The 144179-nt window shown below is 36.9% G+C and overlaps 1 pseudogene; it reads left to right on the forward strand.

Annotated features, from left to right (window-relative positions):
- The first annotated feature begins 24078 nt into the window (after positions 1 to 24078).
- On the forward strand, positions 24079 to 112327 carry LOC138931473 (small ribosomal subunit protein uS12 pseudogene; annotated as a pseudogene).
- Positions 112328 to 144179: the final 31852 nt, after the last annotated feature.

The raw sequence follows: 144179 nt of genomic DNA on the forward strand, positions 1-144179 counted from the left end.
CCTGTGATACTTCTCTGGATTTGATTCTATGCTAATCAATTTTTGATAAAGTCATCTTTTTTTTATTTTTAAATCATGATTTGGTTTTTAGCTTGTGAAGTTTCAGCAAACAAGAATCTTATATGTTAGAAATGCCTAAATTAATTAAAGAAATAGTAGGAAAAATTGATATCACATTCTCCAAGACTTTCATTTGTTATTTGCATTGCTTTTTCTCTATGATCTATGAAACAGCATTCTTACAAAATGAATCATCCTAAAGAAAGTTAAGTGCTGAAGAACTGATGCTATTGGACTGCAGTGTTGGAGAAGACTCTTGAGCGTCCCTTGGACTGCAAGGAGAATCCATCCTAAAGGAAATCAGTCCTAAATATTAATTGGAAGGATTGATATTGAAACTGAAACTCCAATACTTTGGCCACTTGATGCAAAGAACTGACAATTTTGAAGAGACCCTGATGCTGGGAATGACTGAAGGCGGGAGGAGAAGGGGATGACAGAAGGTGAGATGGTTGGATGGCATCACTGACATGAGGACATTAGTTTGAGTAAGCTCCAGGAGTTGATGATGGACAGGGAATCCTGGTGTACTGCAGTCCATGCGGTCGCAAAGAGTCAGACATCAGTCTAATCAGATATTCCCTTTCTGGTATTTCAACTATGGTTTGAATAGACTATTTGCATAACTGCAACAGACTTCTGTGTAGTCAGGCATAGAAGAATCCTTTTTTAGAACTTACAACAATTAATCTCTATGTTTAAGTGTGCAGGAGACTGCTATGAAGGATTGTGAGTGTGCATGTGAATGTGTATTTCAGAGTCCTGTGTTAATTGATGATGACATATATTCCAATTTAAATAATTCAGAAGAAAAATTATTTTTAAACTCTATTCATACACAAATTAGCTATGCCATACCAAAACCATTAAAAATTTTTTAAATTAATTTATTTTAATTGAAGGCTAATTACTTTACAATATTGTAGTGGTTTTTGCCATACATTGACATGAATCAGCCATGGGTGTACACATGTTCCCCATCCTGAATCCCCCTCCCAACTCCCTCCCCATCCCATCCCTCAAGGTCATCCCAGTGCACCAGCCCTGAGCACCCTGTCTCTTGCATTGAACCTGGGCTGGCGATCTGTTTCACCTACGATAATATACATGTTTCATTGACATTCTCTCAAATCATCCCACCCTCGCCTTCTCCCACAGAGTCCAAAAGACTTCTTTACATCTGTGTCTCTTTTGATGTCTCGCATATAGGGTCATCATTACCATCTTTCTAAATTCCATATATATGTGTTAGTATATTGTATTGGTGTTTTTCTTTCTGACTTACTTTCCTCTGTATAATAGGCTCCAGTTTCATTTACCTCATTAGAACTGATTCAAATGCATTCTTTTTAATGGTTGAGTAACATTCCATTGTGCATATATACCACAGCTTTCTTATCCATTCATCTGCCATTGGACATCTAGGTTGCTTCCATGTTCTGGCTATTGTAAATAGTGCTGTGATGAACACTGGGGTATACGTTACAAACTGACTAACATAAAAGTAAATTTGAAAACACAAAAACACTAACTTGGAAGAGAAGAGTCAATCCTGCATTCCCCTATTTTAGCATGAGTTGAACAAGTACAAAAGGATAAGATGACATCTTTTTTACTGTCTGTAAACACAGGACTTTTTCTCTATTTAAACCTGTTTGAGAAGCTGTTAAGAAAATAACTGAGTGGGAAAATAAATGAAGCTTGAGACAGCAAATTACTGAAGAGGAAATTAATGTGTATTTCTTCAACAAAAGAGATAAATATCTGTCATCTCTACTAAAGAGATGTTCTGAAAGAAAAAAAAATAACTGAATTATAATTGAAGTAATTCACTCTCAGAAGTTGTACACAGGTAATTCCTGTCTGTACCTATAGCAGCAGGGAACAACTCTCCAGACACAGTACAGGGAATATAAATACATTATTATTATATTTTTGTCATTGCTATCATCATTACGATAATTTCAGGGGATGTGGGGATTGGCAGAAATGAACAGTTTGAATTTCCTGAGTTCTCTCTGAGTGAATTAAATTTAAATTCAGCAGAAGGTACTCTGTAGTGCTAGGTGTCTTGACACCTTATCTTTTCCTTGTTTATTCCATTCTTAGACAAATTAATACAAATTAATTTGTATTAGTATAAAAGCAAAGTATTCTATTCCTTAGTGTCTTCCAGCATGTGGATTAAAGAGAAGTCAATTTATTGGTTACAACTGAAGTGCAAGTGAGGCTGACATGGCTTCTTGGAAATTTTTACTTCATTTAATATTTCAATAGCAGTCCCACCTCCAAGAGTGATCCCTAAGTACTTGAAGGTCAGATTTGCATGCCTTAGCACCAATTCCAAGCTTGGGGCGTCTCTGTTTCTGTTCTTGTATTTGTTCTGCTTTAATCCATGAATATTGGGGGGGGATTTGAATTTTAGAAAACTAGAGATTTAGAACTTAAGTCACAAAGATACATGTGCAAAGATAATTTCAGAACTCCTCACAGATTTTTTAAATGGAACTGTTTTTAAAAGTTTTAAATGTATTGTTTAGTTATAAAGTTTTACATAATTTTTAAGTATAAGCATGCTTAACTAGAAAAGAATTCTGAGCTCTTGCTACTGATCTCTGGGCCTATTTAAAAGAACAGAAGCTGGATTTACAGAGGAAACAGGTTTGATGCTGTTGAGGAGGCAGTGTTCCCTGAGACTAGAGTAGCAATGGCCATGATTATCCCTGAGATGACTTTCATCCTCCCATCCTCTGCCAATGCCTGGGCACACACTTGAGAAGAGATAGCTAATAGATATTAGGTAAAAAGAGATTAAATATGAGGGATAGTAACAATTTCTACCACCTAAATATTTCTCTAGCTCATCTTCTCTTCTAGTTTCCAAATCCTGTATTTTATTTCTGCCCTTTATTCTTTCTGTTCTCTGCTATAAGATTTCCTAAAATGTTACCTTATTTCTTCTTTTTCTGATCTTCCATCAATTTTTTAAAAATGTTTTAGGCCACGTCATGTGGCATGTGGGTTCTTAGTTCCCTGGCCAGGAATCAGACCCGTGCCTCCTGCATTGGGTCTGCAGAGTCTTAACCACTGCACAGCCAGAGATGTCCCCATTATTCATCTTTATATTAGGTACAAATGATTTTTATAAAACAAAACAAAACAAAATGTGATAAACCTCTTCAAAACATTTTGATAAATGAGCAAAATGTGGTTAAATAAGGAACACACCAAATAAATCTACCTTTATATGTTTCTACTAGCATATACCAACAGTAAAGGATCTAGAGGAAACTCTTGCCAATCAAGAAGATAGCTTTTATTCCCCACTGATTTTGGAGACTAAAAAAAGAACACACTTTCTTTGACTATGTTTTTTAACAAAGCAGACCCTATATTCTACAGCAACCTGTCCTATTTTATTTTCCTTGTTGCAGTCAAAAGTATTTGGATATGTATGTATCTCTACATATAATTTAGACCTTTTATTGGTCTTCTATCTCTTCTCTATATCTATCTACATTATTCATAGTACATTAAATAGATTAAATAGATACATAGGCAAATATACAGACAGATAAAAAGGAAGGAAAGAAAGAGAAAGAAAGAAGAAAAGCTATCATTTATTATGTGTCCTATTTATTATCAGTTTCCCTCTTCTGTATTTGCACTGCTTAAGAGAAGAAAATATTTCCTGCACTGCTGTTTAAAACATTATTTAGCAAACAATTTTTATTGAATAAATTGATGATTACCAAATGCTTTCTGGCTGTGGTATAAGAAAATGGTTAGACTCACTGAGATACCACTAACGGGAATGAATTAGTACTTTTCCTTTTAAAAATCATTTTGTTTGGATGTCTACAATTGATTAGAAACATGTATGTACTTGATCCAGTAACTACTACTTTGAGAGTCTATGCAAATAAGACTCATTTTCACAAAGAAAATGAAATCATATTTGTTTTTAAACTTATGAACTTACCACATTGGCATACATATTTTCTTTTCTCTTTCTTGTTATGATAACAAAGATATTTCTACTCATTTCTAAGGTTAATCATTCAACTTGTATAAAACTGCCTTCTGTAAGACACACAATAAAGCTGTTCTATTATTCCACTGATTTATGAATTTTCCATAGTCTTCTAAACTCTCCTTCATTTTAACTCATCTGTCTTTAAAGAAGTTAAAAAAAAAAAGCAAACAAGGGAAAAAAAAAAAAAAAAACACTTCGAGATCCACAGCCAGTGATAGGTAATCTTTTCTACTCTATTTTGAAATCATTTGTAATAAAAGATTTTAATAATAATTATCTTCATTCCCTTCAGTAGCAACTGTCACTCGATTGTTAAGAAAATCAATGACTTCTTCAGTCTATTATATAGAAATCTTCATTGTCCTACATGTTTCCAAAACAATAATAAAACAGACTAATAGTAACAACTCATGCTTGTACTCATAGTGCTTAAGTGGTGTAATATGTATTTAATGTGCAATTTTACATTTAATCTTCTTAGTAGTCCTAGGAAATAGGTTCTACTGATGACCTTATAACTGGCACAGTTGAAAAATCTATGTATTAACAAAGTTAAAAGCTTAGTCCAGATTCACAGAGTAAGTTATTGGCCGAGCTGGGACTTCAATTAAACCATATTTGACACCATTGTTTATGGTCCTCACAATTTTGTTGCACTATTTCCACAATTCTTTAGAATATTTAACAGTTATCTATATTTTTAGGGGGTTTTATGTTATAATCTAAATTTTAGTGTTGTTTTACTGGCCAGAAAGGGCCTATTCATCACAATTATGTTGATTAATTTCAATATCAGATTTTCTATTTTTTAATTTGTATCTGCTGACTAAATGAGAAAATGCTAAATGAATATGTTATTTACTTACGACAGAAGTCTTTTTTAGCATACAGTCAACATCCAAATTAATAACACATATAGTGAACACAACTGAGTGACTAAACAACAACAATAGTGGAATAACTGCTAAGATAATGTTGATGGTTTGTATTTAACTTTAAAATTTTATCCACCTGAACAGTCCAAAAATTAAGCATTTTTTACTATAAAACTCTACAAGTGGATAAGAGAAAGAACTGTGTATTGAATGTAGTGTGTTAGTCACTCAGTCATGTCCAACTGTTTGAGATCCCATGGACTGTAACCCACCAGGCTCCTCTGTCCGTGGAATTCTCTGGGCAAGAATACTGGAGTGGGTAGCCATTCCCTTCTCCTGGGGATCTTCCTGAACCAGAGACTGAAGCTGGGTTTCTTGCACTACAAGCAGATTCATTACCATCTGACCCACCAGGGAAGCCCATTGAACTGTAAATGTATTTAATGTAAAGACAAGTAGAAAATAATTAAAATGATAGTAACTCCCTAGCGGCTCAGATATTAAAGAATCCGCCTGTAATACAGGAAATCTGGGTTTGATCCCTGGGTTGGGAAGATCCCCTAGAGGAGGGCATGGCAACTCACTCCAGTATTCTTACCTGGAAAATCCCCCTGGATAGAGGAGCCTGGAGGACTTCAGTCCATAGGGTCCCAAGAGTCGGGCATGACTGAATGACTGAACACATAAGCACAATTACCCACTACTCCATCTCCCTCTTCCTAACCATATAATAGAAGATTCTTGAGTTTCTGAGACTCTTATCCTTCTTAATATATCACTTGCTAAATTGTTACATATTTTTATGACTTTTGATCTTGGCTCTGTTACTTAGCTTTATTTCTGTAGTTTCAGAGAAAGAAAAGGAAACACAGTGAGAGAGAAGTTATAGTACTGAGTATAAATTAGGTCAGTCACAACACGTGCTTATGGGACATGTCTTCCCTAGTGGCTTAGCTAGTAAAGAATCAGCCTGCAATGTGGGAGACCTGGGTTTAATTCCTGGGTTGGAAAGATCTCCTGGAGAAGGGAACGGCTATCCATTCCTGTGTTCTGGCCTATAGAATTCCATGGAGTGTATAGCCCAAGGGGTCACAAAGTGTTAAAGATGACTGAGTGAATTTCACTTTCAAAGCACACTTCTCTGGACACCCTGTCTACAGTAATGTCCTTCAGAGTGAGAAGAGAGGAAAAGCTCTATCTCTTATTACCTAACAATGAATGGTTCAGTGGCTGTATAGTTTGTCAACTTTAATAAATCTGTGCATTCCTCTAGCAGGTAGATTAATTTTTGCTCTCCCCACCTTGTTTTGCTTGCAGAATCAAATCCCTTCTCATTTTGTGGGAAACCACAGCTGTGAAGCAAGCAGTTGAGAAGGTATGACACTGCTTTCAAATTTGAAGCCAAGGATTTACACATTAGAATTGCATGCAGTTGTTAATTTAGATGAGCAAAAATTTGAGAAATGTATGTTGCTTTCAGTATTTTTGCCTTGAGAACCCCATAAACAGTATGAAAAGGCAAAATGATAGGATACCAAAAGAGGAACTCCCCAGGTCATTAGGTGCCCAACATGCTACTGGAGACCAGTGGAGAAATAACTCCAGATAGAATGAAGAGATGGAGCCAAAGCAAAAACAATACCCAGTTGTGGATGTGACTGATGATAGAAGCATTCACCAGCAATCACCGATACTGTAAGAGCAATATTGCATAGGAACCTGGAATGTCAGGTCCATGAATCAAGGCAAATTGGCAGTGGTCAAACAAGAGATGGCAAGGGTGAACGTCGACATTCTAGGACTCAGAGAACTAAAATGGATGGGAATGGGTGAATTTAATTCAGATGACCATCATATCTACTACTGTGGGCAGGAATCCCTTAGAAGAAATGGAGTAACCACCATGGTCAGCAAGAGTCTGAAATGCAGTACTTGGATGCAATCTCAAAAATGACAGAATGATCTCTGTTCGTCTCCAAGGCAAACCATTCATTATCACAGATATCCAAGTCTATGTCCCAACCAGTAACACTGAAGAAACTGAAGCTGAACAGTTTTATGAAGACCTACAAGAACTTTTAGAACTAACACCCAAAAAGGATGTCCTTTTCATTATAGGGGACTGGAATGCAAAAGTAGGAAGTCAAGAAACACCTGGAATAACAGGCAAACTTGGCCTTGGAATGCAGAATGAAGCAGGGCAAAGACTAATAGAGTTTTGCCAAGAAAATGCACTGGTCATAGCAAACATCCTCTTCCAACAACACAAGAGAAGACTCTACACATGGACATCACCTGATGGTCAACACCGAAATCAGATTGATTACATTCTTTGCAGCCAAAGATGGAGAAGCTCTTTACAGTCAATAAAACAAGACCGGGAGCTGACTGTGGCTCAGATCATGAACTCCTTATTACCAAATTCAGACTCAAATTGAAGAAAGTAGGGAAAACCGCTAGACCATTCAGGTATGACCTAAATCAAATTCCTTATGATTATACAGTGGAAGTGAGAAATAGATTTAAGAGCCTAGATCTGATAGATAGAGTGCCTGATGAACTATGGAATGAGGTTTGCTACATTGTACAGGAGACAGGGATCAAGACCATCCCCATGGAAAAGAAATGTAAAAGAGCAAAATGGCTGTCTGGGGAGTCCTTACAAATAGCTGTGAAAAGAAGAGAGGCGAAAAGCAAAAGAGAAAAGGAAAGATATAAACATCTGAATGCAGAGTTCCAAAGAATAGCAAGAGGAGATAAGAAAGCCTTCTTCAGTGATCAATGCAAAGAAATAGAGGAAAACAATCGAATGGGAAAGACTAGAGATCTCTTCAAGAAATTACAGATACCAAGGGAACATTTCATGCAAAGATGGGCACAATAAAGGACAGAAATGGTATGGACCTTACAGAAGCAGAAGATATTAAGAAGAGGTGGCAAGAATACAGGGAAGAACTGTACAAAAAAGATCTTCATGACCTAGATAATCATGATGATGTGATCACTAATCTAGAGCCAGACATCTTGGAAAGTGAAGTCAAGTGGGCCTTAGAAAGCATCACTATGAACAAAGCTAGTGGAGGTGATGGAATTCCAGTGGAGTTGTTTCAAATCCTGAAAAATGATGCTGTGAAAGTGCTGCACTCAATATGCCAGCACATTTGGAAAACTCAGCAGTGGCCACAGGACTGGAAAAGGTCAGTTTTCATTCCAATTCCAAAGAAGAGCAATGCCAAAGAATGCTCAAACTACCGCACAATTGCACTTATCTCACATGCTAGTAAAGTAATGCTCAAAATTCTCCAAGCCAGGCTTCAGCAATACATGAACCATGAACTCCCTGATGTTCAAGATGGTTTTAGAAAAGGCAGAGGAACCAGAGATCAAATTGCCTACATCCGCTGGTTCATGGAAAAAGCAAGAGAGTTCCAGAAAAACATCTGTTTCTGCTTTATTGACTATGCCAAAGCCTTTGACTCTGTGGATCACAATAAAGTGTGGAAAATTCTGAGAGAGATGGGAATACCAGACCACCTAACCTGCCTCTTGAGAAATCTGTATGCAGGTCAGGAAGCAACAGTTAGAACTGGACATGGAACAACAGACAGGTTCCAAACAGGAAAAGGAGCACGTCAAGGCTGTATATTGCCACCCTGCTTATATAACTTCTATGCAGAGTACATCATGAGAAACGCTGGACTGGAAGAAACACAAGCTGGAATCAAGATTGCTGGGAGAAATATCAGTAACCTCAGATATGCAGATGACACCACCCTTATGGCAGAAAGTGAAGAGGAACTAAAAAGCCTCCTGATGAAAGTGAAAGAGGAGAGCGAAAAAATTGGCTTAAAGCTCAACATTCAGAAAACGAAGATCATGGCATCTGGTCCGATCACTTCATGGGAAATAGATGGGGAAACAGTGGAAACAGTGTCAGAGTTTATTTTGGGGGCTCCAAAATCACTGCATATGGTGACTGCAGCCATGAAATTAAAAGATGCTTACTCCTTGGAAGAAAAGTTATGACCAACCTAGATAGTATATTCAAAAGCAGAGACATTTTTTGCCGACCTAGGACAGTCTAGTCAAGGCTATAGTTTTTCCAGTCGTCATGTATGGATGTGAGAGTTGGACTGTGAAGAAAGCTGAGCGCTAAAGAATTGATGCTTTTGAACTGTGGTGTTGGAGAAGACTCCTGAGAGTCCCTTGGACTGCAAGGAGATCCAACCAGTCCATTCAGAAGGAGATCAACCCTGGGATTTCTTTGGAAGGAATTATGCTAAAGCTGAAACTCCAGTACTTTCACCACCTCATGCAAAGGGTTGTCTCATTGGAAAAGACTTTGATGCTGGGAGGGATTGGGAGCAGGAGAAGAAGGGGACGACAGAGGATGAGATGGCTGGATGGCATCACGGACTCGGAAGTGAGTCTGAGTGAACTCCAGGGGATGGTGATGGACAGGGAGGCCTGGCGTGCTGCAATTCATGGGGTCGCAAAAGTCGGACATGACTGAGTGACCGAACTGAATTGAACTGAATCAATTCTGAAATAGCGTAATCCAGAATTGGAATATAGCTTTCAATCAGTGTTGCTTCCACACACATGCACTTGCCAGAATTCTTGAATTCAGTATTTAAGAAATTCTAATAAAATTAGAATTTTAATAATAATATGGATGGCAGCACCTACTCGATAGACATGAATTGAGCAAGTTTCGGGAGTTGGTGATGGACCGGGAAGCCTGGTGTGCTGCAATCCTTGGAGTTGCAAAGAGTTGGACGAAACTGAGCAACTGAACTGAACTGAATAATATTTCCCAGGGCTTCCCTGGTGATTCAGTGGTAAAGAATCCACCTGCCAATGCAGATTTTATCTTTGGGTTAGGAAGATCCTCTAGAGGAGGAAATGGCAACCCACTCCAGTATTCTTGCCTGGGAAATCCCATGGACAGAGGAGCCTGGTGGATTAGAGCCCATAGTGTTTACAAAAGAGTCAGATAGGACTAGGCAACCGAGCAACAATCATATTTCCTACTAGTTGACTAAAAGTATTCAAAGAAATTCCATGATAGCAGGAGTTGACACATCACTCAGGATTTCAGTATAGGGTATTGAGGAGGTTTTAATAGTTACTCTTTACTAAGCTGAAGGCCAGATGCTGCAAACCACAAAGGAGGATGCTATCCCTTTTCATGAAGCTTAATTTATAAAGAGAGACAGATACAAAAAGAATATGCTAATGAGTTCTATGAAGAAAAATAACATTTGAAAACAGGATGGCATTTTGTGGAATAAGAAGTGATAGTTTATGTAAGATGGTGAAGGAGTACCTCTCTGAAAAAGGAGTAAACTGCATATATATTTGAAGGAAATGCCTTAGTGGTAGAGGTATTTACAAGAGCATAGACTTGGAGGTGCCAGTATTCTTGGAATATTTAAGAAATAGCAAGACAAGCAAGTGGCTTGTCTTTAAGGATAAATGAAAGTAATACTATCCTGTACATGCAAAATATTTATATAAGCTCACTTTTTTTTAAAATCTGAATCTCAACCCCAAATTCTTTATTCAAGACAAATGAATTTGTTCAACTTTATTTATTTGATCATAGTTATTTGGCATTACAATCTACTTTGCTAGGTTAGGATGAGTCAGTTTAAACATTGCTGGTAGTGTTCCCTGAAGAGAAGAGGAATGGCTTGTTATTTGTGAAAAGTCTGCCAAGATTATCTCCTATAGGTATAAGAAGACTGAGCTCTCTAGGTCAAAATCTTCAGAATATTGGGTAGGGACTTGGACCTAGCTTATGTAACATCATTTAGAGGAAGCTGAGTATAAGGAAAATATTATAGGTTTATATAATACTCGGGTTCTGCTCTGCTAAGTCACTTCAGTCGTCTCCGACTCTGTGCAATCACATAGATGGCAGCCCACCAGGCTGCCCCGTCCCTGGGATTCTCCAGGTCTAATGCATGAAAGTGAAAAGTGAAAGTGAAGCCGCTCAGTCGTGTCCGACTCTTAGAAATGAATTAAATATTTTATGTCCAGTCACTATATCAAAAGTAAAGCCAGAAAGTTTCAGAGGGGTTAAATTACTTTTTTCCCCAAGGTTGAGATCACACAGCTAATTAGTGACTGTCCAAGGATCAGAATGTATATCTTGATTCCTTATAATTGTTGACCTAGAAAATAATCTGACTTAGTCCTGAAGAAGCATACTTTTCTAGAAGAGTCTATGAAATACTTCCAAAAACAATTAATTAAAATGGAACTGGTAGCAATGTTAAAAGAAATCTGAAAACAACACTAAAAACAGAATAAATTTAATGTACATCAAAGTGTGTCATCATGGGAATGGCTCTTGAACCAAACCCTGAAGGAGAATGATGTGGCCTCAGATCATTTCAGAGCCTAAGGCATAAATCTTCTATGAAAAGTGCTGTTTGTCTGAAATCTTAAAGTAAAACTATGGGCTTTCATTAAAACAAAATTTCATAAGGAGAAAGAGAAACCCATCCAAAACGTTTGTGCAAAATTTCCTTACTGTGTTAATATAGCTATGAAAAATAGCAAGAAGTGTGAATTTAAACTTTCAAGTCCAAGTTATCTTTATTTGACTCTTTTCTTGGTCACATATTAAATATACAAGAGAGGGCAAGTGATTCAATATTTCTGAACTGCAATTTTTCCTCACTTATTTTTAAAAAATAGGGTCCTCTATTATTTAAAAAAAATAACAAAACAAAGCAAAATGATCAAGTTAGATTCCACTTAATATTGCCAGCAACATTTTGAGGATTATTATATTTGGCATGCAAAATATCATACACACTTGTTGACATATTTTATGTGTGTAAAGTGATTTTCAGAATAGCCAGAGACATCATTTTACACAAAGTATTTCCAAACAAATAACTTTGTGTTATTGATCTAGAGAAATTTTCTTCTATCTTATTCATTATTCTGTTTCCTAACTAATATAACATATCAGATGTAGTTACTGGAGGTAAAATATAGTGAAAACAGTTGTTGTTTCAACTAATGAGCAATACTAAACTTCTTGAGGTATCCAAAGGCTAACACTCTAATAAAGACAATAGCAAGTAATTGACAAAAAAGGGTTAAATTGTAGAATCAGAAATTTTGAGCTCAGGGAGATGGCTCAAAAATTCAATGTTCTAATTAAGAAATCAAAGGAAATGATTAACAATTGATTGGTCTTGATGTTTTAAATAAAATAAGAACCATGGATGTCATGAGGGTAATAGAAAGGCCTAAATAGTTTCCTAACAAAGAATGAATTAGGACACTCAATGACAATGGCCTCAAGAAACTGAATATCTGGAAAAACATGTGAATTATTGAGAGTGATAGGAACTTTAGATCCTCCATGTATTCCATGTGATTTATAAATTATCTATATTAATTCTTTCATTCTCAAATGAAGCTAGTAAACTTATCCATTTAGTAACTTTTATCCACTTATACATTGAATGGCTAAATCCATCCAATAAGAGTCAAATAAATATTTGTCACAGAAAAAGTTTTACACTGAAGTTCAGAGAAAACCCACAAACTGAAGGGAGCAGTCCATTGTCTCACTCACTAGCAGAACATAGTGGATATTAATGGAGGGAAAGGATATCAAGAATACAGCTTTGAAGGCTATTGGTGCCGTGGGTGCTAGAGCAGTACTTCAACTTTCTTTTGATTCAACATATGAAGGATTGAATTATCACAATCAATATTTTTGTGTCAATGCAAAAGGAATCTTATAAAAAGAGTTCATTGAAATTAAAAAGTTTCCCATGGCATTTCCTTAATCTATGTAAACAAATTTGTGTGACCAGTAGCAATTCAGACAGTCTATAGAGCCGCTCCAGGCCTATGTTCTAGGTTGCCTGCACCAGCAGCTCCTTGAGGAGGGTTCTGTGCATCCCAGCAGTCCTCCTGACTTTGCAGTGGAATGAAACCATGAGACGTGGCTCTGCACTTGTTTGGAAAACTGTGTGACCTCCGTAACAAGGTAAGGAGGCGCGGCTGTGAGGGGATACCCCTCGTCCAAGGTAAATAGCAGAGGCTGCGCTTTTCAGGAGCAGCTGTGAAGAGATACCTCATGTCCAAGGTAAGAGAAACCCAAGTAAGATGGAGGGTGTTGCAAGAGGAATCAGAGGACAGACACACAAACCATAATCACAGAAAATCTAATGACATGGACCACAGCCTTGTCTAACTCAGTGAAACTAAGGCATGCCATGTGCAGCCACCCAAGATGGGCGGGTCATGGGGGAGAGGTCTGAAAGAATGTGGTCCACTGGAGAAGGGAATGACAAACCACCTCAGTATTCTTGCCTTGAGAAGCCCATGAACAGTCGGAAAAGGCAAAATGATAGGATACTGAAAGAGGAACTTCCCAGGTCAGTAGGTGTCCAATATGCTGCTAGAGATCAGTGGAGAAATAACTCCAGAAAGAATGAAGGGATGGAGCCAAGCAAAAACAATACCCATTTGTGGATGTGACTGGTGATAGAAGCAAGGTCTGATTCTATAAAGGGCAATATTGCATAGGAACCTGGAATGTCAGGTCCATGAATCAAGGCAAATTGGAAGTGGTCAAATGAGATGGCAAGAGTGAACGTCGACATTCTAGGAATCAGCGAACTAAAATGTACTGGAATGGGTGAATTTAATTCAGATGACCGTTATATCTACTACTGTGGGCAGGAATCCCTTAGAAGAAATGGAATAGCTATCATGATCAACAAAAAGAGTCTGAAATGCAGTACTTGGATGCAATCTCAAAAATGACAGAATGATCTCTGTTCGTTTCCAAAGCAAACCATTAAATACCACAGTTATCCAAGTCTATACCCCAGCCAGTAACACTGAAGAAGCTGAAGTTGAATGGTTCTATGAAGACCTACAAGACCTTTTAGAACTAACACCCAAAAAAGATATCTTTTTCATTATAGGGGAATGGAATGCAAAAGTAGGAAGTCAAGAAACACCTGGAATAACAGGCAAATTTGGCCTTAGAATGCAGAATGAAGCAGGGCAAAGACTAATAGAGTTTTGCCAAGAAAATGCACTGGTCATAGTAAACACCCTCTTCCAACAACACAAGAGAAGACTCTACACATGGACATCCCCAGATGGTCAACACCGAAATCAGATTGATTATATTCTTTGCAGCCAAAGATGGAGAAGCTCTATATAGTCAGCAAAAATAAGACGAGGAGCTGACTGTGGCTCAGATCATGAACTCCTTATTGCCAAATTCAGACTTAAATTCAAGAAAGTAGGGAAAAATCACTAGGGAATTGAGGTATGACCTAAATCAAATCTCTTATGATTATACAGTGGAAGTGAGAAATAGATTTAAGGGACTAGATCTGATAGACAAAGTGTCTGATGAACTATGGACTGAGGTTCATGACATTGTACAGGAGACAGGGATCAAGACCATCCCCATGGAAAAGAAATGTAAAAAAGCAAACCGGCTGTCTGGGGAGGCCTTATAAATAGCTGGGAAAAGAAGAGAGGTGAAAAGCAAAGGAGAAAAGGAAAGATATAAGCATCTGAATGCAGAGTTCCAAAGAATAGCAAGGAGAGATAAGAAGCCTTTCTCAGTGATCAATGCAAAGAAATAGAGGAAAACAACAGAATGGGAAAGATTAGAGATATCTTCAGGAAAATTAGAGATAACAAGGGAACATTTCATGCAAAGATGGCCTCGATAAAGTACAGAAATGGTATGGACCTAACAGAAGCAGAAGATATTAAGAAGAGGTGGCAAGAATACACAGAAGAACTGTACAAAGAAGATCTTCACAGCCCAGATAATCATGATGATGTGATCACTCACCTAGAGCCAGACAGCCTGGAATGTGAAGTCAAGTGGGCCTTAGAAAGCATCACTACCCACAAAGTTAGTGAAGGTGATTGGATTCCAGTTGAGCTATTTCAAATCTTGAAAGATGATGCTGTGAAAGTGCTGCACTCAATATACCAAAAATGTGGAAAACTCAGCAGTGGCCACAGGACCGGAAAAGGTCAGTTTTCCAAAGAATGCTCAAACTACCGCACAATTGCACTCATCTCACACACTAGTAAAGTAATGCTCAAAATTCTCCAAGCCAGGCCTCAGCAGTATGTGAACTGCAAACTCTAGATGTTCAAGGTGTTTTTAGAAAAGGCAGAGGAACCAGAGATCAAATTGCCAACATCCGCTGGAGCATTGAGAAAGCAAGAGAGTTCCAGAGAAACATCTATTTCTGCTTCATTGACTATGCCAAAGCCTTTGACTGTGTGGATCACAATAAACTGTGGAAAATTCTGAAAGAGATGGGAATACCAGACCACCTGACCTGCCTCTTCAGAAACCTGTATGTAGGTCAGGAAGCAACAGTTAGAACTGGACATGGAACAACAAACTAGTTCCAAGTAGGAAAAGGATTATGAAAGGGTGTATATTTTCACCCTGCTTATTTAACTTCTATGCAGAGTACATCATGAGAAACGCTGGGCTGGAAGAAGCACAAGCTTCTTCCAATCAAGATTGCTGGGAGAAATATCAATAACCTCAGATATGCAGATGAGACCTCCCTTATGGCAAAAAGTGAAGAGGAACTAAAAAGCCTCTTGATGAAAGTGAAAGACGAGAGTGAGAAAGTTGGCTTTAAGCTCAACATTCAGAAATCGAAGATCATGGCATCTGGTCCCATCACTTCATGGGAAATAGATGGGGAAACAGTGGAAACAGTGTCAGACTTTATTTTGGGGGGTTTCAAAATCACTGTAGATGGTGATTGCAGCCATGAAATTAAAAGACACTTACTCCTCAGAAGAAAAGTTATGACCAAACTAGATAGCATATTCGAAAGCAGAGACATTACTTTGCCAACAAAGGTCTGTCTAATCAAGGCTATGGTTTTCCCAGTGGTCATGTATGGATGTGAGAGTTGGACTATAAAGAAAGGTGAGTGCTGGAGAATTGATGCTTTTGAACAGTGGTGTAGGAGAAGACTCTTGAGAGTCTCTAGGACTGCCAGTTGATCCAACCAGTCCATCCTAAAGGAAATCAGTCCTGAATATTCATTGGAAGGACTGATGCTGAAGCTGAAACTCCAATCTTTTGCAACCAGATACAAAGAACTGACTCACTGGGGAAAAAAACCCTGATGCTGGGAATGATTGAAGTTGGGAGGAGAAGGGGATGATAGAGGATGAGATGGTTGGATGGCATCCCGACTCGATGGACATGAATTTAATTAAGCTGTGGGAGTTGAGGATGGACAGAGAAGCCTGGCCTGCTGCAATCCATGGGTTTGCAATGAGTCAGACACGAGTGAGCAATTGAACTGAACTTAACTGCTAATAATATTACTAATAGTGGACTGTTCTGCCTTTAATTTCTTGTATGTATCATACCTTGCCTCAAGTATTCCCTCAACTTAAAATATCTTGCCCACCCTCTTTCTAACCCATGACAAAGACTTCTCTTATACTAGAAAGAACATCTGAGTAGATTAACAAATTGTATGACAGTAATGTATCAGGACCATGTTTTTCATGTTAAACCTAACAGTCTGATTTGTGTTTTAATTTTTTTTTTCCACTAATGCCGTAGTTTTACACAGTGCTTCATTCATTCTGATTTAATCTCTCAGTTCAGTTCTGTTGCCCTGTCATGTTGAACTCTTTGTGACCCCACAGACTGCAGCATTCCAGGCTTCCCAGTCCATCACCAACTCCCAAAGCTTGCTGAAACTCATGTCCATATAGTCGGTGATGCTACCCAACCATCTCATCCTCTCTCATTCCCTTCTCCTTCTGACTTCAATTTTTCCAGCATCAGGGCCTTTTCCAATGAGTCGGCTCTTCACATCAGGTGGCCAAAGTATCATCATGTTGTCTTTACATTTTATACTGTAGCCTTCACTTCCAGATTTGATAATTAGAGGGCAACAGTGACATCATATTCATTGTTTTACTTGCAGGTTCACACAGTGTTTGTTATTAAAAGGTGCTTAATAAATGCTCATTAAACTAAAGGAAAATAAACAGAGTGTGTACCTTTCAGACATGTCCACATACAAGCATATTCTTGGAATACTTATTTGAGGCATTACATTCTTTTTTGACATACACTTCAATCAGATCCAATGTACTTTTTCAGAAAATAGACAAAATTCTAATTCCTCACCAGAGAGCAGCTGATGGGAGAAGTGGGAAGAATCAATCATCAATCTCTTTCATTCACTGTCTCTCTCTCCTACAAACTAGAGCATTATTCTTAATGATGTTTTGTGCATGTAAAAGCTACTTTGGGAAGAAACAGTTCTTCCTGATGTTGAATATAAATTAATTGTAAAACCTGATCTGCTTCTTTTTTTCCAAGAGGATACAATACACTCATGATTCTGAAGCTGTAAAAGGCTATTCTGAAACTATCTGCAGACAAGGTTGCTATGGAAACCATCTTTTTTGGAATAGTACAATAAATAGTCATCTAAAAGAACACTGAACACAGTGCACCTTGCTCTAGTAATTATAGGTGGTCTAGAATTGAAATATCTATGATATGTTTTGCCTTCAGGAGTGCCACCAGAGCATTTCTATTACCACAGCAGAATATTTTTGTAAAGAAGTGAGGTGCAAAATGTTTACTTTCAGCAATAACTTGAGCAATGGAGGAAAAAGGACAAAGATTTTTGCTTCAAAGTCCCCAAGACTCCCTCCACCGCCACCTTCCCACACATGCACTTCACATATAAATTGAAGAGAATAGGCTGGGGACAATAAATTGGAAGATTCACTAGAAATCTAGTAACATGGAAAACAAACATATTTAAAGATGTACATGCCACAAATAGTTCTAAATCCTCTTTCCTCATACCTCCCAATTTCCTATTGAGGGACTTGAGAGCAAAATGGGCAAACGGAAGGAGACAGTAGAATTTGAAGACATGTTATAGCAAGAATAAGATGGCACGCTTTCTGTGTCTTCTCCGTAGGGGATTAGGGTGTGAAAGGCTGCCAAGAAGCTAGGCAATGGCATCTGAACACAAGGACGAGTTTGGCTTCTCAGGAAAACTTCTGCTGGCAACATCTACAGAAGTATTGATACTTCGAGCTTTCTGAGTTGAGAGGACAACCTTGAGTAGTGACACAACTCAACGTGAAATAGTCCATCTAGGGGACTTAAACTTTTAGGTGAGTCCTAGGCTAACCATGGGCTCAAGCAATCACTCAGAGATATAAACAGTGTAGTATATTTGCTAGAGATAAGGATTAGGGGAAGAGGGCCTGTCTCCATATCTCACAAATGCACAGAAGCAGATGAGATGCACGATCATACCACACAGCAGAGTCATTTGTCACTCTCCTTGGTGAGAGAGGAGCGATTTCAAAGAATAAGATTTGAGCTGGACAGGGCTAAAAAAAAATTTTTTTAAGTCTATATACAGTAAAAATAAAGGGAAAAAAATCTGTATCAGGAGACTAATCATTTTAAGAAATTTTCTCATCTTTTTTGCTTTTAAAAATACATTTTGTTAAATAAGAGAAATGATGTGATATGTGCATGTGTACAAAAACACAGAAGCAAATAAAGAAAAAAGTGAAAGAGAGCTCTAAAAAGTGGATCATCACTAACTCAGAGAACACAGACATTTTTCTGTTCTTTTTTTAATATAAATTTATTTACTTTAATTGGAGGTTAAATACTTTAATGTCTTTGCTATTAAAAATAAAAACTGTCTCTGGGCTGTCCATGGTCTCCAGTTATACATTTTAAAAGAGGCATCATCTCATGCCTATCAGAATGGCCATCATCAAAAAGTCTACAAACAATAAATGCTAGAGAGGGTGTGGAGAAAAGGGAACCCTCTTATGCTCTTATAGGGAATACAAACTGGTACATCCACTATGAAGAAGAGTATGGAGATTCCTTTAAAACCTGGGAATAGAACTGCCATATGACCCAGCAATCCCACTGCAGGGCATACACCTCGAGGAAACCAGAATTGAAAGAGATACATGTACCCCAATGTTCGTTGCAGCACTATTTACAATAGCTAAGACATGGAAGCCAACAAGAGGTCCATCAGCAGAAGAATGGATAAGGAAGTTGTGATACATATACTGCAATTGAATACTACTCAGTTATAAAAAGGAAAGTTTTTGAGTCAATTCTGATGAGCTGGATGAACATGGAGCCTGAATTAAATCAGAAAAAGAAAGATAAATACTGTATATTAATGCATATATATGGAATTTAGAATCATGGCACCAATGATACTACAAGCAGGGCAGCAAAGGAGACACAGATATAAAGAACAGACTTTCAGACTCAGTGGGAGAAGACGAGGGTGGGATGATTTGATAGAATAGCACTTCAATATATACATTCAGTAAGTCACTCAGACGTGTCCGACTCTTTCCGACCCCATGAATCGCAGCACGTCAGGCCTCCCTGTCCATCACCATCTCCCGGAGTTCACTCAGACTCACGTCCATCGAGTCCGTGATGCCATCCAGCCATCTCATCCTCTGTCGTCCCCTTCTCCTCCTGCCCCCAATCCCTCCCAGCATCAGAGTCTTTTCCAATGAGTCAGTTCTTCCCATGAGGTGGCCAAAGTACTGGAGCTTCAGCTTCAGCATCATTCCTTCCAAAGAAATCCCAGGGTTGACCTTCAGAATGGACTGATTGGATCTCCTTGCAGTCCAAGAGACTCTCAAGGGTCTTCTCCAACACCACAGTTCAAAAGCATCAATTCTTCAGCACTCAGCCTTCTTCACAGTCCAACTCTCACATCCATACATGACCACTGGAAAAACCATAGCCTTGACTAGACAGACCTTTGTTGGCAAAGTAATGTCTCTGCTTTTGAATATACTATCTAGTTTGGTCATAACTTTTCTTCCAAGGAGTAAGCATCTTTTAATTTCACGGCTGCAGTCACCATCTGCAGTGATTTTGGAGCCCAAAACAATAAAGTCTGACAATGTTTCCACTGTTTCCCCACCTATTTCCCATGAAGTGATGGGACCAGATGCCATGATCTTCGTTTTCTGAATGTTGAGCTTTAAGCCAACTTTTTCACTCTCCACTTTCAATTTCATCAAGAGGCTTTTGAATTCCTCTTCACTTTCTGCCATAAGGGTGGTGTCATCTGCATATCTCAGGTTATTGATATTTCTCCCAGCAATAATGATTTCAGCTTGTGCTTCTTCCAGCCTAGCCTTTCTCATGATATACTTTGCATATAAGTTAAATAAGTAGGGTGAGAATGTACAGCCATGATGTACTCCTTTTCCTATTTGGAACCAGTCTGTTGTTCCATATCCAGTTCTAACTGTTGCTTCCTGACCTGCATACAGGTTTCTCAAGAGGCAGGTCAGATGGTCTGGTATTCCCATCTCTTTCAGAATTTTCCACAGTTTCTTGTGATTGACACAGTCAAAGGCTTTGGCATAGTCAATAAAACAGAAATAGATGGTTTTTTTTTTCTGGAATTCTCTTGCTTTTTTCATGATCCAGCAAATGTTGGCAGTTTGATCTCTAATTCCTCTGCCTTTTCTAAAACCAGCTTGAACATCTGGAAGTTCACAGTTCTCGTATTGCTGAAGCCTGGCTTGGAGAATTTTGAGAATTACTTCAGTAGTGTGTGAGATGAGTGCAATTTTGTGGTGTTTGAGCATTCTTTAGCATTGCCTTTCTTTGGGATTGGAATTAAAACTGACCTTATCCAGTCCTCTAGCCACTGAAGAGTTTTCCTCCTTTGCTGGCATATTGAGTGCAGCACTTTCACAGAATCATCTTTCAGGATCTGAAATAGCTCAACTGGAATTCTATCACCTCTACTAGCTTTGTTCGTAGTGATGCTTTCTAAGGCCCACTTGACTTCACATTCCAGATGTCTGGCTCTAGGTGAGTGACCACACCATAGTGATTATCTTGGTCATGAAGATCTTTTTTGTACAGTGCTTCTGTGGATACTTGCCACCTCTTCTTATCTTTTGCTTCTGTTAGGTGCATACCATTTCTGTCCTTTATTGAGTCCATCTTTGCATGAAATGTTCACCTGGTGTCTCTAATTTTCTTGAAGAGATCTCTAGTCTTTCCCATTCTATTGTTTTCTTCTTTTTCTTTGCATTGATCACTGAGGAAGGCTTTCTTATCTTTCTTTGCTATTCTTTGCAACTCTGCATTCAGATGCTTATATCTTTCCTTTCCTCTTTTGCTTGTCACTTCTCTTCTTTTCACAGCTATTTGTAAGGCCTCCTCAGACAGCCATTTTGCTTTTTTGATTTCTTTTCGATGGGGATGGTCTTGATCCCTGTCTCCTGTACAACGTCACAAACCTCATTCCATAGTTCATCAGGCACTCTATCTATCAGATCTAGTTCCTTAAATCTATTTCTCACTTCCACTGTATAATCATAAGGGATTTGATTTAGGCTCTTGAGAAATCTGTATGTAGGTCAGGAAGCAACAGTTAGAACTGGACATGGAACAACAGACGGGTTCCAAATAGGAAAAGGAGTGCGTCAAGGCTGTATATTGTCACCTTGCTTATTTAACTTACATGCAAAGTACATCATGAGAAACACTGGACTGGAAGAAGCACAAGCTGGAATCAAGATTGCCAGGAGAAATAACAATAACCTCAGATATGCAGATGACAACACCCTTATGGCAGAAAGTGAAGAGGAGCTAAAAAGCCTCTTGATGAAAATGGAAGAGGAGAGCGAAAAAGTTGGCTTAAAGATCAACATTCAGAAAATGAAGATCATAGCATCCAGTCCTATCACTTCATGGGAAATAGATGGAGAAACAGTAGAAACAGTGTCAGACTTTATTGTTTTGGGCTCCAAAATCACTGCAGATGGTGACTGCAGCCATGAAATTAAAAGACACTTACTCCTTGGAAGAAAAGTTATGACCAACCTAGATAGTATATTCAAAAGCAGAGACATTACTTTGCTGACTAATGTCCATCTAGTCAAGTCTATTGTTTTTCCAGTGGTCATGTATGGATGTGAGAGTTGTTCTGTGAAGAAGGCTGAGCGCCAAAGAATTGATCCTTTTGAACTGTGGTATTGGAGAAGACTCTTGAGAGTTCCTTGGACTGCAGGAGATCCAACCAGTCCATTCTGAAGGAGATCAGCCCTGGGATTTCTTTGGGAGGAATGATGCTAAAGCTGAAGCTCCAGTACTTTGGCTACCTCATGCGAAGAGTTGACACATTGGAAAAGACTCTGATGCTGGAAGGGTTTGGGGGCAGGAGGAAAAGGGGATGACAGAGGATGAGATGGCTGGATGGCATCACGGATTGATGGATGTGAGTCTGAGTGAACTCTGGGAGATGGTGATGGACAGGCAGGCCTGGCATGCTGCAATTCATTGGGTCATAAAGAGTTGGACATGAATGAGCGACTGAACTGAAGTGAACTGAATGGTCTAGTGGTTTTCCCTACTTTCTTGAATTTAAGTCTGAATTTGGCAATAAGGAGTTCATGATCTGAGCCACAGTCAGCTCCTCGTCTTGTTTTTGTTGACTGTGTAGAGCTTCTCCATCTTTGGCTGCAAAGAATGTAATCAATCTGATTTCAGTGTTGACCATCTGGGGATGTCCATGTGTAGAGTCTCCTCTTCTGTTGTTGGAAGAGGGTGTTTGCTATGACCAGTGCATTTTCTTGGCAAAACTCTATTAGTCTTTGCCCTGCTTCATTCTGCATTCTAAGGCCAAATTTGCCTGTTATTCCAGGTGTTTCTTGACTTCCTACTTTTGCATTCCAGTCCCCTATAATGAAAAAGATCTTTTTGGGGTGTTAGTTCTAAAAGGTCTTGTAGGTCTTCATAGAACCGTTCAACTTCAGCTTCTTCAGTGTTACTGGCTGGGGTATAGACTTGGATAACTGTGATATTGAATGATTTGCCTTAGAAATGAACAGAGATCATTCTGTCATTTTTGAGAATGCATCCAAGTACTGCATTTCGGACTCTTTTGTTGACCATGAGGGCTATTCCATTTCTTCTAAGGGATTCCTGCCCACAGTAATAGATATAATGGTCATCTGAATTAAATTCACCCATTCCAGTACATTTTAGTTCGCTGATTCCTAGAATGTCAATGTTCACTCTTGGCATCTTTCATTTGACCACTTCCAATTTGCCTTGATTCATGGACCTGACATTCCAGGTTCCTATGCAATATTGCTCTTTACAGGATCGGACCTTGCTTCTATCACCAGTCACATCCACAAATGGGTATTGTTTTTGCTTTGGCTCCATCCCTTCGTTCTTTCTGGAGTTATTTCTCCACTGATCTCTAGTAGCATATTGGGCACCCTCTGACCTGGGAAGTTCCTCTTTCAGTATCCTATCATTTTGCCTTTTCCGACTGTTCATGGGGTTCTCAAGGCAAGAATACTGAAGTGGTTTGTGATTCCCTTCCTCAGTGGACCACATTCTGTCAGACCTCTCCACCATCCCCCCCCCCATCTTTGGTGGCCCCACAGGGCATGGCTTAGTTTCACTGAGTTAGACAAGGCTGTGGTCCTAGTGTGATTACATTGACTAGTTTTCTGTGATTATGGTTTCAGTGTGTTTGCCCTCTTGCAACACCTACTCTCTTACTTGGGTTTCTCTTACCTTGGACGTGGGGTATCTCTTCACAGCTGCTCCAACAAAGTGCAGCACTGCTGCATATCTTGGATGAGGGGTATCTCCTCATCACTACTCCTCCCAACCTTGAATGTGGAATAGCTCCGCTAGGCCCTCTGGCACCCATGCAGCAACCCCTCCTTAGACATGGGGTCCTCCTCCTGGCTGCCACCCCTGGCCTTGGGTGTGGGGCAGCTCCTCTGGGCTGCCGCCCCTCATCTCAGATGCAGGGTAGCTCCTCTTGGCCGCCGCCCCTGACCTCGGACTTGGGGTAGCTCCTCTAGGCTGCCGCCCCGATCTCGGACGTTGGGTAGCTTCTCTCGGCTGCTGCCCCTCGGGCATGGGGTCCTCCCGACTTCTGCCCCTGACCTCGAAGGTGAGGTAGTTCCTCTCAGCCGCGCTCTGCATGTCATCGCAGCCACCCGAGCTCTGCGCGGATGGCCAGTGCAAATTCAATGCATGAAGCAGGGCGCCAGAGTCAGTGCTCTGGGACAACCCCGAGGGATAGTGTAGGGAGGGAGTTGGGGGAGAGCTTCAGGTTGATGGGGACACATCTATACCTGTGGTTAATTCATGTTGATGTATGGCAAAAACCTTCACAATATTGTAAAGTAGTTATCCTCTACTTAAATGAACTTAAATAAAAAAGAAATTCTTAAAGCTACATTTAAAACAAATAATGTTCTTCCTATTTATAGGTGTCACTCTCTCCTGAAATTCCTGCTCTATTTTAGAGAAAAGAACACTTCATCAGGGACATCCCCTTGCTGCTATTAGAAGGAGCCAGGGAAAGGCAGACACAAAAAGGGAGACTGTGTAAACCTCCTATAGACATGGTGTGGTGAGACTGATCAGGAAATAAATTGACGAGCTGGTATCCATTCACCACAAGTTTCCCCAAGTACCTAGTTTTCAGCAACGCCTAAGAGACAGCAAAGTATGGAGACAACTTCTAAATTAGATATTTTTAATCTGTCCCACAAGTGAATTGAAATGATTAGGAAAACAAAACAGAACTTCTTGGTATAGTTAAATTCATGATTATATACTGAAGTGAACAGTTAAACCAAAGCTTCGTTCTTTAAAAATTTTTGACCTTATTTCAATGCATTTAAGTTCAACACAAAAATACATAGCCTTACTACTGCTATTTTTTCAATATAATTTTAATATAATTACAATTATTGACTTATGATTGTTTTGTGCTACAAAAACCATGCAAACAATTCTTTGATACTTTAGTTATCTGTTGTTTCATAATAACCAGCCTTAAAGCAACAACGAATTACATTGTTTTAGAGCCTTAAAGCAACAATACATTATTATCTTTGATAACACTATGGGTTGCCTTGGCTCAACTAAACAGGTCTTGCTTTAAAGGTCAGCTAGTCAGTGAAACACTGACTGAGACTTCAGTCAATGAAATTCTCATTTGGGTTGGCTATTAATTATGATTTTTGAATTAATTTCTACTTTTGATTTCCATCACAAATCTACACAGATTTTTGATTATAGTTAAAATTGAATAATCATTATAATTTGAACACTTCCTAGGCAAACTCATTCTTTTCTTTATATCATCTCTGGAACATTCTTTTTATACCTCACCCACTTAGAATAGCAATTTACACACAGCAAAGTCTCAATAACTATGTGTTACATTAGATGGAGTTGCTTAGATTATTACTATACTCATGCATTTGATTCTCACTTTTGCACAGAAGCATCTGCATAGTGTAAGAATTACATGAGATTAAACAATCCTGAAGTTTAGGAGTCACAATTTATTGAGATTTCTGCCTAGAAAGCTTTCTTATGCTTTTATATTGTTTACTTTGGAAGAAAGAAATAATAAATTAATAATAAGAACAATAAATGGTATGGAGGTTTCCCCAAAAAAAAAAAAAAAAAAAAAGAACTACCATATGATTCAGCAAGGGCCTGACACCAGTTCTTACTCCAGATTTGATATTCTTGACTACAGCCTTGGAATTCCCCAATGGTACAGTGGGTAAACTGCCTGCAATGCAAGAGATGCAAGTTTGATCTCTGGGTGAAGAAGATCCCATGGAGGAGGAAATAGCAACCCACTCCAGTATTCTTGCCTTTTTGGAAGTTTAAAGCACTCCTCAAAGAAACTGTCTAGAAGCAAATATTAATAATTACACATTTATGCATTAGAAAGCACAATATGGTCCAATGGAATACTTAACAAGGCCATACTTCCAAATAACCACTAGTTTGGAATTATTAGATTGAATCATGTAAAATTAGAATCACACAGGTTATAAAATTTGGATCGTAATCATTTTATTTGAATCAAACTAATATTGAGTATAAATTAAGCAATATGTGCAACATTGGAAGAATTCTAATTACTTTTTCTCTTTTAACACCTTTGCACCAAAAAAAAGGACAAATAAACCTGTTTTAGGCCAGAAAGTTTCCAATGTCATAGTAAATATAACAGTGTCAGAAATATTAAGAAGAATGGTCTTGTGGATGATATCAAAACATCGTCATAAAGTAAGAAACTTAAACCTGCTTGATTGTGTTTTTATAACAAGTGATAATGAATGATCTAAACGCTGAACTTATTCCTTTATTGATATAAATCTATGTTCACAAATTGCTATATAAGTAAAGAACTTTTCTGAAATTTAATTTCTCAATGAACAACAAATCCTTAAAGTGAGCGTTTTTTAAATGCATATGTACATGTGCATATGTATGCATGCACACAGGAGAGTGTATGTGTATTCTGTATAATTATATTGATAAAAATGAACCAGGAAAAAATGATTGATAAATATGTAAGAAAAAGTCAGTCAGCTAGAGAAGGTCAGCTTGCTAACTGGCTGTCAAGAGTTCTTTCCAATTGACATTTGCCTTCATATGTTTGTCTCACTGCAGTATATGGCACTCAGTTTTACAAGCTTCAGTTCAGTTCATTCAGTTCAGTCTCTCAGGCGTGTCTGACTCTGCGACCCCATGAATCGCAGCACGCCAGGTCTCCCTGTCCATCACCATCTCCTGGAGTTCACTCAGACTCAAGTCCATGATGCCATCCAGCCATCTCATCCTCGGTCGTCCCCTTCTTCTCCTGCCCTCAATCCTTCCCAGCATCAGAGTCTTTTCCAATGAGTCAACTCTTCGCATGAGGTGACCAAAGTACTGGAGCTTCACCTTTAGCATCATTCTTCCAAAGAAATCCCAGGGCTGATCTCCTTCAGAATGGACTGGTTGGATCTCCTTGCAGTCCAAGGGACTCTCAAGAGTCTTCTCCAACACCACAGTTCAAAAGCATCAATTCTTTGGTGCTCAGCCTTCGTCACAGTCCAACTCTCACATTCATACATTAAAGACTTGAATTTATGAGTGTCTCAAAGATGACAGGACATGCTAATATTGACGCAAAACAACAAACATTATAAGAAAATGTTTTCTTTTTTTATAGTGTATTTATTTAGTAATTTATAGATAGACATATATGCCTAGTAAATCAGACCAGTACATTACTTTTCAATATATTTTCTTCCAGTAGATAATCTACATGGGACACACATTATAATCAGAAGTTTTCAGAGAAAGAATGGAGTGTAAGTGAAAAGAACCAGTTTTAAAATTCACAGGCTTGATGGTATAAGATTAGAGAGGACTGAGTCAGAGTTCCAATATACATGAATTGTTCTTGCCTTTCCATGCAGACAGACAGGATTTTTGGCTACAGAACACTCTTCCCTAGACAGAGCTTGAATGGAAACTGAAGTGGAAAGATTGATCTTTGTCTACATGTCTTTGTAAGTTTTAAGGATATGTGCCTTGGCAACTCCTGTTACCAAGTGGTTATGTCTCTGTTTCTACGACTGGCCTCAGATATTTTGGACTAATAGTGAGCATTTGATCCCAAACGACTGACCTCCAGGCTGGCCAACCATCTCCGACCACACTGTGCCCTGAATGATGAATTAGTCAGTTTCCTTTCTCAGGATTTTAAATGGGAGTGGGAATAAAATCATTACTTTGAAGTTATAAGAAACTATAAGGAAACTGAAATAGTATATCTGCCAACATAAGCAGAAAGGATAAAGAGTAGAGAATGTGTGTCAAAACAGTAATAAGCAGTAGAGTTTAAATAATATATTATTTTAAATAATTTTATTTATATCATACCTTTCATATTATTATAAATAATTTATTCTTAAGTAATTTTAAATATTCTATATGAACTTTCAAATTTTTTAACAAATATTCCAATATTCAATATTCTATGAAACCTGAAGTTTTAAAAATTCAAGTGTATCCATGGCAGCTTATCAAATGTAAGTGTAGATACTTGAAAGTGTCATTAATGCTTCCTCTATTATAATCTAGTTTGTTTGGCCACAAAAATTATTTTATCATATTTAAGACTCATGGAAGTAAAACAACATAGATTTGACACAATATGGTTTTAGTTATTTCCACAGTGAATAGTATGAATTCAAGAATAGATTTCACTAGTTTTAAAAAATAAGTCTACATTTTTCATCTACATTTTCAAGTCTACAAGTCTACATTTTCAAGTCATCTTTACCTGTCTTATTCCCTTTGAATGGGTGCTTTTATGTTCCCTAAGAACATACTGATGCATTTTCATTGTTTGAATTTGGTTCAAGGATGCTGCATTGTGTGAAGATAAGGTACCATCTCAAATTCTCAAATCAACATTGAAATTTCAAGGACTTTTATTATTGTTGGTGGTTGAGCTCAATCTGAGTTATATACCAAATCTGAAGCAGCAATCCAATCTGTCACAAAAAAATACAATATCTTTGTCCATGATCTTAGTGAAGACTAATAGAGAAATCTCAGGTCTTATTTTCTAGATGTTAAACTATTTATTTAAATGATTTATTTTGATGTACTAAGTTTTAATTTTCAGAATATAATTAAAACTCCTAACAGGGTAATGTGTATATCATTTTGAAACTATTGTTAATCTTACCTAGTTCTTCTCCACTTTTGAAGGTGAGAAGAGATATTATTTATTAATGTGCATGGGTAGTTATCTATTCAAAATCTACTTAGGCTAATTATATGTTTACCTCTCTTCTACCACACCTACTATTCAACACAATAACTTAATTTTGATCCAAAATAATGACTGAGCCTCAGTGTCACTATATATTTAATTATAAGCTATCATGCTTTATTTCTTAAAATGATAACTAAAAGGCACATTTATACACAATTCTTGCCTGGAGAATTCCATGGATGAAGGAGTCTGGCAGGCTACAGTCCAAGGATTGAAGAATTAGACAAGAGTAAGTATCTAACATATATACATATATAAAATATACATTTGTTTCTCATCGTCTTTTTACCTAGACAGACTTTCTTAATTCTTTGCTAGTTTCAACTGACTCTTCAGTTTAATTTTTGCTTACTTTTGGACTCTAAAATAATATTATTGTGTAGTGAATCATGATTCATAACTATGGTCAATGATAATTTTAATATCAAAAGACATTCCTTCTTACCTACTCATATGATGATTTTCACTTTAATAATTGTCTCATGAAATAACTGCAATTTTCTTTTTAATTTAAATTTATTTATTGTAATTAGAGGCTAATTACTTTACAATTTTGTATTGGTTTTGCACCATGTGTGTACACGTGTTCCCAATCCTGAACCCCCCTCCCACCTCTGTCCCCTTACCATCCCTCTGGGTCATCCCAGTGAACCAGCCCCAAGCATTCTGTATCCTGCATCAAACCGGGACTGGCAATTAGTTTCTTATATGATATTATACATGTTTCAATGCCTTTCTCCCAAATCATCCCACCCTCTCCCTCTCCCACAGAGTCCAAAAGACTGTTCTATACATCTGTGTCTCTTTTGCTGTCTCGCATACAGGGTTATCGTTACCATCTTTCTAAATTCCATATACATGCGTTAGCATACTGTATTGGTGTTTTTCTTTCTGGCTTACTTCACTCTGTACAATAGGCTCCAGTTTCATCCACCTCATTAGAACTGATTCAAATGTATTCTTTTTAATGGCTGAGTAGTACTCCGTTGTGTATATGTACCACCACTTTCTTATCCATTCATCTGCTGATGGACATCGAGGCTGCTTCCATGTCCTGGCTATTATAAACAGTGCTGCGATGAACATTGGGGTACATGTGTCTCTTTCAATTCTGAAATTTATTTTCAACTAGGCTTTCCTAAATTAAGCCAAGTTTTGTTCCTCCTAATTATTTTATAACTGTATCTCTCAGCATGTAAAATATGAGGTGGTATTGGGTTACAGCAATTGTTTGATGTCCATTCCCATGTTTCTAAGTAACCACTTCCTGCATATAGTAACAATAAGAACAAGCATCAAAAATATCTTTGAAGGTACAAGTTAGGGTTCACAAATAAGCTCCAAAGAGCACCTGGTTCCAATAAATGCTAATAAACAATCTATGAAGAAAGATATCTTATTTAGAAAGTTGAAGTTTCTCAAATTTTCCCAGAAAAATCAATATTGAATTATCCCCCCACTACACACACACACACAGAGTACATCATGAGAAATGCTGGGCTGGAAGAAGCACAAGATGGAATCAAGATTGCTGGGAGAAATATCAATCACCTCATATATGCAGATGACACCACCCTTATGGAAGAAAGTGAAGAAGAACTAAAGAGCCTCTTGATGAAAATGAAAGTGGAGAGTGAAAAAGTTGGCTTAAAGCTCAACATTCAGAAAACGAAGATCATGGCATCTGGTCCCATCACTTCATGGGAAATAGATGGGGAAACAGTGGAAACAGTGTCAGACTTCATTTGTTTGGACTCCAAAATCACTGAAGATGGTGATTGCAGCCATGAAATTAAAAGACGTTTTACTCCTTGGAAAAAAAAAAGTTATGACCAACCTAGACAGCATATTATAAATCAGAGACATTACTTTGCCAACAAAAGTCTATTTAGTTAAAGATATGGTTTTTCCAGTTGTCATGTATTTGGTATGAGAGTGGGACTATAAAGAAAGCTGAGCGCAGAAGAATTGATGCTTTTGAAGTGTGGTGTTGGAGAAGACTCTTGAGAGTTCCTTGGACTGCAAGAAGATTCAATCAGTCCATCCTAAAGGAGATCAGTCCTGGGTGTTCACTAGAAGAACTGATGTTGAAGCTGAAACTCCAATACTTTGGCCACCTGATGCGAAGAGCTGACTTATTTGAAAAGACGCTGATGCTGGGAAAGATTGAGGGCAGGAGGAGAAGGGGATGACAGATGAGACGGTTGGATGGCATCAACGACTCAGTGGACATGTGTTTGGGTGGACTCCAGGAGTTGGTAATGGACAGGGAGGCCTGGTGTGCTGCAGTTCATGGGGTCACAAAGAGTCAGACATGACTGAGTGACTGAACTGAACCAACACAAACACACACAAATACATTTAGTTTAGGAGGCTCATAAATGTTAAAAACTATGCTCAAGACATCAAGTGTTAGTAAGAGAATTTGAGGCTATTCTCTTAAAACATCAGGAAGTGGAAATTGTTTCTGCATTGTTAGAAGTTCCTGCCTGAGTGTATATACAACGCTGTATATGAGTGTATATAATATGTAGTAGATATAGACCATGTATTATATACGTTATGCTAGTTTGTTTTAGTCACTAAGTCATCTCTGACTCTTGTAACCACATAACTGTAAACCTCCAGGCTCCTCTGTCCATGGGATTTCCTAGACAAGAATATTAGAGTGGCTTGCTATTTTCCTCTCCATGGATCTTCCCAATGTAGGGATCAAACCCTAGTCTCCTGAACTTACAGGTGGATTCTTTACCAGTGTGTTAACCGGGAAGCCCATATATGTTATATATAATATATGAAATAACTTTAAAGACTCTGAAAAATGACATCCATTTAATTTTGTTTATCATTATTTTTCTCAAATTTTGTTTATCTTGGAATATTTTTTCTACATGAGAAATTTTATATTTTATTGTAAGAACTCCAAGGATAGTTGAAACATTACTGTATATACTAATCTATTACTCTGATAAACTCAAAATATTCCATATCTGGAAAAAAGTATTAAAAAAATTAAGATATATTTCAAGTATAAACCATACATGCATTTTATTTATTTATTTATTTTTTATTTTTACTTTATTTTGCTTTACAATACTGTATTGCTTTTGCCATACATTGACATGAATCAGCCACGGGTATACATGAGTTCCCAATCCTAAACACCCCTCCCACCTCCCACCACATATCATCTCTCTGGATCATCCCCGTACACCAGCCCCAAGCATCCTGTATCCAGTATCGAACATAGACTGGTGATTCATTTCTTACATGATAGTATACATGTTTCAATGCCATTCTCGCAAATCATCCCGCCCTTTTCCTCTCCCATAGAGTCTAAAAGTCCGTTTTATATATCTGTGTCTCTTTTGCTGTCTCGCATAGAGGGTTATCATTACCATCTTTCTAAATTCCATATATATGTGTTAGTATACTGTATTGGTGTTTTTCTTTCTGGCTTACTTCACTCTGTATAATCAATCGGCTCCAGTTTCATCCACCTCATTAGAACTGATTCAAATGTATTCTTTTTAGTGGCTGAGTAGTACTCCATCGTGTATATGTACCACCGCTTTCTTATCGATTCGTCTGCTGATGGACATCTAGGTTGTTTCCATGTCCTGGTTATTATAAACAGTGCTGCGATGAACATTGGGGTACATGTGTCTCTTTCAATTCTGGTTTCCTCGGTGTGTATGTCCAGCAGTGCAATTGCTGGGTCATAAGGCAGTTCTATTTGCAATTTTTTAAGGAATCTCCACTCTGTTCTCCATAGTGGCTGTACTAGTTTGCATTCCCACCAACAGTGTAAGGAGGGTTCCCTTTTTCCCACACCCTCTCCAGCATTTATTGCTTATAGACTTTTGGATTGCTGCCATTCTGACTGGTGTGAAATGGTACCTCATTGTGGTTTTGATTTGCACTTCTCTGATAATGAGTGATGTTGAGCATCTTTTCATGTGTTTGTTAACCATCCATATGTCTTCTTTGGAGAAATGTCTATTTAGTTATTTGGCCCATTTTTTAATTGGGTCGTTTATTTTTATGGAATTGAGCTGCCTAAGTTGCTTGTATATTTTTTTGATTAGTTGTTTGTCAGTTTCTTCATTTGCTATTATTTTCTCCCATTCAGAAGGCTGTCTTTTCACATTGCTTATAGTTTCCTTTGTTCTGCAGAAGCTTTTCATTTTAATTAGATAGCATTTTTTTTTAATTTTAGTTTTTTATTTTTTAAATTTTAAAATCTTTAATTCTTACATGCATTCCCAAACATGAACCCCCCTCCCACCTCCCTCCCCATAACATCTTTCTGGGTCATCCCCATGCACCAGCCCCAAGCATGCTGTATCCTGCGTCAGACATAGACTGGCGATTCAATTCACATGATAGTATACATGTTAGAATGTCATTCTCCCAAATCATCCCACCCTCTCCCTCTCCCTCTGAGTCCAAAAGTCCGTTATACACATCTGTGTCTCTTTCCCTGTCTTGCATACAGGGTCGTCATTGCTATCTTCCTAAATTCCATATATATGTGTTAGTATACTGTATTGGTGTTTTTCTTTCTGGCTTACTTCACTCTGTATAATCGGCTCCAGTTTCATCCATCTCATCAGAACTGATTCAAATGAATTCTTTTTAACTGCTGAGTAATACTCCATTGTGTATATGTACCACAGCTTTCTTATCCATTCATCTGCTGATGGACATCTAGGTTGTTTCCATGTCCTGGCTATTATAAACAGTGCTGCGATGAACATTGGGGTACATGTGTCTCTTTCAATTCTGGTTTCCTCGGTGTGTATGCCCAGAAGTGGGATTGCTGGGTCATAAGGTAGTTCTATTTGCAATTTTTTAAAGAATCTCCACACTGTTCTCCATAGTGGCTGTACTAGATAGCATTTTTTTATTTTTGCTTTTATTTCCAGTATTCTGGGAGGTGGATCATAGAGGATACTGCTGTAATTTATGTCAGAGAGTGTTTCGCCTACATTTTCCTCTAGGAGTTTTATACTTTCTGGTCTTACATTTAGATCTTTAATCCATTTTGAGTTTATTTTTGTGTGCAGTGTTAGAAAGTGATCTAGTTTCATTTTTTTACAAGTGGTTGACCAGTTTTCCCAGCACCACTTGTTAAAGAGATCGTCTTTAATCATTTATATTCGTGCCTCCTTTGTCAAAGATAAGGTGTCCATAGGTGAATGGATTTATCTCAGGGCTTTCTATTGTGTTCCATTGATCTATATTTCTGTCTTTGTGTCAGTACCATACTGTCTTGATAACTGTGGCTTTGTAGTAGAGCCTGAAGTCAGGCAGGTTGATTCCTCCAGTTCCATTCTTCTTTCTCAAGATTGTTTTGGCTATTCGAGGTTTTTTGTATTTCCATACAAATTGTGAAGTTGTTTGTTCTAGCTCTGTGAAAAATACCACTGGTAGCTTGATAGAGATTGCATTGAATCTGTAGATTGCTTTGGGTACTATTCTCATTTTCACTATATTGATTCTTCCGATCCATGAACATGGTATATTTCTCCATCTAGTAGTATCCTTTTTGATTTCTTTCATCAGTGTTTTATAATTTTCTATATATAGCCTTTAGTTTCTTTAGGTAGATATATTCCTAAATATTTTATTCTTTTCGTTGCAATGGTGAATGGAATTGTTTCCTTAATTTCTTTTTCTACTTTCTCATTATTAGTGTATAGGAACGCAAGGGATTACTGGGTGTTGATTTTATATCCCGCAACTTTACTATATTCATTGATTAGCTCTAGTAATTTTCTGGTGGAGTCTTTAGGGTTTTCTATGTAGAGGATCATGTCATCTGCAAACAGTGAGAGTTTTACTTCTTCTTTTCCAATTTGGATTCCTTTTATTTCTTATTCTGCTCTTATTGCTGTGTGCAAAACTTCTAGAACTATGTCAAATAGTAGCAGTGAAAGCGGGCACCCTTGTCTTGTTCCTGATTTTAGGGGAAATGCTTTCAATTTTTCACCATTGAGGATAATGTTTGCTGTGGGTTTGTCATATATAGTTTTTATCATGTTGAGGTATGTTCCTTCTATTCCTGCTTTTTGGAGAATTTTTATCATAAATGGGTGTTGAATTTTGTCAAAGGCCTTCTCTGCATCTATTGAGATAATCATATGGCTTTTATTTTTCAGTTTGTTAATGTGGTGAATTACATTGATTGATTTGTGGATATTGAAGAATCCTTGCATTCCTGGGATAAAGCCCACTTGGTCATGGTGTATGATCTTTTTAATGTGTTGTTGGATTCTGATTACTAGAATTTTTTAAGGGTTTTTGCATCTATGTTCATCAGTGATATTGGCCTGTAGTTTTCTTTTTTTGTGGCATCTTTGTCAGGTTTTGGTATTAGGGTGATGGTGGCCTCATAGAATGAGTTTAGAAGTTTACCTTCCTCTGCAATTTTCTGGAAGAGTTTGAGTCAGATTGGTGTTAGCTTTTCTCTAAATTTTTTGTAGAATTCAGCTGTGAAGCTGTCTGGACCTGGGCTTTTGTTTGCTGGAAGATTTCTGATTACAGTTTCAATTTCCATGCTTGTGATGTGTCTGTTAAGATTTTCTATTTCTTCCTGGTTCAGTTTTGGGAAGTTGTACCTTTCTAAGAATTTGTCCATTTCTTCCAAGTTGTCCATTTTATTGGCATATAATTGCTGATAGTAGTCTCTTATGATCCTTTGTATTTCTGTGTTGTCTGTTGTAATCTCTCCATTTTCATTTCTAATTTCATTGATTTGATTTTTCTCCCTTTGTTTCTTGATGAGTCTGGCTAATGGTTTGTCAATTTTATTTATCCTTTCAAAGAATCAGATTTCGGCTTTGTTGATTTTTGCTATGGTTTCTTTTCTTTCTTTTGCATTTATTTCTGCCCTACTAACTCTGGGGTTCTCCATTTCTTCCTTTTCTAGTTGCTTTAGGTGTAGAGTTAGGTTATTTATTTGACTTTTTTCTTGTTTCTTGAGGTATGCCTGTATTGCTATGAACTTTCCTCTTAGAATTGCTTTCAGAACTCTGACACAAGCTTCCCTAGCCAAGAAACCTTGACAAGCTACTGATACAACCCCACCCACAGTGAGGAAACTCCATAATAAAGAGAACTCCACAAATTCCCAGAATACAGAAAGGCCACCCCAAACGCAGCAATATAACCAAGATGAAGAGACAGAGGAATACCCAGCAGGTAAAGGAACAGGAGAAATGCCCACCAAACCAAACAAAAGAGGAAGAGATAGGGAATCTACCTGAGAAAGAATTCCATATAATGATAGTGAAAATGATCCAAAATCTTGAAATCAAAATGGAATCACAGATAAATAGCCTGGACACAAGGATTGAGAAGATGCAAGAAAGGTTTGAGAAGGACCTAGAAGAAATAAAAAAGAGTCAATATATAATGAATAATGCAATAAATGAGATCAGAAACACTCTGGAGGCAACAAATAATAGAATATCGGAGGCAGAAGATAGGATTAGTGAAATAGAAGATAGAATGATAGAAATAAATGAATCAGAGAGGAAAAAAGAAAAATGAATTAAAAGAAATGAGGACAATGTCGGAGACCTCCAGGATAATATGAAACATTCCAACATTCGAATCATAGGAGTCCCAGAAGAAGACAAAAAGAAAGACCATGAGAAAATACTTGAGGAGATAATAGTTGAAAACTTCCCTAAAATGGGGAAGGAAATAGTCACCCAAGTCCAAGAAACCCAGAGAGTTCCAAACAGGATAAACCCAAGGCAAAACACCCCAAGACACATATTAATCAAATTAACAAAGATCAAACACAAAGAACAAACATTAAAAGCAGCAAGGGAAAAACAACAAATAACACACAAGGGTATTCCCATAAGGATAACTGCAGATCTTTCAATGGAAACGCTTCAGGCCAGGAGGGAATGGCAAGACATATTTAACGTGATGAAAGAAAATAACCTACAGCCCAGATTACTGTACTCAGCAAGGATCTCATTCAAATATGAAGGAGAAATCAAAAGTTTTACAAACAAGCAAAAGCTCAGAGAATTCAGCACCACCAAACCAGCTCTCCAACAAATGCCAAAGGATATTCTCTAGACAGGAAACACAAAAAGGGCATATAAACCCAAACCCAAAACAATAAAATGGAAACGGGATCATTCAGTTCAGTTCAGTTCAGTTCAGTTCAGTTCAGTCTCTCAGTCGTGTCCTACTCTTTGCCACCCCATGAATCACAGCATGCCAGGCCTCCCTGTCCATCACCATCTCCCAGAGTTCACTCCGACTCACATCCATCGAGTCCGTGATGCCATCCAGCCATCTCTTCCTGGGTCGTCCTCTTTACCTCCTACCCCCAATCTCTCCCAGCATCAGAGTCTTTCCCGATGAGTCAACTCTTCCCATGAGGTGGCCAAAGTACTGGAGCTTCAGCTTTAGCATCATTCCTTCCAAAGAAATCCCAGGGTTGATCTCCTTCAGAATGGACTGGTTGGATCTCCTTGCAGTCCAAGGGACTCTCAAGAGTCTTCTCCAACACTACACTTCAAACGCATCAATTCTTCAGCACTCAGCCTTCTTCACAGTCCAACTCTCACATCCATACATGACCACTGGAAAAACCATAGCCTTGACTAGATGGACATTTGTTGGCAAAGTAATGTCTCTGCTTTTGAATATGCTATCTAGGTTGGTCATAACTTTTCTTCCAAGGAGTAAGCATCTTTTAATTTCATGGCTGCAGTCACCATCTGCAGTGATTTCGGAGCCCAAAACAAAAAAGTCTGACACTGTTTCTACTGTTTCCCCATCTATTTCCCAAGAAGTGATGGGATCAGATGCCATGATCTTCGTTTTCTGAATGTTGAGCTTTAAGCCAACTTTTTCGCTCTCCTCTTTCACTTTCATCAAGAGGCTTTTTAGCTCCTCTTCACTTTCTGCCATAAGGGTGGTGTCATCTGCATATCTGGGGTTATTGAGATTTCTCCCAGCAATCTTGATTCCAGCTTGTGTTTCTTCCAGTCCAGCGTTTCTCATGATGTACTCTGCATAGAAGTTAAATAAGCAGGGCAACAACATACAGCCTTGATGCACTCCTTTCCCAACTTGGAACCAGTGAGTTGTTCCATGTCCAGTTCTAACTGTTGCTTCCTGACCTGCATACAGATTTCTCAAGAGGCAGGTTAGGTGGTCTGGTATTCACATCTCTTTCAGAATTTTCCACAGTTTCTTTTGATCCACACAGTCAAAGGCTTTGGCATAGTCAAGAAAGCAGAAATAGATGTTCATCTGGAACTCTCTTTCTTTTTCCATGTTCCAGCAGATGTTGGTAATTTGATCTCTCTCAAAGGTACCTCTGCCTTTTCTGAAACCAGCATGAACATCTGGAAGTTCACAGTTCATGTATTGTTGAAGTCTGGCTTGGAGAATTTTGAGCATAAGTAATGTGAGATGAGTGCAATTGTGTGGTGTTTGAGCATTTTTTGTATTGCCTTTCTTTGGGATTGGAATGAAAACTGACCTTTTCCAGTCTTCTGGCCACTGCTGAGTGTTCCAAATTTGCTGGCATATTGAGTGCAGCACTTTCACAGCATCATCTTCCAGAATTTGAAACAGCTCAACTGGAATTCCATCACCTCCACTAACTTTGTTCGTAGTGATGCTTTCTAAGCCCACATTCCAAGATGTCTGGCTCTAGATTAGTGATCACATCATCATGATTCTCTGCATCTTGAAGATCTTTTTTTGTACAGTTCTTCCGTGTATTCTTGCCACCTCTTCTTAATATCTTCTGCTTCTGTTAGGTCCATACCATTTCTGTCCTTTATCGAGCCCATCTTTGCATGAAATGTTCCCTTGGTATCTGTAATTTTCTTGAAGAGATCTCTAGTCTTTCCCATTCTGTTGTTTTCCTCTATTTCTTTGCATTGATTGCTGAATAAGGCTTTCTTATCTCTTCTTGCTATTCTTTGGAACTCTGCATTCAGATGCTTATATCTTTCCTTTTCTCCTTTGCCTTTCTCCTCTCTTCTTTTCCCAGATACTTGTAAGGCCTCCCCAGACAGCCATTTTGCTTTTTTGCATTTCTTTTCCATGGGGATGGTCTTGATCCCTGTCTCCTGTACAATGTCATGAACCTCATTCCATAGTTCCTCAGGCTATGAGGTCTGTCTATCAGATCTAGGCCCTTAGATCTATTTCTCACTTCCACTGTATAATCATAAGGTATTTGCTTTAAGTCATACCTGAATGGTGTAGCGGTTTTCCCTACTTTCTTCAATTTGAGTCTGAATTTGGCAATAAGGAGTTCATGATCTGATTCACAGTCAGCTCCTGGTCTTGTTTTTCTTGACTGTATAGAGCTTCTCCATCTTTGGCTGCAAAGAATATAATCAGTCTGATTTTGGTGTTGACCATCTGGTGATGTCCATGTGTAGAATCTTCTCTTGTGTTGTTGGAAGAAGATGTTTGCTATGACCAGTGCATTTTCTTGGCAAAACTCTATTAGTCTTTGCCCTGCTTCTTTCTGCATTCCAAGGCCTAGTTTGCCTGTTATTCCAGGTGTTTCTTGACTTACTACTTTTGCATTCTAGTCCCCTATAATGAAAAGGACATACTTTTGGGGTGTTAGTTCTAAAAGATCTTGTAGGTCTTCATAAAACCGTTCAACTTCAGTTTCTTCAGTGTTGCTGGTTGGGGCATAGACTTGGATAACTGTGATATTGAATGGTTTGCCTTGGAGACAAACAGAGATCATTCTGTCGTTTTTGAGATTGCATCCAAATACTGTATTTCAGACTCTTTTTTACCATTATGGCTACTCCATACTTATTAATAATTACCTTAAATGTAAATGGGTTGAATGCCCCCACCAAAAGGCAAATACTGGCTGAATGGATACAAAAACAAGACCCCTATATATGCTGCCTACAAGAGACCCACCTTAAAACAAGGGACATACACTGACTGAAAGTGAAGGACTGGAAAAAGTTATTCCATGCAAATAGAGACCAAAAGAAAGCAGGAGTAGCAATACTCATATCCGATAAAATAGACTTTAAAACAAAAGCTGTGAAAAAAGACAAAGAAGGCCACTACATAATGATTAAAGATCAATCCAAGAAGAAGATATAACAATTATAAATATATATGCACCCAACATAGGAGCACTGCAATATGTAAGACAAATGCTAAGAAATATGAAAGGGGAAATTGACAATAACACAATATTAGTGGGAGACTTTAATACCCCACTCACATCTATGGACAGATCAACTAAACAGAAAATTAACAAAGAAATGCAAACTTGAAATGATACAGTAGACCAGTTAGATCCAGATGATATCTATAGGACATTTTACCCCAAAACAATGAATTTTACCTTTTTCTCAAGTGCTCACAGAACCTTCTCCAGGATAGATCACATCCTGGGCCAGATATCTAACCTTGATAAATTCAAAAAAAATTGAAATCATTCCAAGCATCTTTTCTGGCCATAATGCATTAAGATTAGATCTCAATTACAGGAGAAAAACTATTAAAAATCCCAACATATGGAGGCTGAACAACACGCTTCTGAAAAACCAACAAATCATACATGCATTTTAAACAAGTTTGTATTTTTTATAAATATGTAACATTTTGAGCAAGAGTAAATACTAATTTTGATATGACCTTATGAGTCAGACTGAATGGAACATGTCTTTATGACTCAAGCATGTTTAAAGGCAAGTCCTGACTTTCCTATTGCTAAAATGAAAATAAATACTATGGGCAATAAAGCATTTCAGAAGAATCTACCAAATAATGCCAGTATAATTCTAAACTCTAAAGAGAAATGTGCACTTTTAAAATAAGTTGAAGATTTCTCAAGGACTAAACGAAGCCTTTCCTTAAGTTAATGCACTTATCTCTTAACACCATTTCAGTGACCCTCTTAAACATTTCAGGAAGACTGTTCACATTCTGTGGTTTATTGTCCATAAGAACACCGTTTAGTCATGGGATATAAACAGTTTCCAATGAACAGACTAATTTTTCAGAAAATTCAATTTAAGCTAGTTATTTCATACTTAGAATTGTAGTTTCCTTTAGAAGCAATGCTGGCACTAGCTAGAAGATATAATACATCACATCTTTAACTAGGCCACTTTGTCACCTTTCATAAAATGGTTTTCTATTATAACAGTTAAGCAACAATGAAAATAAAACTGGCTTTCTCACTTTCTATTATGAATAGTTGTATAACAAGTTAAAATGTTTTGAGCAGGCATTCTACCTGTTTGGTAAAAAAAAGTCCTATATCCTGTTGCTGCTGCTAAGTTGCTTCAGTCATTTCCAACTCCTTGTGACCCAATGGATTGTAGGCTGCCAGTCTCCTCTGTCCATGAGATTCTCCAGGCAAGAATACTGGAGTGGGTTCTTTACCACTAGTGCCACCTGGGAAGCCCCCTATCTCCTGAGTTAATATGAAATAAATTTCTGTTGGTCGAACTCTAAAAACCTATGCTGGCTTGAGTATGAAAATTATGCCAATAAATCTTAAATTAGTTTTTCAAATATACTCATGTAGTTATAAATATCATCTCAGAGTTTTTAAATTTTTTTGTGGTCCATATAGCCATTGAAAAGTCTATTGATGTCTGTAGATCATTTTCCCTGAAAAATAAAATTTGAAGTTCCAAAAGGTTTACATTTAGGCAGTTCATAGGTGCTGAAAACTGACTCATGATCTCCAGTGTTAGTGTGCTTTTCACCAAAATTGGGAGGTATTCTCTTGAAAACTGAAAGTGTTAGTCTCTCAGTTGTGTCCAACTCTTTGTGATCCCATAGACTATAGCCCACCAGGATCCTATGTTCACGGAATTCTCCAGACAAGAATACTGGAGTGTGTTGCCATTCCCTTCTCCAGGGGATCTTCCTGACCCAGAGACAGAACTCGTGTCTCCTGTGTCTCCTGCATTGGTAGGTAATTCTTTACCCTCTGAGCCATCACGGGAGCCTTTAGTGGTCATTCTCTTAAAACATTGTAATTAGAAATTGCTTCTGCATATTTAAAAGTTCTTGCCTGATAGCTCAGTAGGTAAAGAATCCAACTGCAATACAGGAGACCCTGGTTTGATTTCTGGGTTGGGAAGATCTACTGGAGAAGGGATACGCTACCCATTCCAGTATTCTTGCACTTCCCTTGTAGCTTAAATAGTAAAGAATCCAACTGCAATGTCAGAGACCTACTATGGGAGACCTGGGTTCAATCCTTGGGTTGGGAAGATCTGGCAAAGGGAAAGGCTACCTGCTCCAGTATTCTGGCCTGGAGAATTCCATGAACTTTACAGTCCATGGGGTCACAAAGAGTTGGACACAAGTGAGTGTTAATATCACTTTCTAACATATGGTTATAACTACAACTATGTTTCCATGTTTTAGAAAAGGCAGAGGAACAAGAGATCAAATTGCCAACATCCACTGGATCATGGAAAAAGCAAGAGAGTTCCAGAAAAACATCTATTTCTGCTTTATTGACTATACCAAAGCTTCTGACTGTGTGGATCACAATAAACTGGAAAATTCTAAAAGAGATGGGAATACCAGACCACCTGACATGCCTCTTGAGAAACCTGTATGCAGGTCAGGAAGCAACAGTTAGAACTGGACATGGAACAACAGTCTGGTTCCAAGTAGGAAAAGGAGAACGTCAAGGCTGTATATTTTCACCCTGCTTATTTAACTTCTGTGCAGAGTACATCATGAGAAACCCTGGGCTGGAAGAAGCACAAAATGGAATCAAGATTGCCAGGACAAATATCAATCACCTCAGATATGCAGATGAAACCACCCTTATGGCAGAAAGTGAAGAGGACTTAAAGAGCCTCTTGATAAAGTGAAAGAGGAGAGTGAAAAAGTTGGCTTAAAGCTCAACATTCAGAAAACAAAGATCATTGCATCTGGTCCCATCACTTCATGGGAAATAGATGGGGAAACAGTGGAAACAGTGGCTCACTTTATTTGCCTAGGCTCCAAAATCACTACAGATGGTGATTGCAGCCATGAAATTAAGAGACGTTTACTCCTTAGAAGGAAAGTTATCACTGATCTAGATAGAGAATGGTATTGTAACATGTATACTATCATGTAAGAATCGAATCGCCAGTCTATGTCTGACGCAGGATACAGCATGCTTGGGGCTGGTGCACGGTGATGACCCAGAGAGACATTATGGGGAGCGAGGTGGGTGGGGGGTTCATGTTCGGGAACGCATGTACACCTGTGGTTGATTCATGTCAATGTATGGCAAAACCAATACAGTATTGTAAATTAAAATAAAGGAAAAAAAATTATTACAAAAAAATAAAAAAAATAAAAGCAGAGACATTACTTTGTCAACAAAGGTCCATCTAGTCAAGGCTATGGTTTTTCCAGTGGTCGTGTATGGATGTGAGAGTTGGACTGTGAAGAAATCTGAGCACCGAAGAATTGATGCTTTTGAACTGTGGTATTGGAGAAGACTCAAGAGTCCCTTGGACTGAAAGGAGATCCAACCATTCCATTCTAAAGGAGATCAGTCCTGGGTGTTCTTTGGAAGGAATGATGCTAACGGTGAAACTCCAGTACTTTTGCCACTTCATGCCAAGAGTTGACTCGTTGGAAAAGATTCTGATGCTGGGAGGGATTGAGGGTAGGAGGAGAAGGGGACGACAGAGGATGAAATGGCTGGATGGCATCACCGACTCTATGGACATGAGTTTGGGTAAACTCTGGGAGATGGTGATGGACAGGGAGGCCTGGCATGCTGCAATTCATGGGGTCACAAAGAGTCGGACACAACTGAGCGACTGAACTGAACTGAAGTGATGTTTCCATGTAACAATCAAACAGCACACACACACACACATACACACACATAAAATTTGGTATATTTGAAAATCTGTTAATGCTTAATGCAGAGAGATTAAACACTTGCTTGGATATATAATAAAATCTGATAGACTTATTTATAGATTAGTTGCTATAAGACACAAAGGATATCAGGGATGTTATAGTAAGAAACTTCACTGTAAAAGTGATACATGTTTAAATCTTGTGACTTAACAAAAGATTTGCCCTGTCTTTTTCTATTATTCCTTTTCCAGAAGCTCCATCCAGGGCACATAATGTTGGTAGTTTGAATTCAGATGAGACTGAAATCTGACTGAAGACTGAATTGTAGGGCATAGAGGAAGGTAATTCCTTATGGCCTATATGAGTCTTTATTAGAAATAGACACCCTTGTGTAAGGACTGAAGAGTTACTTTGAGGGTTTTCCATTTGATATTTTGACATAATAAGAAAAATAGTGGCTCCCTGGTTATTGAAATCAGATTAATCTTTTAAGTTAGAAACCTAAAGTCCTTAAATACTGTGCCAAAACCCTGACAAAAATGAAGTCAAATTTTCTTATTAAGAAAGCATGTTATTAGCTTTTGAGCAATGTTCATTATCTCACACAGAGATCCCATTAGTGAACTGGGCTTCATCATCAACATCTGCCCAGATGAGCTGGAAATGTGTCCTGATGTCAATTTATGTGTGAATAGAGAGCACAGAAATGATGATTTAAGCTTTTTTATCATAAATGTTATTCCCACACAATTCCATCCCTTGAACTGCCATTTAATTTTATGTAATGCTTAGTTTTACATATAAATAGAAAGAAAAGCCAACAATTTAATTTGTCTAATTATTTTCACAGATACAAGTAATAATCTCTTAATTCAAGGAGATAAATTTTTAAGTATCCATTTCTGCTCGGGTAACCAAGTTTAACTGTTAGATTCAGATTATTTTTAAAAATAATTTAATTATGTAATCTCCCATTATAAAAATGCTCAGCATTCTTTTATGAATTAATATGGAATCCATATCACACACAAAGGATGAATTTATTTATAGAGAACCTGAAATGACTAAATTGTTCCCTTTTGCTGGTCTTTTCCTATTTATTTATAAGATATGTAAAATTAAATGCAACTTTAGCACATAAATATTCATAGACCCTATGTATCTGAATATTTATATAGCACCTGCCAAATAGTTTGACAGGCATGATAGTTTAGAATGCATATTATGAGGAATGGAAAGCATGTTTATTTGGCATTAAGTTTCAGGTCACTTTTAAAACAAATGCTGTTTAAGTTCATACAGGTACAAGCAAGAAAAAGACAACACTGCTTAGAAATAGACAGATCATGGTTACCATTGCTATAACCCTTATAAATATTGAGTTAATATAATCTCTATATGGTGAAATTTAAGAGTCCATTTTAATTTTGTTAGTTTTGCAGATGAAAAGTCCTTTTCTTGAAAAAACAAACAAACAAACAAAAAACATTGATTTGGGCCTTTAAATATCCAGGCATGCCACCTACATGAAGACATGAGATGATCCTTTCAATAAGTATGTAGAGTAAGAGATGTATTTTTCATAATAACATTTCAATGTAACTACTCTTTCTTTGGTTTCTAAAACTCTTAGGACTGCCTTAATGAGCAGGCTTATAATTCTGTTGGCTCCTTCTACATAATGCAAACTTATTGCTTTATTCATAACTTTCATGAAAAATTTGACATAGAGAAAAATGTAGAGGAGTTAACCCAAGAAACACGCTATTTATATAACACTTTTTAAGAATTTAATCAAGAGTTCCTTGTTAAATTTGAGTACTGGAAGACTACATATTTTGAGCACAAAATACTTGCCCTTTGCATTTGCAAGAGATTTTAGTGCTACGTCTTCAACATATATCAGAAGTCACAACATGTCCTTTCCACTTCCAATCATTTCCATTAGTGTTCTGCAGACTTCTGCTCAAGGTCCCGCTCTAGAATGTGAAGTAGGACTATTTGTTCCAGTGCCAGAACGACTTGATTTGACTTTCAGGTCTGACATTTATAAGCAGTGTGAACTTGAGAAACTTGCTAAATTGCTCTGTAAAACAGCATTATAGTAGATCTCATAGGATTACTATGAGTATCACGAATTAAAGTGAAACATTTAGACCTATGCCTCAAACAGTAAACTTCCCTGAGATTTTGGAATCACTGTGTAAACTCCATTTCTCTCACTGAGAAACAGTTCCTTGAGGAATCAACACCCACTTCCTTTGGCTGAGATTGCTAACTATTGGCTGATGATCACACAATTATTAACCATTTAGCTCTATTGGCCTACTTAGAGAGTTTTACTGAATTGCTTTTTGAGAAAAAAATTCTCTTTGTCCAACTTTAAGAGAATTAGAATCTTGACTGCCTCCAGAACAGTCACTGCATTCTACTCTCTGATATTTTGCTTCATTTTATGTGCTAGATGGAGACACTAATTCTGATCTAGTAACAACCAAACACTTTTTCTATCATCATCTCTAAGAATGTAGCCCCATGTGCATATCCATTTCCTTTTTACACTCATCTACCATGCCCTGGAGATCTCACTTTCTTATTCATAGCTCTCTATTTGTCTAAGATTTAAATCCTCTGCAAAAGAAAATTCTTCCTTTCTCTAATGTTTATTTCTGATATTTAACACTGAAGTATTTTTCCAAAGAAACTTTAGTTCCTCTTTGATTTTCTGAATAAATATAATCCCCACAGACAGAGTATTCAAAACACAGGACTATACATTGTCCTTCTTTGCCTTTGGATTTGCAGTAATCTAGGAATTTAATGATTGTGTTCCTCTAACAAAATGTATGAAAATGGAATACATTTTAAAAAATAAAATAGGCTTTTATTTCTATTAAAAAATTATCTGCCATTCTGTATATGAAGCTCTTATATGAAAACTCATAATCTTGGCTTCAAAAATTCCCAAATCCAGAGTCAACTTTTCATCATATGGATAAGGCTATTCTAATCAACTCCAAAGAAATTTGAAACATTAATAGGAGTGAAATTTTACTCCTAATCTAGTACAACTTACTTATATTTTGAACTAAGAGTTTACTGCCAGAATATCCTTATTTTGCCATAGATCACATGTAACTCAGTCGTTTTTGAATTTTAAAGATGTAGCTTCCTAAGCTGGCTGAGCATCACAGTGCAAACAGGAAATAGTATTATTAAAACGCTTTCATTTCAGTGTGATTTTCCTGGATCCAAAAGTCTCTCTTAAGGTTACCCCTCCCCTGTCTTTCTCTTATTTGAAATTTTAGGAAAATGCACATGGTTTAAGGTCTTCTGTTGTAGCCCACACAGTGAGGCTCCTATGGCTGTGTTTACCAAGGTTTCCATGGTAGCCATTTGCCTGTTCCCCCAAGCCTATTATTTGCCAAATTTTATGTAGCCAGTGACTGCTAAAGCTAATATAAGGCATAATGCCATGCTGAACCAAAATGTCCATTACGGTTGTATTTACTAAAGTTTAAGGCCTAAAACCACAATAGCCTATAAATGGGTAGCATCAATTTAAAGAAAATCAAAGAAATGTGAGACCACTAACACTATTGCCACATCCTCTGTGTCTCCAAGACCTCTGATCATAAGAGGTTATTTTTAGTTCCTAGAACACACTGAGTACCTGTCTCTATAGCTCTGCATGGCCAACATTTATTTGTCCTCAGGATTTATCACTTTCTCCTGGATATTTTTCTCAACCCTCCTCACTAAAGTAGCTGCCTGTTTATGTGTATTATATTTCTCATGGCAGGCCACTTAGCATATTTTATGGTTTGTTGGTTTGTCTCTTTCATTATATTTAAATTATATTGATACAAGGATTTGAAAGAGAGACAAAGGAAATCCATATGGACCATGTGAATGAGTCCTGACAAACTATGGGGATTAGGTAAATAAATTTTTTTACTAGAAGAGAACACTGTTCTGCTTATCTCTATATTCCTGTCACATGGTGGAATTCTTGACTTATGGTAGGAATGCACTGAATGTATAGAGTATGCAACAAAGCCCTATATGCATCCCCTTTCATTTCACTTTGAAAGTGTTCCATATTTGGCCTAAGACCTATTTTTCATAATAATTCTTTTCATATCTGATTTGAAGGGCTTCCCTTGTGTCTCAGCTGGTAAACAATTGGCCTGCAATGCAGGAGACCTGGGTTCGATCCCTGAATTGGGAAGATCCCCTGGAGAAAGGAATGGCTACCCACCCCAGTATTCTGTCCTGGAGAATTCCAGGGACAGTATAGTTCATGAGGTCACAAAGAGTCAGTAACAACTGAGTGACGTTCACTTCACTTCACTTCCATCTGATTTGAAGAATATATTGAATTCCCCTTGGAAATTAATGAGAAACTGAGCTTACCTTTTTCATTTATTAGACAGAAGTTTTAGATCATCTTGCACTCTTAATCCTTCTAGAGTTTGCTTTAATCTCATAGTGGTAGATAGACTGAAAAAAAAAAAAAGAAAGAAAGAAAAACTGCTATGAGTTCTTCCCTGATTGTATCCATGCCAGGTAGCAATAGGTTTTTTTTCAGGTTTTCCAATAGGTGAAGTGAAGTGAAGTCGCTCAGTCGTGTCTGACTCTTTGTGACCCCATAGACTGTAGCCTACCAGGCTCCTCCCTCCATGGGATTCTCCAGGCAAGAATAATGGAGTGGGTTGCCATTTCCTTCTCCAGGGGATCTTCCCGACCCAGGGATCGAACCCAGGTCTACCCGCATTCCAGGCAGACGCTTTAACCTCTGAGCCACGAGGGAAGCCAAAAGGTAGAAGAATCTATTTCTCCACCCCATAAATCTGAGCTGGACTTGTGACTTGCTTAAACCAACAAAATTCAGTGAGAATTATGTGTCAGCTCCAAGCCTGAATTTCAAGAGGCTTCACATACATTTTCCCATACCTTTGAAACTCTGCCAATCTGGCAAGTGAACAATCCTGAGTTAGGTTTCCAAGTAATATACCCAAGGTCCAGCCACTTATGTAACCCCAGTCAATAGCCTGAAAAATTCCAGATACATGAGAGAGTCCATCCTCAATCAAGCAGTCAAGCCAAACCACCATGTGAGTGTAGATGCATGACTGGATCTAGCCAATATCAGCTGAATGAGGTCTTTACCTGTAAAACAACCAGGCTTTACCCAACTCTCATTTTAAGCTACTAACTTTTGAAGTGGTTTGTTAAGTAATTGTTTCTTACTAGTTCAGTTCAGTTCAGTTCAGTCACTCAGTTGTGTTCGGTTCTCTAAGACCCCATGAATCGCAGCACACCAGGCCTCCCTGTCCATCACCAGCTCCCGGAGTTCACTCAGACTTACGTCCATCGAGTCAGTGATGCCATCCAGCCATCTCATCCTCTGTCTTCCCCTTCTCCTCCTTCCCCCAATCCTTCCCAGCATCAGAGTCTTTTCCAATGAGTCAACTCTTCGCATGAGGTGGCCAAAGTACTGGAGTTTCAGTTTCAACATTATTACCTCCAAAGAAATCCCAGGGATGATCGCCTTCAGAATGAACTGGTTGGATCTCCTTGCAGTCCAAGGGACTCTCAAGAGTCTTCTCCAACACCACAGTTCAAAAGCATCAATTCTTCAGTGCTCAGCTTTCTTCACAGAACAACTCTCACATCCATACATGACCACTGGAAAAACAATAGCCTTGACTAGACGGACATTAGTTGGCAAAGTGATGTCTCTGCTTTCGAATACACTATCTAGGTTGGTCATAACTTTTCTTCCAAGGAGTAAGTGTCTTTTAATTTCACGGCTGCAGTCACCATCTGCAGTGATTTTGGAACCCCAAAAACTAAAGTCTGACACTGTTTCTACTGTTTCCCCATCTATTTCCCATGAAGTGATGGGACCAGATGCCATGATCTTCAGTTTCTGAATGTTGAGCTTTAAGCCAACTTTTTCACTCTCCTCTTTCACTTTTATCAAGAGGCTTTTTAGTTATTTCCTCTTCACTTTCTGGCCATAAGTATGGTGTCATCTGCATATCTGAAGTTATTGATATTTTTCCCAGCAAACTTAATTCCAGCTTGTGTTTCTTCCAGCCCAGCGTTTCTCATGATGTACTCTGCATAGAAGTTAAATAAGCAGGGTAACAATATACAGCCTTGACGTTTTCCTTTTCCTACTTGGAACCAGTCTGTTGTTCCATGTCCAGTTCTAAGTGTTGCTTCCTGACCTGCATACAGGTTTCTCAAGAGGCAGGTCAGGTGGTCTGGTATTCCCATCTCTTTCAGAATTTTCCATAGTTTATTGTGATCCACACAGTCAAAAGCTTTGGCATAGTCAATAAAGCAGAAATAGATGTTTTTTCTGGAACTCTCTTGCTTTTTTGATGATCCAGTGGATGTTGGCAATTTGATCTCTGGTTCCTCTGCCTTTTCTAAAACCAGCTTGAACATCAGGAAGTTCATGGTTCACGTATTGCTGAAGTCTGGCTTGGAGAATTTTTAGCATTACTTTACTAGTGTGTGAGATGAGTGTAATTATTCGATAGTTTGAGCATTCTTTGGCATTGTCTTTCTTTGGGACTGGAATGAAAACTGACCTTTTCCAGTCCTGTGGCCACTGCTGAGTTTTCCAAATTTGCTGGCGTATTGAGTGCCACACTTTTGCAGCATCATCTTTCAGGATTTGAAATAGCTCAACTGGAATTCCATCACCTCCACTAGCTTTGTTCCTAGTGATGCTTTCTAAGGCCCACTTGACTTCACATTCCAGGATGTCTGGCTCTAGGTGAGTGAGCACACCATCGTGATTATCTTGGTCATGAAGATATTTTTTGTATAGTTCTTCTGTGTATTCTTGCCACCTCTTCTTAAGATCTTCTGTTTCTATTAGGTCCATGCCATTTCTGTCCTTTATCGAGTCCATCTTTGCATGAAATGTTCGCTTGGTGTCTCTAATTTTCTTAAAGAGATCTCTAGTCTTTCCCATTCTGTTGTTTTCCTCTATTTCTTAAGACTTTACTAAATGACCTTATTTTAAAATAGCAATTTCTCTTCCCAAGTTTTACTCCAGCATTCCCTGTCCTTTCCCCATATTTCCATGCGCTTCTTCAGCAATATACATTTATATATCTGTCTGGGGAATGTGTAATTTCCTCAGTTCTGTCTCACTGCAGCAAAAATTTGAAGTGATGGATAGACCAGTGTTACAGCTCTGTTACAGTTCAGTTTTATTTGGTAAGCAAAGGCAATATACATTTATATATCTGTCTGGGGAGTATGTAATTTCCTCAGTCCTGTCTTGCCACAGCAAAAAATTTGAAGTGATGGATAGACCAGTGTTACAGCTCTGTTACAGTTCAGTTTTATTTGGTAAGCAAAGGGAAATACATCCTCGAGCTAGGCTGACCCAAAAGAAGTGAAGAGAAGAGAACGCTCAGATTTGACTCTTCTTTTTATATGTTTTTTCTCCTCCCCCTGAGCCTGCCTTTTGTAAATTGGGCTAGCCAAGGAGAGCTGTTTGCTTCACCTGAGGTTCTTTTTCACTCAGGATGTTTGACCTTCCTTCATTCTTTTTTTGCATACTTTACCCTTCTTTGTCTTTTAGCCAGTATCATTCTGTACTCCTTTTCTTATTCTAACTACGTAACATATCTATATTTTATTTATTTATATGGTTTCTCCCAATCCCAAATAAGAATGGAAACTCCATGTGCACAAGGATCTTATTTCATTCTGTTTTCTGCTATATCTCCAATAGCTAAAACTGCCTTGGACAGAATGAAAATGGAATTAAGTTTTTTAAATTAATCTTGCCCATTTTATTCATTTGTATATATGGATCATTTTGTTTCTTTCATCTAAAATCCTCATCTACCTTGCCCTCACTTGACTAATTCTGTTGCACCTGTCAGCTTTGCTACCCAGCATTGTCATTATATTAAACAGAACAAACTGAATGGATACATAGGTCACTGCAAGAATGCATGAAAACCTGTTCTAATATATAAAAATGATAACTCTTCCTAATGAGATTCAGCCATAACACTTATTTAGAAAAATAAAATCCCTGAGTTTATTTCAACTTCTTCTTTAAAAAACTAATAAACTTAAGAACTTTACAGAGTATAGGTAGTTGATTGCTGTTTTCAAGAAATCTCTTCCTGTTATTAATGATTTCACCATCTCCAAAAAACAGAGGAATATATTGGTGTGTCTAGGAAAACAAGAATCGTTACTTCTACTCTGTATCTTATTCCCTTCAAGTAAGCAAGCATACAGATTAGGAATATGCAGTTTGTTGATAGACATAAAACTAGCCATAGGGTGAAACTAATTCTAGAAGGCAATTGATAGTACCTTCCCTGGTGGCTCAGATGGTAAAGAATCTACTTGCAGTGTAAGAGACTCAGGTTTGATCCCTGGGTTGGGAAGTTCCCCCGTAGAAGGGAGTGGCTACCCACTCCAGTATTCTTGTTTGGAGAATTCCATCAACTGAAGAAACCTGTCAGTCACAAGGACATGACTGAGTGACTATTTATTTTTCCTCTAAGTAGATTAGTGTCACATGGTATTGTATATGCTATTTAAGATGAAAGAATTTTAAGTTATCATCTAAAATAAACTGGATATATAACAACCTAAAAAATGACTCAATTTAATACAAAAATTATTAAATGAGAAAGCATTAATCCACACAAAGTACACTTATGGAGTTGAAAAAATAAAAAATGTCATCAAAAGTTCAGTTGTGTTACTTTTATTATTCTATATAGATTTTATTCTAATAGTCAAAGGTCATTTCAAAATGGAAGTATTTTAAAATCTTTTTCTCAAGAGTTAAACATAAAAATGCTGTTTAACAATTTTAGAAGAGTTGTAAAAAAACAGACTATTTCAGATTTCTTGATAGTAAAGCAAAGCATAGTGTTTCAAGTCATAGTAATTATGCTGGCTATCACCCCATTACTAATATAATGTGAAGCTAATAAGCCAAGTAATTAGTATGTTCTAGGTCAGAATCTTCACCTCAGTGACTGGAGGGTAAATGAAGACAAAGCATTGTAATATTAAACACACAAGCAAAAGAGTAGTAATATATTATAATAAAAATCTGAAAGAAGTTTAGAAGTAGTATATTTTCATTTATGCATTGAAGAAAAATATAAGCAATTGATTTAGTCTTTATGCTTAGTGAAAGTTAAGACATTCATTTTTGTTGCTAATGGGTGTTATTAAACATATAAATGCTTAAGTGGAATGGGCATACAATAGATAAGGCTTACCTGGTAGCTCAGTCAGTAAAGAATCTATCTGTATTGCAGGAGACCTGGGTTCAATCCCTGTAAGAAAGCTGTCCTGGAGAAGGAAATTGTAACCCACTCCAGTATTCTTGCCTGGAAAATCCTATGTACAGAGGAGCCTGGCAGGCTACAGTCCATGGGGTCACAAAAGTCAGACAGGATTTAGCAATTAAATCACCATGATTAGATCAATACACAGATCTTAATTAGCTACTGCAGTTTCTTAACTGTAATTAGTTTTTTGTTGTTGTTGTTGTTGTCTTGAAGAAAAACAGATAAAACTTAAACTTGCATCTTATAGTTGGTGCACTCATAAAAAGAGAAAAAAAGTCAACTGTGAACAGATGTTGAGAGGAGTTTTTCTATTGTCTAGTTATTGGGGCTAACCACAATCTGAAGCCAAAAGAGCACATGACTCCCCACTTCTATGTTCAGTATAATACTAGAGATAAGAAACAGCCTCCACTATGTAAAACTTCTTAAGACATACAGAACTGGTATTGAATACACCAGCCCTTACTCCACCCCAGAGAGAGGTTTATTTATTTCTGGGAAGTACAGCGCACTAAATAGAAGTTATTCCCTTCCCTTAAGAGTGGAGGCGTCTTTGCCATCTTCTTCAGGTCAAGGTTCACAGGTAGAAGGATACATATAAGGGAGCACCCTTGAGACCAACACCTGTGAAACTGAGGGCAAGGAACTAAGGATGTTGAGGAAAAAGTTGAGTTATGATACAATGAAGTTAAGATGAAGGACTCAGTCTTCTCTTTAGAGAGTTCTGGAGCTGATGGCTCTTCAGCGGAAAAGTCACAACTATGGGCTAGGCATTTAACCTAGCCCATTTAGGTTAAATGGGCTAATTTAGCCCGTTAGGTTAAACTTATAAATTTAACCTAAAAATTGTAAGGAAACTGAGGACTAGGGGTCATTTTCTAGCAACACTCTCAGAGCTGCAGGAATAATCCCTTTTCTTGAGAGTAATTTGGGAAGCATGACAGCATTCATTTTGCTGAACTTCTAAATCCTGACAAGAGATACGATGGAAAACTTACACATAGAAAAGTGGCAGAATTGCCACCATTGATCCTAGCACCTCTCAAGGTCCAAGTGATAAAAATGATCATTCCTAGAGTTCAAGAACTTACTGAAGAGAGTAGATGAGATCAAGGAGATGCACCTTGTACAAAGAAAATTAGTACGAGTGTGTGGAGTTGTACAAAGCTATTGTGGGCATAGTGATGGGTGTAGGTTGTCAGCTAAAAGTGGTTGCCAGATATCACAAAGGAAGACCAATTTCTAGGGGGTTGTACAATAACTGGTCATTTTCTGTCCATACTTAGCTGGATACATGGGTCAACAACAGAGGAGATCACAACACTGTTTATTTAAATGGATAAACATAACCTTTTCCTTATTCTTTTCTCTGTTCCATAACCAGAGAGGAAGGTTAAGAAAGGAGAGAGGGGAGAGTGAACAAAACATCATACTTAATTCTCCCTACTCCAGACTATTAAAGCCACACACAAATCATAGATTACTCTCAGTCCATAGGGTTGCAAAGAGTCAGACATGACTGAAGTCGGCCAGTTCCATCGCCCAGTCATGTCCAACTCTTTGAGACTCCATGGACTACAGCACACCAGGCCTTTGTGTCCATCACCATATCCCAGAGTTTACTCAAACTCAGGTCCATCGAGTCGATGATGCCATCCTCTGTCATCCCCTTCTCCTCTCGCCTTCAATCTTTCCCAGCATCAGGGTCTTTTCAAATGAGTCACCTCTTCGCTTGAGGTGGCCAAAGTACTGGAGTTTCAGCTTCAGCATCAGTCCTTCCAAAGAACACCCAGGACCGATCTCCTTTAGGATGGACTAGCTGGATCTCCTTGCAGTCCAAGGGACTCTCAAGAGTCTTCTCCGACACCACAGTTCAAAATCATCAATTCCTCTGCACTCAGCTTTCTTTATGGTCCAACTCTCAGATCCATACAACTTTCTCACATACATGAATACTGGAAAAGCCATAGCTCTGCTTTTTAATATGCTATCTAGGTTGGTCATAACTTTTTTTTCAAGGAGTGAGCTTCTTTTTTATTTCATGGCTGCAATCACTGTCTGCAGTGATTTTGGAACCCCCAAAAATAAAGTCAGCCACTGTTTCCACTATTCCCCATCTATTTCCCATGAAATGATGGGACCAGATGCCATGATCTTCGTTTTCTGAATGTTGAGCTTTAAGCCAATTTTTTCACTCTCCTATTTCACTTTCATCAAGAGGCTCTTTAGTTCTTCTTCACTTTCTGCCATAAGGATGGTGTCATCTGCATATCTGAGGTGATTGATATTTCTCCCAGCAATCTTGATTCCAGCTTGTGCTTCCTCCAGCCCAGCGTTTCTCATGATGTACTCTGCATATGAGTTAAGTAAGCAGGGTGACAATATACAGCCTTGACGTACTCTTTTTCCTGTTTGGAACTTAGCACACATCATATCTATCCTGGGGGCTTCCCTGGTGGCTCATCAGTAAAGAATCTGCCTGAAATGCAAGAGCCACAGGAGACAAAGTTTCCATCCCAGGATTGGGAAGATCCCCTGGAGGAGGAAATGGAAACCCATTCCAGTATTCTTGCTTGAAGAATCCCATAGACAGAGGAGCCTGGCAGATTATGGTTCACAGGGTTGCAAAGAGTCCAACAGGACTGAAGCGACTTAGCACACACATCATGCACAATACAGAAGTATTCAAGATTTAAGGTCCTTGTGGCCACAGTTGACTTCTAAGGAATTGAAGATAAGGGATTTTAGCCTCTACCTTTGTCCTTCAGAACAGAATATTCTGAGATGCATTATAAGACTCCTTATAATCACCTAAAGGAAATCAGCATGCATGTGTGTGCTTAGGCATTTCTGACTATTTGAGAACCCATGGACTGCCAGGCTCCTTTGTCCATGGGGTTTTTCCAGGCTAAAATATGGGAGTGGGCTTGCATTTCCTACTCCAGGGGAACTTCCTGATCCAACCTATGTCTGCTGTGTCTCCTGTGTGAGCAGGCAGATTCTTTACCACTGAGACACCTGGGAGGCTGAAAGGAAATCAGCACCAGTGGCCTCTAGAGTATCCAACTTAATAAATTTTCTTTCACTTTCCTTCTTTGCTCTCTTGTTTCACTCTCCTCTTCTTTAATTTACTTTCAGAGGTTTTTGTATTGAAAGTATAATTTTGTTCTTCACTGTACTTGATCAAGGAGACTTGACTGTATGTTTTCTCCACATATCATAGATCTTTGTCAGGTTTATATTGTTGTTTTAGAAATGTGATAGTCTCAGAAATATTTCTACTTAAATTCTCGAGCACCAGAAAACTGTAAAAATAATGTATTATAACATTGGGTTGGACTTGTATTTAAATAATCACAGAGACTATTCCAGGCTCTCTTTTTGAGAAACTACAGTTGTAGGACTATCAAAGTCACACTGAAATATTCATGCTATAACTTATATATAATATCAGACCTTCTAATAGTGCACACTTTCCCTTCCACTTTATGATTTCTGCAGGTTTTTTTCCTCTCAGGAAAATGAATACTCCTTGGACATTTATATAAATCATCAGTAGAGAAATGTTTGTACCTATCAAGCTGAACAAATGTTCTACACCCCTTTCATTGCCATGAATCTACCAACTGACTGCTTGTTTATTCATTGTGCTTACATGTTTGATTTATAAAGGAACAAAACCACATGATTGGATACATTAAGCATTACATCATTTTTAATAGTGAATCAATGAATAGCTTTGGTAGGTTTGAAGGAATTTTCAATTAAAATAAATGCTGAAGATATAAACTTTAAATTAAAAGAAATTTGATCTGAAATAAACATATATTGAACCATCATATGGGAAAAAAAAAAGTCAAGACAAAGCATTTATTAAAAGCATATTTTCTGGAAACTGAAAGTAAAGGAGATATTTTATATTAAAAAGCTGCCAAATATGACATAGGAGAGGGGCAGAAAGCATGTATAACCACTATGCTTACTTGAAATGCTTCTGAAAATATGGATGCTGTAGTTTGATTGTGTATGTTAACATAAGGTGTTACGATTCATTTGGAATCCATTATATTTGTCATAGTTCAAAATTTTTTCTCTTTTTTTTAAATAAGAAATTTCCTTTATCAGAAACAACGTTTGTATTTGGTTAGTGGTTCTGACTGCTTTATTATATTCTTTGGAGCCAAAGATGGAGAAGCTCTATACAGTCAGTAAAAACAAGACCAGGAGCTGACTAGCTCAGATTATGAAACTCTTATTGCAAAATTAAGACCAAAATTGAGGAAAGAAGGGAAAACCACTAGGGGATTCAGGTATGACCTAAATCAAATGTCTTACCATTATACAGTGGAAGTGACAAATAGATTCAAAGGATTAGATCTGATAAAGTTTTGAAGAACTATGGATGGACGTTCATAACATTGTTTAGGAGGCAGTGATCAAAACTATCCCCAAGAAAAAGAAATGCTAAAAGACAAAATGGTTGTCTGAGGAGGCCTTACAAAGAGCTGAGAAAAGAAGAGATGTGAAAGGCAAAGGAGAAAAGAAAAGATATATCCATCTGAATGCAGATTTCCAAAGAATAGCAAGAAGAGATAAGAAAGGCTTCCTAAGTGAACAGTGCAAAGAAATAGAGGAAAACAATGGAATGGGAAAGACTAGATCTCTTCAAGAAAAGTAGATATACCAAGAGAACGATTCATGCAAAGATGGACACAATAAAGGACAGAAACGGTATGGACCTAACAGAAGCAGAAGTAGAAGGATACACAGAAGAGCTATAGAAAAAAGATCTTCATGACCCAGATAACCACGATGGTGTGATCACCCACCTAAAGCCAGACATCCTGGAATGCAAAGTCAAGTGGGCCTTAAGACGCATCACTACAAGAAAAGCTAGTGGGGATGATGGAATTCCAGCTGAGCAATCTCACATCCTAAAGGATGATGCTGTTAAAGTGCTGCATTCCATGTACCAGCACATTTGGAAAACAGCAGTGGCCACAGGACTGGAAATGGTCAGTTTTCACCACAACAGTGGTTCCTGTACAATACTGCCTTTTTCAAGAATATACCTTAATATCAAGAGTAAAAGCTTGGCTGTTCTGTTTTTCCTCTACTTTTTACCTTAGTACTGAATAATTTCTTCTTTCATCTTGCTCTTAATTGTATATGAGAGTTAAAACAGAAATGTTATTGTAAGATATTTAACAGTACTTATCAAAAGCAGACTGAATTTAGAGTTCTGTATTCCAATTTCTCAACAAGAGAAAAGTTGAGGCTACTCCTTAATTTTCAACTCATTTGTTTTGGCTACATGTGAAGAAAAGATCATTTATGAAGTGAGATTTCCAACGGATCATCTCTTATCCATATTTCAGAAATCAGGTCCAGCTCCTGAGAGACACAAACATAAAATCCATGTAATCAACAATTTAATCTAAAAAAAAAAAAAGGTGAGGCAAAAATGAAGCCAAGTCCTAAAGAAAAGACATTTTCATTATGAAGCACAAAGAAACACGTAGATGTAGTATAGACTGGAGGGAGTATTTCTGGAACTGATCTCTGTGTATTCTATATGTGTTTATGTAAGAAGAGGTATATGAAAAGCCATTTGTGTTAGGACAGTAAGTGAGAGAATAACAAATAAGCAGAAATAAATCTCTAATTTTTTTTTTAACTGGAGGACAATTGCTTTACAGTGTCATGTTAGTTTCTGTTGTACAAACATGTGAATCAGCTATAAGTAAGCAAACATCTCCTCTCTCTTAAGTCTCCCTCTCACTGCTCCCCCTCCAACCCACCCTTCTGGGTCACCATAGAACACTGAACTGAGATCCCTGTGTTATAGAGCAGCTTCCTCCTAGCTACTTATTTTACTCATGGTGGCATACAGATGTCAAGGCTACTATCTCAGTTTATTCCACCCTCTCCTCTCCCAGCTGTGTCCACAAGTCTATTCCCTATGTCTGCATCTCTATTCCTGCCCTGCAAATTGATTCATTAGTACCATTTTTCTAGATTCCCTATCTATGCATTAATATATTTGTTTTTCTCTTTCTGACTTTCTTCATTCTGTATGACAGACTCTAAATTCATCAATATCACTAAAATGACTCAATTTTATTCTTTTATATGGTTGAGTAATATTCAGATTTATACATGTACCACAGCTTCTTTTCCACTCATGGATGTCTCAGTTGCTTCCATGTCCTGGCTGTTGTGTAAATAAGTAGTGCTGCAATGAACACTGGGGTTCATGTGTCATTTTGAATTATGATTTTCTCAAGATATATGCCCATCAGTGGGATGGCTGGGTCCATATGGAGATTTATCCCTAGTCTCTTAAGAAATTTCCATACTGTTCTCCATAGTGGCTGTATCTCTAATGATTTCAAACTTCAGAGGTAGTTGCCTCTTTCTCTCTGTGTATTTGTACATGCATGCATGCATGCTCAGTCATGTCTAACTCTGAAACTCATGAACTGTAGCTCACCCAGGCTCCTCTGTCCATGGAAGTTCCCAGGCAAGAAAACTGGAGTGGGTTGCCATTTCCTACTCCAGGGGATCTTCCTGACCCAGGAGTCAAACCTGCATCTCTTGTGTCTCCTACCTTGACAGATGGGTCCTTTTACCAGCTGAACCACTGGAGAAGCCCCCTTCCCTCTTACTGCTCATTTATTGCTGTACCAACCTATTATTGAATGTCTGTTCAATGCCAGACACTATTTTACTTATTAAATTTCTAGAGTAAATTTGTGAAGTAAAACACATTATTTAACTTTTAAGAAGGAAGAAACTTAGGTTGGAAAATATTACAAATATTATACAAACTCTAGAGTTGATAAATATCAAAGTCAAGATTCTGTCCTTGGTCCTTGGTTTTAGGAGTCCAGTCTGCTACTGAAACATATCTAAGGCCCTCCATGCCAATCAACAAGTCTATCAATCTGTATCTGTGAAGTATTTCCACCAGAACCACTAACAGGTCAGTTCACAACATCTTCCACTAGATTATTTTTAACATATCTCCTTCCTTCCAATTTTTCCCCACTCCAATTAGATATCCAAATTCCTGTGAAAATTATGTTTATAAAATGCAATTCTGTTCTTTTCTCTCCCTTATATAACACCTTCAAATTTATGACTTGTTAGTTCATGACTCATAATTTTCAGTTAAGCTGTACAGTAACATGGGGCATCCTCTATAATCACTTGTGCACATTTACCTTCCCTACAGGCTTAGAGAATAAGTCTAAGAACTTTGAATCCAATATTGACTTTCATGATGGTATGCCATTATTTAGTCTAAGGCAAACAATTCAGTGTATACTTATGTGCAGGCTGTGTTCTAATGAGAAGAGCCAAGAAACATCTACCAGGGGAAACTGAGAAGAGAATGGTGGCACCATGAAATCTGTGGGTTTGCCATCCTGTAACTTCTCTAATTGCCTGCAAAGTCTTTGCCCACATACTAAATTAAGCATTGCCTCCTCTTTGAAATCATCATCAATTCTTCTTTAAAGGAGAGTTAAGCAGCCTTCTGGGCTTCTCTGATAGCTCAGTTGGTAAAGAATAAGAAATCTTCTATGGCTTTGCATGACAATCTTGTAGATCGGTATCTAGCACTGATTATATTAGATTAGTCAGAGGTTTATGTGACTGTCTCTTCAATTTCAGAAATTCTTAAGGGTAAAGACTATATCTTCCTCAATTTTGTATTCCCAATGCATAATACAGATCTGACTTTTTATAGATAGTTACCATATATGTAATTAATTAGATTTTAATGATCAACTGAATGTTCTTAGTGGATATTCCTAAAGTTTTCAATCTTGTATGTTTTGCTTTTTTGATGAATTAAGTATATATTTAATACAAGAAAAGGACAACTTCCAAACAAGCAGTTATAATTTGGATTCAACATGTCTTAAAATACTAGGGGTTTTACAGTAATAGAAATGTGTATACATTTTTAAAAATTGATGCAACAAAATATGAAAACAAAATAAACTAACAAAAATTGCTTAGTGTATTAATAATAAGTTCAAAATATAGCTTCATAAAATTATTATTTATTTTGTATCATTGACCAGGCTTCCCTGATAGCTCTGTTGGTAAAGAATTCTCTTGCAATGCAGAAGACCCTAGTTCAATTCTTGGGTTGAGAATATCTGCTGAAGAAGGAATAGGCTACCTACTCCAGTATTCCTGGGCTTCCTTGTGGCTCAGCAGGTAAAGAATCCACCGGCAATGTGGGAGACCTGGGTTTGATTCCTGGGTTGGGAAGATATTCTGGAGAGGAGGAAGGCTATCCACTCCAGTATTCTGGCCTGGAGAATTCCATGGACTGTATAGATCATTGATTAAAAAAAAAAAAGCACTTTTCTTGAATTGTTACACATAAGCAGTAACATAATATTGCAACATATGTTGTAGTTATATTTTAAACTATAATTTTGGATTACATTAAATAAATACTGTTAATTATTTACTTAATAATTAAGGCAGTCTATCAATTTCATCTTTTAGATCTCTTTTCTGAATCTCATGACTTCCTGTAATTTTCTACAGCAGTTTCGTGAAAAATAATATATAGGGAATAACACATTTACAGTTTGCATGTGGTAAAATATTTGCATATGGCCCTACCATTTAATTGGTACTTTAGTTTAACACTGAATTAAATAACAGATAGTATTTTCCTCAAAGACTTTCTAGACATGGCACCATTTTCTTTCAGATTTTTCAGGAAGCTCTAATGTGTGATGCTGTTGCAATCCCTGATACTCTGATGGAAGCCTTTTTGTTTGAGCTTGGCTTAGGTTTTACTCTCTGCAAACTTATCATTTACTACCTGTTCCCACTATTGTGACATTGGAAAGTGATGTGTCTTTTTGTTTGTGATCTCTCAGAAGCAGAGAATGAGATATAATTTAAGTGAACACACCTTGATAGTTACTTCAGGGAACATAGACAGTGTTTTTGGCAAGGGAGACAAGGGAAAGAAGGAAGTCTGTAAAGGATTTATTATCAATCCAGTTACCACTGAAGGTAACTGGACCTAATCTATTAGTGAGTTTTGGGTAAAAGTATAGGAAATATCTCAGAGTTATCCTAACCAGAAGTAAAGGGTCTGTGTGTCTATACACTAACTGCACATTAGGAAAAAACAGCATTAAGAGTCAACAAAATCCAAATTTGGTATCAGAAAAACATAGATTAACAAATATGATAGTTTTCCTTCAAGACCAATTTGCATATGTGTGTATATGTATGTGTGTAAGAAAGAAGAAAAGAGAGGGAGGGAGGAAAGGATGAAAAGGGAGATAATATTAGGAATAAACACAAAAATGACACAAAAAAGAATTAATACTCAAAGTTAAGAGAATACTGAAATAATTGGATGTGATTCGATACCAGTTATATGTCAAAACTCAACCTATTGAAATTGTACCAACACTGCCAACTCAATACCTCCTTCTATTATACATAGGTCCATAGCCCACAAAAATTGAGGTGCTGGATAAGACTTTTGAGAGTCACTTGAACAGCATGGAGATCAAACCAGTCAATCCTAAAAGAAATAACCCTGAATATTCATTAGAAGGACTGATGCTGAAGCTGAAGTTCCAATACTTTGGCCTCCTGATGTGAACAGCTGCCTCACTGGAAAAGACCCTGATGCTAGTAATAATTGAAGGGAAAAGAAGAGGACGGCAGAGGATGTCATGGCTGGATAGCATCACCGACTTAATGGACATGAACTTGGCAAGCTCCAGGGCAAGCTTTTGTCCCTCCATAGGGCAGGGAGGCCTGGCGTGCTACAGTCCCTGTGATAACAGAGAGTTGGACACAACTTAGTGACTGAACAATAACAACAATGCCTTGAATGTTGTGGTAGTCTTTTTGTTACTTGCCAAAATATCTGAATAACATGTTACTCATTAGTGAATCTTCATTAAATATTATGTGATGAGGTAATAAATATATTAATGGCATTATGTTGAATTTAATAAAACAAAAATCAAATGTATCTAACTTATAGGCATAAGAATATCATTTGACCTAGAAAGACAGATTCTGAATTCATCAGTACAGCTAATTGCACTTTCTAGTTTTGAACAGTATTAAATTCTGCTGCTGCTGCTGCTGCTAAGTCGCTTCAGTCATGTCTGACTCTATGCGACCCCATAGACAGCAGCCCACCAGGCTCCCCCATCCCTGGGATTCTCTAGGCAAGAGTACTGGAGTGAGTTATCTTGTATTTGTAAGATTAAAATAATTTGAGATGACCACTTAGAAGTTGTTTGCTTCTTAAAAATCACATTTTTCACTACTGGCTATGATCAAACATCCACAATATTGATGAAATGTGTAGTATTGATTATCCAACATGAAACTACCCAGAGAAATGATTATCTGAAACTATACATTCTTTTGAATAGTTTTATTCACATCTGAATATAAGAAGAAAAGAATTTTCTATAGATCCTTTGAAAAATATTTGAAAGTGTTTCAGTTGCTTTAACACTCTCCCCTACAGCCCTAGTCCAACCTTAAAATAAAACTGGAGAACATATACCCTATAATAACCGCATGAAAAGTTATTGTCTAAAACTCTTATATTTATTAAATAATGTACAGCTGCTGAGCCTGTCTGCCAGAAAAGCACTGCAAACAGGAATCTCTGGACAAGAAACAACATGATAATATTGGACAAGATGGAAAGGTAATGTAAAGAAAGAATATATCTCTGTCTACCAATAGACTAATAGAAAACAATCGAGATGAGAAAAAAGTGATTCTATCTGGAAAAGTCAGATAGTTACTATTTTGAATAATCTGAATCACATATTAGTTGAATAGAGAGTAAGTTCATTTTTACTATGTTATGATAAAGCAGGACAGAGCTTGATGATATATAATAAAGACATAATAATGTAGAATAATGAAGTATAATAGTGTATATTATTTTATTTCCCTTAATCTACACTTTTAGTGTAGTACATTATAGTACATCTTTATGTTATAGAAAGAAAGAAAATATAGGATCTCTGAATATGAGTACTTTCTATTGATTATATTTATGTCATCCAAATACAGTCATTTTCTTGGCAAAAACTATTTTTTTTTACAAGAAGCCCAAACTTGCTGTTTCTGTGTTCTACTTAAGAATTAGCCACTCATTTGAAAAAACTCTATGGCTCATCTCTGTTTTATAGTTTTGTTTGTGTAAGGTTGTCTGTTTTCTCAAGTGTAGGGATCTTTATTTCCTTAAGTGCAGGAATTTTCTTTATAGCACCAGAAACACAACAAAGGCCTTCATTCATTTTTCCTATGATAACAAGAATGTTGTGACATAAAAAAACATGAATACTCACTCAATATGTAACCTTTTAAATTGAAATATATACCAAAGAAATAAAAATATTGCACACAATTTATTTCATCACAACAGCCAATATCTTTATTTGTGTAAAAAATAAAGAAAAGAAATGGAAAAGAGAGACAATGAGACAGAGAGAGACACACAGAGGGGGAGAAAGAAATGCTTGAAATTAAATTGAAAACATAGACCAGAAAGAAAGATAAGACTCCAACAACACTGAAAAGACACAAAGAATTGAATCTGTTATAAATGATTTATGCTTCAGGATCATGAGGTTAAAAAGGCAAAAGCTTTAATGCTCACTCATGCGAGAATGTCAAGTCACTGGTCTAGATAAAGAATTTGACAGTAATAAGATTTTAAAAGCGGATATTTTCTGGTAGCATTGTCTGCCATAATAAATAGAGGTCATAAAGCTTTGGTCTAAACATATTCAGGGGGGATTAATACTACAAGCAGATCATTCATCTGAACTTTGAGAATGTACTTATAGGCCAATTTAATAAATGGATAATGACATAAAGACTATTTGTGAGTCTTAGGGAAGCACATGTCTCTTCTGAGGTTTTTCTTTTTCCACTGTAATTCTTCTAGTAGATATTTTTTTATTGCAAATTGGAAAGAAGCCATGTTTCTTTTAGAGTCAAAAAATATATAAATCATTTATGTTAACCACAAAAACAGAAATGTCAACACCACCATCATTAATTCCCATATGTCCAAAAAGGTGCTCAGCAAAGTGAGCCATGTAATAGAAATGGATTTATTTTTAAAAAGATAATTTGAATTTTAGTGAATCATTCATTTTTTAAAAATTGGTTCATCTTTTATGAGTTCATCCTTTACAGAGATTGATGTTTCACAAATAATCCCATTCATTTAAGCAACATATCCACTTAAAAGAAAAGTCAAGTTTGTTTCAGGGGATGTGAGTGAATGACTGAGAAAAATGCTTGGAGTTTATCTGGAACATATATTGCAAATATCTGACATTCATTTTGTACAAAAACAAAATTAAAGTTTCCCTTTGACTTCTAATACTAATTTTCATATACTAGCTGTTTATTTTTAATTTGTAAATATACTAGTTGTATGTTTATAATTATGATTTATTATCAACTTAATTAATTCACAGCATTTTAAAGATTTTAATATTTCCCTTGGTGGGCTTCCCTGGTGGCTCAGACAGTAAAGCGTCTGCCTGTAATGAGGGAGACCCAGGTTCAATCCCTGGGTTGGGAAGATCCCCTGGAGAAGGAAATGGCAACCCACTCCAGTATACTTGCCTGGAGAATTCCATGGATTGAGGAGCCTGGTAGGCTACAGTCCATGGGGTCGCAAAGAGTCGGACATTACTGAACGACTTCACTTTGTTTTGCTTCACTTTGTATATAAAGATGTTTCCCAATATAACACCATATAAAATTCTTTTAAAAAATTGTACAGGAAAATTTAAATGCTTTAGAAGCATGCCTATGTCACTGGCCTATATGTATGTGTGTATGTGTTTGTGTGTATTTGCTCACAAAATTACCGAGAATTTGGAATTTGTATGACACAAGCAGAAAACGGCATCACCATTAACAAGATCCAAAAATAAATTATATTAGGTTTTAATACATATGCCACATTGCAAAGAATTCCATATATGCAATTTCCCTTTTAAAACATATCATAAATCATCAACAGTTTACCATTTTGGTGGCTGCAAAACATTACTTGTACTTCACTTTACCCCTATTTAATTAAGTACTATTCTTTCCCCTATTGAATGGTTTTGGGAATTCAGCTTAAGTACAGATTATATATATTATATAACAGGAACATTTTGCATCAATTTCTGATCTCTCAAATATAACTGATATATTTTGAAAGAAAAGTGTAAAACTGATATCCTCCTCTATAAGACAGATCTATCTATGGGAATTTATATACTAAAATAAATGAAATATTTACTACAGGTAGTTGTTATGAATCATAATAGTTCATAACATTCTATTCACTTCATGTTGTTTACACACTCATTAAGTACTCACAAGAGTCATATAGACTGAATATAATTATTTACCCTGTTATATGAAGAAAACTGAGGCAAAATTATTTGTAGCTACCAAAGCTAATCTTAGTAAGAAGTGGAAATAGGATTTCAAACCATCTGATTCTGGACCCAAACTCTTAATCATTACCTAATTATAGCGCAATTTCATTTAAAAATCTTGGTATGAAATATTTTAGTCTTAGAGTGTTCTTTTATATTATTAAAAGTAATATTGGTGTGCATGCAGTTTCTTAGAAGAAGTTTTTTTTTTTTTTTAAATTTTTATTTTTACTTTATTTTACTTTACAATACTGTATTGGTTTTGCCATACATTGACATGAATCCACCACGGGTGTATATGCGTTCCCAAACATGAACCCCCCTCCCATCTCCCTCCCCATAACATCTCTCTGGGTCATCCCCATGCACCAGCCCCAAGCATGCTGTATCCTGGGTCAGACATAGGCTGGTGATAGTATACCTGTTACAATGCCATTCTCTCAAATCATCCCACCCTCTCCCTCTCCCTCTGAGTCCAAAAGTCCGTTATACACATCTGTGTCTTTTTTCCTGTCTTGCATACAGGGTCGTCATTGCCATCTTTCTAAATTCCATATATATGTGTTAGTATCCTGTATTCGTGTTTTTCTTTCTGGCTTCCTTCACTCTGTATAATCAGCTCCAGTTTCATCCATCTCATCAGAACTGATTCAAATGAATTCTTTTTAACGGCTGAGTAATACTCCATTGTGTATATGTACCACCACTTTCTTATCCATTCATCTGCTGATGGACATCTAGCTTGTTTCCATGTCCTGGCTATTATAAACAGTGCTGCGATGAACATTGGGGTACATGTGTCTCTTTCAATTCTGGTTTCCTCGGTGTGTATGCCCAGCAGTGGGATTGCTGGGTCATAAGGTAGTTCTATTTGCAATATTTTAAGGAATCTCCACACTGTTCTCCATAGTGGCTGTACTAGTTTGCATTCCCACCAACAGTGTAGGAGGGTTCCCTTTTCTCCACACCCTCTCCAGCATTGATTGCTTGCAGATTTTTGGATCGCAGCCATTCTGACTGGTGTGAAGTGGTACCTCATTGTGGTTTTGATTTGCATTTCTCTAATAATGAGTGATGTTGAGCATCTTTTCATGTGTTTGTTAGCCATCCGTATGTCTTCTTTGGAGAAATGTCTATTTAGTTCTTTGGCCCATTTTTTGATTGGGTCGTTTATTTTTCTGGAATTGAGCTGCATAAGTTGCTTGTATATTTTTGCGATTAGTTGTTTGTCAGTTGCTTCATTTGCTATTATTTTCTCCCATTCAGAAGGCTGTCTTTTCACCTTGCTTATATTTTCCTTTGTTGTGCAGAAGCTTTTCATTTTAATTAGATCCCATTTGTTTATTTTTGCTTTTATTTCCAGAATTCTGGGAGGTGGATCATAGAGGATCCTGCTGTGATTTATGTCAGAGAGTGTTTTGCCTACGTTCTCCTCTAGGAGTTTTATAGTTTCTGTCTTACATTTAGATCTTTAATCCATTTTGAGTTTATTTTTGTGTGCGGTGTTAGAAAGTGATCTAGTTTCATTCTTTTACAAGTGGTTGACCAGTTTTCCCAGCACCACTTGTTAAAGAGATTGTCTTTACTCCATTGTATATTCTTGCCTCCTTTGTCGAAGATAAGGTGTCCATATGTGTGTGGATTTATCTCTGGGCTTTCTATTTTGTTCCATTGATCTATATGTCTATCTTTGTGCCAGTACCATACTGTTTTGATGACTGTGGCTTTGTAGTAGAGCCTGAAGTCAGGCAAGTTGATTCCTCCAGTTCCATTCTTCTTTCTCAAGATTGCTTTGGCTATTCGAGGTTTTTTGTATTTCCATACAAATCTTGAAATTAAAATACTGCTTCCTATCTTGCAGTCCCCAGTGATGGCAATCATTTGAATTTTGTTTCTTTTTGCAAATTATATCCCTCCCTTTATCTTTAAATGTTTTAATATTTTGTATTTATTATTGATATTATGGAATTTTATTTTTATAACTCTAGATGTAAACCCTTTACTCATTTCTGCTCATTCTTTTGCATGTCATTTTTTCAGCTGGGGGGAATTTCCTGTTAATGATTATTCCACTAGCCTTTCTCTTGGCTCTCTCTCATTCTCTTTTCTCTTCCCTAATGGAACTCTTATTATATACAGGTTGGAACTTCGCATTCACTTCAATTAATATTGATACTTTAATTTTTCACCGTATCAAACTTTTACATACACTTTTCCTTGTGCTAAGTTCTTTTGAAATCTGTATAATGACTTACTTGAGAAGTTCTTGCAACAACTTTAAGCCTACACATATCTGGGTGTCATCTGTGAAGTTCTTTGTATGCTCATTCACTTGTTTCAAATAATGGTCTTCTGAATTTCCAAGATCATAAATTAGTTGATATTCATAAAAATAGGTCACCCATGTTTTTTTGTTATAGGTATATAATATCCTCTTTCAGAATTCTGAAGTTAAGCATTACATTTATTTTGAAGAATTAGCAAGATTACTCTATTAATCCTAATTAATCAAGTTTCAATGATCATTTAATGACTTTTTATGTTGTTTTTCTGATATATTCAATATTCTTTTCCATCCTGCTTAAAATTTAGGCCTTAGTTTCTTATTTATTTATTTTCAGTTGAAGTATTGTTGATTTACAATGCTGTTTTCTTCTTTGTCTTGAATTTCATTGACATTTGTTTTTTAATGGTAGAGGTAATTTATTGTCAGGCTTCCCAGGTGGCTCAGAATCTTCTCACCAATGTAAGAGATGAGGGTTTGACCCCTTGCTTGGGAAGATTCCCTAAATTAGGAAATAGCAACCCACTCAGTATTCTTGCCTGGAAAATCCCTTGGACAGAGGAGCCTGACATGCTGCAGTTCATGGAGTTGCAAAGAGTCAGACACAACTTAGTGACTAAAAAAACAAACAAATTTATCATCAGAATCAATTCTCTATAAATCTCTAGCTTTCTAAAATCTAGGCATTAATAGCCCATTTGCTTTATGACTGACTTTTTAAGAATGTTTGTATAAACAGACATCTCCAGAAAAATGGAGAAGTGACTCCCTCTGAAGATGTATTTACAGTCTCAAATAATGGAGACAAAGATATCCTCCTTACGTGTTATATCTGAGAGTAAGAAGAAAATCTCTCTCCCTTCCTTAGAGAGAATTGCTTACAACTCAGGGTCTTTCTCTCTCCAGAAAGACAGATGCCCAAATTTGCCAGTAACCTTTGTGTAAGTAAGGGTCTTCTAATTTCTGGGTCCTTCTTCTGTAACATATTTCTACTATATGAGCAGGTAACACTGGACTCCTAAGAACTGGGACTTAGGAAACTAGCACCAATATGTTACTGGAGTGGGTTGCCACTCCCTTCTCCAGGGGGTCTTCTCAACTCAGGAATTGAACCTGGGTTTCCTGCATTGCAGGCAGATTCTTTACCAAATGAGCTATGAGGGAAACCCCAATATGTTACTACTTCTGTAAGAAATAAACTTTCTAAATTCATTCAGTCAGTTTTTTATGAGCAAAATCTTTGGAAGTGTTGCAAGCCAATGTAATAGCTGCCACCATACTAATGCTTGGTTGCTGCTTAACTTCTTTATCTTGTATAATTTTCATCCCCACTTGGGTGTTCCTGGTGTTTCCTTGTGACTAAATTCAGCTTATACATTTTTGGTAGGAATACAACATAATATTGTGTCATTCTCAGCACCATAAGAAAAAGCACATGATGTTCATTGGTACTACTACTGGTGATGTCAGTTTTGATCACTTAAAATGACTTAGTAAGTAATTTGTGGGCGGAAGTTTTGATTGTGTATAAATATTCTGTTCCTTACTAGTTTTGATATCCATTAATATTTATTTCCTTAATTAATTATTACTATTATGACAGGTAACTAGTGATTTTTCTATCCTCATCTTTTTATATGAATGAGTGGCCATCCTACTATAATGAAGAGCTTTTATTTTTTACATATGTACACATTATCAGTAGGGCTTATGGATTCTCATTTCATTCAGTGATGTATAGACTACTGCTGTTATTATTTTAATATTGTGAATTTGGCCAGTGGCAGTCTCTGGGACTCTTTTCACATGTTTTTCTCTTAGATTGTGTTTTCTTTAACAATTTATAGAAAATTAATTTTTAAGCTTTGCCTCAGTCCTACTAATTAGTTGAGGGACTCAACTAATTCCCTCAAGGTGCTCTAGATCCTTTAAGTGGAAAATAATACTTAAGAAATCAATATGTGGGTTCTGGGTTTGCTCATTGCTACTGTCATATTATTGCTTATAGGTATTTCAGGAGGTAGAGACAGTGAATAAGTTCAAGATAAATTATGGGTTATTCTGTTATTTGTTTCAAAACAATGCTATTGAAAAGAGAGAGTTTGAGAAGATAAATGCAGAGCAAAATGAGTCATAATCATTGAATGTAATTGATTAAAAGCTGGGGTATATCACACTATTTTATTTTTGTAAATGTTTGAAAAATGCCTTAATACACAACTTTAAATAACAAAAACCTAGACAAACTCAAAAAACAAAAACAAAATTTCTGGTACTAACAGTCTTTCAGTTTGAAAAGCTATTCAAATGGATATGTAAGTATTTGGCATTGTCACAATACCTAAAGAAAAAAAAATCTTATAAAAATATCAAGATTCTACTGTATATGTAAACAATTTCATTTCATATAATTAATTTACTTTATTTCCAAATTTTATTTCTAAAGTCCTCTGAGTCAACACTAATTAATTAAATTGTATTTAATGCCTCTGGATTTCTCTTTTGCATATAATTTAAATGAGGGGCTCAGTGGTAAAGAACCTACCTGCCAAGCAGGAGACATGGATTCAATTCCTAGGTTGGGAAGATCCCCTGAAGAAGGAAATGGCAGCCCATTCAAATATTCTTGTCTTGGTAATCCTATGGACAGAGGAGTCTGGTGGGCTACAGTCCATGGGATCACAAAAGAATTGGCATGACTGCAGACTAAAAACACAGCATAGTTTAAACAGGTGCTTAAATTCTGGATATTGTATAAAACTTCATCATCTAATCACATAGCCATATTGTTCTCCATCTACATTTGGGAACTGTCCCCCACTACCAAGTAAATATTTTTCTTCATCATTACATGCTTTTTACTCCTGTGATAACTAGGATACAAACATGGTCCCCATTCTCGTGTCTTAGGTGCCCTCACGGCATCATTCTGTGTTTAATGTCAATGTCTCCCTGTCTTGGGAGATTTTATATAATGGATTACATAATGGCTCACATTTAACAGACATTATCTACAGAGAAAAAAAGACCCTATTCCCTTAACCCTCACTTTTTAATACTAAGAAAGCAATTTAATCACCTCAGTCTTTGTCAAGTGTTCAAATTTGTTGCTGAATGTAAGGAAACTATGCTTGGCCATCCCCTCTAGAACCGAAAAAAAAAAAAAAAAAGGAAATGCAAGTCCTAGAAAAAGATGGTAGAAAAAATTACTGGGAATATAAAAAAAATTAATATATGTTCTCTTATTCTTTTCAATATATTGTGGACCAACTTATATGTTTAATTTATCTCTAAAAAATTTCTGCTTTATAAATTTATGAATTCATTATATTTTATTTAATTCTACTCACCATTAATGGACATTTTGTTCCTAATTCTATAATCACTTTACGTTAAAAATATCACTGGGAATTTAAAGCTACAAATTGTAATTCTACAATTTTTCAATTCATTTAAGATAAAATTTTCGGTCATTTGGGCTTCCCTTGTGGCTTAGCTGGTAAAGAATCCTCCTGCAATGTGGGAGACCTGGGTTCAACCCCTGGATTGGTAAGATCCCCCAGAGAAGGGAAAGGCTACCGACTCCAGTTTTCTGGCTTAGAGAATTCGATGGAGTCTATAGTCCATGGGGTGGCAAATAGTTGGACATGACTGAGTGGCTTTCACTTTTACTTTCAGTAATTTTCATCATCATATTAAATGATTGCTTGAAAATGATTACAGTCAGGTAGTAGACTATTTAATAAATACATGTTAATAAAACTTTTCTTAATGCAATCATATAAAAATAAGCATTTCTTGAACTAAAAGATTTTTTGTTGAATACCTTTTCCTTATAAATATTATGTATATTATCAAATCTATAAAAGAAAAGATTATTAGGTTATGGTTGAGATACATTTACAATGTAATAGCAGAAACCTACTTGCAATTATAGCTAGACTGTAACTCAATACATAGCTTCTTCCTAAAACACACTATACAAACACTACCTTTGTTATCAAATAGACAAAAATGTAAAAATCACTGAGAAAAAGAACATCATATGAGTTAATGAGAATGGAAAATTTGTAATGCTACAACTACAGAAAATGTTGGTTTTGGAGTCATTTAAACTTTATAAACTCTAGTAATTTCTATCATAATTCTGATATCTGCATTTTTATACTATCTTGTTAAAGATATTTTTCATTGGTTTGTTGGAGGGCAAGGCTCCCCTGAATTTTTTTTATTATCCCTTCCCCAAATTAAACTTAAATATTATTTAATATTTTCACACAAAAGAAAACTCCACAACTCAAAGGGTCCAAGAAATTAACAACAAAGTGCAGTTAGTACTAGTATACATATATCATAAGCTCAGTTTTAATTTAAGTAAGATTTGTTTTCCTTTTTTCCCATTTTTTTCTTTGTAAAATAATGTTTCTGTACATGTGGGTTTTTTTTTAAGTACTAAAAATGTAAAACCTATCAGAAGATATCTTTTTATCATAAATTTTGTTTCATTGGCATTTTTTGTCTATAACCACATGGCTATCCATTACTTTGTGGCTCAGTTCATAAAGAATCAGGCTGCCTATGAAACCACATCTTGATAAGAATCATTCAGCCATGGCATATCCCTAAGCATCTGGTTTGGGAAAATGGAATACATAGTCTAAGCATCTCTACACATCTGTATGAAACACACTGGAGCTGGTTTCATTTGTTTGTTTCCTTTCTACAGTTTAGAAAATGAAAGCTGATGTATTTGAGGCTTACAAAAATGATAGCAAATATTCTAAAGTCTTTCATATGCAAAATATTTTAATTGCCAAAGACGTGGAATAAATCTTGGCTCACTTGCACTGAAATTTCTGTCCTTGGGACTTTGCTTCATTTTTCATAGTTTGTATTATTAGTATTCCATAAAATTTTGCATAAGATTTTTTTCTCTTGATGCCTTAAACAGTAGACACAAAAATCAACCTCCACCCCTCCCTCAGAAAAAGAATAGAATTTAGTCTCACACTGAAATTGAATTTCATAACTAATGTTCAGGCTACAGTAATGTTCTCAGAAATTTTACATAATAACAAATAAATCAGCAAATCAAGTCTATTCCACTTTGAAGCACCAGGGTTTTGAAATTCTTAAGAAACTGTGATGGTGATATAAAACCTGAAGAGATGTAAAGTCTAACTAAAGCAACATTTCTCTCAGAAAAAAAAAATTTATTATGATAGCATCAATTGCTATGAACTCAAATGCTCTTGATTTCTAGTACTTGTGTTCTCCACCTACTTAAAACAGTTGAAATAGATTAGCTTCTGTGGTCTCATTTACAATTCGATGAGGTCACGAATCTTGGCCAGTATAAGGTAAGATGAGATAATACCTACAAATAAATGTCTGGCTCATTAAAGCAAAAAAATCATGTTTGATTCTGTACAGCTGCTAGGATTGGGATTGCAATTGCCTTGAATCTATTTATAGATTAATTTTAGGACAATTTACAGCTTAGCCTGAGAGTATTGAACTTCTCCCCTGAGGTCATCACATATCCCTTTATTAAGTTCTAGGTTTTTTTTTCAATATTCCATTATAGTTTTCTATGTAAATGTCTTGTTTATTTTTTCATTAGATATGATATTGGATAATTTTCATTTTCTAAGTTATGTTTTTAAAATTTCTTTGTTTTTTATCATTTATTGCTAATGTATGCAAAAATATTATTTTTAATTTTTTGATGTATAACATACAGCAAAGTGCACTGATCTTAAATGTACAGCTTGCTAAAAGGTTACATCTGTCCATAGCAGTGTAACAAACACAGAGATCAAGAAAAAGAACTTTTGCAGAAACCAGAAGTTCTCTTCTCTTACATAAGAAAAGTAACCATGAAAGTAACCATGCTGCTGCTGCTGCTGCTGCTAAGCCGCTTCAGTCGTTTCCGAATCTGTGCAACCCCAGAGACGGCAGCCCACCAGGCTCCTCCGTCCCTTGGATTCTCCAGGCAAGAACACTGGAGTGGGTTGCCATTTCCTTCTCCAAGGCATGAAAGTGAAAAGTGAAAGTGAAGTCGCTCAGTCGTATCCGGCTCCTATCGACCCCATGGACTGCAGCCTACCAGGCTCCTCCCTTCATGCGATTTTCCAGGCAAGATTACTATGAAATAGCCCCTATTCTAACTTCTACCACCTTAGATTATGTATATATATTTTAAAGTTCTATAAATGGAAACTTATAGTATATACTCTGTGGTCCCTTGTGCTCAATAGAAAGTTTGAGATTTATTCATTTTATTACTTATAACAATAGTCCATCCAGTTTCATTGCTGTATATAACTACACGAATATACTTTTATTTACTTATATATTTGCATGTTGATGAACGTTTGGATTATTTTCCACTTTGTCAATTAGGGGAAAAAAGCATGATTAATATATCTGTATGGATTCTGATTCAGGACAATGACATAAGGTGAAACTGAACCAATGTCTTCCCACAGACACATCAAATCTACAGCTACCTATTGAAAAGTTCCTCTGAAAAACAGTAAAATCTGGTGACATTACTAACCCGTTTACATCAGGCAAATGAGAGAGAAACCACATAGAAGCAGGTAGGAATAGCTGAGACCCAATCTCAATGTAAACCCTATTCTAGTGCAACAACCCATAACCGAGAGGAAACTCACAAACCCAGAGCTTTTCCCTAAGAAAAGGTTTAGACCCCAGCTTTTAGGAGCAACATGTGAGAGATGAGCCCCTAAAGCATCTGACTGTGAAGACCAATGGGCCTTACAATCTACCAGAACGGCAAGGCTGTGGAGAACTGACCAATGACTCTTAAAAGGCTTATTCTTGTTGTCTCCACAGCCCAAGGATCTAGTGCAGAAGTAGCCCTTTGAAAAACATCCAGACTTTTTGTGGGAACAAAAAAAAAGAAACATTTGCTAATTTTAACATCTTGGTCTGAGGGGCAAGGGCCTGCTGGGATACTCTCCAGCAATAGAGGCAGGCAGATGCCATCTTCTTGCCCTCCCACCCCCTTGCTAAAGCTGGTAGATGCCACCAATTTTTTTTCTCCTTCCTTCCCAATAGGTGCTATCTTTATGCTGTAGCCACAGGCACCATCTTTTATACTTGCACTCTGCCTAACTAAAACCTTCAGATGCCACCTTTTTAAAATTGCTTTTCTTTTTCCTTTTCTCATTTTCAAGAGGAACCATCTTTCCACTCTCCTTCTGTCATGCTTGAGAATGACAGTTGTTCCCAGAGGGAGCTTGTACACATAATCTCATACCACATTTTTACACCTGGTGAGCCACAGGAGACAAATCTTGATTGTGCATTTATAATGTCTTTCAGCATCTCTTCATAGGTCTCTTAAACTAAAATCCTACATGCCTATTTTTGTGCCACGTCCCCCAACACTGACACTTCAACCTGAATGTGGAGGTGGTACTATTGCAGTCAGTAAGCCATAGAACACTATATTCTTCTCAGCTGGGTCAACACTCAGTTGTTGTTCAGTAACTAAGTTGTGTCCAACTCTTTGTGACCCCGTGGACTGCAGCATGTCAGGCTTCCCTGTCTTTCACCATCTCCCAAAGTTTACTCATGTCCGTTGAGTCAATGGCACCATCCAACCATCTCATCCTCTGTTGTCCCCTTCTCCTCCTGCCTTCAGTCTTTCCCAGCATTAGGCTCTTTTCCAGTGAGTTGGCTCTTCACATCTGGTGGCCAAAACACTGGAGCTTCAGCTTCAGCATCAGTCCTTGTAATGAATATTCATGGTTGATTTTCTTTAAGATTGACTGGTTTGATCTCCTTGCTGTCCAAGAGACTCTCAACTTTTTCAAAATTTAGAGATGCCCTTAAAGAACTGGAAATATTCTGTGTTGTCAGCAAACTGAGGCAATAGTTGAATGAAGAATATTTTAATAGGGCCAAATCTAGTTAGTGAATTTTGGTAATAAATTATTTAAACACACTGAATTTGACAGGTTAAGAATATTATTTTTCTAGAATTTTAGCTACACCAAAAACTCCATACAAGCAACATGCATTTAATCAAAAACAAAACATTTCACACTCAAGAGCTAAACATAGTGAAGAATTACTATGGTATTCTTTTTCCTTTTGAAGCAATTTTAAGTGGTAATATTACATGACTAATACTTGATTTTATGCATCTACATATCATCCAAAACAAAATATCAAGATAACCTATAATAGTAAATACAATGGAGAAATGCTAAATAATGTATGTACACTCACATTTTTATTATTTAGATAATTGGATTGAATCTAACCAAAATGTTTTATACCATGCTCTTTAACAGCAATTTTATTGTGAAATATGACAGAAAATTACATAAAATTTAAACAGTTACTGAGGTGATTTTTCAGTAATTCTCAAGTAAGTTTGAAAAAATAATGTATTTAGGAACTCTCATATGACTTCTTGACCAAAACTTCCTCTATGCCCCCAGCAATAGCTACTAACCTTTGTGGCATTTACTCCCTTATTTTTCTTATTTATTTTACTAGTATCTAAACAAAGTTTGGATTTTAAGTATAATCATACTACATATATTCTTTTGTGTCTTTCAACAGTATGTCCTTAAGCTTCTTATTTGTTTTTTGCTTATTTATGCAATCATTTCACTGTCATGATTCTACGGTTTTCCATAATATCAGTGCATGATGATTTGTTTATATATTCTATGGTTACTTGTGTTGTTTCCAGCTTTGATGTGTTACAAACACTGTTATCATAAACCTTGTGCATGTTTATGAATAAGCTTCCATTCTTGTGAAATATATACCCAAGTATGTGACTATTGAGTTACATGTCATGTTGGTTTTTTTGCTTTACTAGACAGATACCACCCATTCTTTTCACAATGTAGTTCTTACAATTACATATTGGCATTATCAAAGAATTCGAGTTGCTCCACATTCTCCCAATATTTGTTAATACTTTATAATTTCTTCAAATTGCTGGATGTGTGATGTTGTCTAATTGTGTTTGAATTATCAATAGCACTTACCTGATTCCCAACAAGAGTGAACATATGTTCATCTTTATTAGGCATTGGGAGTTATTATGTTGCTGTCATGAAGTCACATTTTATATTCTTTACCAAGATATCTATTTTTCTTTTATTATTTACTGGTTAGTATGCTTTGTGTATTCTGGATACAAAGTATTTACATGTTATAATCATTTAAAAAAAATTCCACCCCCCCCCCCATGATTTGTCTTTAACTCTGTGTAGTCTCAGGAGAAAAAGAAACTAGAATTGGCATTACAAATGTTATGGGTTACTTTTGTGAAGTAAAGAGTTTTTTAAAAAACACCTAAAATATAAAGAAAAGTATTAAAAGAATAAACTACATAAAAGTAAAACTTATGTCCATAAAATTTGAAAGATGAGGGAAGGAAGGCAGGGGTAGAGGAGGAAAGAGAAAGGGGGGTCAGGGAAGGGAAAGAATGAAAGAAAGAGAAAAAAACAAGGCCATAAATAGGGAGAATATATTATGAAACATATATATAATAAAAATAAAATGAAATACAGGTAGATGATAGATAGTATTAGAAATCTCTAATAGAAAATAAAAACAGAGAAAATATATGTCTAAGATTATTTAGAAAAGAGACACAAATAATTTATAAATATAAATTGAACTTTTAGCCATCATATATATGTGATAGGAAATGCTTACGAGAGCACAATGTCACTGGCTTCTTCTCCTTACCTGTTATACCTTTTTCTCAATACCCAGACATATGAAGATAAGATGAGACAAACACTAATTAATCAACTAATATAAAAATCAGAAGGAAAAGGAAATGGAAAGTCTCCAAACTGCTAGGACATAGGGTTTATTACTTTGGCATTCCTTTCTCAAAATACTGCAAAGGGGATATGAAACCTTCCTATATATAAATCAAAAGTCCAAAAAATCAAAATTCATCGAGAGGAAGTCAACAGATTCTTGGTGAGTTAGCAGTACCCAGACGTGCATCTGAAGCAAAGTTCAACACTTTGTGAAGCAGGAACACTCACAACAGTTGTATGACAATATATGTTTTCTGCAGTATGTAACAGCAAGAGAAAATAGTCTCTAATAATTTGATATTAAGAGTTGCCTCAGAGGATGCCAGAAAATATCAGAACTGTGAGTTGTATGGGGGCTCTTTAACAAATACTATGTATTAGACATATGAGTGACAACACCCTTCCTTCTTCCTCTGAGAGACTTTGGTACCAGAAAGCCAACACAATCACTTAAGAGTAAGAGCAGAGAGAGAAATGGCCATGTCAACATCAAGTTTTCATGCAATTTTCCATCTCAGGGGAACTCCACAGTGGAGAACTAGTTGAAAGGATTGCTTCATGAGCTCTAAAGACTGTGAAAGAACAAGGAGAGTATGTCTCAGATGGGGGCTGATTACATCACCCTTGAATGTTAGAGAGCTCCAATGATGGAATACATTTCAGAGATTTTAAACACATGATTGGGAGAATCAGCTGAGGAATCATCTGGCCAAGTTTTAATTCTAAAGCATTGCCTGAATGTGTCAGGAATGGTGTCACACAAATACCAAGGTGGTGTACAGACACTGGAAAACAGAATCTCTAGGAATTTTCCCCAAATAATAAGAGGGTCCCTGTAAATGTTTCTCTGTTGCTCCACCTTCCAGAAATACATCTTTGAGGGTAAAGATACTTCTAAGGAATGATAAAGAATTTTCGGAAGGAAAAATAATGAGTTTGAGTTCTGATTTGAAAAGAAAACAGATTAGGGCACATCTGACATAGCAAACAGTAGAATACTACCAGTGCCTTGTGAAATAAAGATTGACAAATTGATTCTGATTAAAAAACATATTTTCTTTAATACGTTTTATGAGGAATTATGTGGCAGATGCACCATCCTAAATCTATTATTTTTCCAGCTCTCCTGTCAAAACATAGGTATTCTTCAAGTATGAGCAGAGATTTCTTTATTTCAGAAAATGCAGACTTGATCTCTATCCTAGAGTTTAACATGAGGTTGCCTGGCTGACTTTAATACATATCAAGAAAATTCAGTGAAGTGAGAGGTTGTTTTGGAGAAAGGGTTTTTTTTTTTCGGGTTTTTTTTTTTTTTTTTTTTTTTTGCCTTTCTTGATGACAGGCAGACGTTTAAGATTCTTTACTTGGAATTCATGTCATTTTGTACACTTGGATGCAAGGTATGAAGGATCTCCTAAACATGATGAGAAAGGAAAGAAAACTCATACAATGTCAATCACATCTATCATAGATTATTTGAGCTTCTGTAACAAAGATAACATAGACTAGGTGACCTATAAGTCACAGAAATTTATTCCTCGTAGTTCTGAAAACTGAAAAGTTCAAGGTCAAGGTACTAGCAGATTAGGTGCGGTCAACGTCTGCTTTCTTGTTCATAGAACCTCAGCTTCTCTTTGTGTCCTCAAGTAGCAGAAGAGGTGAGGGAGTTCTTTACAGTCTCTTTTATAAGGCGTTTAATCTCATCATCTTCCAAAGGTGCCACTTCCAAACGTCATCAGATGGGGAAGAAGTTTCAAAATATGAATTCTGAGAGGACACAAACACTGACAGAAACATCTCTAATTGAAAAACCACTGAACCAATTTGGCATATTAGCAAATTCTCACCTCCAAACTTTATCAACTAAGAAAAGCAAACCCATTTATTTAAGCTTCTTTTCATTGGTATTCTGTTATTTGCTGTTCAAAACATCTAGTAGACAGATAGATAGATGATTGATAGAACTTTGACTGTGTGGACCACAACAAACTCTGGAAAATTCTTAAAGAGATGGGAATACAAGACCACCCGACCTGCTTCTTGAGAAATCTATATGCAGTTCAGGAAGCAACAGTTAGAATTGGATATGGAACAACAGACTGGTTCCAAATAGGGAAAGGAGTACGTCAAGAACCTATATTGTCACTCTGCTTATTTAACTTATATGCAGAGTACATCAGGAGAAACGTTGGGCTGGATGAAGCACAAGCTGGAATCAAGATTACCAGGAGAAATATCAATAACCTGAGATATGCAGATGACACTACCCTTATGGCAGAAAGTGAAGAAGAACTAAACAGACTCTTGATGGAAGTGAAATAGGAGAGTGAAAAAGTTGGCTTAAAGCTTAAAGCTCAGAAAACGAAGATCATGGCATCTGGTCCCATCACTTCATGGCAAATAGATGGGGAAACAGTGGAAACAGTGGCTGACTTTATTTTGGGGGGCTCTAAAATCACTGCAGATGGTGACTGCAGCCATGAAATTAACAGGCACTTGCTCCTTGGAAGAAAAGTTATGACCAACCTAGAAAGCATATTAAAAAGCAGAGACATTACTTTGCCAACAAAGGTCTGTCTAGTCAAAGCTATGGTTTTTCCGGTAGTCATGTATGGATGTGAGAGTTAGACAGTAAAGAAAGCTGAGCACTGAAGAATTGATATTTTAGAACTGTGGTGTTAGAGAAGACTCTTGAGAGTCCCTTGGACAGCAAGGAAATCCAACCAGTCCATCCTAAAGGCGATGAGTCCTGAATATTCATTGGAAGGACTGATGTTGAAGCTGAAACTCCAATACTTTGGACACTTGATGCAAAGAACTAACTCATTTGAAAAGACCCTGATGCTGGGAAAGATTGAAGGCAGGAGAGAAGGGGATGACAGAGGATGATTGTTGGATGGCATCAGCTCAATGGACGTGAGTTTGAGTGAACTCCAGGAGTTGGTGATGGACAGGGAGGACTAGCATGCTGCAGTCCATGGGGTCACAAAGAGTCAGACACGACTGAGTGACTGAACTGAACTGAACTGAGACATAGATAGGGTAATGAGTAAAACTTTGAATACAATTTTTAAATATATGTTAATGTAACCTGAGGGTTGTTTGTTTGTTTTTTTTTTTTCCAATTCTCATTCACAGATAGACACATACAGGATTTTTCTTAATAATAGGCTATGGTTTTGATCGTATGCTATTGTGGCATAATTTTGCCCTTACATATCCAACACATTGCCCAACAATATGATTCTGATAATCTCAACATAGTATTATCAAGTGATCATTAATCAATTCCATTCTGAATTCCTTTGAACAAAATCACAATTTAACTGGCATTCAAATACAACTGGGAATTCTCTTCCTAACACTGTGTCCATGGATTTGGCCTACTTGTAATAATAAAACTGCAAGATGCTTTATTGAAAGAAGATAAATAATTCCTCTTTGTAATATACAAAAAACTCTTCAAAAGTCCAGAGCTCTTATGCCTTGGTAGTTTATTGTTTTAGTGATACAAATATTTTTAATTTTCACTTACAAAAATTTTGTTCCCTAGAAATGAAACTTGAATCCAAAGAGGCTAATCTTAATTTAACCCAAAAAATACACTCCAAGAGTTAATAGTAATTGCTTTTTATAAAGTGGCATAGATATCTCACCCACAGCTCTTTGGGTTCAGTTTTATTTTCCTGAAGAAACCTAAAAGTACCAATGAACTTTTTTTTTTTTTTAATTAGTCTTAAGGCACAAAGCCCAGAATCTGACATGCTTTGAATTATTTATTCTAAGATACATTCTGCCCATCAAGCCTCACCCATTTTTCCCATCTTCTTAGTGATTTCCCACCTTGTAAATAACTTGACTTCTTGATTAGACTTTTTATTACTTTTTTGAGACAGAAACTCTTACTCTTGCCTATTTTTGCCAACTGCCTGTGGGACTAGAACTTACTCTCCATATTACAACTTGATAAAATAATGTTCTGTTCAGCAACATATGGAACATTTGGCAGTATTAATTTCCATTGCTTGACTCAGTATTTCAGATTTCCACGGAACCTTGCTGCCTTTCCCACCCCTAAATTAGAACAAATACCAAATTAAATTAATCTTGTTTCTTCACACTTGTGATTGAGATTGCTGACCTCCTGTCCAGAAGTTCAGTTCTGCAGTGCTAAAATTCAACTCCAGTCATTCTAGATTTCTCTTCATGTGTGTCACTGAGTGTCACTAGCAAGCCCATTTTGGCTGAAAAGAAAGTCACTGCATAGCTTTTATTTTCTGATACAGGGATCATCAAACATTTTTATATGTCTTCTTTATTTGATTATTTTTTTTTTCTTTTTCATGCTTTTCTTTCCTGGATCTATCGTATATATGCCACCTAAAATAGTTTTCAGAAGTAGGTGATGTATAAATAATGAAATAAGGTAAACTTTGTTAAAGAGAGCAAATTTATGATACCAGAATGTGAAGTAGGATACATTTTGTTCCTGTTAGTCTCAGTTTAGTTCTCTTTTCATTATGCAAAATTGTTTCTTAAATCTTTAATAAGAATTTTTGTCATTAAAATAATATCTTGTGATAATCATTCTATGGAAAAAATGCCATTTAATTGTTTCTGAACATACCCAGAGACACAGAATTCTAGGATGGTCTTCAGGATTCTGCACCTGATGTGCACTTCCTGTAGAATTCCCTCTCCTTGAGTATAGGCAGGACCTGTGAATATGATGACAGGTCTTTCCTTGATTAAGTTATTTGTGACAAAGATGAGGGATTCTGAATATGTAATTAATATCCCAAATCATTTGATTTCATGTTAATCAAAAGGAAGATTACTCTGTGTACGTTTGACTTAATCTGGTGAGTCTTTAAAAGAGGAAGTGGGCTTTCCAAAGAAAGAAATTTTCGGGCTGTTTTGGTATAAGAGTAATGTTGAGAGAGTGCTAGCAAAAGGCCAGGTGGTAAGAAATTGTGGGGTCCTCTACGATCAGAGAGCAAACTGAAGTCATCCAGAAAGTGGAAACTTCAATCCCACAACCACAAAAAACTGAATTCTACTAACAACTTGAATGAACTTGGAAGACTTCTTTAAGCCTAAACCCTAATTGATACCCTAAACAAAAGACCCAGATAATATACACTTAGACTCACTTATGGACCCACAATAACTGTGAGATACTAAGTATTTAATGTTTTAAGCCACTGGTCGGTAACGATTTGTTATATAATAATATGAAACAATTACAGTACCCCTTTGAAAATATCCTATACATATTTCACTTTTTATTTCATAAAACCCACTGGGGATACTTTGAAAAACTAGAAGAAATAGACCATACTTAAACTTTTTTCATATTTTAAAAGCTTCTGCAATTGTCACTGATTTTGTAATATTTACATTTCTCCCTGTCTCAAATTGATTTTATTATAAGTCATTCCTCTTACAGTTTGCTGATAATTCAGATTTGATTAGTACTTCCTAACAATCTTTTCATTATTGGTTTTGTGCTATTCTTTAAAACAGTGGAAGTGTGTGGAATTTTAACTTACCTGTAAGCTAAGATGCTAGCCTGCCATGATTTCATGGATTCTGGCAGAGATTCAAAAATCTGTCATAGATAGATTTTATTATTTGTGGCAAAGAAGCAAGCATGAGTTTCATGTTTGCATCAGTTACTCTCAACTCTCAAGTGTCCTATGTACATTGCTAACAGAGTGAGTCTGTGTCATTGCTGAACTCTGCCTGATCTTTAGTTGGGCTGCTAGAAACCTGCCAGTCTCTCCTCTTGTGGAAGACATTAATTTGTTATTTTTGAAAGCAAACACATTTGTTTTTACTTCTGCTACTAACTTCTGTACTTGCCTTGTTAAAATTTATATTTTGCAGTGAAAATTCAACTTTTTACTAAATTAGGTTACAGATTTTTTAAAAATTAACGGTATTGTAGTTAACTTATTGTTCTTTTCTTTTTTTCAAAAGTCCTTAGTACTTGTATCTTCTCAAGGTAATAATTTCTCCAATGAGAAAATAATAACTAAGAGTGGATTTTGTGTGTGTGTGTATGTGTTTTAATTGAGTATTCCTGGAAGTACAAAGCTTACCTCAAGTGGAAATTTTCAATAGTTCTGATGTGACTAAATTAATAAAAGAATTTGGGAAGGTGAGATTTTACTGATGGTCTCTAAATCATGGATGAGAGATGGTTAATTATTTAAGCCATTCATAAGATCAGGCACTAAGCACCTCTGACATTCTAATATTTTCCACATTTTAAAAGAAATCCCCTTTTTTATACATCTTAAATTCTTAGGCAAGTTTAATGCCATTGCATTAGAAAGTTCTCTATAAGCACAATTCAAATGTCAAAAGAAAGCTTTTTGCTGCTTTTAAATTGTTATTTTTTTGTCTAATGAGAAGGCTGTAAAAAGAATAGTGTCTTATATAATAACTTGTGTATTCAGCATCTCTGTAGAAGCAAGAAAACCAAACAAAAACCAGACAACGAAAAGGAAAATAAGCAAAATGAGCCAATAACAAATGACAAATTTGAGTGTCATTAAAATTTAGTTTCAAGAGCTTCTATGTTATTTCTGCTTTATATAATGACTGTTATGCAAATTTGATTAAATCATGACATCACTGATAGCTCATCTGGTAAAGAATCCACCTGCAATGCAGGAGACCCTAGTTTAATTCCTGGATTGGGAAGATCCACTGGAAAGGGGACAGGCTACCCACTCTAGAATTCTTGGGCTTCCCTGTTGGCTCAGCTGGTAAATAATCTGCCCACAATGCAGGAGACTTGGGTTCAGTCTCTGGGGTTGAAAGGTGCCTTGGAGAAGGGAACAGCTACCCACTCCAGTATTCTCACCTGGAGAATTCCATGGACTCTATAGTCCATGGGGTCCCAAAGAGTTGGACATGACTGAGCCACTTTCACTTTCTACTTTATTTCTGCTTTATAGAATGAGTGCTATGCCAAATTTAATTAAATCATGACATTAATTCATGTCATGAATTCAACTAGAAAATTTAAAAATTCCTCAAGCATATAAAAAGTAAACATCTCAATATTGTAGACAAAGTTGTCATATATTTATTATATGTTACTGTTTGAAATAAATTAACTTTTTATGTCTTACAAAGTAATTAAACAGAAAAAAATATACAGTAGTGACTTTTTCCCCCTAAAACTGTCAATAGCATGAGAAGGACCAGAATTCATGACATAAAAACACTAAGTGAATCATACAGTAATATTAATGTAGTCCTTTGGGATGGGAGGGAGTTAATAAAAGGCTCACAAAACTTTTCTCCTAGCTTAGTTTCAAATTCAAAAGTAGAAGACTGTTTCTGTAATGCATGCAAAATATAAATGAAAATTAGAATTTTATAGTTTATCTTCCTTCTCACAAGTCAGGTGTTCACTTTTGCTGAAAAAACAATTAATCACTTGGGGGAGATTAATTCTATTGTTTTGGTTCAGTGAATTGTGAATTCTACACTTCCTTGATTTCATCCAACAAGGAATTAGAAATATGACTTACACCACAAATTTTATTGAACATAAGAAAAAACTAAGATTTAAGCTAACTCAGAGATCATATCTACTCATATCCCCCTGGGTTAAGAAGAAAATGAAATGTGGATTTATAGTCTTTCAAATCACTTATATGAAACATTAGCAGAACTAACTTTAAATCCCTAACTAGGATTGTGTTAAAAGGGAGATATCTTTCCTCTAAAAACATTAATTCAACAGCATATTAAACAAATCCAATTTTTTAAAATGCATGTTTTGTACCTAGGATATACTTATGTAGAACCAGCCAAATGAAAGGTGGTAACCAGAAAAAAATAGAAAAGGAGATTAAATGAAGACAAGAAAATCATGTAATCCAGCAAATTATTTTTATAGAAGAGCAAAATAAAACCCAGGAGATTAAATGCTTCATACTTATCTATATTAGACACAATCTTGGTGTCTGAATCCTCCTATATCTCATAGAGAATAAAAATGTCCTTATTAAGCCAACAAAAAGAAAATAAAACTAACAAACAACTACTCTAACACTTTAATGTGACATAGTAGGCAGGAGTTGGCAAACTTTTTCCATAAGAACATTGTAGGTTCTGCAAGCTACACAGTGGATGTCACAACCACTCTACTCTGCTGATGTAATATGACAACCTATAAAAGCATGAGTATGACTGTGTTGAAATTCAATTTTATTTATGAAGACAAGCCATGCAAGATTTGTCCTAGGATCATAGCTTGTTGTCCACAGTACTAGACCTCTGAAACCTTGTCCCAGCATATTAACCAGATTTACTTCCTATCAATTCTTTCTGAGCATCATAAATACAAGAAATAATCAAATGCCCATTATTTCCTAAATCTATCATATCTTTTTCCATTTTATTGCTCCAAGTTATTTCCTTTGCTTTATATATCTCTGCTCCTATACCCATTCTCCTTAAGGAAAAGAAGGCAAACTGCATGAAAGTGCTGAATATGTTTCTGTTTTGAAATCTTAATAGTTAAATCATTTTTTAGGGAAAGTAATTAAGGAAGAGAAATAAGTATGAGTTGAGGAAAAATAGCAACATATATTTGTAACATGTTAATTCTTTTTTTTTTTACTTTATTTTGCTTTACAATACTGTATTGGTTTTGCCATTTGTTCATGTTTGGGAATGCATGTAAGAATTAAAGATTTTAAAATTAAAAAAAAAAAAGGAAAACCTAATGAATGGAAAAAAATAAAATAAAATAAAATAAAATAAAAAAAAGAAATCCTTTAATCAGGTTTAGGGGTCCAGAAGAAGTTAGATGACTCAGAAATAAAGGGAACTATCTTGAGTATTATCATAATGTAAATGTTAAAAAATCATCAGATACTCCAACATGTAAAGAACTTAGAAGTCATCACTTCTATTTTTATTACAAGAAAAGTGAGACAAACTGAAAATTAATTCCTATTCTTGCCATCAGGGAACTGAAGTTACAAGGTAAACAACCACTTCAAAATCTGGAGAGACAAGTTTTTATGAGTTGAATTGTGGTTGCCAACCCTACAAAATATGTGTTGAGTCATAACACTCAGAACTTCATCAGTTCAGTTCAGTTCTCAGTCATGTCCAACTCTTTGTGACCCCATGGACTGTAGCACACCAGGCTTCCCTGTCCATCACCAATTCCCGGAGCTTACTCAAACTCATGTCTATTGAGTCTGTGATGCCATCCAACCATCTCATCCTCTGCTGTCCCCTTCTCCTATTGCCTTCAATCAGTCTCAGCATCAGGGTCTTTTCAAAGTGTCAGTTCTTTGCATCAGGTGGCCAAAGTATTGGAATTTCAGCTTCAGTATCAGTCCTTCCAATGAATATTCAGGACTGATTTCCTTTACGATGGACTAGTTGGATCTCCTTGCAGTCCAAGGGACCCTCAAGAGTCTTCTCCAGCACCACAGTTCAAAAGCATCAATTCTTTGGCTCTCAGCTTTCTTTATAGTCCAACTCTCAGTACTTTATAATGTGGCCTTGTTTGAAAATAGTATCTCTACAAAGTTAAAATAAGATCATTGAAACGGACCCCAATCCAAGAAATTATATAAAGTGATAATGTGGGAGATTGAATAAATAATATTTTGAAGTATCTGAGTGATAAATTATTGGTTCAGTTCAGTTCAGTCGCTCAGTCTTGTCCGACTCTTTGCGACCCCATGAATTGCAACATGCCAGGCCTCCCTGTCCATCACCAACTCCTGGAGTTCACTCAAACTCACATCCATCGAGTCGGTGATGCCATCCAGCCATCTCATCCTCTGTCGTCCCCTTCTCCTCCTGCCCCCAATCCCTCTCAGCATCAGTCTTTTCCAATGAGTCGACTCTTCACATGAGGTGGCCAAAGTACTGGAGTTTCAGCCTTAGCATCATTCCTTCCAAAGAACACCCAGTACTGATCTTTATAATGGACTGGTTGGATCTCCTTGCAGTCCAAGGGATTCTCAAGAGTCTTCTCCAACACCACAGTTCAAACGCATCAATTCTTCAGTGCTCAGCTTTCTTCACAGTCCAACTCTCACATCCATACATGACTAATGGAAAAACCATAGCCTTGACTAGATGGATAAATTATTGGTCAAAATCATCTAAATAAATTTATTCTTATTCTAAGAAAGCAAGTCAACCCTGAAGGCCTAGAGAAACCTTTAAAAATTGGAAGTGTTTCACCTACTATTTGAGGTTCAGTTTAAAGGAAGTTTTAAAAAGTTTCTAGAAAATACTTGGTTATTGCTGAGTAAGAAGTCAGAATTTGAAGTCCTGTGTGTTATACCAATTGGTCTCAGATTTCTCACTGAAGGTAATCATTGTGCTATGTTCTAAAGTCATGCTGCCATATGATCCTGGAGGATAATGTACTGGAGAGTGACAGCTTATGGAGGTGGTACACCAAAGGAAGGGTGAATTATTGGAAATCTGAATTTTAGATGATATATATATTTTGCTTAGCTGGAGTGTTGCAATTTACTCACATCAGAGAATGCTGACAAAGGTATATTAGTCATGACCAAGTGTTATCCAACTGAAGAACATTATATGTAGACTCACTCATTTGTCTATGGGAAATAAATAATTTTCATGTGATCTATAAACTTTAGGAAAATATAAATGTTTTAGAAATCACTTAGACTTTAATCCAACTAATAACAGGAATTTTAAGGGAAATAACTAAATAAAATTTAGATGTTCCCTTGAGAGATATATCAAAGAAGGGGAAAAACTAAATTTATCACACACTAGGGACTTGGTAAAATTTCCTCATTGGTCTGAGAATATTATAGAACAACTTACTTGATATATACTATTGAAAAAAAATAAAATGAAGTAATAAATAATTTAAAACAGGTATGTTTATGCAGTGCAGATTATGAATGAAATGGCCTGGGATCAGTTCAAGAAAATCTAACATTTTTGTGCTAGGTAAAATGCATTGTACATTGACGCATTCTGGCAAATATAAAATTAAAAATGAATTGTCCATTTGTAGGTGCAGGGGGTCTAGATTTGGTCAACCTATCATAATAAAGGATCTTCAACCAGGAAAACTTTCAAAAAAGTGAGGTTTATGAAAGTTCAAGGTTTATGAAAGTTTTTGCAGATGGATTATAGGTTTGTGATGTGATATATGTATCATACTAGGAAAAGGAAAAGAAAGTATATATTGAACACTGCATTACCATGGAAAAAGTGTGGCGAGAAGGGATAGATTGGGACTTTGGGACTGACTTTTAAATATTTCTATATTTTAAATAAATAACCAACAAGGACTTACTGTATAGCACAGGAAACTGCTCAACACTCTGTAATAACCTAAATTGGGAAAAGACTTTGAAAAAGAATAAATTCATGCATATATATAAATGAACTACTTTACTGTACACCTGAAACTAACACAACATTAATCCACTGCTGCTGCTGCTGCTGCTGCTGCTAAGTCGCTTCAGTCGGGTCTGACTCTGTGTGACCCCACAGACGGCAGCCCACCAGGCTCCCCCATTCCTGGGATTCTCCAGGCAAGAACACTGGAGTGGGTTGCCATTTCCTTCTCCAATGCATGAAAGTGAAAAGTGAAAGGGAAGTCACTCAGTCGTGTCCGACTAGTAGCGACCCCATGGACTGCAGCCTACCAGGCTCCTCTGTTCATGGGATTTTCCAAGCAAGAGTACTGGAGTGGAGTGCCATTGCCTACATTGCAATATAAAATAAAATAAAACATTTTTAAAACAGTATGTAAAAAGATGCACATCTTATTAAAAGTAACTAGACACTTGGAACCCTCTTGAATATTTTAAGAGCTTTAAGTGAAAGAATGCTCCACTGCTCTAGGACATTTCTGGGCTTTGGGACATTGTTGTCTAACCATCTTTTTCTAGCAGAAAACAAGAGGAGTAAAAATTATGTAGTTTTTTTTTTTTTTTTAACCACGTGAAATCCAAGCAAAGAAGAAAATCTACCTGTGAGGAACTATGAATATGTAAGTGCTGATGAATAATGCTGAATTCTTACACTTCAGCCTGGAGAAGGAAATGGCAACCCACTCCAGTATTCTTGCCTGGAGAATCCCATGGACAGTGGAGCCTGGCAGGATAGAGTCCATGGGGTCTCAAGAGTTGGACACGACTTGGCGACTAAACCACCACCACCACCTTACACTTCAGGACAATAAAACCATAAGAGGCACCTTAGATCTTAAGATTAGAGTCCGTGCTATGTTCATATGATAAGATGTTAGAATTTTCAAATAAGTTGATGTAGCATCACATCTGTTTAATGTAATTTGAAAACCTTTTTGAAACAATTTAAAAAATAAGTGTCAAATGTCAGGGTTTGAAGTTGAATTGGGACTACATTGCACAGCTGTACTGAAAGATTAATGCTAACACCAGCCTGTGAAAAATTTATACACATACCCAAGTTTTTATGAAAATTAATTTCTGAAGTTGCTGTGTTTATCAACTTTCTGGCACAGCATCAACTGAGGACCCAGCTTAGTCTTAAAGCATGAAGTGCTAATTATGTTTTTCCCCCAACTTTAATAAAGGTGAAAAATATTGGCAGTTACCAACAGTTTTACAAAATTTGACCTGTCTTTATGAAGATTTACATATTTTGGAGTATTAGCCTAAAACTTTGTTAAATTTTCATACTCCTAATGTGAGTTTGAAGGCATAATACTTAGAGAAAACTTTTGAATAAAATTATTTATTACTGTGGATGGTATTAGATAAAAAAGCTGCATGATTTAAAAAATCATTTATAATTATCTCCTCCTTAAATGAAGCAATTCTAATGGTTTCATTAATTTAAAAATAAGTAAAAACATTGATGCTATTAAAATCATAAAAATGCACTTTCAGACTTTTATATTTTAAGAACCTAGCAACCAACAGTTGGAGATGACTTACAGAAAGCATTTCTAGCCTGCTCTCTATATTAGTTTTTTAGGGCCGCCATAACAAAAGTACCACAAATTGGGAGTCTGAAACAATAGAACTGTGTTTCAGTTCTGGAGAATAGCAGTCTGAAATCAATATGTCAGCAAGACTGGGACTTCTCTGGGAGTCCAGCGGTCAAATCTGCATGCTTTCCCTGCAGGGGGCCCTGGTTCAATCCCTGGTCAAGGAACTAAGATCCTGCATGCAGCAGGGAATGACCAAAAAAACAAAAAAAAAATAAATGACTAAATAAAAGATGTCAGCAAGACTGTGTTCTCTCTGAAACCTATGGGAAAATCCTGCTGTGCTTCCTTCTAGCTTCTGGTGGTTTACGCAGTCTTCAGCATTTCTTGGATTATTGAAGCATCATTCCAATTCAGTCTTTTCTCAAGGTTTGCTCTTCTGCTTGTCTGTCTTCACATAGCACTCTGTTTAGAAAAGCAGTAGTCATATCAATGTCCTGCTGCACCCTATCCCACCTACAAATTCATCTTACCTAGTGATTTTGAGTGGAATACACAATTCAACCCATAATATCCACCCATTCTAACAACAGGAAATAAAAAGAGACAAACAGAAAGATAAAGAGACAGAAGAAGGAAGAGAGAAGAAAGGAAAAGTCACTATCACAATTCAAATCACAAGTGACAAATTTTAGTCATCATATATCATGATATTTGGCCTGAATCCAGGAAGGAAGGATGCACAGATAGATACATTAGATAGATAGATAGACCTATGTTATTGACCCAAAATACACAGATATCTCCCAAATAAGGAAAACCATCATGCCCTTATTTTAAAGATATTCTTTGGGTAAATAAGAAAGAGACATTCTGAGTATCCCTAAGACCATCTTTATATTGAAGATCAGTAGATCAACTGAATAAAAATCCTTGTAAATATGCTGTTTGGCAACAATCATCCTGGAGAAATGCAAGGCAAAATAAGAGAAATGAAAATATAATCACCAAACAACCACAAAAATATTTCACTACACATTGAATATTAGTACTCATTGGGCAGACCTAGTGCTCATATATAAGAGGAGAAAATCGACCAGTGAAAAAAGACACACCTCCAGCCCAAAAGGCACTGTGAATATTGTAATAATGTTTTATGAAACACTGTATTAAAAAAGCAATAAAGGTTGCTAAAGATTGAGGACAGGAGGAGAAGGGGATGACAGGATGAGATGGTTGAATGGCATCACTGACTCAATGGACTTGAGTTTGAGCAAACTCTAGGAGATAGTGAAGGGCAAGGAAGTCTGGTGTGCTGCAGTCCATGGGGTAGCAAAGAGTAAGACAGGACTGAGCACTGATTAACAACAACATGACCTCACAGAAATTTTTGTAATTAGACTTATTTAAGACAACTTATCTAAAAAAAATTAGAAAAAAACATTAATTATAAGAAGAGGGTTTTGTGTGATAGTACAAAATTAGATAAGAAAACATAATATTCCCTATAATTACTTCATGACAATAAAAAGTACCATGTGCTTCTTTATGGGTCCAATGAAATGAAAGAAACCTGTTATCTTTAAATAACCTTGAGGATGAGTTAAGATAGATATTGGGATAACAAAAGCACAGTATGATAGTAGTAGCTCACTCTACATGTGAAGCAATAATTTAAATTCATCACTCAACTCTATAATATAGCTATAGTGGAATCTACAGATGAGAAAATCAGTAAGCATTGAATGTAAATAAATTGTCCAGGTCAAACATAAAGCAAGTGAGATATTTAGGATTTAAACATAGGCAATGTAGCTCCACATTCCCTCATCTGTACTATTCTCTCCTGCTGCCTTCATGGATCCCCAAATCAACTAGACCTCATTCAAGAAAGAAATGGAATGCAAAAATAAAATCAGTTAAGAATTAACACTACTTTGAAAGCGTGGAAAATCCTGAAAGAGATGGGAATACCAGACCACCTAACCTGCATCTTGAGAAATCTATATGCAGGTCAGGAAGCAACAGTTGGAACTGGACACAGAACAACAGATTGGTTCCAAATAGGAAAAGGAGTACGCCAAGGCTGTATATTGTCACCTTGCTTATTTAACTTATATGCAGAGTACATCATGAGAAACGCTGGACTGGAAGAAACACAAGCTGGAATCAAGATTGTTGGGAGAAATATCAATAAACTCAGATATGCAGATGACACCACCCTTATGGCAGAAAGTGAAGAGGAGCTAAAAAGCCTCTTGATGAAAATGAAAGAGGAGAGTGAAAAAGTTGGCTTAAAGCTCAACATTCAGAGAACGAAGATCATGGCATCTGGTCCCATCACTTCATGGGAAATAGATGGGGAAACAGTGGAAACAGCGTCTGAGTTTATTTTGGGGGGCTCCAAAATCACTGCAGATGGTGACTGCAGCCATGAAACTAAAAGACGCTTACTCTTTGGAAGAAAAGTTATGACCAACCTAGATAGCATATTCGAAAGCAGAGACATTACTTTGCCGACTAACGTCCGTCTAGTCAAGGCTATGGTTTTTCCAGTGGTCATGTATGGATGTGAGAGTTGGACTGTGAAGAAGGCTGAGCACTGAAGAATTGATGCATTTGAACTGTGGTGTTGGAAAAGACTCTTGAGAGTCCCTTGGACTGCAAGGAGATCCAACCAATCTATTCTGAAGGAGATCAACCCTGGGATTTCTTTGGAAGGAATGATGCTAAAGCTGAAACTCCAGTACTTTGGCCACCTCATGCAAAGAGTTGACTCATTGGAAAAGACTCTGATGCTGGGAGGGATTGGGAGCAGGAGGAGAGGGGACGACAGAGGATGAGATGGCTGGATGGCCTCACAGACTTGATGGACGTGAGTCTGAGTGAACTCTGAGAGATGGTGATGGACAGGGAGGCCTGGCGTGCTGCGATTTATTGGGTCGCAAAGAGTCCGACACAACTGAGCGACTGAACTGAACTGAATTTAAAAAAAAAAAAAATTGGCCTTTCTGGACCTTCTTGAACCAACTCTGGTGGGAAAGATAGATTAATCATCTTAGGTGGAGAAAATATCTTACGTTTCAGCCACATTATGTCCTAATGATTGATTTTATAGTATATACTCCATTTCAAATTGCAGCAGTAGACAGTTAATATTAAAAGATGTTATATTTGTAGAGTACCATATGCAGCAGCCTCAGAGTGAACATAAAGGCAGAATACAGAAGAAGGTGATCACTGAGAGAGCTACCAGGTTAAAGAAAGGTCAAGGAGAGCTGCACCTTCATAGGAGGATTCTTCCATCTCTCTATTCCAAACTCGATAGTGACCAACCATCTCTCCATTAATTATTTTTATAATCTTGTAAACTCCAAATTTGAAGAAGCAAACTGAGATACTATTACAAATAGATAATAAAGTGGGTTGAATACAATTTGACTTCCACAAATAAGGTATTAGTGTTCAGAATGGAGAGAAGATAAATTTGGAGCACTCTGCACAGCATGGTGCCTTAACTGAGTTCCATATCTGTCTGTGTTATATATGCTAAAATGATGCTAAAATATAGAGAATAAAATGAAGCATTTGTGGAGAAATATTTCTAAAACAATAGAGAATTATTACTCCTTATTTTGGAAAATACAAACATTTCAGTGTTTCGTTCTACTGTTCCCTTTACTTACTCTTTTTTTTAAATTAAAATATAATTGATTTACAATATTATTTTCAGATGTATAACACAATGATTTGATATTTGTATACAGTATGAAATGATCATCACAATAAATCTAGTTACCATCCATCACCATACAAAGTTATTACAGTATTATTGACTATATTTTCCATGCCATACATTACACCCCGTGACACATTTTATAGCTTAAAGTTTGTACTTCTTAATCTTATTCATTTATTTCACCTTTTTTACTCACCTACCTCCCCCAGGAACCATCAGTTTGTTCTCTCTATATACATGAGTTTATTTCCATTATGTTTTGTGTTTTAGATTCCATATACTAGTGAAGTCAAATAGTATTTGTCTATCTGTGATTTATTTCACAAAGCATAATGCCCTCAAGGTCTGTCCATGTTGTTGCAGATGGTGAAATTTGATTCTTTTTTGACTGAATAATATTTGATACTCAGCCAAAAGTTTTGAAACACACACCACAGAGAGTGGTCTGAGTGCCAGTGCCATAATGCCCTGGCTCTGTGATCCAAGACACATCAGTAGAAGTTTACTAGAACATCCTTCTCAAAGGTTTAAGTTTCAGGTCTGAAGTGCCTTTCTTGCATGTTTCTAATTTTCAGTGATCCCATTCTCTCCTGTTTGTCCTAGTCCTAGAAATGATAGCTGCTTCCTTCAATCACTACTTCTGTGACACCTTGATGTTCACTAATTGACTTTGCAGTTATTTAGTTAACAATTTTATATATAGTTAACAATTTCTTATATAAAATTTGCTGTATTCATGAGCAGTCTTTTATGTCTTCTGATTGTTCATTGATTGATACTGAAATTGATATTAGGGGTTCCAGGAAAAAGATTCTCAAAGATGAGATTTTGATATATTAATTTTGCCATGTCCTTGAACCTGAATGTAGTGCTGATCTCTCCAACAATGGAAAATGGGGTGCCAATAATCCAAATCGTTCATTGGCATCATAATTAATCAAATTTTTACCTGGAGTTAATACTGAAAGAATGTCTACAGAAATAAGTGTTTGGGAACCAAGTTGCTGCTACAGTTTACTGTTAGCACAGTAATTACAGTTACACATACTGTTGTGTGGAATAGATTCTTCTGAGTACAGTATAATACTTATATACAGAAAGTGACAAGTTCATGTCTTTAAATTCTCATCTCTGTGATGGTCAAACAATAACGAAATGTCTAGCACAGCCATTAAATATTGTTTATTTCTTGTAGCTACAAGGTCAATACTACTGAAAATCAAATACAGAATTAAATTGTGCAGAGTACATGATTACAGTGTGAGTTTTCATAGCCTTACCAAGTGTCTCATGTGAGAAGGTGAAAGCATTGAGTGGAAGGAGTGGAAGTCGGACTCAGACACACTATTAATCATGTAATCTGAGCAGTTTGTCATCCTCTTCCTAAAGGGACGAGCCTTTCTGTTCTTGTGCTTACCAAAATCACCTGAGAAAGCTGACTTAAGAGGAAACACAACATTACAAGCCAAATATACTCCAGTATAAAATGAAAACCAAAAAAAAAAAAGTCATTATCTTCCAGGCACTTCCAGTCATTTTTTGTTTGCAACAGACCAGTAACAATGGTGAGAATTCCCATGCTTTAGGGATAATAATTACAGAAACTGATCTGGTAAAAAAAAAATTATGTATACATCAAAAGAATTGTAAGATTCTTCTTATTTATATCAACAAAAATCAGGTGGCCAACACGTACATGAAAAGATCCTCAACATCACAAATTTTTAAAGAAATGCAAATCTAAAGTACAATGAGGTATCACCTCACACAAGTCAGAACTGCCATCATTAAAAAGTCTACAATAATAAATGCTGAAGTTCAGTTCATTTCAGTCACTCAGTTGTGTCTGACTCTGTGTGACCCCATGGATTGCAGCATGCCAGGCTTCCCTGTCCATCACCAACTCCTGGAGCTTGCTCAGACTCATGTACATCTGGTCGATGATGCGATTCAACCATCTCATCCTCTGTCTTCCCCTTCTTTACCTGCCTTCAATCTTTACCAGCATCAAGGTCTTTGGAGATGGTATGGCGAAAAAGGAACCCTCCTACACAGCTGGCAGATGCAAATTGGGCCACTACTATCACTATTATGGAGAACAGTATAGAGCTACCTTAAGAAACTAGAAATAGACTTACCATATGGTCTTGCAATCCAACTCCTGAGCACATATTAGATAAAACTCAAATTCAAAAAGATATATGCACCTTAGTGTTCATTGCAGTATTCCATCCTCCTCATTGACATCAAAGAACCTGTCTCAAAGATAGCATTCCCTACAGCTGGCCTATAAAGGAAAGAAACCACAGACTGTTTCAAGAATGCAGGAATACCCTCAACAATGTATTTCTCAACACCTTAATGCAGGGAATGTCTGTCGACCTTTTAGGAGGATGTACTTTAGGAATAGATGTATAGATCGTATATGATGGGTCCATTTCAACTCTCCTACTTTTGATGCATTTGGATTCCTTCCTCCATATTGTGCTGGGAAAGTTCTGACATATCAATGTCATTAAACGTTGGCCTCTGCTGAGTTCACATTTCAGTCATCAAACCAAGTGACCTGTTAAAGGCAATTCCAAATGTCCAAACTAACACATAAAGACCACTAGTCTCTAGTAAAGTGTGTGAAAGTGAAAGTCACTCAATCATGTCTGACTCTTTGCAGCCCCATGGATTATACAGTCCATGGAATTCTCTAGGCCAGAATACTGGAGTGGGTAACTGTTCCCTTCTCCCGGGTATCTTCCCAACCCAGGGATCAAACCCAGTTCTCCTGCATTGCAGGCGGATTCTTTACCAGCTGAGCCACAAGGGAAGCCCCCAGTCTTTAGTAAGTGCACCCTAATTAGTACAGTTAGTCTCATTCAATATTATATACCCTACCTCTTTGCACTAACACTCTCAGAATCTACTCTCCTGCATGTTTCCAAAGTTTCTGCTGATAGGCACATCCTATATTCTTCCATTGGATAATTAATATTAATATACAAACACAAACATATATAAATGTATATAAGTACATACATATAGACACATGTATGTGTACATATTTTACCATTATTTAATGTGTAAGCTATTTCCTTCCAGGTAATGGTGTGAGCCTGACCTCCAGAAACAACCCGAGATTTTATCCTAGTTAAAGGTCTACTGGAAAAAAAAGGTAGTTGTTTTGGGTTTTGAGGGGAATGGCTTACTTCTGCAGGTCATCTGCCCTAAATTATATATCACAAGGATTTCAAGATAGGTAAGTTAATATTTGTAGACATTGCAGGTCAGCCTATTTCCATTAGCAATGAAAGCCCACAGTGACTTTGGGTTCCATATTTTAGTTTAATATGGACTCAAACAGATGTCCCCATTTAAAATTTTTGAATCTCATTATTTTTCACTATTGCTCTAACTTTCACATAGAACCATGAAGAAACTCTGACTTCAATCCCTTCAATTTAATTTTGTATTTCATTTTAACATCAGCCCTGTGACTGCAGAAATAGATTCTTTTAAGGCAGTCACAGAAGCTCCCTGGTTCTCAGATCTTATCTTGAGCTGAGCATTAAATTAACTGAGTATGTCATTTTTTTTTTCCTAAGAGCCCCGTTCACTAGAGGAGATTCCATTCACACCAGAGGACCTGTTGTCACTATTCTGACATAACAGTCAAGGGCAGCTGTTGCTTTGTATCCCAAGGTAGTTACTTCAGTAGGTAATTCATCAAAATCAAACATAGGTAATAGATTGATTAATTGTGATGCCACTGCATGCCAAGGATTATTATCATCTTATTTCCCATTTACAAAGAGCTCAGCATTTCACTGAAGGCTAAAGACACAACTAAACCAACTTCAGAATCTCATCTTTGTACACATTTTCTTGGACCATTCCTGATACCAATCCTGTATTAGTCAAGGTCTCTGGGGTTGCACAGAGTCAGACATGACTGAAGCAACTTAGCAGCAGCAGCAGCTGGTGGCTCAGACAGTAAAGAATCCACTTGCCAATGCAGGTGACCTGGGATCAATCCTTGGATAGGAAAGAGCCCCTGGAGAAGGGAATGGCAATCCACTTCAGTCTTCTTGCCTGGAGAATTCCATGGTCAGAGGAGCCTAGCAGGCCACAATCCATGGGGTCACAAAGGGTTTCACTTTCAGTCCGTAAACAAAAATAACACAGGAATTTCAATAGGAAAAAAAAAAGACTAATGTAAAGAATACGGGCTTCTGAGGTGGCACTAGTGGTAAGGAAACGCCAACCAATTCAGGAGACGTAAGAGACGTGGGTTTGATCCTTGGGTCAGGAAGATCCACTGGAGGAGGGCATGGCAACCTACTCTAGTATTCTTGCCTGGAGAATCCCATGGACTGTGAAGCCTGGCAGGCTACAGTCCATAGGGTTGCACATAGTCGGACACCACTGAAGTGACTTAGCACAGACACCTTAAAGAATACATTAACTATTAATCCCTAATAGAGATTAACTGCTAAGGGACTCAGAGAATTCCAAAGAATGCAGAAATTGCAGACATACAGAGCAGTCACTGCCTCAGAGACTGAGGCAGAGAACTAAAGGGAGGAACAAATTTTCAAGAGAACCCACTAAGTCTAAAATTTAGACCTCATTATTGAAAGAGTAGCTATGATACTGTAGATGATGGATAAATTCATTGAGATCATGTATTCTGAGTTCAACAAAGAGGAAACTTCCTGTTGGGGAAGAGAATTTACTAGACACTGGCCCCTAGAATTTTCCTGAGACTTTGTTGGGAAGCTACCAGAGAGGTCCTGTTAAAACTCCAGAGAAAATTTCCCCTTTATTGTGTCTGTAAAACTCAGCAAGAAGTCATTGAGAAACTAGCAGAACTCACTAAGGAACCACTTTCTGAGTCTCTACAGATAGCTGCTTGGAGGTGAGAATCATAGGATGATTCAGAAGACCCTGGATGTCATGTGTCACCAGAGCAAGGAGGAGAGAGCTCACTGGAACCAGGAAGAGAAAGCCTTTCACTCTGTAGCATTCCTTTTCCCCCCACTACTAACTAAGCTTATGAACTTAACATTGTGCCTGCTGACAAGGAAGAAAGGTTTACAGGGTCCAGCCCTACTATAACAGAGCATGGCAAAGAGGATGAATGGATAATCTGAGAGATAATACATTAATTACTGCCGATTCATCAAGTAAAGAGTTTTGAAGAGCTGAGGTCCTGCCTGAAGGCAAAGAAAATATGAAATGGACAATGGAAAAGGAAGTTGTTAACTAAGGCTGCACAACCAGCTACAGAATTGAGGACTGCTATAGCTACATTTGGGCTTCTAAAGTGGCCCTTATGATAAAGAACCCATCTTCCAATGCAGGAGACATAAGAGATGTGGGTTTGATCCCTGGATCAAGAAGATTCCCCTGGAGGAGGGCATGGCAACCCACTCCAGTATTCTTGCCTGGGGAATCCCACGGACAGAGGAGCCTGGAGGGCTAAAGTCCATAGGGTTACACAAAGTCAGACACAACTGAAGCAACTTAGCACACATGCATAGCTACATATAATTTATTTTTTGGTTGATGTGCATGCATATGTGTATATGTATGTATATGTGTGTGTATGTGTGTGTGTGTGTGTGTGTGTAGGTATGCATTTGTGTGTATTAGTTTTCTTTCTTCTTTTTTCCATTTTCCCTTAATATATTTTGTTGACAGCTGAATTTTGTTTATAGATTTTCCAAAGCTTACAGTAAAGACTCATGATGTTTTTCTCTGAGATACCAGCACCAGGCAGCTGGTATTCCCTCTTTAGTTTCATCTCCATGGAGCCACTCCTCCAAGCTTCTAAGTTTCTAAGGTCTAAAATCAGCTTATTTTGAGTTACTCCAAAGGAAAATCTCCTGGGTGTCTCTGACTTAGGTGAACGTGCTTAAAAGATGCTTGCCTCCTGGCCTGGAAGAAGCAAACAACCATGTAGCCAAAGTCCAATAGAGAAGGTTTGGCCTCTACGACCTGAGGCCCTCAATCCAACAGCTATAAGAAACTAACCCAGTCCAATCTCAGTGTGCCTGAAGACTTCCAGATGTGAAGGCCATCGTCCCAGCACCTGATTGCAGCCTTGTGAGACCTGAGCAGAAGACTCAGTCAAGCCTGTCTTAAATCTTGACTGACAGAAATTGTGAAATAATTAAAGTGTGTGGTTTAAGCCACTACATTTGTCATAGTTTGATATATGGTGATGGAAAACAAATACATTTTCCTAGGTTTGGTCGTTGCATTCATGGTTACAATGTTCATCAGTTGCTACCTTTGCAGTATTTTACTGTGTCCTTGTTTTTTTTGCTGTCTTGTTAACAACTTTACACTTAGTTAGCTATTCCCAATATGAAATTTTCTCTTCAGTTAAATGTTAATTCTGTCTCCTGAACTGACTGATAATAGGATTTCCTTACTTCTTGAAGGGCTCCGGTAATTGCCCATTCAATAAATGTATTGAATTTATGGGCTGTCCTATATCAAAAATCATGTACTTTTGAATGTATTACCTGTCATTTACAGAATTATAGTCAATACACTTTTACATTTTACATGTTAGAAACATCTTCTTATGTGCATTTGGGCATGTTCACTGTCTGTAAAGAGTGTCAGAGAAATAATTAGATACAAAATAACAAAACTCTTTTCTCAAGGTATAAGTGGCATGTTATGTGTTAATAATATTAAAATGTTAAAAAATTGACATGTTAAATAATAATGTCAATTCTTCCATTTTAATTATTCCTTACCAAATAATTTTACAACAAGAAAATTTGTTTCAGTGCAGTTTGGTTCAGAGTCAGAAGCTTAGATAAGGGGGAAATCTTAATAAAGGGTAACTGGACCAATTTCTCATATGCAAAAGCAAACTCAAAATGGATGAAAGCCTTAAATGTAAGACCTGAAACTATAAAACTCCTGGAAGAAAACATGGGCAGTATGTTCTCTGACATCCTTTTTAGCAATATTTTTCTTTTGTTGGATGTGTCTTCTAAGCCACTTTCTTAAGGCAAGGGCCACACAAATTAACAAGTAGGGAAACATCAAACTAAAAGGCTTTTGCACAGTGAGGAAATCTATCAATAAACCAAAAGGCAGTTTACTGAGTGGTAGAAGCTGTTTACAAATGATTTATCCAATAAAGGGTTAATATATGAATTATGGCTTCCCTGGTGGCTCAGTGGTAAAGAATCTGTCTTCTGCGAGAGGACATTGGTTTGTTTCCTGGGTTGAAAAAGTCACTGGAAAAGGAAATGGCAACCCACTCCGGGATTCTTGCCTGGGAAAATCCATGGGCAGAGAAGCCTGGCAGGCTACATTCCCATGGGGTCACAAAGAGTCAGACACATCTTAGCAACTAACCAACAAAGTGGCAACAAAATCTGAATTATGTAAAAACCCCACACAAATCAATATGAAAAACCCAAACAATCTGAATAAAACTCTGCAAAGGACCTGCATAGACATTTTTCCAAAGAAGACACAGATGACCAACAGGCACGTGAAAAAATGCTCAACAACACCAATCATCAGGAAAATGCAAATCAAAAACCACAATGAGATACCACTTTACATCTGTCAGAATAGAAGTGTTAGTTGCTCAGTCATTCATGTCTGACTGCTTGCAACCCCATGGAATGCAGCCCACCAGGCTCCACTGCCCATGAAATTCTCCTAGTAAGAATACCAGAGTGGGTTGCCATTTCCTTCTCCAGAGGATCTTCCCTACCAAGTGATTGAAGCCACATCTCTTAAGTTTCCTTCATTGGCAGGCATGATCTTTACCACTAGAACCACCTGGGAAGCCCTCTATCAGACTGGCTGTCACCAAAAGGATAAGAAATAACATGTTACCAGGGATATTCAGTTTCATTCAGTCACTCAGTCATGTCTGACTCTTTGCAATCCGATGGACTGCAGCGCGCCAGACATCCCTGTCTATCACTAACTCCTGCAGTTTACTCAAACTCATGTCCATTGAGTCTGTGATGCCTCCAACCTTCAATCTTTCCCAGCATCAAGGTCTTTTCCAATGAGTCAGTTCTTTGCATCAGGTGGCCAATGTATTGGAGCTTCATCTTCAGCATCAGTCCTCCCAATGAATATTCAGGATTGATTTCCTTTAGGATGGACTGGTGGGATCTCCTTGCAGTCCAAGGGACTCTCAAGAGTCTTCTCCAATACCACACTTCAAAAGGATCAATTCTTCGGCACCCAGCTTTCTTTATAGTCCAACTCTCACATACATACATGACTACTGGAAAAACCATAGCTTTGACAAGACAGACTTTGTCCACAAAGTAATGTATCTGCTTTTTAATATGCTGTCTAGTTTGGTCATAGCTTTCCCTCCAAGGATCAAGTTTTTCTTTTTTTTTTTTTTTTAATTTTATGGCTGCAGTCACCATCTGCAGCAATTTTGGAGCCACCCAAAATAAAGTCTGTCACTGTTTTCGTTGCGTCCCCACCTATTTCCAGTGAAGTGATGGGACCAGATGCCATGATCTTAGTTTTCTGAATGTTGAGTTTTAAGCCAACTTTTTCACTTTCCTCTTTCATGTTCATCAATAGGCTCTTTTATTCTTCTTCGCTTTCTGCCATAGGGGTGGTGTCATCTGCATATCTGGGGTTATTGATAATCCTCCCGGCAATCTTGATTCCAGCTTGTGCTTCTTCCAGCCCAGCGTTTCTCATGATGTACTCTGCATATAAGTTAAATAATCAGGGTGACAATATACAGCCTTGACATACTCCTTTCCTGATTTGGAACCAGTCTGTTTTTCCATGTCCAGTTCTAACTTTTGCTTCCTGACCTGCATACAGATTTCTCATGAGGAAATGGATGTGAAGATAAGAATGTGGAGGAAAGGAAACCCTCATTCCCTGTTGGTAGAAATGTAAATTGGTGCAGCCAATTTAAATTGAGGTGGAGAGTGATGGCCAGTTGGTTCTGGAATCTTAGAAGGGGACAAGTATTGCAGAGAGATAATCTGAAAGTGACGGAATAACTGAAAACTAAAGTCAGCTTACTCCTTGGAAGAAAAGTTATGACCAACCTAGATAGCATATTCAAAAGCAGAAACATTACTTTGCCAACTAACGCCCGACTAGTCAAGGCTATGGTTTTTCCTGTGGTCATGTATGGATGTGAGAGTTGGACTGTGAAGAAGGCTGAGTGCTGAAGAATTGATGCTTTTGAAGTGTGGTGTTGGAGAAGACTCTTGAGAGTCCCTTGGACTGCAAGGAGATCCATCCAGTCCATTCTGATGGAGGTCAGCCCTGGGATTTCTTTGGAAGGAATGATGCTAAAGCTGAAACTCCAGTACTTTGACCACCTCATGCAGAGTTGACTCATTGGAGAAGACTCTGATGCTGGGAGGGATTGTGGGCAAGAGGAGAAGTAGACGACAGAGGATGAGATGGCTGGATGGCATCACTGACTTGATGGACATGAATCTGAGTGAACTCCGGGAGTTGGTGATGGACAGGGAGGCCTGGCATGCTGCGATTCATGGGGTTGCAAAGAGTTGGACACGACTGAGCGACTGAACTGAACTGAACTGAATGTCAGCTGCTTCTCTAGGAGGAAACTCCCTCTGCTGGACTGAAGAAGCACTAATGAGGTAACACACACAGCAACCCACAAGAAGCAAATCAGCAGTCCCTTCTTCTTCCCTCAGTTAACAGTCTCTCCCTAATGGCCTTTTGGCAAAGACTGATAGGGAGACCACTGGTAAAGCAGAAATGGGTTTTCTAGATTCCCAGCCCAAGCATCACAAGGCAGAGTATGGTTTGTTGAGTTTGGAGCTGAAAGGCAAACATGAAATATCCAAAGCAGAAGCCTCACAGAATCTGTTGCAGCCCTGTTTTAGAACCAGTATCCAGTATAGCATTCTTGGGGCTTCCCCGGTGGCTCAGCGGTAATGAATTTGCCTGCAGTGCATGCGACACAAGAAACACTGGCTCAATCCCTGGATCAGAAGATTCCCTGGAAGAGGGCATAACAACTCACTCCAGTAAAACTGCCCCGAGAATAACATGGACAGAGGAGCCTGGTGGGCTACAGTCCATAGGGTCGCACAGATTCTGACAAGACTGAAGCAACTGAGCATGTATGCATGAATGCACACATAGCATTCTTATAGATCTTACATGAAATAAAACTTCTGAGCTTGTAATCTGGGCTTTAGAGTTGTGTCCATATGTGTGCTTTTAATTATAATGCATAAGAAAAAGTATATTTACGTTTTCATTTTAGTTATAGATCTTGGCTTACAGAGAAACAAAAATGATTCTGGACAACTCAAGCAAAAAGAATAACTGGATAGAAATGGAATAGCACACATAACTTGAGAAACTTAGCAATCAAAAAGAGAGGCAGAAACCAAGAACTTTTTGCCAAAATCATAAATGAAATGCAACACAGAAAAAATGGTAAACAATGATCATTGTTTTGTAAGTTTCATAATTATGTTTTAAAGGCTAACAACATTAACAATCAGAAGTTCATACTTTTATATTGCAAAAAAATGTTCAGGTAAAATTGCCATTTTCTTGGTGTATATAATGGAAGCAATCATATTAGTTTTGCAAATATATGTATATTATATATGTCACTTACTATAAATGACATGTTAGGTTTATTTTGTTATTTACTAATACCGGGTAGTTATTAGATTGGTGAGAAAGTAATTGCACTTTTTATATTGTTGAAATTTACAATTTGATATTTGAATACATTCTTAAGAAGTATGGTTATGTTATACATCATTTTAATGTGCAGTTCTTGCTTCATTTTTTTCTTTTTTTGCTAGTGTCTTATTACTTGCTGTTTATTTTATATTTTTTTAGACCATGGAAATGATGTTAGACAAAGAAGAAATTCAGCAATTTTCTTATTTGAGTTCAAAATGAGTCATAAAGTACCAGAGACAGCTTACATCAACAAGGCATTTGGCTCAGGAATTGCTAACGAACAATGCAGTGGTGGGTCAAGAAGTTTTGCAAAAGAGACAAGAGCCTTGAAAATGAGAAGCACAGTGACTGGCCATAGAAATTTGACAACAACCAACTGAGAGCCATCATTGAAGCTGACCCTCTTACAGCTACGTGAGAAATTGCTGGAGAACTGAATCTAGACCATTCTATGGGTGTTCAGCATTTGAAGCAAATTGGAAAAGTGAAAAACCTCAACAAGTGGATGCCTCATGAGCCAACTAAAAAAAAAAAACCAAACATCATTTTGAAATGTAGTCTTCTCATTCTATTCAACAACAATGAACCGTATCTCAATCGGATTGTGACTTGTGATGAAAAGTGGATTTTATACAACAAACCATGACCAACTCAGTGGTTGGACTGAGAAGAATCTCCAAAGCACTTTCCAACACCAAACTTGCACCAAAATCACTGATTGGTGATCTGTTGCCAGTCCAATCTGCTACAGCTTTGTGAATCCCTGTGAAACCATTACCTCTGAGAAGCATACTCAGTAAATCGATCAGATGCACCAAAAATTACAATGCCTGCAGTTGGAGTTTGTCAACAGAAAGGGCCCAATTCTTCTCCATGCTACGCCAGACCAAATATCCCAAAAGAGGCACTTCAAAAGCTGAACGAATTGAGCTATGAAGTTTTGCCTCACCAGTCATACTCACCTGACCTCTTGCCAACTGACTACCAATTCTTCAAGCATCTCGACAACCTTTTTGCAGGAAAAATGCTTCTGCAATCCTGGAAAGCAGGATGCAGAAAGTGCTTTCCAAGAGTTCATTAAATCCTGAAGCTTAACTTTTTATGCTACAGGAGTAAACAAATTTATTTCTTACTGGCAAAAATGTGTTGACTGTAATAGTTCCTATTTTGATTAATAAAAATCTGTTTGAGTCTAGTTACAATGTTTTAAAATTCACAGTCCAAAACCACAATTACATTTGCACCAACCTAAAAGTACAGAGTAATTTCTACCAAACTTCAGGAATATTTTAGCTTCCTCACCTCTTGACTTTCATCTATTACCCAACATAATGCAATTAAAAATAGTACCTATTATTGATATCTTTGTATCAATTACATGATTTTGAAGCAGAGTTTAAAAGAAATAATAAAAAATAATTAATCTAGCATATTTTGGGTGCTTGACCACAAGTGCTATAATCTAATTTTATTCTAAAAGTCATATCGTTAACTTGACATAAAAATATGTAGTTAACTGAAAATGGAATATACAATTTAATATCAAAAGGAGACTCAGATACACATTTAATTCTATTTTTGAACAGTGAGAAATAAATAAATTTAAATTGTATATCATAACCTGAAGTTGTTAAGGGATTTAAGAGCTTGTTTACTGATCTCCTAAAAATGTAAAGTAGAAGGATACAAGGATACAGCACAAGATAAAGAAATAACCAATATAATCCTGTCTCATATAAAATTAAATATTTAACTCAAAATACTAATTATTAATGAGAATATTTTAATTCACTCAGTTTTTCAAAATCAAGCAGTGATGTATAAGGCAGTACTAAAATCAGATGAGTATGACCAGCAGAAGAATTGTAGAACCTACTACTATTCTGCTTTACATTCATTTCATGCCATAAATTATGTTTTACACTATCAACTTAATTGTAGAAAGATATAAAAGTATTTTGAAGCCTTGTAGGATGTCTCCAAAGTAGGATATTCATTTTCATCAGAGCTATAATGAATACTTTGGCAAAAAATCATTGCTGCAAAGCTCAAATTAATCTATGGTTTCAGAAAATGGTGACTCCATTTTTTGTGTGTATTTAAATCATAATACTCTCCTAAACTGCAGGCAGATTCTTTCCAAATTGAGCTACCAGGAAAGCTCTTATCATTTTTAATAAATGGTGGCTTAGAGGAACAACATGGCTTAACTGCAAACACTTTACTAGTTATTAAAAATAGATGATAAAACGGATACATTTCCATTCCAATATATGTAAAAATTCAGTTCAGTTTAGTTCAGTCCCTCAGTCATTTCCGATTCTTTGTGACCCCATGGACTACAGCACACCAGTCTTCCCTGTCCATCACCAACTCCTGAAAAAATTATTCTGTGTCAAATACTGTTGCAAGAATAGAGATAGAAACAAGCAAACAAACAAACAAAAAACATCAATTACTTCAAGTCTTACTTTCATAAGGATGGTGAAATATTGCATACATACATAACAAAATAAAAATAATACAATAAAATAAAAAGCAACCAACCTGATAAGTGCTATAAGTTAGCACATAGAATGGATACCCATCTGAAACTGTGAAGATGGGAAAGACTTTGAGGAGGATACAAGGAAACATTTCCTGAAACAGATTATACCTAGCATTATGGTATGAATGAGAAAATACATTACCTTAGAAAATAAAGAAAAATAATTTCAAGTAGAAAACATTTTGTTTAAAGTTCTGAAGGTGAGAAGATACTCTATTTGTATATTAGCCATATAACATAAAACAATTTATTTAACTTATATGCAGAGTACATCATGCAAAATGCTGGACTGGATAAAGCACAAGCTAGAAGCAAGATTGCTGGGAGAAATAGCAATAGCCTCAAACATGCAGATGACACCACCCTTATGGCAGAAAGAGAAGGATAACTAAAGAGCCTCTTGATGAAAGTGAAAGAGGAGAGTGAAACAGTTCGCTTAAAATTCAACATTCAAAAAGCGAAGATGATGGCCCGCAATCCCATCACTTCATGGCAAATAGATGGGGAAACAATGGAAACAGTGACAGACTTTATTTTATTGGGCTCCAAAATCACTGCAGATGGTGACTGCACCCATGAAATTAAAAGATGCTTGCTCCTTAGAAGAAAAACTATGATGAACCTAGACAGCATATCAAAAAGCAGAGACATTATTTTGTCAACCAAAGTTCATCTCTTTAGTCAAAGCTATGGTACGGATGTGAGAGCTGGACTATAAAGAAAGCTGAGCACCAAAGAATTGATGCTTTTGAACTATGGTGTTGGGGAAGAACTCTTGAGAGTCCCTTGGACTGCAAGGACATCAAACCCATCAATCCTAAAAAGAAATCAGCCCTGAATATTCATTGGAAGGACTGATGCTGAAGCTGAAACTCCAATACTTTGGCCACCTAATGTGAAAAATTGATGCATTGGAAAAGACCCTTATGTTAGGAAATATTGAAGGCAGGAGGAGAAGGGGATGACACGAGATGAGATGGTTGGATGGCATCATCAACTCAATGGACATGAGTTTGAGCAAGCTCCAGGGGTTGGTGATGGACAGGGAAGCCTGGCATGCTGCAGTCCATGGGGTCACAAAGAGTCAGATACGACTGAGTGACTGAATTAAACTGAACTGAACTGATAAAACAGCAGAAATCTTTTGTCTGTATTTTTCACTATGTCTCCAAAAGACTCAAAATAGTCTCTGACATATAATGGGTACAAAATTCTTAGTTAACTGAATAAATAATTTATGATTGAGGTAAGGTAAGCAGAAGTCAAACAATGAAAGGTTATCTAAACAATAATAACACTTTTGTAATTGATTATAAAAACAATCAAAAGTCAATGGGGGAATTGAAAAACAGAAATGGTGAACTTAGATTGGGTATTTTAAGAAAATTACCTTCACAACTAGATGAAAAATGGAATCAGCAGTTAAATAAAATGAATATAAGTAATAAAAAATAAGGGAGATATCAATTAGAATTCTGTGAAGAATGGATTAATAGTAGAAGTAAAATTGGAAATTAGTGCAAAAACAAAGAATCACAATATACCCATGAAATGTAACCTGAAGCTTTTATAATTGTTCATATGTGGTGATTTGGAGAGAGAGGTAGATGGTTGGCTTGTGGCTTGAAGAAGTAGTTGATTAGTGCTGTCATTTGATGAAATGGTTATGATTGGAGGAATACCAGCTTGGTAGAAAGATGGTATATTACATTTTGGACACAGTTTGAAAGCCCTTTCATACATCTACATGAGAGTGTCCTTGCAGATACTTGCATATAGTGATCTTAATCTCAGGAGAAATGCAGCAATGGATATTTAGATTTTATGATGTTAATATATCAATGCTTGTTGATCCACAAGAATGGATGATGCACGGGTATTGCAACTTTCATTCCATTCTCTCAACATTTGTTTCTTCCCATTCATAGGGAACACTCCTGCCTACAACTCAATCTGTCAGCTCATGCCCCTCCCTAGCTCCTCATTTTTTGGAACCCTAAACCTCCATTGACTAGTTTTCTGTTCCAAATAGGAAAAGGAGTACATCCAGGCTGTATATTGTCACCCTGCTTATTTAACTTATATGCAGAGTACATCATGAGAAACGCTGGGCTGGAAGAAGGACAAGCTGGAATCAAGATTGCCGGGAGAAATATCAATAATCTCAGATATGCAGATGACACCACCCTTATGGCAGAAAGTGAAGAGGAGCTAAAAAGCCTCTTGATGAAAGAGAAAGAGGAGAATTAAACAGTTGGCTTAAAGCTCAAAGTTCAGAAAACGAAGATCATGGCATCTGGTCCCATCACTTCATGGCAAATAGATGGGGAAACAGTGAAAACAGTGTCAGACTTTATTTTTTGGGGCTCCAAAATCACTGCAGATTGTGATTGCAGCCATGAAATTAAAAGATGCTTATTCCTTGGAAGGAAAGTTATGAGCAACCTAGATAGCATATTCAAAAGCAGAGACATTACTTTGCCGACTAAGGTCCATCTAGTCAAGGCTATGGTTTTTCCAGTGGTCATGTATGGATGTGAGAGTTGGACTGTGAAGAAAGCTGAGCACCGAAGAATTGATGCTTTTGAACTGTGGTGTTGGAGAAGACTCTTGAGAGTCTCTGGGACTGCAAGGAGATCCAACCAGTCCATTCTGAAGGAGATCAGCCCTGGGATTTCTTCAGAAGGAATGATGCTAAAGCTGAAACTCCAGTACTTTGGCCACCTCATGCGAAGAGTTGACTCATTGGAAAAGACCCTGATGCGGGGAGGGATTGGAGGCAGGAGGAAAAGAGGACAGCAGAGGATGAGATGGCTGGATGGCATCACCGACTCAGTGGACGTGAGTTTGAGTGAACTCCGGGAGTTGGTGATGGACCTGGAGGCCTGACGTGCTGCGATTCATGGGGTCACAAAGAGTCAGACACGATTGAGTGACTGAACTGAATGGAAACCTCCATTAGTTTATGTTTAGTGCTATGTGGGGTCACAGTGCTTTCAGATTAGAATACAGAGATGTTCTATTTTGTTCTTCATGTTTCTGCTGTTGACTAAGGCATTCAGTTGGGCCCAAGCCACACAGTTCAGTATAAAACTCCAACTTGAAAAGTCACCAGGAGCTGGCCAAGATGTTAATAAAGCAACACTGTATTTATCATTATACCATCTAATATATATATATATATATACATATATATATATATATATATATCCCGTAGTAAAATCATCTTAAAAAATCAAGACGGGGTGGTGGATTGTGGTCCTTCCTGTGTTGTTCCTCTCTTTCACTCAGGCCCATGGCGCCAGCAGGATGCACAAATATCATACAGTCATACTGCCAATCATACTGCCAGGGAGGTCCATAGCTACCAGGGAGACCACAGGTGGCATGATAAACAGCTCTAGAAAGCCCTTTTTGGCACAGACCTGAAAGACAACATTTTGGAGGCACTTCTCATACCAAAGAAATTGCGCTTGAAAATGTAGGGGTTGAATTCAAAGAGCCAAATTCTGCCACCAAAAACTGTATAAGGCTTCAGTTAAGAATGGCAAAAAAAAAAAAAGAAAAAAGAAAAAAGAAAAAAAAAAATCACAGTCTTTATACCCAATGATGGTTTTTTGAATTTTATTGAGGAAAATGATGAAGCTTGGTTGTTGGATTTGATCACAATGATCACAATGATCACAATGGCCATGCTCTTGGTAACATTCCTAGAGTTCCCTTTAAGATTGTCAAAGTAGCCAAAGGCTCTCTTTCAGGCTTATATAAAAGTAGGAAGGGAAGACCAAGATCATAAGTTTTGATGGTGAAAGCACAATAGTAATAAACTTTCATACCCCACGCCCCCCAAAAAAAAATCATGCAGGAGGAGTAAGAAAAACAGCAAAGACTTACCCCAAGTCCCTAACAGATCAAAACTACCATTGAAAAAATATAGAAGTATTACATGGTGGATCCAAATTATGAGTTTTAAGTCAAAGAGATGGAAACAGGGAATGCTACTGATTTTGGAAAGCTCAAGGCAATAGCCTCATCAATCCCGTTTATTACCAGGACACACACAACCTCATTGACACTATGCTTTGAAGCCATTCAACGTTAATCTCACAATGATGTTTATCCTATTTATTTTAAACGACAGGCCCTATATTTGTTTATACCCATAGGCAGGTTTCCTAGATTGTTTTTCATCTCTTAAAATCCAAAATGGCTCATATTCATCTCTTTTGATCTTCATTTACACCCTTATCTGCTCCTAAAGTACGCCCGCCCTCTGTCATCAGTAAAATCATTTATATCTTCAGTCTCTTAACGGAATACACTGCTTTTGTTCTGTCTTAAATCTGGCTTTCCCTTGGAGCTTAGACAACTTAAACTACTTTTTTATGTGCTGCTGCTGCTGCTCACTTCAGTCGTGTCCAACTCTGTGCGACCCCATAGATGGCAGCCCACCAGGCTCCTCAGTCCCTGGGATTCTCCAGGCAAGAATAATGGAGTGGGTTGCCATTTCCTTCTCCAATGCATGAAAGTGAAAAGTGAAAGTGAAGTCGCCTAGTCGTGTCCTACCTTCGCAACCCCATGGACTGCAGCCTACCAGGCTCCTTTGTCCATGGGATTTTCCAGGCAAGAATACTGGAGTAGGTTGCCATTTCCCTCTCCAATGCATGAAAGTGAAAAGTGAAAGTGAAGTCACTCAGTCGTGTCCAACCTTCGCAACCCCATGGACTGCAGCCTACCAGGCTCCTCTATCCATGGGATTTTCCAAGCAAGAGTACTGTGCACATGACCAATAAAGCCTGAATCTGGCTTTCAGACTCAACCTTTCTTTGGAAGTGAGCCTGGAGCCATGCTTACTGCCTCTCTCCTCAGAGCTCATTACTCAACTTCCCAACAGCATTCAGACTATTTATATTGCAACTCCCTGGCCTTTAGCAAAACAAATATAATACAATATAAAACACTTCTTTGTTAAATTTCACTTCAAAATATCACTCCACTTTTGTCCTTGTTTTCCACTATAAATACCACAAGAATTTCAAATACATTTTGTTTAAAAGGAGGTATTCATATTTCCCAACATCTTGGTCTCAGTGATTCATGTTATGTAGTTGTTCAAGCAAAGAAATCACAGCAAATTTTCTTTCCCTTTCCAGTCACCTGTCCACATTAAGTGGAATCTACCTACAAAATATATATGTGTGATGTGATTTCCTAAATTTTGACTCTCCTTTCTCACAAGTTTTGTGCAAGTCTTCCCGTTCACCCTTCATATTACCAAAGTTGAACTCAATGTGTACATTTCTTTAGATTCACTTGGACTCCCCTGGTGGCTCAGATGGTAAAGAATCCACCTGCAATGTGGGAGACCTGGGTTCCATCCCTGAGTTGGGAAGATCCCCTGGAGAAGAGCATGGCAATCCACTCCAGTATTCTTCCTTGGAAAATCCCCATGGACAGAGGAGCCTGGTGGGCTACAGTCCATGATGTCTGAAAGAGCTGGACATGACTGAGCAACTGAATGCATCATTTGGCCAAAGAGTTCTAATTTTTTTGCTGATATCTCTGGTTCAGCGTTAAAGAATCCACCTGCAATGCAGGGGATGCAGTTTCAATCCTTGGTTCAGGAAGATCCCCTGGAGGAGGGCATGGTAACCCACTCCAATATTCTTACCAGGAAAATTTCATGGTCAGAGGGATCTGTAGGGCTACGGTCCATGGGGTCACAAAGAGTCTAACACAACTGAAGCAAATGAGCACAGGAACATGATATTAACCACACTCTTATAGTTGACAATGAGAAGATTTCTATTTCTTTGGAGAAACAGTTTCAACATCACTTTCATCAAGTGCCAGCCTTGCTGCAGTGCTTGCCTTGCTTGTAGAACACAGTACGGCAGCTACTTCCATAATTATGGAATAATTCAATACTGTCTGATCTCATGCTTTATACCACCCACCTCTTAATAAAATTCCACAAACTTCCTGGTCACTTGTGAAACATGAAATTTTAAAAGATATGCTTGGTACGTACACGAATGCACTGCTAGACTGAGCAGGTTACAGAACAGTGAGCTCAAGATAGGCAGGGTGCTACTGGTTTTCCCCTTCTCGCTGACTTCTCTGTGCTCATGACTTGTGTTTTAGAAGACATTACTGATGTCAAATGGATTCTAGCTCTCCTAGAAGCTACCAAAAATGGCTGAATGATGTGGCTTGAAACTGTATGGGTGTTAGCATCCAGAGGATGAACTTTGAATAATGTTACAGGAGATAAAAAGAATTGGCTGATAAAATTCATTTCTTTTTCCCTCTGTGAGAACCTATTTTAGGATTCAGTATTTCAAAATAGATTTTGACGTAAGATTTTCTATTTTCCTCAGATGGGACTGTGATCATAAGTTAACCAAGATATGTTTGTGGGCTTCCTCTAGGAGATCTTTCCTTAGGAGTCCTTGCCAGAATCAAAAGCAAATTCTGACAACTGATGCTCAGGAAGAATAAACATGCTATATATTAGTTTCCTCTAGTTATACTCCAAGTGATGAATATAATCATAAAACTAATGTGTGGATTCCAGAATTGTAGGTTTAGGTCAGCATCACACAATCGTATATATATGTGTCTGTGTGTGTGTGTCTCCATCCATAACATCTCTCCAGAAAAGTGCTTCAAAAAACATCATTTCATAGAGAAGTCGCAAATCCACTTTACAGAGTTGCAATGTACTGCATCTTCATATTCCCTATGCTTACACCACAGAGAAATTCATGAGCATCCTGTTGTTATTTTTTTAACCAGAAAATAATTATTTACAGGATGGTATACATCAGATCCTATTTCAAAATACAGAAGCTTGAATAAATCAGTTAAAGGAGGAAATCAACACAGATGACTGAGGTTGTATGCGTTGAGACATCAAAAGTTGTCCTTGAGATGTTTCTGTGAAAATAGGCTTCATTTGATTTTATCTTCTCTGTTCTAAGATCATACCATTTTTTATCACACTAACTCGAAATTTTGCTTTTGGTGGGGTACATAGCCAGAATAATTACATTTCATAGATGACTGAGTATAAAATAGTAACCTTTTCACACTAAATGAATTTGCTAAAATTGGATACTCTCTGATGAAACATGCACCAAATCTACATTACAGAAAAATTTGAACTAACAAAGACATAAAAGATGGGATGAGAAAATTTAACCCAAGAGCTGTTTTAGTGTAGGGGTAGCAGATGCATGGCAGTTCTTTATAACACAAAGGGTGAAGATAAGAGTTATCCAGTGATTTAGGGAGAAACAGATGATGATTTATATAACTACATTGAAGTAGAAGTCAGAGATGAAGTTACTGGTTTTGAAGAAAGTTTTCTTTTCAGCAAAGGTACTGAAGTTTCATGATAAAGAGGTAAAGAGGACAAAGTGCCAACCAAAGGGAAAAACTAGCTGTGTTAGCAGGTGTGGACAGATATGGAATGACTGAAAGTTTTATTCACTTCTGCTATCCTCCTCTAACTGTAGATACTCTCTGTGAAAACACAGCATATTATCAGATAGCTCATTAAATATCATGGCTTTAATTTATAGAGAAAATATACAAATAAGCTGGACTGTATCTTCAGTTGAAGGGCCATGTCTTGTGACCTGGAGACCCACTGTCATTCTAAACTCAATATAAGTGAAAACAAAATCATAATTATTTTTTCACAAATTTTCTTTCAGATTTCACTACTTCTGTCATTAGTCACTACTTTTCTTCTATTTACCTAATTTGGAAAATTTTGAAATTTTCATGGACATATCATCTAATGCTCCCTCCAACCCAATTAATAATAGATGTTAACTAGTCCATTTTTATGCCATTTGCACTCATTCATTTCTTCTTTTCTATGCCTGCTGCTGCAGTTCTATTACAATCACAGCTTCATATTCATGCTTTAGAATCACATTCAGAATGACAGTATGAAATTGTGATTATATAAGTTCTGCAATTAAATAGGCTTAATACAAAAAAAAATAGTTGCAGCTTGTAATAATTTTGTAGGCCTGAGAACATTTCTCAGCACTTCAAATAACAGTATAATCATCTGTAAAATAAATTAAAGCTAAAACAATGAACTCTCCAATTTACTGAGTTTAAATACCATCTTCAAGGAAAGTTACATTACTTTGGTGCTCTGCCTACTTGTTCAACTACATAATAAGTTTTGATGTTTTTGAATTATCTCTTGAAATTTTAGCATGCACTTTTTTAAGCCTTAATATTGGAATAAAGTTTTGGAGGGGAAAAAAGCAATGATATTTGATACTAAGTTTTCAACCAGAGAAGAGAGAGGTTTATCCCCTGACTGTTTTCAAGAATTTAAGTCTTTTTTCACTAGGCAAGATTGCAGAGGTTTTTGCTTTTTATTTTTATTTTTTCATAAAGACAGTTGACTCACTCTCTTTTTGTTTTCTTTTGTGTTGCTTTTATTAAATTGCTTAGCCTGTGTCTTGCTCTTATAGCCCCAAAATAACTTGAACTTATCTAGAGGTTATTTTTTTAAAGAAAGGAAAGTTAAAACTCTGCTAGCAGAAAACAAATAATTATTTACTTTAAGCATTTTAATGTGAACATTATTTATCGCTTAATTCTGACTACCAACATTTTGAAAGGCAGATTTATCAAATAGTGACAGAACAGAAACTTTGGCTATTATTTTTAGGGTGTAGCCTTTAAGGGGCTTTCAGGTGGTATAGTAATAAAGAACTTGCTTGCCAGTGCAGGAGATGTAAGACCAGTGGGCTTAATCCCTGGGTCAGGAAGATCCACCAGAGGAGGGCATGGCAACTCACTCCAATATTCTTGCCTGGAGAATCCCACGGACAGAGGAGCCTGGCAGGCTATGATCCTAGGGTTGCAAAGAGCCAGACACAACTGAAGTGACTTGGCATGGACACATGCATGGCCCTTAAGAACTCAAAATAATGCTTGGAAAGCTTCATTTAATATTGAGACAACTAATATATATGTTCTTAGCATTCTCAGAAGAAGTTTTAAGGAGGTTAGTTACAGGACAGATTTTAAATAGAAAGATAAAAAATACAGGCAATCATTTATCCAAAGTCTAAGCTTTTACACTAGTTATAATTTCTTCAAAACGTCATAGTAGAAGGACAAAGTTATATGTAAGGGATTTGGTCTTTGACTTTTGAGAGATCTTTGTTTTCCCCCGTTCCTGCCATTCCCTCCATTTTTTCCCCTTTCCTACTATTTCCTTCCATTCTTTCCATCCTTTCTTTATACAATTAGATACTCTCAAAGCACACTGCACCCTACTCCCTCCAGACCTCTAGTCAAGTTTTGAAATCTTCTGTGTATAGATAAGGAAACAATAAGGATATAAAAAAATATTTTCCCTTGGTTATCATCATCTTCACCAGATATAGTGTTCCCACATTCCCATCTGGACAGGATGATATTTTTTAAAACAATTTATAACATGGTAAATGTGCATTTATCAGAACTATTAATATCCAGGCAACAATTGAGAAAATTCTAACAATAGAAAGAAATGTGAGCATTCTTAAAACAACTTCAATCAAAAATGTGGAAAACTCAAGTGGATGTTAGTGTCTAAAGCAAGGATCAAAAAGCTACAGCCTGTCAGGCAAATCTATCTTGATACCTGTTTGTGTAAATAAAGTATTACTGGGTCACAGCCATGTCCATTCATTGATACGTTGTCGATAGCTGTTTTAACATTGCAGTACCAGAGTTTACAAAGTTGAGCAGTTATGATAGTAAACATATGGCCAGTAAGATATTACTTGGCTCTTTTGATTTAAAAAAAAATACCAACCCTAGTTCAAGGAATCTCTGAAGAATCAGGATAGAACTGGGTATTTTGGGTTAAGTTTAGAGCAGCTGTAGGTATAAGGTGAATTTAGATAAGGAGAAAAGAAGACAGAATCCACTTCTGAGAACACTGTGTCAGCAATTAATTAATAGAGCCAGACACTCTCCCCATGACACTCCATCAGGGCAATTTCCTCCAAATTTATTGATTGCAGACTTCTATCAGCCAAAGTTTTAAGGAAAATATATATTTATTTATTCTTATAATATTTAAATTACATATAAAACATATATATATGTACACACATATATAACACATGCAAATAAATTGAAATTTTAAAATAATAAAAAAGAATGCAAACATAAGTAAAATCTAATATTTAATCTCACTTTATCAGTGTCTCTTGGGTTGCCCTTCCCACATTTCATTCTGGAAGGCACTGAGCTAGGATAAAAAATTTGTAATCAATGTGTTAAGCTTTCTCAACTTTTTTAAGGGTATAGGGTTAATTAGGAGTAGAATACATAAGTACATAGACTGACTGGCTTCATGATTTAGGTGACTATCATGGGAGGGACTCAGTAAGGGTAGGAAGGATGTATGGGTAGGCAAAACTGTGATTGACATGTCATGTGATATATCTGCTTCTCATCTTTGGGCCATTTGATCTCTACTTTAAATGTCATTTATTCCTCTTAATCCCCTTCATGGATTACAGCCTTGTCATACCAAAGGGGATCGCATAACTCAGTGAAGCCATGAGCCATGCCATGCAGAGCCAGTCAAGATGGATAGGACAAAATAGTGAAGATTTCTGACAAAGCACGGCCCACTGGAGGAGAAAAAGGCAAACATACTCCAGTATTCTTGCCTGGGAAACCCCATGAACAGTACAAAAAGGCTAAAAGATATGACACCGGAAGATGGGTCCCCCAGGTTGGAAGATGTCAATACAACTATTGTGAAAGGATGGAGGAAAGTTACTAATAGCTTCAGAAAAAATGAAGCAGCTGAACTGAACCAGAAACAATCCTTAGTTGAGGATGTATATGGTAGTAAAAGTAAAGTCTGATGCTATAAAGAACATTATTGCATAGGAATCTGGAATATTAGGTCCATGAATCAAGGTAAATTGGATATGGTCAAGCAGGAGATGGCAAGATTGAATATTGACATCTTGCTGCTGCTGCGGCTGCTGCTGCTAAGTTGCTTCAGTTATGTCTGACTGTGTGACCCCATTGACAGCAGCACACCAGGCTCCCCTGTCCCTGGGATTCTCCAGGCAAGAACACTGGAGTGGTTGCCATTTCCTTCTCCAATGCATGAAAGTGAAAAGTGAAAGTGAAGTCGCTTAGTCATGTCCAACTCCTAGCGACCCCATGGACTGCAGCCTACCAGGCTCCTCTGTCCATGGGATTCGTCAGGCAAGAGTACTGGAAGTGGGTTGCCATTGCCTTCTCTGTGACATCTTAGTAATCAGTGAACTAAAATGGATGAGAATGGGCATATTTAATTCAGATGACCATTATATCTACTACTGTGAAGGATCTCTTAAAATAAATGAATTAGCCCTCATAGTCAACAAAAGAGTCCAAAATGCAGTACTTGGATGTAACCCCCAAAATAACAGAATGATCTGGTCTCCTTTCCAAAGCAAACCATTCAACATCTAGTTATCCAACTCTATGCCCCAAATACTGACTCTGAAGAAGCTGAAATTGAACAGCTCTATGAAGACTTACAACAGTTTCTAGAACTAACATCAAAAAAAAAAAAAAGAATCTTATTCCTCACCGGGGAATGGAATACAAAAGTGGGAAGCCAGGAGATACCTGGAGTAACCAGCAAGTTTGGCTTTGGAGTACAGAATGAAACAGGACAAAGTCTAATTGAGTTTTGCCAAGAGAATGCACTGGTCATAGCAAACACCCTCTTCCAGCAACACAAGAGAAGACTGTACACCTGGACATCACCAGATGGTCAATATTGAAATCAGATTGATTATATTCATTGCAGCCAAAGATGGAGACACTTTATACAGTCAGCAAAAACAAGACCAGGAGCTGACTGTGGCTTGGATCATGAACTCCTTATTGCCAAATTCAGAGGGAGAGGGTGGGATGATTTGGGAGAATGGCATTGAAATATGTATACTATCATGTAAGAAACGAATCGCCAGTCCAGGTTTGATGCATGATACTGGATGCTTGGGGCTGGTGCACTGGGATGACCCAGAGAGATGATATGGGGAGGGAGGTAAGAGGGAGATTCAGGATTGGGAACTCATGTACACCCGTGGTGGATTCATGTCAATGTATGGCAAAACCAATACAGTACTGTAAAGTAAAATTTTTAAAAAATTAATTTAAAAAAAGTAAAAAAAAAAAAGAAAGAACCAAAAAAAAAAACACAAAAAATAAAACTATTAAAAAGGAAAAGAAAAAAAAAAAAAACAAAGAAAAAAAGAGTAGGGAAAACCACTAGACTAACCTAGATAGCATATTCAAAAGCAGAGATTTTACTTTGCCAACAAAGGTCTGTCTAGTCAAGGCTATGGTTTTTCCTGTGGTCATGTATGGATGTGAGAGTTGGACTGTGAAGAAGGCTGAGCACCAAAGAATTGATGCTTTTGAACTGTGGTGTTGGAGAAAACTCTTGAGAGTCCCTTGGACTGCAAGGAGATCCAACCAGTCCATTCTGAAGGAGATCAGCCCTGGAATTTCTTTGGAAGGAATGATGCTAAAGCTGAAACCCCAGTACTTTGGCCAACTCATGCAAAGAGTTGACTCATTGGAAAAGACTCTGATGCTGGGAGGGATTGGGGGCAGGAGGAGAAGGGGACGACAGAGAATGAGATGGCTGGATGGCATCACCTATTCGATGGACATGAGTCTGAGTGAACTCCGGGGGTTGGTGATGGACCTGGAGGCCTGGCGTGCTGCAATTCATGGGATCGCAAAGAGTTGGACACGACTGAACGACTGAACTGAACTGATTCAAGTATAACCTAATCCAAATTCCTTATGATCATATAGTAAAGAAGACAAAGAGATGCAAAGGATTGGATCTGGTAGACAGAGTACCTGAAGAGCTATGGAAAGAGATTCATAACATTGTATGGGAGGAGCTGACCAAAACCTTCCCAAAGAAAAAGAAATGCAAAAAGGCCAAGTGATTGCCTGAAGAGGCTTTATAAATAACTTAGGAAAGAAGAGAAGCAAAAAGCAAGGGGCAAAAAGAAAGATATATGCCGGGGGCCAGCATGAGGAACTCCGCCCATGGCAAAGGTCATGAGGAAGGAGGCTTGGCATACGCAAAGGCATGATCAAGCCTCAGGAAACCCCCTGTTCCCGAGCATCTACCCCAAAACCAGAGTCTGTTTTATGCTCTCACCTACACCTCCGACTTTATGGGGGGCTCTCCCCCATAACCATTTCTCTCGGAGAAGGAGTAAACGTGCAGCTCCAAGACAATAAAAATTCCTGGGCGGGACAAGAGTGTTTCAGCTTACGGACTCCTCTGAAGGTTATCTAGCCTGCCGGTACAGGTTTGTCCGGCCACATGTGATTGTTTACAGCCTCCCAACCTGAGAGGCACGAGATGTTTTAGACTTACTAAAGGCAAATTCTTTTGGGGAGTTGGAAATTATTAGAATAGTGGGTTGGTTAGGAATTATATTGGTGAAGGGTTTTTTCATTTGTTGTGTCAATAATTGCTGCTAATTCCCTGCTCTGGGTGGGACAAGGATGTCTCAGGTCAAACCTGTGGGCTGACAGACTAGCTTGTGTGACAGGACTATCCATACTGCTGCCAGTATGCACATGATTGTTTACTACCTCTCAACCATAAACAGTACAGAGTTTTGGAGTATTTTGAGAGTCTTAATTAGCATAGGGCTTTTTCTTGTTGAGTCAATGATTGACGCCAGGCCTCCATATCCTTAGGCACCTGGGAATATATTAATCAATGTATTTGGAATATAGAAAAGTAAATATAGTAGTTTTTGATGATAGCAATACTAGACTTTTTTGAGTTAATGAATTTTCTCTTTTGTAATAGATCACTGGACTTTGTTATAAATCACTGTGTCCTTGCTATGTAAAAATGTAACTGTATCACTACCTTAAGACTAAATAGATCTTAAGGGGAACATTGGTGAAAGGATTTTCATTTGTTGGGCTGATGTTTGCTGCTAAATCTCCATGTTCCCTGCCCTTATAATGAATATAACTAACATATAGGAGAAATAAGTATTAACCTTTAAGATTAATCATGTTAACCTTGGGTTAAATAAATTCCTTTCTTGATTGTAACTCACTACACCCTCACCCTATAGGAATGTAACTTTATTTGGAGGGTGGTGCCTGGTTTAAGAAAAAAACACCCTTGGAAGAAATAAGTTTTTTGGTTATCAGAAAGAGAGGATCATAAAATGTCAGCAGGTCTCACTCATGGCCAGATGATGTAATATCTCTAAGACCTTTTTTTATACATTTATGTGGAGCACCTGATTTTGATAAGGGTCAGGACTGCTGACCCCTGCGTGACTCTGTATTCATCCCTATATGTAACAAAAGGTATATAAGCAAACCCCAAAATAAAGAAATCGGATCAGTTTCCAGAAAGACTGATTCCCCCATGTTGCTTCTTTCTTGCTCCCATTTCTCTGGCTGAATTTCCATCTGGATTCAGCCTCCTTTTCTCCACTACACTATCCCCTACTATGCTATCCATTTCTAATCTCTCTGTATATCTGTAATTAAATATGTATTTTTCCAAAGACACCAACGCCGTCCCCCCACCTTCGAATCACCCTGGATCCACTGGGGCTGGACCCCGGCAGATATACCTAACTGAATGCAGAGTTCCAGAGAATATAAAGAAGAGAAAAGAAGGCCTTCTTAAATGAACAATAAATAAGTCAAAAAAAAAAAAAGAAAAGAAAAACAATAGAATGAGAAAGACTAGAGATTTCTACAAGAAAACTGGAGCTATCAAGAGAATATTTCATGCAAAGATGGGAACAATAAAGGACAGAAAACAGTAAGGACCTAACAGAAGAAGAGATTAAGAAGAGATGGCAAGAATACACAGAAAGTGAAAGTGAAGTCGCTCAGTTGTGTCCGACTCTTTATGATCCCATGGACTGTAGCCTATCAGGCTCCTCTGTCCATGGGATTTTCCAGGCAAGAGTACTGGAGTGGATTGTCATTTCTTTCTCCAGGGGATCTTCCCGACTCAGGGATTAAACCCAGGTCTCTCGCATTGTAGACAGACGCTTTACCGTCTGAGCCACCAGGGAAGTCTGAACTATACAAAAAAGTCTTAATGACCAAGATAATCATGATGGTGTGGTCACTCTCCTAGAGCCGGATATCCTGGAGTGTGAAGTTAAGTGGGTTTTAGGAAACATTACTGCAAACAAAGATGGTGGAAGTGACAGAATTCCAGCTGAGCTATTTAAAATCCTAAAAGATGATGCTGTTAATGTACTGCATTAAATAAGTCAGCGAATTTGGAAAAACAGACAGTGGCCACATTGGAAAAGATCAGTTTTCATTCCAGTCCCAAAGAAAAGCAGTGACACAGAATTTTCAAACTACCATACAATTGTACTCATTTCACATACCAGCAAGGTTATGCTCAACATCCTTCAAGCTATGCTTCAGCAGCATGTAAACCAAGAACTTCCAGATGTACAAGCTGAGTTTAGAACAGGCAAAGGAACCAGAGATCAAACAGCCAACATTTGTTAGCTCATGGAGAAAGCAAGAGAGTTCCAGAAAAACATCCACTTCTGCTTCACTGACTACACTAAAACCTTTGTATGGATCACAACAAACCACAGAAAATTCTTAGAGATTGAAGTACCAGATTACCTTACCTGTCTCCTGAGAAACCTGTATGCAGGTCAAGAAGCAGCAGTCAGAACCAAACCCAGAACACCTGACTGGACAAAACTGAAAAGAGCACAAAGTACAACAAGGCTGTATATTGTTACTTGCTTATCACAACCTAGGTTCAAGATTGCCAGAAGAAATGTCAGCAACCTCAAATATGCAGATGATTCCACTCTAAGGGCAGAAAATGAAGAAAATTAAAGACTCTTTGGTGAGGGTGAAAGAGGAGAGTGAAAAAGCTGGCTAAAAACACAACATTAAAAAAAACTAAGATTATGGCATGACAGATTTTATTTTCTTGGACTCCAAAATCACTGTGCATGGTGACTATAGCCATGAAATTAAAAGAAGCTTGTTCCTTGCAAGGAAAGCTATGACAAACCTAGACAGCATATTAAATGCAGAGACATCAGTTTTCCGACAAAGGCCCATATAGTCAAAGCTATGGTTTTTTCATTAGTCATGTACAGATGAGAGAGTGGACCATAAAGAAGGCTGAGTGATAAAGAATTGATGCTTTCAAATTGTAGACTGTTGAAGACTCTTGAGAGTTCCTTAAACACCAAGGGGATCAAACCAGTCCATCTTAAAGGAAATCAATCCTGCATATTCTTTGGGAGGGCTCATGCTGAAGATGAAGCTCCAATACTTTGGCCACCTGATGTGAAGAGCCAACTCAATGGAAAAGGCCCTGATGCTGGGAAAGATTGAGGGAAGGAGGAGAAGTGGGCAACAGAGGGTGAGATGGTTGGATGGCATCACCAACTCAATCGATACGAATTTGAGCAAACTCCAGGAGATAGTGGACGACAGAGGAGCCTGGCATGCTACAGTCCATGGGATCACAAAGAGTTGGACATGACTTAGTGACTGAACACTCTCCTTTATAATTATATATGTCATGGGTAAAATGCACAGAAACAGAGCAAAATGGGGGAGAGCCTGATTTTAAAAAGATAAATATGTTATTTAAAAAGTCATTTTATATATTTTAGAGATACAAGTACTTATTATGCACTCTCATCAAAATTATCAATTGATGAAAAATGTAGGAGAGTATTTTTAACAAGTTACTGATTTTAAAATAGCAGACCCAATTGTAATCTTCAATTCATCTCTGCCTTGACAGTGTTTTATTCATTGACTTAACTTATGCAACTAAAATTTGAGTGAAGTTTATGAAAGACTCCTTTAAATAACATCATTTTTGCACTGATTTTTCAGGAATACGAGTTTATTCACAATCCCAAATTCAAAATGTAGAGAGAGTAAAGACTTAAACAAAAGTGATATTTTAGATGCTATTGAAGTCTTTTTATACAAAAGAAAGAACATTAGTAACCCCTTTTCCCTTTTCTATGCATTTGTTAATTGCCAAAGTTGGAATCCATGAGCCTGAAATTGCCATATTTTGAGTGAAAATTAAGATTGTATAATTAAAATATGCATTTTTCAATCTGAGAAATTTTCTGTTTAAAAGAGATCAGTCTCCTAGGGGCTTTTGGTTTAGATTAGGACTGTATATGTGGAATCTTCTCACAGGGAAATATAATAGTGTCCATGGCATGCTAAATATGGTAATTTGAGGAGTTTTGATTATCAATGTTAATGAATATTTGTGCTGAATACATAAATATTTGATTTTCTAAAACACAACAAGAAAAATGTACTAGTTTGTGAAAACTAGTATAGCTTTCTTCTCTCACTTAAAAAAGTTCCATCAGAATAGTACAAATGATTCAGTTCAGTTCAGTCACTCAGTGGTGTCCTACTCTTTGGAACCCCATGCACTGCAGCATGTCATGCTTCCCTGTCCATCACCAACTCCTAGAGTTTACTCAAACTCATGTCTATAATGTTGGTGATGTCATCCAACCATCTCATCCTCTGTCATCCCCTTCTCCTCCCACCTTCAATCTTTCCCAGCATCAGGGTGTTTTCCAATGAGTCAGTTCTTCATATCAGGTGGCCAAAGTATTGGAGCTTCAGCTTCAGCATCAGTCCTTCCAATGGATATTCAGGACTGATTTCCTTTAGGATGGACTGGTTGGATCTCTGGGCATCCCAAGGGACTCTCAAGAGTCTTTTCCAACATCACAGTGCAAAAGCATCATTTCTTTGGCATTCAGCTTTCTTTATAGTCCAAATCTCACATCCATACATGACTCCTGGAAAAACCATAGCTTTGACTAGACAGACTTTTTTTGGAAAATTAATGTCTCTGCCTTTTAATATTCTGTCTGGGTTGGTCATAGCTTTTCTTCCAAGGAGCATGCAAATGATTAAAGATCCTATAAAGTTTGTCCCAATTTTAAAAATGAGATTTCTACTGGAAATATGGTATCTTGTATTAGTTTTCTATTGCTGCTATAACAAATAACCATGAATTTAGTGCCTTAAAACAACACAATTATATGTTACAGTTCTATATGTCATAAGTCTGATAAAGGTCTCATTGGACTAAAACTGAAGTGTTACTAGGCTCTGGGGAAGAATCCATTTCCTTGTCTTCTTCAGTTTCTAGAGGCTGTATGCATTTCTTGTGGAGAAGGCAATGGAAACCCACTGCAGTACTCTTGCCTGGTCCTGTGGACAGAGGAGCCTGGTAGACGGCAGTCCATGGTTGCTAAGAGTTGGACACGACTCTTTTCACTTTCATGCATTGGAGAAAGAAATGGCAACCCACTCCAGTGGTCTTGCCTGGAGAATCCCAGGGATCAGGGAGCCTGGTGGACAGCCTTCTATGGGGTTGCACAGAGTCAGACACGACTGAAGCGACATAGCAGCAGCAGCAGCAGCAGCAGCACTCATTTCTTGGCTTGTAGCTCCCTTCCTCCATCTTTAAGGCTGATAAAGTTGAATCTCTAACTTTTCTTTCTTTGGTCCCATCTTTTTCTGACTACACCCAAGAAAGTTCCTTGCTTTAAAGGACTCATAATTAGAGTGAGTCCACCCAGATACTCCAGGATAATCTTTTTATCTCAAGGTGCTTAACCTTTATTGCATGTGCAAAGTCTCTTTTATCATTTAAAGTAATGCAGTCAATTTCTGGTTTCAAGGATTGGAATATCCACATCCTGATGGGGAGGGTCGGGGTTGGGAGTTATGTGTGTGTGTGTGTGTGTGTGTGTGTGTGTGTGTGTGTGTGTGTTTGTGAGATGCATAGTTTGAAATATTATTTGTCAGTGGCAATCTCTGGCAGAAAAATAAAGTTTTGGTAGATTTACAGCTATTAATTAATGTGTGAGTGTGTGTGTGTGTGTGTGTATGTGTGTGTGTGTGCTATAGAGGATGACATAGAATTTAACAAAGATACTTGCCTAATATGAATTAAATAAAAGAAGCTAATTCCCTACAATATTTTTAAACTCTTACTCTTACTGCTTCCAACTTTAGATTATAACTATAGGATAATGGTGGTGGTGGTTTAGTCTCTAGGTCGTGTCTGACTCTTGCGACCCCATGGAATGTAGCCTGCCAGCCTCTCTATCCATGGGATTTTCCAGGCAAGAATACTTGAGTGGATTGCCATAACATTATCTAAATTAATTTTTTACCTCTTAAATTATTTTCATTTTTTACTGAACTCATTCATTTAATACAATTTAATTTCAATAACATTCATGACTATAAACACCAAAACCTTATTTGGTTTTAAAAATGAAGCACCATAAATATAAATAACCTATTGTTCTTGAAAGGATTTTCTCTTCTTAATTGAAAACAAATGGAACCTAAGTTAAACTAAATGAGTGTTTAATCTTTCATTCCAACACAAAGGTTATTAGTTAGTGCAAGTGTGTACATGGTTATAAACAAAAGAAACAAGCAGCTGATTACTTTAACTCTGGAAAAGTCTAAGCTTAACAATTTGAAATGTCAATATGAAGAAATACAGGATTGTATTTTAAGCAGTTCAGAATATTTTTAAATGAATTTCTCAGTTTCTGCTTATGACTGTGGGTTTAATAAAGAAAGAACATATCTTCTTGTGAAGGGCTATTTATTTGATGTTTTCCTAAGTGTTTTTCTAAGAACATAGAGAGACTTCCCATTTCCAAGTAGTGAAAAGGGTTTAGCAAAGTCTTGTCAAGGACAGTATGTTCATGCTGTAATTCTTTTAAAATCTAGCTTATTATTTGCTGTGACAAATTTCAGAAGGTATTAACTCAAGTTTTCTAACTTCATTTTCCTCTAACAGGATACATTTATTTCATGAACCCCAATATTGCCAGATAGTTAAAACTTAACCAAATCCAAGCTATTCACTTAGATTCAAATTTAAAATGTATTAATGAAGACTGCAATATGTATTTCATTCCTGCTCCATGAGTATATATACATTTCAGGCTCTTATAAGCATGAGGGAGAGGTGACTCATCTTTGGCTGTATGACATATACTAAGATCTGAGGCATCTTTCACGTTTGCAACCTGGGTTCAATCAGACAGATCAAAGGAGATGCTTTGAATTGATCTCAGGACCATCTCCTTAGGACCTCCGTGCAGCCACCTATTACTATACTACTTTCTTCAACATTCTGGGAGTTTTCGACCTTCCAGAGCCCCAGAGATCCTATGTTCCCTCTCTTCTCAGATCCCCCTGCCCATTAGTGTATTCTCCATGCTGAGAATTTGTGTTCCAGTATTTGCTTGTTTTTTAAGTTATTTTTTATTGAGGTATTTTGGTTTATAACATTATATAAGTTTCATGTGTACAACATTAATTTCTACTTTTGTATACAATATGCTCACCAGCAAAAAGTTAGTTTCCATCTTTCAACATACAGTTCTGCTTTACCCATTCTTCCCTCCATACCCACCTCTTCCTTTCTGGTAACTGCTACTTTGTACTCTGGATTTACATGCTTCCTTTTGTTTGGTTTGCTCACTTATTTTTTCTGTTTTTTTAATAACCTACATATGAGTGAAATCATATGATATTTTTCTTTTCCCATATGGGTTATTTTACTTAGCATAATGCCCTCAAGGTCCATCCAAGTTGTCCCAAATGGTAATGTATCCTTTGTATGGAATATGGATTTTTATGGAATATGGGTGACTAATATTCCATTGTGCATATGATTTTATATATATCTATATATTCATTATTTATGCATTTATAATTTATTTTATATATTTTATTATATATATATATATATATATATATATATATATATACACATAAATGAGGCTTCCCAGGTGGCACAGTGGTAAAGAATTCACCTGCCAATGCAAGAGACATAAGCTCAATCCCTGGATAGGGAAAATCCCCTGGAGGAGGAAATGGCAACCTACTCCAGTATTCTTGCCTGGAAAATTCCATGGACAGAGGAGCCTGGTGGGCTACAGTCAGACACAGCTGAGTGAGAGCACACATATATACATACACACCACATCTTCTTTATTTATGTGTCTATTGATAGACACTTAGGTTGCTTTCATAGCTTGGCTATTGTAAACAATGCTGCCATGAGCACTGGAGTGTATGTACTTTATAAGATATATTGCTACAGAGAATCAGTAAAATAATATGATTAATAAACTGATCAAATCCAAATACCTCAAAATGTTGCAAACAATAGTCCAAGTTTACAACACAGAGAAGTTGCAGAGTTGCTCTGAGAAATGCTTTCTCTTAAGGGTGCTTTTATTTTGTTAGTCTCATTTTCTGAATAATCTATCCAATTCCAATGAAGAAATGAGGTTTTTTCACCACTCTTAGAAGCACTTTGCATTGATCTGACTCCAGCTGGAGTTCACTTCTGAGTGTTTCATTTGAGCAAATTGGAGCACATGCAGAAAAGATGGAGTAGGAATAGGAAAAGTTAGCAAACAAAGAAATATAATAAAGTTGTAGGAGGTTGAAAAGGAGCTTACTGGAGATGTAATAGCTGCTTTCAAATATTTTAAGAGCTGTCATTCAGGAAAAGGATTATTAGAGTTGTTCCATACAGTGATACAAGTTGAAAATTTCAGAAAGCAGTTTTCTAACTAAAATAAAAGGATTAAAGTGAAGTTGCTCAGTTGTGTCCGACTCTGCAACCTCATGGACTGTAGCCCACCAGGCTTCTCTGTCCATGGGATTTTCCAGGCCAGAGTACTGGAGTGGGTTGCCATTTCCTTCTCCAGGGGATCTTCCCAACCCAGGGACTGAACCCAGGTCTCCCACATTGCAAGCAGACACTTCACCCTCTGAGCCACCAGGGAAATGAGAGGTAGAGCTTTACTACAATTAGAGCTGACTTAAATGGAGGAATCATTGTTACAAAATACTTTGGCCACCTGATGCAAAAAGCTGCTCATTGGAAAAGTCTTTGATGCTGGGAAAGATTGAGGGCAGGAGGAGAAGTGGGCTACAAAGGATGAGATAGTGAGATGGCATCACTGACTCAATGGATGCGAGTTTGAGCAAACTCCAGGAGATACTGAAGGACAGGGAAGCTTGGTGTGCTGCAGTCCATGGGTCACAGAAAGTTGGACAGGACTTAGTGATAGAACAACAAATGTTACAAAAGATTAAATGTTCTAAGGAAATTCCCAAATCATCTATTAAAATATCAAAGAGGGAACTTTTACATTGAGTAAAAACTGGAGTAGATGAGTTCAGGCCACTTTGAATTCTAAGATTATATTTAGTTTTTCTATAAAACTTCCCATGAGGATAGTTAAATGGTTTTGTGTTGATACTCATTGATTTCATCAAAGTTGGCTGAGGTACTCTTTACTTGATGGAAGCAGAGAATGGAGAGGTACACAATTCTACTTCTAGCTTTGCTCACTACACAAATTCTTTATATATTTTAATAAAATCTTCGAATTTGTGATTCAAGGAAAACAAGCATACACAGACAGTCAGTTAGGGATTTGGGAAGCTTGTGATTAGAATTCAAATTTGATTCTTTTGCAGATTTCCAAAGTAGACAATTAATTTTGACAAAGAAGAACAAAGCTAGAAAATTTGTACTACCTAATTACAAATATGACTATAAATTCACAACAAGCAACATAGCTTACAATTAAAATAAGGATAGATGTATAATAAATCAATAGAATAAATCTAGAAATTAGCACACATATGCATATATTTATATATATCCAAATTTATTTTTTATGAAAATGTCAAAGTAATTCAGTGAAGAAGATAGTCTAAGTGGTGTTTAAACAAATGGGCATTTATACAGTGAAAAAACAAAAACACTTTATCCTTTACTTCACATCACAAACAGAAATTAACTTGAAATGGAACATAAACCTAAATTCATGAGTTGCAACTATAAAACTAACTAGAAGAAAGTATAGGATAAAATTTTGTGGCCTATTAAGCAAAGGTTTCCTAGATAGAACACAAATGCACAAACCATAAAAGAAAAAAATGATAAATTGAACTTCATTAAAACTAAAATATTCTCTTTATAAAACACTTCTAAGAAAATGAAAAGATAAACCATAGACTGGAAGCAATATTTGCAAAACACTTATATGATAAAAAGGTTGTATTTAAAATATATAAAGCACTTTTACAACTCAACAATAAAAGACAAACAGCACAATTAAATAAAGGATGAAAGATCTAAAAGGACACGTTATAACAGAAACTACACTGTTGGCAAATAAGTTCATGAAATGTGCTCAAAATCATTAATTCTTAAGGAAATGCAAACTGAAACCACAATAGGTTTGCACTCTATCCCTACTGAAGGGCAATACATACATACACACAAACACACACACACACACACGCTCATAATCTGTTAATCAAGTGCTAGAAAGAATTCAGAGAAGAGTTATTGTATATTAGAGAGGATGCAAAATGATAAAGCCCTTTGAAAAATATTTTGAAGCATTGATAGTTATCTAGTTAAACACACAGTTATCAAAAGACCCACTAAAAATATATATTAAATATATATAAATATATTTTACCCATGAAATATAAAAATATATCTACACAAAGACTCTTAGGTGAATAATGTTTACAGCAAGTTTATTTATGTTTGTCAGAGGCTAAAACAATTCAAATGTCCATTATCTAGGGGATAAATAAACATACAGTGATTTTTCCATGCAACTGAAATACTACTGGTAAGTAAAAATAAATGATCTATTGATACTTGCACCAGTGTAAATGAATTTCAAAAATTTTCTGCTAAGTGAAAGAAGCACACAAATAAGCTGTATAGTGATTCTGTTTATATGTCATACAAGAAAAGCCAAAATAAAGGAACAAAAAGTCAAATAATCCTTGAGCTGGGTGAAGGAAAGGGAAACGACTTCAATGGACATGAAAACATTTTTGGATTAATAGACATATTCTCCATGTTGATTGTGATGGTGTTTCCATAACTATATATGTTTCAAAGATCATTGATTTATGCTCTAAAATTTAATTATAATAATTTACTGTATGAAAATTATCACTCAATCTCAATACTTATCTTTAAAAAAGAAAGCATATAGAAGATTTATTCTATCTATAAAAAACAATAATTTACAGAAATCTTATTATAAGTAATGATAGGCTAGAAGCAATAAAATAATATCTTCAAGTACTGACGGGAAATACCTATTAATGTATCATTTTAATAACCACTTAAGCTATTATTTAAGAATAGGGATAAAACGTGAACACTATTAGATAAATATTCATGTTCAGTTACTGAGTCATGTCTTACTCTTTGCAAGCCTCTGTACTACTGTTCGCCAGGCTCCTCTATGGGATTTTCAGGCAAGAATATTGGCGTGGGTTGCTGTTTCCTTCTCCAGGGTATCTTCCGGACCTAGAGATCAAAACCACATCTCCTGTGCCTCCTGCGTGGTAGGCAGATTCTTTACTGCTGAGCCATGCAAGAAACCCCACTAGATAAATATAAAAGATTACAAACAAAATCACAATCAAATAACTAATAAGGAATGTGTCTCAGTGAGAAGAAAATTAAAAAGAAGAGAAAGGAGTCTTTTGCAAGAGATGCATAAACAAAACACAGAAAGTGATACAGAAAGGAAGAAATGATATTAATATCATACTGAGTAGAACTGTGAAGTAAATTTAAATAAAGAGAAATATTACAAATTGATATGACATAATTTCTGATAAAAAATACACGGATAAGAGTGCATTATCTATTGCTGCATGATGAAGTTATCACAAATTTAGAAGCCCAAAACAATATAATTTTATCTCACAGCTTCTGTGAGTCAAGAGTCTGTGCATAGATTAACTGAGTCCTCTGTTTCACAGTCTCAAAAAGGTAATCAAGGTGCTGACCAGGACTGGTTCCTCATCCGTAAGCTCACCTAATATGACATTCTTTTCCAAACTCATGTGGATGTTGTCAAATTGAGGGCCTCACATTCTTGCTGGTGTTGCTCCAAAACGACCCTCCATCAGTGGCTGTAGGAGCTTTCTAAAAGGTTGCTTGCTTCTTCTAAACCAGCAATGATGTGTATCACATTAAAATATGGGCATTATAGTTTTATATAACATAACCAATTAGAGTCACATACATCTCATCATCTTTCACATTTCCCAAGAGATAGATGTATGACACTCCTGCAGAGAATATTTGAATACCTGAAGAGAAGGATCAAGTGGACCACCTTAGTGTCTGTTTGCAATGAGGAGAGTAAAGATACTATAAACACATTGATATAACTAAATAAACATTGAATAATTTGGGCAGCTGAAGTACAAAAAATAACACAATATTAAAAATGGTATATAATGATCCATGATATATGCAAATGATTAGATTATGAATGATTAAAAGGAGATAACAGAGCACTAACATGTAAAGATTCCCATATTTTTTCAGGAGTAAAAGGATATGCTGATTTATGTAAGTATAACAAAAAATAGTGGAGTAAAGAAGAAAACTGAAAGGCAAGGGAGAAAGGGAAATTATACTCAACGGAATGCAGAACTCCAGAGAATAGCAAGGAGATATAAGAAGGCTTTCTTAAATAAACAATGCAAAAAAACAGAGGGGGGGGGAGGAATGGGAAAGATTAGAGTTCTCTGCAAGAAAATTAAAGATATCAAGGGAATATTTCATACAAAGATGAGCATGATAAAGGATAGAAAGAATAAGGACCCAACAGAAAAAGAAGAGTTTAAGAAGAGGTGGCAAAAATACACAGAAAAATTATATATATATAAAGAAAAAAAGGTCTTAACCACCATGGTGTGGTCATTCACCTAGAGCCAAACAACCTGGAGTGTGAAGTCAAGTGGGCTTTAGGAAGCATTACTATGAACAAAGCTAGTGGAAGTAACAATTCCAGCTGAGCTATTCAAAATCCTAAAAGATGAAGCTATTAAAGTGCTGCACTCAATATGTTAGCAAATTTGGAAAACTCAGTAATGGCCACAGAACAGGAAAATGTCAGTTTTCATTCCAAACCCAAAGAAGGGCCATGCCAAAAAATGTTCAAACTACTGTACACTTGTATTCATTTTACATGCTAAACAAGGTTATGCTCAAAATCTTTCAAGCTAGGCTTTAGCAGTAGGTGAGCTGAAAACTTTCAGATGTACAAGCTGGGTTAAGAAAAGGAAGAGGAATCAGAGATCAAATTGATAACAATGGCTGGATCATGGAGAAATCAAGGGAATTCCAGAAAATCATTGACTTCTGCTTAACTGACTACACTAAAGTTTTGACTGTGTGAATAACAACAAACTGGAAAAATTCTTCAAGAGATGGGAATACTAGACCACCTTACCTGTCTCCTGAGAAACCTGTATGTGGGTCAAGAAGAAACAGAATCGAACATGGAACAACTGTCAAGTTCAAAATTGAGAAAGAAGTATGACAAGGTTGCATTTTGTTACCCTGGTTATTTAACATATGCAAAGTACATCATACAAAATGCTGAGCTGGATGAATGACAAACTGGAGTTAGATTGCTGGGAGAAATAACAACCTCAGATATTCAGATTATACTCTCTAATGGCAAAAGTGAGGCAGAACTAAAGAGCCTCTTGATGAGAGTGAAAAAGCTGGATTAAAACTCAACATTCAAAAACCTAAGATCACGATATCTTGTCCCATCATTTCATGGCAAATCAAAGGAGAGAAAGTGGAATCTGACAGATTTTATTTTCTTGAGCTCCAAAATCTTGCTCCTTGGAAAGAAAGCTAAGACAAACCTAGACAGCACATTCAAAAGTGGAGATACCACTTTGCAGACAAAGGTCCGTCTAGTCAAAGCTATGGTTTTTTCCAGTAGTCATGTATGAATGTGAGAGTGGGAACATGAAGAACATGAAAAGCACTGAAGAATTGATGGTTTGGAGCTGTGGTGCTAGAGTAGACCCTTGAGAGTCCCTTGGACAGCAAGGGATATCAAACCAGTCAATCTTAAGGAAATCAATTCTAAATATTCATTGGAAGGACTGATGCTGAAGCTGAAGCTCCAATATTTTTGCCACCTGATGCACACAGCCAACTCACTGGAAAAGATCCTGATGCTAGGAAAGATTGAAAGCAAAAGGAGAAGGGGGATGGCAGAGGATGAGATGATTAGATAGCATCACTGACTCAATGGACATGAGTCTGAACAAATTCCAGGACAGAAGAGCCTGGCGTGCTACAGTCCATGGATTTGCAAAGTGTTGGACAAGACTTACTTACATAACAACAAAACGGAGAAGAAAATAATATACAACTTCAAAATCATTAGAGAAAAAACATATTAGTAATTTAATTCTGATCCATGCTGCTGCTGCTGCTGCTGCTAAGTCATTTCAGTCATGTCCAACTCTGTGTGACCCCATAGATGGCAGCCCTCCAGGCTCCCCCGTCCCGGGGATTCTCCAGGCAAGAACACTGGAGTGGGTTGTCATTTCCTTCTCAATGCATGAAAGTGAAAAGTGAAAGTGAAGTCGCTCAGTCGTGTCCAACTGTTCGCAACCCCATGAACTGCAGCCTACAAGGCTGCCCCGTCCATGGGATTTTCCAGGCAAGAGTACTGGAGTGGGGTGCCATTGCCTTCTCCATCTTATCCATGAGTAGAATTAAAATTAAAATCAGATGCTATTTTATTGTAATAGGTTAATAATAAAGTGTGTTTAAGTGGAATTTGAGGAAACATATTAAAAATGCTTCTATTGACTTTTAAAAGTTACAGAATTTTAACATAGAAAAAATTACTACCCATAAAATCGTTTCCTTTATATTGCAAAAAAAAGTCAGAGTCTATAGAAGTACGATTAGCTTGAGGTCACCATAACTCTTATAATAATTTTATTTTTTTCAAATAATTTATCCCATATATTTACTTTAAGAGAACAGTGTTACATAACATCATATATTTCTTACTTTAAAATGCTTTTCATTTTCCACAAATTATTTTTCATTGCCAATTTGGTTTACCATTTAAATTATAAATTAAATTTCTAACTTAGTTAAAGAAGATTCCTTCTATTTTGCTTATCTGTGATTGCTGCCACAAAGTATATTAGCATCAAACTGTACAAATAAGCTTGGTAGCAAATGATATATTCTCAATGATTTCAATGTGAATAGCATTTGAAGTATACCTCATTCCCAATGAAGAAAAAGTACAAAGGGATAAAAAACATATATATATGATTTATGAAGCATGCATTGTGTAGAATACTTCAACCAATGATTTGGAAAATACCCATATCAATATACTGTTATGAGTGCAGATTTAAGATTTATTAGAAACTGTCACATATTACCCAGTTGCCATATTTCCAAAGATATTGAAATGCTTATCAAAAATTTTGACATTAGCTACTAAAACACACACACAACAATAACAAAACTTCTAGGAATAATTAGACCAGCAAATTCCTTTTTTTTTTTTTCAACTATTTGTTAATCAGTTCAGTTCAGTTCACTTGCTCAGTCTTGTCCAACTCTTTGCAACTCCATGTTAACGAGTTGCTCAAATTTAAATCTTTTAACATAGTGTATGTTGATTCCACCTCACCCTCTTTGGAGTAAGTAATGCTGCTTATCTTCATTACCAAAATAAAAAAATAAAATTTAAGGTGCCCGTAAAATTTTAAGTTCTCCTCAAAGTCCTAAGTGATATGTAAACAATAAAACTTTGGAAAATTTGATTTGACAAGTATCTACATAAAATAAAGAATTAGATTTAAAGTGCATGTGCTTAAGAAAAGGCTATTGCTGATGTAAGGGTAATACATAGGCAGGAATGAGAAACAACTCAATTTGTATAACTAAACTGCACAATCCTTACATATTATGGGCGATATTTAATGTCATTCCATTTTCAAGCAAATGACACCAAAACAGTTGAAATAGTTGGAACTTAAAGGAGTTTCACTTATTTTTATGCCAATACAAAAAACTTAATTGTTTTTTATTGTCTTAGTCTGTATGTTTAGGGTTTGCAATATATAAATACATTAATAGTTTAATTAACCATTGAGTTCAGTTCATTCACTCAGTCGTGTCCGACTCTTTGCCACCCCATGAATAACAGCACACCAGGCCTCCCTGTCCAATCCAACTCCGGGAGTTCACTCAGACTCATATCCATCGAGTCAGTGATGCCATCCAGCCATCTCATCCTCTGTTGTCCCCTTCTCCTCCTGCCCCCAGTTCCTCCCAGCATCAGAGTCTTTTCCAATGAGTCAACTCTGCATGAGGTGGCCAAAGTACTGGAGTTTCAGCCTTAGCATCATTCCTTCCAAAGAAATCCCAGGGTTGATCTCCTTCAGAATGGAGTGGTTGGATCTCCTTGCAGTCCAAGGGACTCTAAAGAGTCTTCTCCAACACCACAGTTCAAAAGCATCAATTCTTCAGCGCTCAGCTTTCTTCACAGTCCAACTCTTATATCTATACATGACCACTGGAAAAACCATAGCCTTGACTAGACGGACCTTTGTTGGCAAAGTAATGTCTCTGCTTTTCAATATGCTATCTAGGATGCTCATAACTTTCCTTCCAAGGAGAAAGCATCTTTTAATTTCATGGCTGCAATCACCACCTGCAGTGATTTTGGAGTCCCCCAAAATAAAGTCTGACACTGTTTCCACTGTTTTCCCATCTATTTGCCATGAAGTGATGGGATCAAGATGCCATGATCTTCGTTTTCTGAATGTTGAGCTTTAAGCCAACTTTTTTACTCTCCTCTTTCACTTTCATCAAGAAGCTTTTTAGTTCCTCTTCACTTTCTGCCATAAGGGTGGTGTCATCTGCGTATCTCAGGTTATTGATAATTCTCCCGGCAATCTTGATTCCAGCTTGTGTTTCTTCCAGCCCAGCGTTTCTCATGATGTACTCTGCATATAAGTTAAATAAGCAGGGTGACAATATACAGCCTTGACGTACTCCTTTTCCTATTTGAAAGTAGTCTGTTGTTCCATGTCCAGTTCTAACTGTTGCTTCCTGACCTGCATACAGATTTCTCAGAGGCAGGTCAGGTGCTCTGGTATTCCCATCACTTTCAGAATTTTCCAGTTTATTGTGATCCACACAGTCAAAGGCCTTGGCATAGTCAACAAAGCAGAAATAGATGTTTTTCTGGAACTCTCTTGCTTTTTCGATGATGCAGCAGATGTTGACAATTTGATCTCTGGTTCCTCTGCCTTTTCTAAAACTAGCTTGAACAATTAGCCATTAGAAATATGCAATTTTATAGCAAAATCAGTAAATATCTATCATTACTATAACATATTATTGATAAGATATTATTAATATCATATACATTTATGTTATTGGCTAATATTTTAATGGGCTTTTCCTCCAGCAAACTGTGGCCCTCTGATATCACTACTATGCTTATTAGTTGGAAAACAGTAGGAGGTAAGCTGTTCATAACACATGGATGGACCCTATTTCTAGGGCCAAATCATACTTATAGAGATACTATAAAAAACAAAATCAATACTTTACATTTTATAGAAACTTACTCTGCAAATGATTCTTACACACATACTTTATTCCTAATCTTCTCTTCTTCTCTATTTTTAGTAATACTATATATGCTGCTATTTTGTCAAAGGGATTTTTGGAAGACTCCTGTGGCAATGGACTCCTTAGGCATGATTATTTATTTTGCTTTCTTTTCTGATTTTCCTCATCTAATTAGAAATGAAGTTATCTATATTTAAATATGTATGTATAAATAAATTAGTGTCCATAGTTTACACCATGTTATTTGTGTCAAGGTGAAAAACAGACTGCTTAAGGACAGAGAATGGCTACAAGCTACTAGGAATGAGGAGGAAACAACATCTTGTGCATGAGGAATGCCTGACACCATAGTCAGACAGAGGACTGGAGATCTTTGCTCTCTTCCTGTTTGTCCAGACTGGATCATTGTCTCTTCAATTGCCTCTGCATGACAGTGTGACAGCAAAGCCATCCCAGCATGTTGTGATTGATGTTTAATTTCAGTAATTCACTAGAGCCAGTACTGGAATAAACTGGATTACAGCAGGTCCAGTGTAACCATCCTACCCCATTCTCTCTTTGTTCCTTCATACCTTGAATGTAAGGCAAATAAAAAACAAGGGAGGAAAGATCTCAAAGAGAGTATGTAGAAGGAAGTGAAACAGAAAGTCCCTAAAGGGCAGAATTGTTGCTTACAGGGTAACAAAGAAGGGTGATTAAGCAGGGTTATAGTGCTCTGGGCTCTCTCCCTACAGTGACAGCTTCTGTCAGGCCCTGGGCTTTGTCCCAATATGCAATACCTGTTACCAGTCAATTGAGTTGATTCCATTAGAGGAATACATCCTCAAAGGAAAAAAATAACACAGATCTAAGGCTATATATTGTCACCCTGCTTATTTAACTTATATGCAGAGTACATCATGAGAAACTCTGGCCTGGAAGAAGCACAAGCTGGAATCAAGATTGCTGGGAGAAGTATCAGTAACCACAGATATGCAGATGACATCACCCTTATGGCAGAAAGTGAAGAGGAACTCAAAAGCCTCTTGATGAAAGTGAAAAGAGGAGAGTGAAAAAGTTGGATTAGAGCTCAACATTCTGAAAACGAAGATCATGGCATCTGATCCCATCACTTCATGGCAAATAGATGGGGAAACAGTGCAAACAGTGTCAGACTTTATTTGGGGGGGCTCCAAAATCACTGCAGATGGTGATTGCAGCCATGAAATTAAAAGACGCTTACTCCTTGGTAGGAAAGTTATGACCATCCTAGATAGCATATTGAAAAGCAGAGTCATTACTTTGCCAACAAAGATCCATCTAGTCAAGGCTATGGTTTTTCCTGTGGTCATGTATGGATGTGAGAGTTGGACTGTGAAGAAGGCTGAGCGCCAAAGAATTAATGCTTTTGAACTGTGGTGTTGGAGAAGGCTCTTGAGAGTTCCTTGGACTGCAAGGAGATCCAACCAGTCCATTCTAAAAGAGATCAGCCCTGGGATTTCTTTGGAAGGAATGATGCTAAAGCTGAAATTCCAGTACTTTGGCCACCTCATGTGAAGAGTTGACTCATTGGAAAAATCTTTGATGCTGGAAGGGTTTGGGGGCAGGAGGAGAAGGGGGTGACAGAGGATGAGACGGCTGGATGGCATCACCAACTTGATGGACGTGAGTCTGAGTGAATTCCGGGAGTTGGTGTTGGACAGGGAGGCCTGGCATGCTGCAATTCATGGGGTCGCAAAGAGTCGGACACTACTGAGTGACTGAATTGAATTGAACTGAAGGTGCTCACTAGTGATCAAGGAAAGATAACAAGGAGAGAGAAAGTGAAGGAAGAATTGAGACTGATGAAGGAAGAAGTGTTGGGAGAAGAAAGGTACAGAAATGCACAGGTGCTGGGAAGATAAATAAAATATGGGGACCAACTGAGAGGAGGGTCGATTAATGGAGGTATAAAAAGGGAGAGACATTGATGAAGTAAAGAAAAAGTAAAAATAGAGAAATGTCATGATTGCATATAAAGTGAGAATATTACTACAATTAATTTTCTCTAATCGTATCTTTCTGTTCATTAGGACCTTGGACATAAGTATATACTGTCATCTTATCAGTACACTTTAAAGTATTCATTTACTCTTCAGAAATTTTAAAAAAGATAATTTCTACTCAGAGAATTATATACTTTTATATTTAAAATGTATCATTTAATTTTAGGTAAAACCTCCCTTGCTGTTGAAATTCTAAAAAGTTTACACTAATACATGATTGACTAAGTATATGTTTTTTAAAATAAATGATTTTAAATGTGAAATTAACTTTTTAAACTTCACTATTTGTCATTTACAAACAGAGACTAAAAGTGCTTTTGACATTTCAAAGTTGTCAGATTGTCTTATCCTGTTTTTTAGAAAGATAAATGCTACTTAGTTCATAACTATTGGAGTTTACATTTAAAGTAAGTATTCATAGCATTGCACTAAACACTTTTTTTTTCTCAAACAAAAACAAGTTTTAAGTTCTAATAGGTTTTAAAATCTAACAATATTCAGTAAGAATAGTATAGCAGATTTTACTATCCCTATCCCTTACCCTTCTCTGTAGCCCAACCTTCTGCTCTGTCATTACTGTATACAGTTCCTCCAACTACAGGCAGAATGTTTTCCCTGTCCTTGTTAATTCTGGGTTTGACCATGTCACTTACTCTAGCCAATGGGATATGAGCAGAAGTGCCCATTTCAATTCTATGTCTGGGAGAAGTCATATGTTTCTGCTGATCTCTCCCACACTTCTGTCATGGCTTACATGCATTGGCTCAAGGAAAATGAGAGTCATGCAGAAGTAAATCTGTAACAATCTGAACACAAACTATACCCAACAATCCTGGCTGATGAGGAATTCAGAGAACGTTGGTAACTGTGATGAAGATTGTCCATTAAATTTCTCCTTAATCATAAGGTATTAAACCAATTCCCTTAAGGTAAAAAGCAAGGGAAGGGTGGTCACTATCATAACATCTGTTCAAAAGGTATTTAATGCACTAGTTATAACTAGAAATAGCATTAATAGTTCATACAAAATATTTTCTTAGAATTACAAAAATTCTCTATATTCATGGCCACTGTATTTTCCGCTTATTTCTAATTTTTTTAAATCTGTTCCTCTTTCTTTTACTCTCTCATTTTCCCCCTTCCTTGCATTTCTCATAAAACTGTTTATTTTATTGGAATTTCTTAAGAAATAAATTTTAATTATTTTACAGACTTTCTATAGTATGTTTCTTAATATTTGCTTCTTTTTATTTATAAAATTTATATGTTTAACTTATAAAACAATTGTATCAGGATAGTCCACGATCATTATTTCTGTTTCTAAATATCAAGTTTTTACTTAAATAATTAATAGTATGCAATTTTATTGTTTTACTTCTTGTTTTGAGGATTTATCAACATAAAATAGTAAATAATGACATTTTCATGCCATAATTAAGTGTTCAACACAATGCAGTATGTTCAGTTTTAAAAATAAGGACACAATACTAAATACATTTTTGATAGAAACATTTAAATAAACTGTAGAAATTATAGCCAGCTATCTTCCATTATTAATTCTGGTGAACTTAATATTATAACTGGCTCATCTAACATAAGTATGCTTGTGTGTGTGCTAAGTTGCTTTAGTCATGTCCGATTCTTTGTGATTCTATGGACTGTAGCCCATCAGGTTCCTCTGTCCATGGGATTCTCAAGGCAAGAATACTAGTGGGTTGCCATGCCCTCCTCCAAGGGATCTTCCCAACCCAGGGATATACCTTAATTGCAGGCAGATTTTTCACTGCTAAGCCAGCAGGGAAGCCCCAGACAAAAATATAATCATATATAAAAACTATAATTCTTAAAGATAATCTGAATCAGATATGACTTCTGTGAAACACTAAATAGTTACAGTGGCATCTGCTTATAATTCACATTTATTTATCTAAAATCTTCAGGTGCTGGAGATATGTGTTTACATTGTAATGAAAATATTTATTTTCAGCTTACATGGATATATTTTATATAATGGTATTGCAACTCATTCCCCATTTGTGAAACAGTGTATGAAGCAGAATAATAGCTAAGATACCTTATAACTCTAATTATAGCTACTTATTGAAGGTAGCCCCTGGAAAAGGAAATGGCAACCCAATCTAGTATTCTTCACTGGGAAATCCCATGGACATAAGGGCCTGGCAGGCTATGGTTCATGGGTTCACAAAAGAATCAGATATGACTTAGTGACTAAACATCATTGAAGGTAGTTAAAAATATATCTGTGTAAAGAAATGTGAAAGAATTGTTTGATTTCAAGTGGATTTTATTAGCATGGGCTTTTCAATCACAAAGATAATGGACAGGGTAAGAGAGAAGAAACAGTATAAAGAATGAAGATGTGAACTATTTACTGAGATATCAGCAATTCACACGAGTTTAGAGAATGAGAGGATACGACTCAATCTCTTGTCTTCAACAAGATGAAATCACTTCGTTAAAATGCCTAGCATGATTCACATAAGACAAAATTTACAAAGTTTTGGGTAGTTTTACTTAACTATGAGGATGTAGAAAAAAGCTAAAAATATTGTTTTATCTGTTCCAGTTCTGCACAAATCTATTAATTTACTGATGGAAGACGAGGCACACAGAAAGTTCATATCCAAGGTTGATGTCTTCAATGACTCTAATATATTACAAATGAATACAGTGATGTTTTGAGTTATAACAGACCAAAGGGATATGGCTAAAATAAATAGCCTCTCTAAAGAAGTTTCTCAGCTAAAATCTATCAAGTAAGATAGAATACTTCCAGAATCCAAAGCCTTTTTGAGTACTATCCTTTTCATCATACAGGAATAAAAATCAATAAAATTGTAAAAAAAATAAACAATCAATACATTGCTTTTTCAACCCCTTTCTACCTATTCTGCTCAAGTGGAAAGAAGGTTGTACAGCCTCTGAATGTGAAAACTAGTGCTTCCTGA

Source organism: Ovis canadensis, chromosome 2, assembly GCF_042477335.2.
Source record: "Ovis canadensis isolate MfBH-ARS-UI-01 breed Bighorn chromosome 2, ARS-UI_OviCan_v2, whole genome shotgun sequence".
Lineage (NCBI taxonomy): Eukaryota > Metazoa > Chordata > Mammalia > Artiodactyla > Bovidae > Ovis > Ovis canadensis.